General features: G+C 48.9%; 4 protein-coding genes and 1 long non-coding RNA gene across 6 annotated transcripts; 3 read left to right on the top strand and 2 right to left on the bottom strand.

The window, feature by feature from the left end:
- The first annotated feature begins 21742 nt into the window (after window positions 1-21742).
- On the top strand, window positions 21743-23446 carry LOC136481472 (cytochrome P450 94C1-like). Its single transcript, XM_066478813.1, has one exon. It carries the CDS (start codon window positions 21814-21816, stop codon window positions 23338-23340), a length of 1527 nt encoding a protein of 508 aa, XP_066334910.1. The 5' UTR covers window positions 21743-21813; the 3' UTR covers window positions 23341-23446.
- Window positions 23447-41842: 18396 nt separating this feature from the next.
- LOC136481473 (uncharacterized) lies at window positions 41843-43019 on the bottom strand. Its single transcript, XM_066478814.1, has 2 exons — window positions 42743-43019; window positions 41843-42636 (listed from the first exon to the last, which is right to left on the bottom strand). The coding sequence occupies exons 1-2, from the start codon at window positions 43017-43019 to the stop codon at window positions 41843-41845; spliced, it is 1071 nt and encodes a 356-aa protein (XP_066334911.1).
- A 16874-nt stretch (window positions 43020-59893) lies between these two features.
- LOC136483494 (uncharacterized) lies at window positions 59894-87811 on the top strand. Of its 2 annotated transcripts, XR_010765463.1 has the most exons (6): window positions 59894-61767; window positions 74368-74898; window positions 75066-75737; window positions 77322-77975; window positions 85097-87174; window positions 87287-87811. XR_010765463.1 is itself a non-coding variant. In XM_066480575.1 (5 exons), the coding sequence occupies exons 1-5, from the start codon at window positions 60652-60654 to the stop codon at window positions 87092-87094; spliced, it is 4971 nt and encodes a 1656-aa protein (XP_066336672.1). In that variant the 5' UTR covers window positions 59894-60651; the 3' UTR covers window positions 87095-87811. The 2 variants fall into 2 exon arrangements, 1 of the variants encoding a protein (XP_066336672.1); XM_066480575.1 differs by having other exon boundaries at window positions 85097-87811.
- LOC136483495 (uncharacterized) lies at window positions 77997-114738 on the bottom strand. Its single transcript, XR_010765464.1, has 3 exons — window positions 114136-114738; window positions 84326-84486; window positions 77997-78586 (listed from the first exon to the last, which is right to left on the bottom strand). It is a non-coding gene; the product is annotated as an uncharacterized lncRNA (long non-coding RNA).
- On the top strand, window positions 103570-104328 carry LOC136484413 (uncharacterized). The gene is made up of 2 exons (XM_066481623.1): window positions 103570-103873; window positions 104069-104328. The coding sequence occupies exons 1-2, from the start codon at window positions 103570-103572 to the stop codon at window positions 104326-104328; spliced, it is 564 nt and encodes a 187-aa protein (XP_066337720.1).
- Window positions 114739-133722: the final 18984 nt, after the last annotated feature.

Below are 133722 nucleotides of genomic sequence, written 5' to 3' on the forward strand. Positions count from 1 at the left end.
AAGGGAGTAACTCCCATGATTATATGGATTAAATGACAAAAGACTGGCCACGCCCGCCCGCTCGCCGTCCGCCTGCCTGCCTGCCTCGCCACGGGCTCGGCCCGGCCCGTGCCCACACCCACGGCCCGGCCCGGCCGACGGCGACGCGCGCGCATGTGGCACATCTTTATCCTTTTCTCAGCTTATCAATTTAGATGAATAATTTCCAACCATATAAGCTGAGTCAACGTTCAGTTAAAATCGCGTATGGTATTAAACTATACAACGTTTAATGTTACGTACCATAGAGTTTTATTTGATTTATTAAATATTATATGGGCCAAACCCATATTATACCCAACAATCCCCACCAAACTCTAGGGTTTTTAACAAAGTAGTCTCAGAACCACATTTCTTTTATATACTAGTGTTTCGATGAAGACCGTAAAGTTAAACATCCATCTGGAGCAATAGTTTCACTCAGTCACAACTGAACAATGGACTGGCCTTAAATTGCCAGTTTTGTGTGAGGTGAATGTCACTAAAGTCCTTAGCTGATACTTGGCTGTAAAAGGCATCCCCTCTATTTAAAGTATATAAGTCATACTTCAGTGTCTTTCATGAGTATTTAGAGATCACCCAAATCTCATAGACTATGGTCAGTAGTCTGACTCATATAGGTGTGCTCCTCAAAAGATGTTTTGTAGGACAACATCTTTGCTTTAGCAAGCCACTTGGAACACATTAAGGTAAAAACCAACCTGCCTTATAGATAGTAAATATATGCATTAGAAATGAGTCTTACTAAGGATGTTTCCTTATAATTTACTACTAGCTTGTTTCACCATTCTACTTCACGGGATCTCCGATCACATAGAACATGTTACCACTATAGTAAATTTTAAGTGGGTCTCAAACCCATCTCTCTCAATGCATTTTCTATCACATTGCGTGACAGACCCTTAATGAATTGATCTACCAGATTATTAGACGTGTGAACATAGTCCAACGCTATTACTCTGGAGTTTCTCAATTTTCTGATAGATTTCAGCCATCTCTTAACATGTCTTGTGGACTTCATGTTGTCCTTAGAACTGTTAACCTTTGTAATCACAGTCTGGTTACCACAGTTCATAGAAATAGCCGGTATGGGTTTTTAACAACCGATAAATCCATAAGGAGACCACGAAGCCACTCGGCCTTAGAGCCAGCAATGTCTAATACTGTGAGTTCTGGTTCCATTGTAGACTTCGTTAAGATAGTCTGCTTGCAAGACTTCCAGGAAACAACTCCACCTCCAAACGAAAACATATAACCACTTATGGTATAAAGCTCATCAGCATCAGAGATTCAGTTGGCATCACAATAGCCTTCCAACACTTTTGGATGTCCGGTATAACGAATACCATAGCTCATGGTGTCTTTTAGATAGCGCAACACCCTCTCAAGAGCGCGCCAGTGATCATCTCCCGGGTTTGACACAAACTGGCTCAGCTTGCACACAGCAAAAGAGATGTCAGGCCTTGTTGCACTAGCAAGATACATGAGTGAACCAATTATCTGGGAATATCTCAACTGATCCCTTGCTATTCTCCGATTTTTCCTCAATAGCACACTAGGGTCATAAGGTGTAGGAGCAGGTGCACAGTCACTAAACCCAAAGCGACTCGGCACCTTTTCCACATAGTGGGATTGTAACAGAGTTACCCCACCATCACCTTCTCTCAGAAGCTTGATATTAAGGATAATATCAGCCTCTCCCAAATCTTTTATCTCAAAATTATTAGTTAAAAATTTCTTCACCTCCTCGATCACTTTGAGGCTAGATCCAAAGATCAGTATGTCTTCAACATATAAGCACAAAATGACTCCTTCACCCCCACTATACTGATAGTACATACATTTGTCAGCTTCATTCACAACAAAGCCAGCAGATGTCAAAGTTATGTCGAACTTCTCATGCCACTGCTTAGGAGCTTGTTTCAGGCCATATAATAACTTTAATAACTTACACACATTGTCTTCTTGACCATTTGCTACAAACTCATCCGGCTAATCCATATAGATCTCCTCCTTCAACTCTTCGTTTAGGAAAGCTATCTTAAGGTCCATTTGATGAACGATGAGACCATAAGAGGCTGTCAGAGAAAGCAAAACTCGAATTGTGGTCAATCGGGCAACCGGTGAATAAGTATCAAAGAAATCCTCACCTTCCTTTTGAGTATAGCCCTTGGCCACAAGCCTTGCCTTGTACCTCTCGATAGTACCATCAGGCCTAAGCTTTTTCTTGAACACCCATTTGCACCCTATAGGCTTGCACACATAGGGACGATCAACAATTTCCTAAGTTCCATTAGACATAACAGAATCCATCTCACTCCGTACTGCTTCCTTCCATAAGTCAGCATCAGGAGAGGAATATGCCTCTTCAATGATCGTTGGTGTGTTATCCACAAGGTACACAATATAGTCATCACCAAAAGAGTTTGCAGTCCTCTGTCTCTTACTTTTCCTTGTGACTATAGTGTCATCCTCCTCAGGATTTTGCATATAGGGTTCCTCAGTTTACTCTATCGAAATAAAATTTTCATGCTTATGGAGAATTATAAATTCATGACTAGTCGTGCTAGGTGCATTTTTCATGGGAAACAAATTCTAAAAAAAATATAGCGTCTCTAGATTCCATGATTATATCAACAGCCATCTCAGGAACACTAGAGTTTATGATTAAAAATCTATAACCCACGCTGTGAATAGCATAACCAAGAAAGACACAATCAACAGTCTTTGGTCCAAGCTTTCGCTTTTTGTTTATTGGCATATTCACCTTTGCCAAACAACCCCAAGTTCGCAGGTAAGAGAGATTTAATCTCTTCTTCTCCCATTCATTGAATGGTGTAATTTCTTTGTTCTTTGTGGGCACTCTATTCAGGACATGACATGCTGTAAATATAGCCTCACCCCACCATTCCTTAGATAGTCCTGCGATCTCTAATATGGCATTAACCAAATCAGTTAGAGTGCGGTTCTCTCTCTATAATCCCATTGGACTATGGTGAGTATGGTGGCGTCCTCTCATGAATAATTCCATGCACCGTGCAAAACTCAGAAAATTTATTTGAGAAGTATTCTCTCCCGTGATCGGACCGCAAACGCTTGATTTTCTTCTCAAATTGATTTTCTACCTCAGCTTTATAGACTTTAAAATAATACAACGCTTCATCTTTAGTTTTCAATAAATACACGTAGCAAAATCTAGTGCAATCATCTATAAATGTCATGAAGTATCGTCTACCGCCTTTAGTCAATTCGTCATTCATTTCACATAAATCAGAATGAACGAGTTCTAATGGTGCCAAGTTCCTCGCCTCAGCAGCCTTGTGAGGCTTGCGCGGTTGCTTCGATTGCACACACACCTGGCACTTAGAATCTTTGACTAAGTTAAATTTTGGGATTAAATTCAGATTTACAAGCCACGTGAGACAGCAAAAATTAATGTGACAAAGTCGTGAATGCCATATATTCGACTCATCAGAAACATTAACATTGTTCACCACTTTATTACACACATCATCAAGCAAAGATAAGCAGAACAAGCCTCCGCAATCATAACATTTTCCGACAAATGTTTCATGTCTCGACACAACACACTTATTGGACTCAAGCATAATTTTAAAGCCATCGCGACACATCTGAGAAACGCTAACAAGATTCTTCTTGATGGAGGGGACATGCTGCACGTTCTTTAATAGCACCGTCTTTCTCGAAGTAAACTTTAGAACGATCGTACCAGCACCAAGAACACGCGCATGCGAACCGTTTCCCATCAGGAAGGCTCCAATCCTGTTGGCCTGATAGGAAGTAAACAAAGAAGCATCAGCACACACATAGATATTAGCACCACTGTCCATCCACCACTCAGGTGAAAGACAAACTAAAAGAACAAAAGGTAAAGAATTATCATACCCAGATATTCCTCCTCCAGTCTCGCTAATCACCACGTTTGCTGATTTCTTTTCTTGCTCATATTTACGGTCTGGGCACGCACTTGCTTAATGATCATCACTCCCGCAAATAAAGCAACCTCCACCTTTGTTGTTATTTTTCTTCTTAAACTGTACAGTTTGTTTAGGCTTTGCATTGTTGTTCTCTTGCACGTTCTTTTTATTTTTATTAAGAGATGCAAATGAGTTTTTCTTCTGCACCATATTGGCGGCGGAAGACTCAACTCCTTTTCCACGGTTGTCTTTTGCTCTCGCCTTCTCCTCAACATCAAGAGATCTAATAAGCTCAGCCAGGCTAAACTCTTGTCTCTTGTGTTTTAGAGAAGTAGCAAAATCCCTCCAAGAAGGTGGCAACTTAGCGATTATACCGTCGGCCATAAACTTGTCAGACAACAAACATGAAAAATGTTCTAGTTCCTTTGCTAGCGCCTGTATCTCATGAGCCTATTCGACCACAGAACGGTTTTCAACCATTTTGTAGTCATACAGCTGCTCCATAAGGTACAACTCACTGCCAGCATCAGAAACTCTAAACTTTGCCTTAAAAGCATCCCATAACTCTTTGCCTGATGTGCAAGATATATAGTTTTTCTCATACTTAGAATGAAGTGCACTGATCACGGCGCCTCGAAACAGGTTATCGGCAGCCAAGAACTTTTTCTCCTCCTCAGGAGTAAACTGTTCAGGCTTCCCCTGTGCGGCGTGATAGCAGTTCATCGCAGTCAACCACAATACCGTCTTGGCACGCTATATCATGAAATTCTTGTCATCAAAATTATTTGGCTTCAAAGCGGCAGCAAAACCACTGACAGAAAATTACCTAATATTAGGTTTTGGGATTGTTAGAAATTTAGACGTTTTTATTATCAGTTTAATCTAGAAAAATAACATCAGCAGGTTCGTGACGGCATATATGTGCATGTGTATATCTTTAACGAATGCTACAGCATGCAGAGATGACATACAGATAGATATAGTAAAAGCACATATTACAGTAATCAGAAGGATTAGACTGTACCCAGCTGAGGGTCCCATGCCGAGGGTATCAGAGGCTCCATTCGCACTAGTTGACATAGTGCGTTGCTCGAAGTTGCGGACCACAGTCGGTGCAGGACGATGTTCGCAGTGCAGTCCCACGAACGGATCACCAGGAAAAAGACGGGATTCAATTGCGATCACCACTAGGAAGAAGACGTACGTGGACGAGTAGTCGCGGATCGCTCCCCAAAAACCTAATCGCCGCACACTCCGTGCAAGGTTCTCAAGCGGGCGAGGGTTCCGGAGGCATCTGCTCTCCCGCTGCTCCGTGCGCGCAGAGGTACAGGACGGGGAAGCCAGAAGGCTGCTGAAATGTAGTTTCTCTCGGGAGTAGTTGCGAAAGACGATCTGGATTGACGGAGGACTACGGATATATGGCTGCGACGGGAAGAGAGAGAGGCAGCGGAGAATCCCAGGAGACGGAGAAACGGAAGCGGAAAGGACGGTAACCGACGCAATCAGTTTGCCTCCACCATCAAAGAGAGTAACTCCCGTGATTATGTGGATTAAATGGCAAAAGACTGGCCACGCCCGCCCGCGCGCTCGCCGTCCGCCTGCCTGCCTGCCTCGCCACGGCCTCGGCCCGGCCCGCGCCCACGCCCACGGCCCGGCCCGGTCGGCGGTGGCGGCGGCGGCGCGTGTGCATGTGGCACGTCTTTATCATTTTCTCAGCTTCTCAATTTAGATGAATAATTTCCAACCATATAAGCACGTATGCATATCACGAATCAGATCTGCGTACGTGCGTTGAGTGAGTTGGCTATTGCATGGCTTGAATGGATAAGAGAATCTCAGTTCCCAGATCGATGATGCGCCACTTGGTCCGTCCAATGCAGAGAGGAACTGATCTGCGCTCGCACAGCACACAGGTTATAAATCATTAAGAAATCCGATAGCCATGGAAGGAATCAACCCTGTCATGGACCAATGTTTTGGCACCACGAGCCAGCAACCAGCATGCATGCCGACTTGATTACTTCGTTGTCCAACTTGCAACTTTAAACTAGGTGCAAGATGCAACATGAACATGTATTTCAATCCTTAAGATGGTCCAAACCCAATATATTTTTAATCCTCACAATGTAAGGAGTATTATACTGGAGGAAAGTCTTCAAAAATTGATTTTTTACCTTTAATTTCTCTTATGAAATGTTGCCAATTGCCACATTGAATATGAATCTATTAATGCAACTTTTTTTACACCAAATTAATATATGACTAGCTTTTGCCAATTTATGGGTCCAATGTTTCGAAGGCGATCACAGAGATAACGTGCTAGCGACGATTATGCATGTATGCATTGTGGAAAAAATAAACTTTAAAGACATGGCCTTGGAGGCTCCAACCAACCCTCTCTTTGATCTTCGTTTTTAAAACTCTAAAGGCATGGCCTTGGAGGCTTCATTTGACAGAATTATCAGATTTGCTCAGTCCCTGCCTCCCTGTGTGGCATATAGGGCACAAGCACCAAGTATCGGTCATAGTAGAATGTGAAGCATTATTCCTTTTTTAAAAGAAAGTCACTCTCGGGGACATGCTCAAGGCCTTCCTCTTAAACCTTTTAATAGAAGGAACTCTTCAAAATTACGGCTGACCTTTTGATTTATCTTATAATATATAAAAGTAGTGAAAGGACATAGGATGCCGCATAGAGGAGGGGTGAACAGGCATTTCTGAAAATTAACATCTTTAAAAACAGAAACGATTTAGTAATGAGAGTTTCCGAGTGAAAACTCCAAATCAAAGTAATACAACCCCTCACAAGTTAGCCAACGAGTAAATAAACAATATTAAATAATCCTAGAAGCCTAAAACCTGCAACACAAGAGTTAGTACACGGATCAAATAAATTCAGCACTAAGCTCTAATACCAGACGTGTCCGGTATACACGTGTTCTGCAGAACAGCCCCAAACTTGCTCTTTTTGATTTCAATCTTCAAACCAACCTGTTGGCACACACTAAAGATAGTGCTACACACAGGTAACCTACACAAGAGCTAGAGCAACACAAATATCAAATAAAATACGAATTGAGACACGATATTTGTTTTACCAAAATTCGGACTCGTTCGAGTCCTACTCTCTGTTGAGGGGGCTGTGGGCGACTCAGCGAAGGTCAGCCCTAGAGGGTACCACGAAGGTCACTCTAGCCGGAGTCTTTTTCAACTCCTTTTTCTCCTTCCACTAGTTGATTCCGAGGCGGCGGAATCGACCGTTACAGACTTTCCGAGGCACACCACAATCTCTTGGGCACTCTTCGACGACGCCTAGCTGTCTAGGACCGAAGAGTCCAAGAGTAACAAATGCAAATCATGAAATAGACAATATGCACAAGTGCTCAAGTGGTGTCTTGCTCTCAATTTTGAATTTCTCTCAACCCACTAATGTATTTGGCAATTTGGATCACACACTCACTAAGAGAGGGTTTAGAAGAGTTGGCAAAGCTAAAAAATGTGTGGGTTCACCAGCAGAATCAGCATCATCCAAAGGTGGAGACTTGGGGGTATTTATAGCCCCATTGGAAAAACTACCCGTTTTCTAGCCGTTGCCATACCGGACATACCGGACACGTCCGGTATGACTTGCACTGCGCCAACGGTCACTAAGTTAAAGTATACGAGGTGTCAGAACTCCCGACGCTTCCTAGGACTTCCGACTGCCGGAACTCCCGACCAACTCATGTCGAAACTCCCGACCCTCAGCCCATTTGAAAACTAGCCGTTGGGCTCTAGTCGGCGGTATGACCAGGATAGTGAAGCACGAGACACGGAACTCCCGACGATTGCCAGAACTCCCGATCGTCGGAACTCCCGGCTCACATCGGAACTCCCGACGAACCAACCCGAGAACACCAAGAATTTTACCGTGGCTGGGCAAATACCGGACACGTCCGGTATCACGTCCGGTATTGCCAGACTAGCAAAAATAAGTTAGCTCTTTTGTCTCTCAAACACTTAAAACTCACATGGGTTGGCATGAGCACTTATGAATGATTGTCTATCAACATGATGCATCACTCTTAATAGTACGGCATACCTATTAAACTCAAGATCAAAGGAAAAATGAATTTATACCGCTTGAGTTGATCTCTTTTGAATTGATGCCATCTCTTTCAATCTTCATCAAGTGAGGGTGCCAACATGTCAACTTTGATCTTTTTCACTTGAGCATAGCCATCTTGAGCATGTGACTTGATTCCATTCATCAAATATGAATAATCCCAAATGTATCAAGTCACTTCCATCAAACACTCCAATAGTAATTTGATCCTCCACATCAATATAACCATCATAGCTTGATTAGTACCTCAACTAAATGCAAGTACTTCATTCTTCACCCTAGCTAGGTTCTTCGGCCGCCAAGTCATCGCTTGCCCTTCACCCTTGCTTAGTACCTCGAAGCCTTTCCTTGCTATCTTCACCATCTCAAGCCATTAAGTCACATCTTACGTTGAATCATCCATTCATTTGTATTGTTATCTTTTCATTTTAATTTAGCAAGCTTCAAATATGAGACCATTCCATATGCAATCCCTCATGTTTCATTAATTTATTCTTATCGTGCTTGCTTTCATAAAGTACATGGAAATCCCACAATAAATAAGCCTTTGTATGAATTCCATTTGCATTGTTGTCTTGTGCTTGAACTAGATTGTTTATACAACAACACATTATTTTGGCTTCATTAAGCATCTATGAGATAACCAATTTCCTGTTTCACACTTAGAGAAAATGTTAGATCTTTAATCGTGTTGTCATTCAATCAACCAAAACCCACTAAAGGGCTGGATGCACTTTCAATCTCCCCCTTTTTAGTAATTGATGACAACCCGATTAAAGCTTATAAAATGATATAAAAATTTAGGCTTTTCGGTTCAATGATTTATGGAAGTCTCCCCTTAATATGTGCAATATGAGTTGAATTCACAAATGACCTCAAATATCAATTTGCACATACTAAAACACATAGGAGACTCCCCTTAAATTATTGCATCCGTGGGGTGCAAGTGTGTGTGATAAAATAAAATCCATGATGCATATGACATGATATATCACACAAGAATAAATAGAAAGCATCACACCATACATTTTCAATCTAAAACATGCATGATCCTTATGAAAGCAAATTCATCATATATATCACACACATAGCACTCATCACAAAGATTTCTCAAGTCCACAAGCCACTAATATAAATAAAGATCATGTAATATAAATAAAGATAATGTCTTAAGAGATACATAGATAAAGCTCATAAGTTGTCTCATCTCAACAAGATATAATAAAGAAGATATCACTTGAAAAGACTACAGTTACAGTACATATCTTTAGGTACAAAAGATAAACTCATAAAGCACAACCCTAAAGCTTTAATCACTAATTCTCCCCCTTTGTCATCCATCACCATAAAAGGTCTGACAAAAAGAACTAAGCACAAAGAGGGGCTGCTAGCTGTATCTAATCACTGAGATCACTCATCACCATCGCCATCGCCCTCGTCGTCTGAACGTGGAGCACCGAGTGGGCGAGAAGAACTCTGACCTGGGGCACCAAGACCTCCGTAGAACCCCTGACCACCAAAGTCGTAGTCACTGGTTGAGTACCCGGGGCCACTGCCAAATATATCCTGCCAGAAAGTGGAACCAACCTCCTCTCCAACACTTGGACGTGGCTGTTGTTGTGCCTGCTCCTGAAACTGCTGCTGCTGAGCCTGCTGACGCTGAAAGAACTCAACAAACTGTCTGTCGTACCTGGCCTGCTACTGCTCCTTAGTCTCAGGCTCACTGGTTGACTCATCTGATAGTGGAGACCTAGGAGGCTCAAGCTTAAGTCTAGCAGCAATCTGCTTCAGAGTCAAAGTGTCCTTCCTCCTAGCCTCACTCTCCTTCTGCTGCCTAACTTGTATGTCTCTACACATCCCAAAAATAGAACTGAAGAATCTGTGGATGGGCGAGGAAGGACTGCCACGACGTGAAGTAGAACGAGAGTGAGAACCACGTGGCGAGGGGAAGCTCTTCCTGCTACTGCACCACCTGTAGGTGCATCTGCCTCTACTGCTGTTGCTCCCCCTGGACCTACTAGAGGTACTCCAATCTCAGGCAGATCTGTAACTATCTTTAGGGCCTTATGAATCTTGTCATACTCAAATGTATACCCTGTGACCTGCTCAATCATGTACATAATGTACGGAGCAAAACCACAGCCCTTGAGGGGCCTCTCTCCAACACTCCTGATCTCACACCAGATGAAGTTGAATACACTGAAGGGCCGTGCATCTAGTGCCATCCTGTGAAGTAAGTTCCTAGAATAGTCTGCTATGTTGCCATTGTCTCCACCTTTGCAGTCAATGGTCTTTCTGAACATCCTGTCCAGGTAGCTATAGGTAGGGTGAAGACCTAGAACCTTCCCCACTGCTCCTCTCTCACCTCCTAGTGGATACATGTAGGCGAGCTGCTCTGGAGGTAGCACCTGCTTTGAGTGGATCCAGTCTCTCTAGAGATCATCCTCTGAGAAGCCAAGTAGAGCTACAAAGGTGTCATAATCCACACTGTACCACCGGCCCTCAAGCATCCAGTCCATACGCCTCTCATCCTCCTCAACATACAGAGTGTCATAGAATTGAGCTATCACATCTGTGTTCTAGTCATGCTGGAACTCCATGATCTCGTACACCCCTATACGCTCACAAATGGCAACAACATGATCGATGGAGGGCTTCTACAACTTTCTAACATACTGTCAGTCAATCCATTGAGATCTGGCAATTACTGGGTTTCTAGTGAGGATCACACTAGTGTAGAAGTCCATATGAAAGGCTGTCTGAAATCGATGATCAAACTAAATCCTAGGCAAGCTCCTTGGATCAATTCTCCTCTCATCTCTGGCTCTTCTGGTCATGCCTTTTCCTCGATAGTCAACTCTAGAAACATAAGAGGGTACACTAGGTGGATGTGTCTCAAGTAAGCCATAGTGCATACCCTGACCTGGTTGGTGCTGAACTAGAGATACTACCTGCTCCTCCTCAATCTCTTGCTCATCATCTGAGCTGCCACCATCTGAGCCTCTGTCAGTGCTCTTCCTCTTTCTGTCTCTAGGCTCCACTCAGTATTCATCAGTTTCATCATCATCAGAAGAGGGGCTGCTATCACCATCACCTCTCTCTCTATACTGTGGAGCACCCCTAGTAGCTCTAGAGAGTCTCCTGCTGCTGCTCTGCTCCTACTGACTGAATCTGGGATGCAAGTCCTACCTTGCCTTCTTGTATTTCTCTAATGCTGGATCACGCCTATGCTTGGATCTAGGCTCCTGTCTTCCACTCATGGCTGCTGCCCTGTATCCAAATGAATTTGCAAAGAATTTTAGATACATGCCCAAGAGATAACTTATTTCGGTTGAAATATAGAAATAAGAGTAATTATCCTATGCTTTGTAATCACCTCAACCAAACTAGGTCACAAGGTTCACAAAATACAATGGACAATTAAACTTAGTCCTAAGAATCAACCACTGAGAAGATTGAAACAAGGGAGCAAAACCTGCTCTGCTGCCTCATACTAGACACGTCCGGTATGGGGACAACAACCCTAACCAGGGCCCTTGACTCAATCTTCAACCAACCCAATCCAAACTCTGGGCATTGCTTCTAGACAGGTAATGTAGCATCTTTACCAAAGGAATTTGACTTTGAAGTATTAACCACTTAGATTGGATGAGGTATGGGATTAGGGTACCTTGAGAGAGAGGATGAAGATGAGATTCGAAATCCAAGTCCCGGAGCCTTCAATCTTGATGCAAACCTCCTCCGATCCAATCTCCCTCTCTTCCTATTCTTGGTGGAAGCACTCGGTCGCCAAAACAATGGAACAGAGGTGGCGGCGTTGGCTTGGAGGAGAGAAAAGAGAGATAGAGGACCAGGTCCGAATGGGTATGGGCCTTTTATTGACTCGCGCATACTGGACACGTCCGGTATATGCGGGTTGGCTGTTTTTGTTCCAAAAATTCATTCTCTTGATTCCAATCCCCTTCTCTGTTATTACTCAGTCCAAAAAGATATACAATCTTGATCCAAACTGAGTATCATCAATTTTCTTATCCAATGCCATTAATTGATGTTCTCTTTTCCAAATATTTGCCATATTTATGATTTTGAATATTTGAGAGAGACTTAGTGAGACATAGGAGATATGATAAAGAGATACATACGAGTTTATGGACTTGAGAGAGTCATTTCACTTGTGATTAGTCAAGCAAGCAATCAGTGGGAGCAATAATCACAAATGGCATGACTTAGGTCACAAAGACCAAGAACCAAATAGGTTTTCCAAAATTACACCACCTATGCATTCTAGTAAGGGATTTTGAGAAACATCTATCCTATGTCACACAAATGCGCACTCTAGCATATAAAGGGCCTTAGATGCACTTACAATGTATGTATATAAATACATACCTTTGCCTTGAGCCCACAAAAATTCCACTAAGAAGATACATAGCATGATAATCTTTATGTTGACCTTAATTGCCAAATAATCATGTTAGATATGAAATCAATTTTTCATCCAAAGGACTACAAGGAATGCTAGATAAATTTGTTAGTCCACAAATGTGCAAAATAGAAACTGAGCTCCCCCTAAATAAGTGCTTTAAGTAATTTTAATGACTTTTATCTAACACTTTATTCTATTAAGAATTTGGGAGTCAATTTTCTATTTAAACAACAACCAAATAATTTGCCATATTTAAATTTAAGTTCAAGAGATGCTCACAATCTACTTAGATTTGGTAAATCACAAGCCTCTAAGTAAATTAAGAATATATGAAAATATATGGATCAAAGACCTAGTTGCAATCCAATCAGTGTTCTGGTTCCTGTAATACTGGACACGTCCGGTAGGTATACCGGACACGTCCAACAAACGCAGAACATAAACATTTTCTTTCTATCCCTGGCCATACCGGACACGTCCGGCATACGCAGAACAGAAACATTTTCTTTCTGTCCCTGGCCATACCGGACAGGTCTGGTATGCATACCAGACACGTTCGGTAGGTGCAGGACAGAAACAATTAACTCGCTGCTTGTGATTCTTCGTTTTAGCTCTAATATTTCTTTTATACCTGCATCTCAACAAATGAATTGCTCTACTAGAGAGCCATTAAAAACACCATATGGTAAAATAAAATACTTTTCAATTGAATCTAGTTAACCACTTACAAGGTTCGGAGGAAGGCCAACAGACTAGAACGTGCCTCGCCCTGTGGAGCACTAGCCGACGAACGTTCACCTTAAGAATGGATTTGAGTAATATGTTGCACCACGCAATGCTCTTATATATATATATCCCAATTGCTTTTGAGGGATTTTCTATAGCTAGTTATATAGGGGAGAAGGAATAGAAGATGTGCCGGATCGGAGTTGCTTACTGAGAAATGGTTGCTTTGTTGAGCAATCGTAGAAAATATTCTTGACCAATTCCGTTATTATTGTGCATGCGTTTTAGCGTCACCTTTCTTTTCTTTACGTGTTTCCTGTAAATTAAGGAATTAGATGAGGATGATGTCATGATGAGCATATGGAGAGTGGGCCAGGGAGCTAGAAAACGTAGGCCCTGTTTGGTTTCTACATACGCTTTTAAAATTCCTGTCATATTGAATATTTAGACACATGCATGAAGTACTAAATATAGACTAATTATAAAACTAATTACACAACTTGCGACTAATTTGTGAGATGAATCTTTTAAGCCTAATTAGTCCATGATTTGACAAACGTGGTGCTACAGTAAACATATGCTAATGATAGATTAATTAGGTTTAAAAAAAATCGTCTTGCAAATTAGCCTCCATCTATGTAATTGGTTTTATAATGAATCTATATTTAATGCCTTTTATTAGTATCTAAATATTCGATGTGATATGAATTTTAGGAGGAGCGAGTAACCAAACACCCCGATACTGGATTACTACAAGCGCATGGCGTGGTGCCAACAACCAGCCAACCACTACGTACTGCTGCCGGCCGGCAACGGTCGGGCCGGCCAGCCAGACTCATGTCACATGGAGAAGCAGATCGATTTGACGCGAACAGAGCTGCTGCCCCGGCCGGCGACTTGGGCGGCGCGAGACCACCGGCGGCCGGCCTCCTGCACGGTCGCACGCACCGCCTATCCGCGATGATGGCCCCGTTCGTTTCGAGAAATTTTGAACGAATCTGAATGAATCTAAAAAAATTTGTGAGAGAAAAATACTGTTTCGAATAAAAAAAGAAGCGGATCAAACCGAGTTTAAGAGCACGCGAATGATTTGCGAGAGGAAAATGCTATTTTAAATGAAAAAAAGAAACGAATCAAGGTGGGTTTAAAGGCACGCGAACGACGGCGACGATGGATGGATCTGCAGGCGTCTGTCTGTGTCATAGAACGAATCGGATCGGATCGGATCAATCGGGCAACGAGCCGGTGCTGTAGCCGTTGTACTTTCACGGGATGTGGAGGCACGCGCACCTTGGAATCGGATCGGATTGGAGAACTGCTTATTGGCGGACGACAGAGCGACCAAGAATAGTCAATCCGCCACTTGAGCTAAAGAGAAGCGAAAGTGAGAGGGGACCGGGGACTTTTCATCGCTTGTCCGATCGAGTCGAGTGCACGCAAGGCGAGATCGGAGCAGCTACTCCAGCTGCGACGCGATTGCACAGCTAGCATACACACTGTAGTCCACTCACTACTGCACTCCACTGTATCATGCAAATTAAGTAATGTCACATGCATGCATGGTACTTTAATTTTTTATATAAAAAGGTAGATAGACATTGTTTTAGGGAAAAAAAAAGGGTGAGGAAGCAGGCATGCATGCGTGCAGACCACGTACGAATCAGGTATGCGTACGTGCCTGAGTTGGCTATTGCATGGCTTGAAATTCAGTTCCCAGAGGGTGATGCGCCACTTGGTCCAATGCACAGAGGAACTGATCTGCGCTCGCACAGCATGCACAGGCTATAAATCATTAAAGAAATCCAGTAACCATGGAAGGAATCCGACTGTCATGGACCAAATGTTTTAGCTTTGGCACCACGAGCCAGCATGCATGCCGACATGATTAGTACTTCGTTGTCCAACTTGGAACGTTAAATCGGTGGCCCATCGCTGTGCCAGCATGGTGTCGGCCACTGAGGGCTCCCATTTTTGGCTCAACTATTTCCATGAGTGGTTAATGGGACTAGCAGCTGCTGATTGTACTCCTATCAATAATTAATGAAAGCTCTGTGATACTCAAAAAAAAAAACTTGGAACGTTAAATTAAGTGCAAGCTGCAACATTAACATGTAGATTACTTATAGTTTGGAGAACAGATTTATATTTATCTCAACTGCATCCCTGCATGTACCAAGCAATACTCCATTACGCCTACTTGAAATATGATTCTTTGTGATGTTTCTGTTACAGGTTTTCATCCAAGTTCGGTACCTGCTGCTATTCGTATATACTCTCTCTGTCCCTTTTTCCGAGTCGTTCTAGTATTGAACCTGGTGCATTGAAGATGCTTTGGACCTGGACCCTGCGTCTGTCCATGTGCATGGAAGAGACAATGAATGTAGACAGTTTGCAGCCATACCAGAACGACTCTTAACACGGGACAGAGGGAGTATAGGGTTGGTGCAGCAAAAGGCAACTCCTATGAGCACCCTTTCTTTTACTCAAGTAAAATTATCTAGGATCATGTATAGAGTTATAAAATCTACGATTTAGCTACATATGGTTATACATATTTATGATTTTAACTAAAGGGTCTGATTCTACGGCGGTTCTAATTAGTAAAGTCTTTGTTTTTTTTTTTGGATTTTTATGTTTATGATTCTATTATTACGATCTTACCTGAAGACCTCCGATACGAGCACCCGCGTGCCTCAAGTCCAGGACTTGAACTAGAGTGAACATGTTCCACAATAGGAAACCTAACTAGCTTATTATCAATTTGTCTTTTCATTTGCCAATTTTATACATCCATTTTATTTAAAAAGAAAACAGAGAAGCCCACACCTATTCCTAATTTTGACCTCTCAGGTCAGCATCAAGCCCAATGGTTCAGAGCTGTTGTTGCTTGACCATTTCGGTGAAAAATTAAATGCATGGCTGATTTACCATCCTCCGGGTTCAACAACATCGGCGATGTCACCGATGTCAAAGTCACAGGTACTCCAGGTTAGCTCCAACTCCAATATCACATGGGCATTTTTGAATTCCAACTCAAAAAGTCTATATTTTCAAATTCCAATTCGAAATGTTTAAACTCCAAATGATTTCATCTCACATTTTTGAAATCGAGAGACAAAAAAACATAAACATGTAAAATCAATGGTTAGAATACCTGACTTTGTCCCACCGCCCGATTCATGACTCGAGCAGGTCAAATTAACATTTCAAACCTTTTTTTTTAGAGCAAACTACGGAGGGGAGAGAGTCCCCGCCTAGATTAACATTTCAAACCTTAAGATGGTCCAAACTCAATATATTTTTAACCCTCACAATGTAAGGAGTATTATACTAGAGGCAAGTCTTCAAAATTGAATTTTTATGTTTAATTTCTCTTATGAAATATTGTCGATTGCTACATTGAAGATGAATGTATTAATGCAACTTTTTTTTACACCACATCAATATATATGGCTAGCTTTCAGTTAAAAGTTGTAAAGTTTGACCTTTCAAAATGAAAAACGTCTTACAATAAGGGAGAAAAATGTTTCAGTTACACCTCACTTCCTTTTTCTAGATACAAGTTTCTAAAGACATGGCCTTGATGCGTATGGTACTTTATCAATCTTAAAAATATATGGGTTCAATGTTTCAAAGAGGATCACAGAGATAACGTGCTAGCGACGATTATGCATGTACGCATTGTGGGGAAAAAAACTTTAAAGACATGGCCTTGGAGGCTCCAACCAATCCTCTCTATGATCTTCCTTTTTAAAACTTTAAAGGCTTGGCCTTGGAGGCTTCATCTGACAGAATACTCAGATTTGCTCTGTCCCTGTCTCCCTGTGTGGCATATAGGGCACAAACACAAAATATTGGTCAGAGTAGAACGTGAAGCATTATTCCTTTTTTTTAAAAAAAGAAAATCACTCCCGGGGGGCATGCTCAGGCCTTCCTCTCGAACCTTTTAATAGAAGGAAGTCTTCAAAGTTGAGGTTGACCTTTTGATTTATCTTACAATATATATTACCAACTGATATACTTCCTCTGATCCATTTTATCTGGCGCAAGTTAGAATGGCACGGTCTCCTAGGTTACACTTTGATCATTCATTTGCTTTATATTATATTATTTATGCTTATAAAATTATAATCATTAGATAGTATAATTAATTACAATTCTAATCATATAAAGCTTGTATTATAATATTTAAAAATTATTAGCCTAATTATTGGTCAAAGCTTTTAAAGTTTGAATCTTTATATGCGTGTGCGCCAGATAAAATGGACCGGAAGTAGTAATAATATATCAAAGCAGCTTCATCTTAAAATTCTTGTTAAATAAGAATCTATTAATGTCATTTTGGAACACTAAATAACTACTCCCTCCATCCTGAAATATAAAGGAATTTTTAGATAAAGTAAGGAGCCTACCAAAAGACCACATTGCCCCTCACTAATTAGGATGAAGGGAGTAGTTTGGTTGTTATTTTCCTTAATTGTTGGCTGGTTGGTTTGGTTGATGCCAAGTTTAAAAGGAATCTCAATATTTCCTGCCAAAAAGACATATGCGAGAGACAGATCCAGAATACCTTGTACTATTTTGGTACAAACTTTGAACTCTGGATCTCTTATATTTCAGACCAAGGAAATCTCTTATATCTCAGGACCAAGGAAGAATATATACTAACTATTAGTTAAAAGTTGTAATATTTACCATTTTTAAGTGATGAAGTGAAAAGACGCCTTACATAAAGGAAACAAAAACATTTCAGTTACACACGTCACTCGAGACATCACCTTCAAAGACAAAGTCTAGTGTCTATGGTGACTTTATCGATTTTAAAATGTATTGACCTAATATTAGGACAATCTTAAGAATGCAATGCGTGCTTGTGCTAGTAGCAGGGAATATGTACGCATGCACATATTTTGTGGAAAAAGATGTCTAAGGGCATGGCCTTGGAGGCTCCAACCAACCCTCTCTTTACCTTACTGTTTTTAATTAAACAACGCTGCTGTACGTAGCGTGGTTTCATGAGACAACATGCCTCCGTGCCTCAGAAGAATGCAACTAGAAGAATGCAACTATGAGTTACGTATCTCTAATATAATAGATCAATCAAAATTATACTAGATCTACCCATAAAAATATCCCTCGCTGAGAGCCTCCAACCATTGTGCACAAAAAAAATACACATAGAAATTCATCGCTATTAAAATCAAGGGCTAATAAGATGTAAAAACTCATCCAAGGGCCCATCTCTGATGTGTGATGCCAGCCTTCTCCCCCACCCCCCCACCCCCCTGCCCAAGCCCTCACGTCCACGCCCCGCAACCACGGTTCAAACACTCCACGACCCCGGTTCGATTCCCAGCCCCCACATTGTTTTCCCTTTTTCTCGAGAAAACAAAGGGTCAGAACATCGTCCTCCTTCTCCTTCCCCCGAGCGCACGCCACTCCCGTCCTCGGCAGGCCCCGAGGCCCTTCACTCTTCCGCCGCCTCTCCTCCTGTAGGGAAAATCCTCTTCTTCTCCACGACTCCTCTCGCGCCCTCCCTCGCCGTAACAACGCTGCTCCTCCACGCCCCTCACCAACCCCCGCCGGCGCCGCCCCCGGCTACCCTGCGCTGCCAAGCCTCCTGCGCCACCAGAACCCCTCTTCCTCTCTCCGTCTCCCCCGAGGTCGCGACGCAGCGGGAGGACCCGGGCGACGACGCGTGCTGGCGCCTATGCTGCCCCCACCTCCCCTTCCCCTCTCTGCCTCGACGTGATTGCGCAGCGGGAGGGCCCAGCGCGGATCCCCCCCCCCCCCCCTTCCCCAATGTCAATGGTGCCATAGATCATACTCTCCTCTACTGAGCTACTGCTGCTCTCCTGATTAGGTACATGGATTCATTGATACTGCTGCTCTCCTGAATACGAACATGGATTCATTGATTAAAGGGGCATGCAACAGTTCTCCACAGTGAGGTCAGATCTGATTTTATTGTGCCTCATTCTTTTCTTGCGTGGATTAGGTCAGAGCAGTCATAAGATTAGGTAATGGTGCCTGACTTACCTATTTGAGATTTAGTACATCTTCCATAATGGTACATTCATGAAACTCGCGCTCTTCTATTACCAATTCTATTCCTCTTGTATCGATGCAACAACGGAAAATACTCTAGTATTATATGTTCACTGAGGCTTCATTGTGCACGCGTTCGTTTTCAGTTCTGGGAAATCATGGCTACAAGAGTGACGCACTAGCGCAGTTTAGTCTAGCCCTGCGGAAGATCGACAGCCGGTTTATTTGCATGAGATCATTCATCGTGAATGCTGGTGCAAATTTACTTGTGATAGGACTGGTTTGGATACATGGTCGTTTCATCATTAGACATGGCTTTTACTCTCTCCAGCTTAGGATTGCACCACTGTAGCTCCTACTAAGCCCTGCTGATATTTGAGACTACAGATTACTACTTTGCAAATTAATGTGCCAGGTATTAATTATCCAATGAGAAGTGATGGTTTCGTAGCAAATTGATGTAACTTGTTGCATCTCATGATTTTCTGACCACAAGTGACATGCTACTGATTATCATGAACTGTTTCGGGGTTATAGAAGGTGCACAGTTAGTATATGATTTTGAACTTCTATAGAAATTAAGTTGTCGATTTCTTCAGAAGTACAAAAACACATTGCTTTTATTCAGAACTACATACTACTGTTCACAATCTTCCCTTTGTTGCTGCTATATTGGTTGCTTCAATAAATAATTATATTGTTATTTTGGTTAAGAAAACAGGGAACTGGAAATACTTGTATCGCCATTAGGTGGTCTGAATGATCTACTGTGGGATGTCTGATTCTAATATTATATCTACATGTCGTTACATCATTAGGATGACTGATTATTTTTCATATACAAGTTTTGTATCCTTGTCATTGTATTCTAGAAAATGGTTCTGCATTTTTCTGTTTAGAAAAATATGGCATGTGTATAAGATAAAAAGATTGTTGTACAAATACTCCTCATGTATTATTGGTTTAACCGTTGTCAGTTGATATTCTTTCTTGTTTCTCATAATATGGTCACTTTTGTGATAACATAAGAAGATGCACAGAAACATTATTTATGTTTGCTCAACTCCACTTGGGTTAATAACTGAAGTCAAATTGCAGCATACTGCGTCGTCCCAATCGAGTCAGCTGGGCGGCAGATTCCTATGGTCTTTCTGGGGATGATCAAGGAGGACTTTAACAAGAGATATGCAGGGGGCAAAGCAGCAACAGCTACAGCCAACAGTCTCACCCGAGATTTTAGGTAACAGTTCTCATTCTTTGTCTGCAAGAACAAGAATTTTTTTTAGACTTTCAAATGCATTTCCAATACTGTACACTACCCTTTTTTTTAATCCTCACTGTGGGCATGCTTGGGGACTGGCAATACAGGTTGAGGCTTAGAGACCAGATGCAGTACTGTACTGATCACCTAGAGGAGGTGAGTAAGCTGTCCAAAGTGAAGGCTCAGGTCGAACAAGTGAAAAGCATCATGATGGAAAACATCGACAAAGCCCACTCCGCAATTGTCTGGACCATCTCATGCTTGTTAGATGCAGAGAAGATTTTGGTAGAAAGGTGCTTCGCACACACTTGCTGAATATTTGCCACGGCGATCACTGCCAGTCTGCCACCAAGACACTTATTTAGGCGACGATAGGTAGAAAATATACTTATTGTAGTTCTAATCCATTGAGTGTGTCCTGGGAAGTTATTAATGTATTTCAAATGAGATTAGTGCTAATATATCTAACTCCATGTATGTTGTTTTTCAGTGAATCTTAAACATACCACATCTATGCTTTGTTACCACATATATTATCTTTTAAATGTTTGATTTATACCACTGAAGGTCGCCGTAGCGTTAGCACGAAAAAAATATCATCGTTTGATTGTTTTCATGTGCATCTCTGAAATGAAGCCGTAGCGTTAGCACGGGCACTATACTAGTTATATAGAGTTATTCACGTTTGATCAAATTTCTAGTGAATAATATTCATATTTATGGCTTTAAATTAATTTATTATGCAAATATATTTTGTAATTAATTTAATTATATTTATCTAGTATCATAAATAATGATATTTTTTATCTATATTTGATAAAATTTAAAGTACTAAAATATGACACTGTGCTAAAATTATTTTTTTTTCTCATGACTGGGAGTACAGGGGAATGCACCGTAGCCCAACGTGAAGCATTTTTCTTTTATTTTAGGTATAAAAAAAAACAACCTTCCACTCTCGGGTGGCAGGCAATCGGCATGCCCCTCGCCTTTCTCTCTGTCCATGTGGGCCCAACTGCCATCAACTGTTACTCTGTTAGCACAACGAGGAGGACCTGAGCTGTGAGCGCGAAAAAGGCAAAAAGGTCAATACCAACGTTGCTTAATCCAAAAAACGCACGTGCCCCATGTGCGTATTCCCGGTCTGCCCACGTTATATATACAGGCAAGCCGCCTCAGTCTTCTGCCGCACAACACAAACCTCCCACCCGACCCAACCTTCTTCTCCCTGTTCCACACCGGAACAGACACAGAAGCGCCCGCCATCACCATGGAAGCAGCAGCAGACTCGTCGTTGCCATGGGCGGCGCAGTGCTTGGCCGCGGCCCTGTTCGCCGCCGCCCTCTGCGTGGCGGCGCTGGGCGTGGTCCTGACGCTCCTCCGGCGGTGGCCCTGGTGCAGCTGCCACGTGTGCCGGGCGTACCTGACGGGGTCGTGGGCGCGGGACTTCACCAACCACGGCGACTGGTACGCGCACCTGCTCCGGGACTCCCCCACGGGCACCGTCCACGTCCACGTCCTCGGCTGCACCGTCACCGCCAACCCGGCCAACGTCGAGTACATGCTCCGGACCAACTTCGACAACTTCCCCAAGGGCAAAGCCTTCGCCGCGGTGCTCGGGGACCTCCTGGGCCGCGGCATCTTCAACGTCGACGGCCACGCCTGGCGCCACCAGCGCAAGATGGCCAGCCTCGAGCTCGGCAGCGTCGCCGTCCGGTCCTACGCGTTCGGGATCGTTGCGCAGGAGGTGGAGTCCCGCCTCGTCCCGGTCCTCGCGGCCGCCGCCGACGCCGGCTCGGTCGTCGACCTGCAGGACGTGTTCCGCCGCTTCGCGTTCGACACCATCTGCAAGATCTCCTTCGGCCTCGACCCGTGCTGCCTCGAGCTGGAGATGCCCGTGTCCAAGCTCGCCGACGCCTTCGACACCGCCACGCGCCTCTGCGCCATGCGCGGAGCCTCGGCGTCGCCGCTGCTGTGGAGGGCCAAGCGCCTGCTCAACGTCGGCTCCGAGAGGGAGCTCAGGGAGGCCATCGCCCTCGTCGACGACCTCGCGGCCGCCATGATCCGGGAACGCCGTAAGCTGGGCGTCGCGGGCAGCCACGACCTCCTGTCCCGCTTCATGGCCTCGTCCGGCGACGCGCACCACGAGGTCGACGACAAGTACCTCCGTGACATCGTCGTCAGTTTCCTCCTGGCCGGGCGCGACACCGTGTCGTCCGCGCTCACCACGCTCTTCATGCTCCTGTCCAAGAACCCGGCCGTGGCGGCCGCCATGCGCGCGGAGGCCGGCGACGAGTCCACCACGCCGCTCACCTACGAGCACCTGAAGCGCCTGCACTACACCCACGCGGTGCTGTACGAGAACATGAGGCTGTTCCCGCCGGTGCAGTTCGACTCCAAGTTCTGCGCGGGCCCCGACATACTCCCCGACGGCACCTACGTGCCCGGCGGCACGCGCGTGACGTACCACCCCTACGCCATGGGCCGGATGCCGCGCATCTGGGGCGCCAACCACGGGGCTTTCCGCCCCGACCGCTGGCTCACCGGGCCAGGCGGCGCCTTCGTCCCCGAGAGCCTGTACAGGTACCCCGTGTTCCAGGCGGGCCTCCGCGTCTGCCTCGGCAAGGAGCTCGCCGTCACCGAGATGAAGGCGGTCGCGGTGGCCGTGGTCAGGGCGTTCGACGTCGAGGTGGTTGGGGACAGTGGCGCCGCCGCCTGCGCGCCCAAGTTCGTGTCGGGGCTCACCGCGTCCATCAGCGGCGGCCTTCCAGTGAGGATCAGGAGAGTTGTTCGTTAGAGATTCTTGGGCCGTTTTTTTTTAAGAGAGACTAGATATTTTGTTTAGGGAACACTGTATGTGCATAGACTAATTGGAAGAAGAGGGAATCAAATAGCAAGTTGAATCGAAAGCTCCATTCAGGAGTTCCATACATGACCATGGTCTATTTGATGCATGTGCGCTTGGTTCCGTTTCTGATGCTGCAACAGAAAGCAAACTGTGAAATCTACACTGTTATAACCACCGTTTGATGAGTCCACTCTCCACTGTTAGCTATCAGTTGTTTTCATTCATCTTCACAATGTTGCATGTGAACCTTGCAACTTGCATTGCATATACCGTTCTGCGATCCAGTTCCCGTTTTCCTTTCTGAACCTGTCTTTTTTTTCCATATTTCAAAAGAAACCATCATCAGCTTCATGCAGGGGTTTTTAGTCACTTGCCAACTTGCCAAGGAGTTTTCATCAGATTCAGAGTTTCTGGCCGTCCTGAATTCCTGGTGAGAAATCAAAGAAAGAGCCAGAACTGGCCCAACAAGATGAGTTGTGTAACAAAGGAAACCATACACAAACAGTAACGAGATGGTCCCTCTGCAAATTTCATTGCCTGAATCTTCAACGTAGGATCCACTCTACAGATCTATTTGCACACACTGGAGGCAACTGCGAACCTGCAGTGACTGGTGGACTGGTGCTGACTGTCTCTATCTGTATACCGATACAGATTTATCTTCGGAGCGCTGACAAGCATAGACGGTGTTGATGAACTGTGCTGCTCATGCTGGCTGTTCAAGGGAGGATTTGGGGAAAACTATGGCCTCCTGCATTTGTCTCATCATCTCTCTCAGTAGTCGGTGAATGTAATGCTGATGAGCGAGATGATGAATCTTGAGCCAAACAGGAGACGAAGCTCCCCTACTGACTTTATTAAAAGAAACAAAACAGGTCCAACAAGAAGTTAAGAAACAAAGAAGGGAAGAAAAAAAGATAAGCAAGATTACAACATTGTTTGTAGCCATGAACCAATCAAAACAAAATCTTTTCTTTGCCCTAAAGAATGCTGAGATGCTGAATTGCTGATGAACTTTTAGCTGATGTGGAAGTGGACTCACACATCTTTTCTTTGCCATCGTGGGATTGAAGAATAGTCTTCGTACTCGTACGCTAGAATAAGAATTCAGTTGTTGCTCTACTGGATAAGCAAAAGCAAAGGCCTGAAACGTGCTGCAAAAATTGACACCAACTTCCAAGATGAGATAGGCAACATGCTATCCTCTAGAAAGTCTCCCTTTTTCTTGCCCAGTTTTCCTCCAGGTGTCCTTTTTTCTCTGAATTGTTTTTGGAAGAGATCCTTATCCTTTTTTCTTTGAATCTTCGCAACACCTCTTCCAACTCATATTTCAGACAATACGGCTTGAAGCACAGTGGCCGGTGTCCTTTTGTCCATAGTTTAACAGCCAGCTCACTGTCATCTGCGTCATTGACAACCAAACATCTGAATAAATCTGATACCTCATCAATTATTTTATTGCGTACTTGCTTCCAACACAATTAGTCACTGGTGGGATTTGGGAAACTCAAGCGATGCATCATGTCCATGAAAAAAATATTAGCTTACCAGATCATCCTAGTCGAGTGGACATCGTCTTTTTTTTTTTTTTTTTTTTGAGGGCAAGTTGACAGCTTCATCTGCAACGTGCGCAATGAAATCACCATCATATATACCGAAATCCGCAAGGAAACAACCAGTTGTTACAAAAGGTGTCCAATGAAAGCGACACACATGGCCATGGCATGTGTAATTTCTATAGGATTACGTTGGTTAGTTGCTGAACCTTCTTACCATTTGTGTCCAGTCATGTCATTTGAGGAAAAAGATGAGATGGTAGCTCATGCATCCTTCACTGATGAAGTTGGAGGATATGTGGTTTTGGCATGTTGGTTACTTGTCCACAACTCTCAGAGGCAATGTAGCCATCTTGTAAATGTTTGGATGGTTACAAAGTTGAAGCAAGCTGGGTCTTCTCTTCCTAATCCTATCCATCGCCTGCTCCTGTAGTGTCTCTCATTCCCACATGCCTCCTTTTATCCTAATCGAGTAGAATGGGCGTTGTTTTCAGACGTGAGCAGCAAAATGTGCCTTGTCACCATTAGCATTGTTGTAAGTAGAACTACCATTTGCTTATCCATACGTGTGCTGACTGCAAAGCACTCCCGCCTCCTTCCAAATTATAAGACGCTTTAGGTTTTCTGGATACATAGCTTTTGTTATGCACTTACATATACACTATGTTTAGGTACATAGTAAAAATAATATACTTAGAAAAGTCAAAACGTCTTATAATTGGGAACGAAAGGAGTACTATATATTTGCAGCAAGCCAGCAACTTTTTCTATCTCAGTCTCTTTTCCTGTGGCGCTCTTCTCGGTGCACCGATAGACTTCTTTAGATCTTCCTCTGAACCAGACAATTATAATTTACAAGATAGCAGCTGCCTCGTTTAACTGCCGGCGCCTTTAATTCTTCCTGACTTAAGGCCACTATTACACTGGTTGATCTGTTATCAGGCTGTTAATTACTCTTTCCATTCTTAAAATGTAGGTGACAGACAAAAGTTTGAAATTTGATTTAAGATAAAAACTAAAACAACCTGCATTTTGGAATAGAGGGAGTGCAAGATAAGAAGTTTGAATTTACATTTTATCACTACCTATTTAGTCACAGTAGGTATTAGTTACATAATTCCTTTGTTTCATTGCAATAAGAACTCAGTTGTTACTCTACTGGATAAGCAAATTAAAAGAAAAGACCTTAAACGTGCTGCAAAAATTGACACCAAGTTCCCAAGATGACATAGGCAATATGCTATCCTCTAGAAAGTCTCGCCTTTCTCATGCCCAGTTTTTTCTCGAGGTGTCCTTTTTTTTCTCTGAATTGTTTTTGGAACAGATTATTATCCTTTTTCTTTGAATCTTCCCAACACTTCTCCAACTCATATTTTAGACAATACGGCTTGAAAAATTGAAATACAGTGGCCGGCGTCCTTTTGTTCATAGTTTAACAGCCAGCTCACTGTCATCTGCGTCATTGACAACCAAACATCTGAATAAATCTGATTCCTCAATTATTGATTGCATACTTGCTTCCGACACAATTAGTCACTGATGGGATTTGGGAAACTCAACTTATGCACCATGTCCACGAAAAAAAAATAGCTTACCAGATCATCCTAGTCGGTGCCGAGTGGACAACGTCATTTTTTTTCTTTTCTTTTAGGGCAAGTGGACAGCTTCATCTGCAACGTGCGCAATGAAATCACCATCATATTGCCAGAATGGAAGGAAACTGGAGGAAGGAAACAACCAGTTGTTACAAAAGGTGTCCACTGAAAGCGACACAAATGGCCATGGCATGTGAAGTTTCTTACATTGGTTAGTTGCTCAACTTTCTTACCATTTGTGTCCAGTCATTTGAGGGAAAAGACAGATGGTAGCTCTTATATCCTTCAGTGATGAAGTTGGAGGATCTGTGGTTTTGGCATGTTGGTTACTTGTCCACAACTCTCTGGAGCAATGTAGCAATCTTCTACAAGTTTGAATGGTTACAAAGTTGATGCAAGCCCAGTAAGAATTGTTTCGCTCTTCCTATACATCGCCCTTTGCTGCAGCTGCAGTCTTTCTCACTCACACAGTCACACATCACTACTGGAGGCCGCGGCTTTGCCGAGTGTTTTTACACTCGGCAAAGAGCCCTTTGCACTCGCAAAGGCTTTGCCGAGTGTAGCACTCGGCAAAGTCCGCTCGGCAAAAATTTTCTCGGCAAAGGGTCTTTGCCGAGTGCTTTTTATCTGGGCACTCGGCAAAATAAAAAACAATTTTGCCGAGTGCTTGGGGCGGCACTCGGCAAAATATTTTCGGCCGTTGCGGCGCCGGCCGTTAACGGTTATTTTGCCGAGTGCCCGACCCAGCGCTTGGCAATTTTTTTTTAAATTTCTTTGCCGAGTGCCCCAGCCTAGGCACTCGGCAAATTTTTTTTTTAAAAGTACTTTGCCGAGTGCCCCTGTCCAGGCACTCGACAAAGTTTTTTTATTTTTTTAAAAAAAACTACTTTGCCGAGTGCCCCTGTTTAGGCACTCAGCAAAGAATTTCTGAATTTTTTTTAAAAAAAAACTTTGCCGAGTGCCGCGGCGATGCACTCGGGAAATAATTTTTTTTTTTTTGAAAAATCTTTGCCGAGTGCCTTGCCCATGGCACTCGGCAAAGACCCCGAGAATTGCTATTTTTTTTACATTCCATTATAACAGACAATATATATATATATATACATCAATCATCACATCTATATCACCAACATGCATTATATATCACAAGCACACGCATATTTAATAAATCCATCGAAAAATCCATCACAAATGCACCAAAGTTCAACATCACAAAGTTCAACATCCCTATTGCGGCGACGGAGATTGCAGGTGTGGCCCCCCTAGACAGCGGTGAAGGACCGAACCGCGGCGAAGGGTTGACGCGATCAGCCGCCGGTGACACGCTAGCGGGATTGTTTGAACCCGTCGACGGAGGCTGCACAAAAGAGAAGAGATTGCATGTGTTAGACTCAAAATTGAAAATTTCGGTAGCACCTCCCCTGCACGGGGAGGTTTCCAACTTGCAAGAAACAACGGCACGAAGGCCGATAATCACAACGGCACGAAGGCCGACAATCCCAACGGCACGAAGGCCGAAAATCACAACGGCACGAAGGCCGACAATCCCAACAGCACGAACGCATTAAACTTTCATACTCACAGGAGTGAAGTGTCGAACCAGAGCTGGAGCTGGCAACTGCACTTGGACACCCGATGCTTGCCCGATGGTTTGCATGATCTGATACATGTCCGCCATCTGCTTCTTCGTGGCCTCCAGCTCTGCGGTCAGGTGCGCTTGTGTCTCCCTTGTCTCTGCCAGCTCGGCCTACAGTGTTTCAATCACATGTTTCAGTATTGCAAATCTGATCAATGTGTGTAACGTTCAATGTACGACGAGTGAAACCGGAATTACCTAAAGTTCGTTGATCCGCGACAGTGTTGGAGTAGGCCGTGCACGTATGGGAAGGCTTCTGGCCGTGCTCCGTGCCCTCACGTCGGAGAGAGAGGGTGCAGAGCTCGAGGAGTCGGCGCTGTCTGCAATCCACAACCGCCCGTGCTTCCTGCCTTGCCCTAGCCTCACAATCACCTCTGTCTCAAGGGGCTCAGTGCTCATATTGTGATCTGAGCCACAGAGCGCCCTAACCGCCTCCGTGTAGTCTCTGACCTTAGCGTGGACGCTCGGGTCAGAGTAAGCCTGGGCAGTGGCATCCGGGTTGAAGACGACACCGGATTTCACCGGGCCCATGTGGGACACAGCCCATGCCCCAAACTCCAACACCGGCACGTCCGGGTGTGCCACCTCCTGCGAGAAAGACGGCAAGATGATTAGAAATCAGGCAAAATTGAGTGTTAGAATAGATAAATGACATCTCGTACAAGTGCTCGCTTGAATGCGGGGAGGTTGCGGCTGCCTTGGTGGTGAGTTGGAGCGGTCCTCAGTGCCCGCTTCCGCTTGCCTTGCTCGTGCTTTGCGATGTACGCCGGGTCAAGGTACCTGTCCACGATCCTCGACCATGCCGATCTATGCGACATGCACCACGAGGCCGGCACCTACACATCATCAAGTGTTTGACATATAAGAAGATCAATTCTGGACCTACTAAATCTCAAAACGAATCAATATTATTCACCTACCTGAAGGTACTGCTCCTTGGTCAGCGCCACCTTTCTTGCGTCGGTTTTGTTGAGGGGCTCTTTCTTGATGGACCTGTAGTAGTCGAAGTGGGCCTAGAGTCGCGCCTCGTGAATCATGTCGCCGACATACTTCTTACAGGCTTTGTGTGCCGTCTGATTCACCAGGGTCTCTCTACCTTCTTCGGCCTTGAAGTACCTCTGCATACAAACACGATGTATCCGTTCATTATTTCAATAAAAGACTTAAGCAATGGAGGAGATGTATTGAGCTATGTTGTGAGACACTTACCCAAAAGTCTGCCAAAACCCGCTCCTGCTTGTTGTCCTGCTCGTCATCCGAGCCGAGCTTGTACCTATCCCACGACCAGGCCGGCTCCCACCTCCCCTCTTTCAAGTCCACAAGGCCAGGGAAGTGTTTCCTACACAGACATCCCAGGACGGTAGCGGGGGTGCGTGGGGGGTCAAGAGCACCCGACAGAACTAGCCAGCCCCTGCATAAGTGATTAAGAAAAATTATCAGTTTCTCTTTTGATTTTCAACGTAGCATATGAAGTACTAGTGATAACATCTATAGTTACTTACCTTCCTCCCACAGGACGAACCAGTGGGCGTCGGTCAGGAAGTGGAACCGGAGGAAGGCTTGTGGGACCTCACAAGTAGGGAGCCGACTGAGCAGAATTGTCCTCCGTCTGTTGAGTCCCCTCGTCCCCCGACGGAGTGTCTGTGGTCATGCCTGTGGCCGCCACGTGGTCCTCTGGGGTAGGAGATGGGTCCTCCGGCTGGTCGAGAGCCGGGGGAGGAGGCGAGTCCCTCCTAGGGCGACCCCGGCCCCTCCCCCTCCCCCTCCTCGTGCTGGGGCGACCCGGGCCTGCTCTCGCCGCTGGGGGCGAAGACATCCCCTCACCTCCATCAGGAGGGCGTAGCCTCTGGTACACCGAGAGCACCTGCCTCGGTGAACGGTTGCCCACCATCTTTGTTCTGTCACCTGCAATGTACAAAGAATAGGTCTCATCATCACTGTCAAAATTTAATAGGTTTAGGAATAAACATAACAAACTTTAATAAAAAAAACATAGTATTACATGGTTTAGGAATAATCTTCATGATTGGGGTCATAGGTCTCATCATCACTGTCAAAATTGTCCAAATGGGCAACACTATCCGAAGGTTCTGTGTCTTCTTCATTGTCTTTGCCTAAATGGAATCGCTCAAGCATTTGAATGTCCTTCGGATTTAGCACTACATCTCCAGGGTCCTCGTCATCAACCGTTTCATTGTCTACTTCCATGGCGGTCGTCACACCGGGTAAGACTATCTCAAAGCTCCCTTGTAGCCCATCTGCTTGATAGAACTCTCCATCATATGTGTTTGTGTCGAAGGTGTAATCTTCATCATTTGGAACAGGTAGTTTACCGTGCGAAGATACCTGGTGCACAATAGACCAACCCTTAAGATGGTCTTTGTCTTGGCACGCGTATGGCGTATGATACACCTGCACGGCTTGTTGAGCCACAATATAGACATCTTTTCCTTTATAGACGGAATCATGCCTAATCTCGACTAGCCCAAGATGAGGGGTCCGTCTTGTTCGTCTAGGATCAAACCAGTGGCACTTGAATATGACAGGAGTAAGAGGTACCCGGCCCTCATATTCAAGTTCATAGATCTCCTCAATTATTCTATAGTATTCGACGCCATTAGTGCCCGGCGTAAAAACTTGGTTGTTGGTGGTTTTCCGACCGGGCCGAGTCTGCTCGTGTCTTGACGTGTGGAAGTGATATTCGTTCATGTCATAACCGGTATATGACTTCACCCTTAACTTGAAGCCGTTTGCAACCTGTCTCAACTCGTCACTCATGGACGCATTGGTTTGTGCCTGCAAGCTCAAGCATGATACATCGTTATACTATTGGAACGTACGAGCTACTAAGGAATATCGACGAACGTACGACCTTTTGTTTGAACCAAGAAATGAAATCTGGCCTCCCAGCTCCCGCACCCTCTGAAAGAAGGGTATCATGTTCGTGCGGGGTAGGATCCCTTGATTGATGCCACTCTTGACGAACAAACCCCCTATACCAAAGAGAATCAATGGGGTTCGATATAGAATAGTGACGTCGTATTGAAACAAGTTCGTTGAGAACTTACTTAATGAATGGTGCAACCTCGACAAGGTTGGTGAACACATATAGCATGATTCTACGCCACTCTTCTAGATCCAATCTCTTGGGGGTTGATCCACTTGCGCTGCCTAGTTGGCATTTAAAAAGGCTGAGGGTCGATTCAACTTCGCCAGCATTGTAACGAGAGGGTGGATTATGCTTGCTAGGAAGGTTCGGCTTGTAGTAGGATGTCGTGAAGTTTGCAACCTCCTCTCGAATGCTTGCCTCTACAATGGAAGCCTTAATTCTGGCTTTATTTGTACATTTCTTACGAAGAGTCTTTAGACATCGCTCGATTGGATAGCACCAACGGCCTGCACGGCCCCCCCCCAACCGTGCCTCGGTCGGGAGGTGCACAATCAGATGCTGCATTGACAAGAAGAAGCCGGGTGGAAAGATCTTCTCAAGCTCACAGACCAACTCAGGTGCCATAGTTTCCAATTCTGTAATGACGGTCGAAGATAGCTCCTTGGCACAAAGCTGGCGAGAGAAGTAGCTCAACTTTGCCAGCACTAGCCAGACATGCTTAGGGACATAGCCTCGAACCATCGATGGAAGTATCCGCTCAATCCATATGTGGTAGTCATGACTCTTCATCCTGTTGACTCGCAGAGTCTCTAAGTTCACTCTCCTGCTCAGATTCGCTTCATACCCATCAAGGTACATTAAATTCTTGATCCATCGAAGTACTTCCCTCCTTTGATCGATTTTCAAGACATAGGGGGCCCTAGGCCTTCTCCACTTCTTTCCTATTGCAGGAGGCCGCATCTCTAGGTTTGGCCTGTTGCACAACGTCGCCAGGTCCACTCTAGCCTTAGGGTTGTCCTTAGACTTGTCAGTGTCCATGAGCGTTGCCCAAAGTGCCTCGACGATATTCTTTTCAGTGTGCATGACATCAATGTTATGGGGCAGTAGGAGGTCATCGAAATAGGGGAGCCTTGTCAAGCCGGACTTATGAGTCCACATATGTTGCTCACCATATCCCACGAAACCACCATCTTCGTTGGGCACGAGAGCATCTATCTGAGCACGAACCTCCGCCCCAGTCCTCAAGCGCGGTCTAGGGTCCGTCACTTTGACACCTTTCGTAAAGCTCTTGACGTCTTCTCTGAATCGATGGTCAAGAGGGAGGAATTGACGATATTTGTCGAACGATGAATACTTGCCACCCTTCTTCAACCATATGAACCTCATAGCTTCCTTGCATATTAGGCATGGGAACTTCCCCTGAACACACCAGGCGCACATTAACCCGTACGCCAGGAAGTCGTGCATGGAGTAGTGGTACCAGACGTGCATTTTGAAGCTAGTCTTCGTAGCTCGGTCGGATGTCCACACCCCTTTGACCCAAGCATCGATCAACTCATCTATCACAGGCTCCATGAAGACACCCATATTACTCCTCGGGTGTCCAGGGATTATCAACGATAGGAACACGGTATGCCGTTGAAAGGAGATTCAGGGGGGTGACGAACACGGGCCAATATGTGTATGGTGCAGCCATCATGCCATATGGATTGAACCCATCTGTTGCTAGCGCGACACGTACATTACGAGCCTCCTCTGCTTTGAGAGGATGCTGTGAATTGAAGTACTTCCATGCATCAGCATCGGATGGATGTACCATCTTCTTAGGATTGTATCGTGTGCCGTTTTTATGCCATGTCATCTGTTTTGCGGATTCCTCGGTCATGAATAGCCGTTAGAGCCTCGGCAGAAATGGAAGGTGTCGTTGGACTCACATGTGGAGATGTCTGGGTTTTTGGCATTCAACGTCACAACTTGCTCGAAACCTTCACAATTTTTTACCACAGCCTCCACATGCGATAACACGACGCCTCGACAAGTTTCGTGATTTTCGGACTTCGTTTGCATTTTATATAATTTAAAATCACATTTTCGACAAGTACCTCAACATGTTATTTCAATGAGATGCTCGAGATTTCATGTGAGTTCCTGAATACGGCCTAAACATACCCTAAATATCATGAGTATCAATTTTTGGATGACCAAAGTCCATTATTCCATGTACCTGCAATTCAAATTTGAAATATCTCGAAAAATTCGATGAAACGAAATAAACTAATGAAATATATAAAAAAAGTCAAAATTGCCTCAAATTTTAAAATAGAGTTTGAAATACTGTCACAAGGCCCCAGAAAAAAATTTGGGCCCAAAATCAAAAAAAATTTGCCGAGTGCCATCGGGGGCACTCGACAAAGTTGATTTTCAAAAATAAAAAAAATTTGCCGAGTACCTAGCGCTTGCACTCGGCAAAATAAGTTTTAAAAAATTAAAAAAAAAATTGCCAAGTGCCGGTCAGGGGACACTTGGCAAAGTTGATTTTCAAAAAAAAAAAAATTTGCCGAGTGCCTGGCGCTGGCACTCGGCAAAATAAGTTTTAAAAAATTTAAAAAAAAATTTACCGAGTGCCCAAGGCTTACACTCGGCAAAATATGTTTTTAAAAAATTAAAAAAAATTTGCCGAGTGCCTTCGTCTGGTACTTGGCAAAATAAGTTTTTAAAAATAATAAAAAAAAATACCGAGTGCCAGCCGTTAGGCGCTCGGCAAAATCTGACGGCAGGTGGCCGCCGTCACGGGCCGGCCACCTTTTGCCGAATGGGACTTTTGCCGAGTGCTGCGGCACTTGGCAAAGCCATGGCTTTGCCGAGAGCCAGGCTTTACCGAGTGCCTGGCACTCAGCAAAGTCACCTTTGCCGAGTGCTTTATTTGCCGAGTGCGGCACTTGGCAAAATATTGCTTTGCCGAGTGCCCCGATAAAAAGCACTCGGCAAAGTCTCAGACACTTGGCAAAGTACAGTTTTTCAGCAGTGCATGACTCCTTTTATCCTAACCGAATAGAATGGGTGCTGTTATCAGACGTGGCCTGCAAAATGTGCTTTGTTCTTTTCTTAACAAAAAAGAACTAAAAACTGCTTTATCACCTTTAGTGCTGTGTTAGTACTACCATTTATTTGTTTATCCACACGTGTACTGGCTGCTAAAGTAGGATTATATACATACATAAAGGCACCAATAATTCTCTGCTCTCAGGCTCAGCTCACTGCCGTCTAAATGAGCATGCTGCGGCACTATGAATTCCTTCCTTTTTCTCCTGCATATATGCCAAGCACAAGAACAAAAACTAGCCGTCGGAGTGCTCTAGCGGCAAAGCATCCAGGACCACTTTCTTGAATTTTCTTCTTGCTGGCGTGAGATTTGTATATCTGCAGCAAGCCAGCAACTTGGCCATCCTAGCCACAATATTTTCTTTCATGTAGCTTGCTCCACAGATGAATTGCAGAGTCAGTTAACAACATGCTACAGTCAGGAATGTTAGATGACAAGTTGACAACTGGTACAGTAAATGGCAAAGTTAGAGTATTAAGGCCCCGTTTCTATACGCTTTACCGGTGGAGTAGGAGTTTTTTCCGGCTTCACGAACAACTTCATTGGTGGAGCTAAAATTGTTTTAAAACTTTATATAGTAAATCTAGGAGAGGGAGCTAGGAAAAACCGTTATTTTCAACTCCATCCAGCGTCCACCCATGTAGGTTTTAGGGAGCTCCAAACAACAACTCCTAAAACTGCTGGAGAAGCTACGCCAAACAAAACCTAAGAAGAAAAGTTGTGGCCTCTCTTTTTTCTCACTTTTTCTAGCGCTCTTCTCGGTGTGCCGATAGACTTCTTAATTAAACCTTCCTCTAAACCAGACTATTAAAATTACAGGATAGCAGCTGCCTTGGTCCCGTCCGCTTCACTGAAAAAACAAGCTGAAACACTGTTCCGGTTGATTTTTTTTTTTATAGAAAAAAACATTGTTCCGACTAAAAAAATAAGTCGAAAAGTACAGATTATAAGACAAGCGAACATGGCCCTTGTTAACTGCCAGCAAAGACTAAACAAACAATCCAAATTGTGGATGTCATTCTGCCAGGCACGCTGCTACAAGTCATTGGAATTGGAACATGTGTTGCAATCTTTTATATGCGCTAGACTAGGACACGCAATTCCCTTGCGTCATGTTGTTTAGACCAAGTTGGACAGATTTTATATGCCTTTCTTCCTGAATTAAGGCCACTATAACACTGGTCAATCTGTTGTCATTGTGTTAATTAACTCTCTCCGTTCTAAAATGTACTAGGTGACAGACAGAAATTTGAAATTTGATTTAGGATAAAATTAAAACAACCTGCATTTGGGAATAGAGGAACTGCAAGATAATAGGATTGAATTTATATTTTATCACTAATTATATAGCCAGACTAAGTATCAGTTACTTAATTCCTTTGTTTCATTAGAATATAGTGTGTTTTAATCTTTTTCCCAAGTCAAAATTATTTAACTTTGTGAATGAGCTTCTAGCTGCATTCCTCATGTCCTAGGTTCAACTCCTCATAGGAGCAAATTTCGGGCTAGAATTGAATATAGTGGGGAGCTCTGCTCCATAGTCTTTCTTTCAAAAAGAAATTCTTTAAATTTGATAAATTTAAAAATTGTGCATCGAATACTAAATAAATGCAATATCAATGTATACTTCATGATTGATTTAATAAAACTAACATGATATTACAGATTATGAAAAAAATTATATAAATTTAGGAAGCAGAGAAATTTAACTTAGGAGTATTTAGTCAAGCATCTAGCTAGAGCATAAATGGTGACTTAGTCCACTATATATCTTGCGTTGTCTGCCCATCTCGTTTTCTCTTAATTATCGTTTTCAATTAGGACACGAAACTACTCGTCACAACTAATTAGGAATCGCAAACTTACAACACTGTTAAGTTTGCATATAAAAAACATAGCAAAGTGGAAAATAAACTTCAAATAAATAATTTGAAGTAATTTCAGTCTAAGATAAGAGTTTCAAATTACATTGACAAGCTAGCAAGTTTAATTAGAACAGAAATTCTCTTTTGTGGATATTTATTTTGAACAGAGTATAACACCTGCAAGAAAGTAAACATGTTGCGATTACTAGCAGCCTTCTCGGATGTGCTTGAGCACACAGGGTATACATGTTTTGTTCTTTTGTGCCGGTAGAATTTTACAGCCGTCTGATTTGATTTATATATAATCCAGACATCCTAAATTATAGACGGGCCTGCTTGGGCCAAGTCCAACTGGACTTTCCATGCGTTGGGCTACTTGTGTGAAGAAATACATAATATGGGCTACTTATGTTTGTGGGTTGGACCTCATTTTGAGTTAATGACAATTTTCAAAGGTAGTCTTTTTAAGACGCACATGTTCTGAAAATCCTTTCACATAGATGGTTGTTTGTGGTGATTTATTTTTAACACTTTTTTGTAAACTAATTTTAAATCTAACACTGTTTTATTTTTTTTCTAAAACTAACACTTTTGGTCGCGTCTATTTCCCTGGCGCGGCGAAACGCCTGTGCCGCGCCATTCATGGTGGCGCGGCGAGAGGGATGACGTGACGACGACCGGGGCGCTGACCGGTGACGTGGCAGGGTCTGCCGCACCACCGATCTTGGCGCGGCAGTGACGCGCCCTAATCGGTGGCGCGGCAGAGCCGGCTAAATATCGCTCGCGAGCCGCCCTCCCTCCCGCCACTCCCAAGTGTTGTCGGCGCCCGGCCCTCCGTTGTCGTCTCCCTCCCTCCCTTCCCTTCCCTTCCATTCCCCTCCCTCCTTGGCCTCGTTCAAGGGAATGACACACTTTTTTCCGTTTGAACGGTGGATTGAAATATTATGAATGAGAGTTAAGGTTAGAAAAAAAATATGTATTTGGGAACTATGGGCTATGGTTTGGAGGAAGATATTAGTTTGATTTTGTCAATGTTAAGGTTAATTATTTATTTAGAAGTATGTTTACCATGTATATTTTTGTTGCTATAAGTGTTGGTTATATTATTTGAGTTGCGATGCAAATGATTATATTTTACATTAATTTGTGTTGTTTTGATTAATGTTTAATTTGAACTGTTTTATTATATGGAAGACATGTTTCGGGAGCAGTTGTGCGCGAAAAAGGGGTCGTCCTAGAGAATTGTACCCCGGCGAGTCTAGTAAATATGCTTCCGTCCCTCCTGACCTCCCTGTCCCTAACTGTGACTGTAGTCGTCCGACCGACGTGTTTCAATCGAGACATCTGGACACAGCGGCTCGTTGCTTCTACACATGCAGTCGTTTTAATGTAAGTAATTATTTTGATATGTTTTTTCTTCATTTGTATTACTAGGTTACTAATATTTTGTTTGAATTTTGTTGTGTAGGGCCATGAGAGGTGCTTTTTCTTTCAGTTGATCGACGGTGCAGACAAGTTTGACCCTAGGTATCTCCTTTTCGACGATTGGTGGAGAGGGCGACATCCATGAGCGCACTTTGAGCGGTGGGTTCCACCTCCCCCCTAACCCCCCTCCAATGATAGCTAAGGAGAAGCACTTAGCCGTAGTTAGACGACTCGAGGAACCTCCTCTGTGCGATTGCGGAGATCGAGCTGTGATAAACCTTGAGAATACATTGGAGTTTGTGTGTCCAAACAAACATGAAGTAAGTGCAAAGTGTGTGTGTTGAAATATTGAGCTATATGTGTTCATACACTAATGTCACCTTATTTAGGTGTTTTCAATGGCGAAGTATCGTTTCAAGGAGTGGTTGTATGGTTCTAAGAACCAATGGCCGGAAGAACCGTCAAATGTTAAGGAAAAGAAGAAAGAAAGGGTAATTTATAAAGCACCTCCTGTCATGTACGAATGTGATGTTAAATCCAACTATGGCCTAGTCCCTTCAGAGCTTGAAATAGGCCATTATTGCGGCCATATGGTTGACTATGATGAGGTTGGTTATTTTTATGGTAAACATGAAATCGTATTTTGTTTCTGTTGCTAAGACATATATGATATAATTTTTTGTTTGAACAGAGCACTAGAAAATGCAGGTGGGAATGTTATGATGGTCAAGCTAAGTTCTTGGATGAACTGAACGGGAGGCAAGTAATTGCACGAAAGAGGGGATATGGACCTGACTACGTCAACCTATTCGTTAAACATCACAAAGAAAAGATGCGTGAGTTTGCTAGACAGCGCGGTATTCGTAACCCGATCGATGTTGGGCTTGACAAATGGGGATTGGAGAGACGGAGGGTATTAGAGGAGGACATTGCAAGCAAGGAGGCAAGGGAGGAGACAAGAGTACAGATGCAGGTCTTGAACAAGTATGTTGTTGCATTATGTGCCAGTGAGTGCTTGAAAGCCATTTTTTCGTTGTCTGATTTTAAATGTAATATAATCGCGTTGCTAACTGATTGCATTTTATACATGAAAGGAATTGGATGCAGCGAGCACCATGATGGAGATGTGGCTCATGCAAGGTATGAGGAAAAGAAGTTAGATAAGCACAGAACGCGAGCTGGTCGCACCGTTCAATCACCGATTGTGTTGTCTGATGAGGGGACGAGGATGAGGACGACACTGCCAGACTGAGCGAGCTCATCGCTCTAGCAGAGGCGGGCTTACATGCGGAGGAGACTGAGGACGACACTGGTAGACTGAGCGAGCTCATCGCTCTAGCAGAGGCGGGCTTGTAGGTGGAGGAGGCTGAGGACGACACTGGCAGACTGAGCGAGCTTATCGCTCTAGCAGAGGCAGGCTTACAAGCGGAGGAGGATGACGATGCATTCTTCACTCAGGTCGTAGAGGTCGTAGATGAAGTGGAGGCCGCTTACTACAGGTGACACGTAAGTCAGAGCAACGCAGGTGAGCCTAGCCACATGAACGAGGAGGAAGAGAACGCGTTCTTGTCTCACACCGCAGATAAAGAGGAGGTTGCTTACTATAGGCAAAAGGCAGATCAGGGCAATGCAGGTGACCGTAGCCACAGCAATAGGATTGTGGTAGAGGATTGGTACTCGGACGATGAGTTGCTTACTCAGTATGTTTCTGACTAAGGGTTTTTTATTGCGTCGTCTATTAGTTTCATGCTTTATTAATGATCAATGTGACTAGTCTACCCTGAGGATGCCCCATGAATCATAGGGGGTATCATCTGCTGGTAAATCTATGACTAGTCTACCCTGAGGCTGGATAGCACGCAAAACCTCAGTTGGCACTAGTAATGGCATACCATGAATAGGTACGGGCATGGCATCAACCGGTGTGGGCATAGCATGTCTATCTCCCTGGTCACTATCTGAATCGTCCGAATCACTGCTAACTACATCACCGATCCTGTCCTCCTACTCCTTCTCTTCCAGTTCGAACTCGTTCACATTGAAATCATTGCTTATACAGCTTACTTGACTTGAATGAAACTGCTCCTGCGTCAACTGACCATCCAAATCCATGATACCCTGAGCTGCTTCCCCTTCGACTCCCAATTCTTGCTCATTGCCTCCAACACCGTCAATGGACGACCCGTCTAGGACACCCTGCATCCTATACCCATTCTCCACCACCACCTCAGCCATGGACATATTAGAACCTTGGAGCACTCTAGTGTAGCAGGGCCAGTGAGTAGGGTCGCGCAAAGGCATGAGGACATAGTGTGTCCTAGTCTTTCTAGTATCAAACCTCTCCTTTAGTGTGAAATCACCGCCAAACTTTGCATTCAAACGGACACAAAGGTCATTGAAGCTAGGAGGTTCATCAAACCATTCCAATTCTTCTTCCATATCCTCAAACATATCATCTTCTCTCCTAACACTTCCTCTGTAAAAAACTCTAACACAACAATCCATCTACAAAAGCATTTCAAGAAACTTCATCAATTCGTCGAAATTGTCGTACGTAATGTCTATAGTAATATTAATACATATTCTAACTATAACTATACTAACTAATCCAATATTAACATCTATACAAGGCTAACTACAACAACTAATGTATAACTAGACTCACTAACTATACTAACTAAACTAACTAACTTTACTATCTGTACTAACTTACTATATTACCTATACTAACTATACTTTACTAATTATACTATCTTTATTTATTTTACTAACTTACTATACTAACAATGTTGATTCAATCAACAAATACACTAGGGGAGTACCTCGCAGCAGCGGCGCTCGTCCTCGCGGCGGCCGTGCGCTAGACCGGGCCAGGAGGCGCTGGCACTGGCCTCGACGGCGGCGGCGGGTGGACACGGGATAGAGAGAAGGGCGTGCGGCAGTTAGGAGCGGTGTACAGCGTGACAGTGAGGACGACGGCGGAAGTCGCAGGCGCTGTAGTGAGGGCGGCAGCGCGGCAGTGAGGGCGGTGGCGGGCGTCCGTGGCGTGGCGGGTAGCCGCCATGCGTGGCCGGAGGACGCGGCGGGCGGCCGGAGGGGGTGGCGCGGCCGACGCGGCGGGCGCGTGCATGCGTGGGCGTGCGTGGCGCGGCCGACGCGGCGGGCGGCGTGCGGCCACGGCGGGCAGGCGCTGCCGGCGGCAGGCGCGATGGCCACACGTGGCGAGTAGGCGGGCAGGCGTGGTGGGCGCAAAGGCGCGGCGGGAAGGCGGCCAGGCGCGATAGGTAGGTGGGACTGGGCCGCGGGCCTTTAGCCGGCTTTGCCGCACCACAGATCAAGGCGCGTCACTATCGCACCAAGATCGGTGGCGCGGCAGACCCTGCCACGTCATCGGTCAGTGCCCTGGTCGTCGCCACGTCATCCCTCTAGCCGCGCCACCATGTATGGCGCGACACAGGCATTTCGCCGCGCCAGGGAAATAGGCGCGGCCAGAAGTGTTAGGTTTAGGAAAAAAAAATAAAACAGTGTTAGATTTAAAATTAGTTTACAAAAAGTGTTAAAAATAAAAAAAAATCTTTGTGGTCGATAAACAAACCTTCGGACTCTCAAAACACAAGGCATTTTGGGAGACCATAACACTTTTTAACCACCTCTATAAATTAAATAAACACTTATATATTTCAGGTGCCTAAATTTTAGCATGATTTCAGGCAACACTCTTATACTACCAATTAGTACAAGTAAATTGTCACTTTTGTGATTTGTTATTTATCTTTGTTCATAACATATCCATTTTTTTGTCCTTATCTGACTATAGAAATAATTGTAAATTGTTAAATTGTCTTTGTGCTAATTCATATCAAATTTTATTATGTTTGTGATTTGTCTAATGGGTTTTTTGTTTTCAGAATAAAAAATTACAAATTGTGTCTACAAAAATTGTAATGAACCAAAGCTGCAATTTTAGTACAAAAATATATGCAAGTGAAAGGAAACTAAAATTTAGGCATCTAAAATTTAGCAAATCCGTTAAGGAGATTTACAAATACGTATTGTATATGAATATGAAGTAGCACTCTACCAAATATTATGCTACTTGTTGGCTACTCCACTATGTTAATATGCCATTTATAGAACATTTATATCTGAAAAATAAAACATTTAACAAGGGTGCAAGAAAATACTTGTCACAAATATAGTTGGTCTATATAATCAAATATGAATACATCAACCAATAATGGCCACACTTTATTACCGTGTGAATGTCACAGGATTACATTGATTATTGCTTAAACAACTCCGACATCATCATATATATATAGTTTATCCAACTCTCGTGCTTTCGTCGGCGTATGAATAAGTAGAAGCACACTTTGCTTGGTTACTTCTTGCACACCACGCCTTGGCCACTCATGCCACTGGCACAGGTGATGCCAGCGAGCTCTGCCTCTGACACCATAGCAACGGCGCCATCGTCGTCACGGCGACCACCACCAGGCGCAAAACGCGCGACGGCGCAGTCGGCGGCGAAGAGGCTGGACGTGGTGAAGTTGCCCTCCCCTCCCATGGTGGGCATGGAGGCCCTGACATCGAACCCGTTCACGTAGTCGGGGCGGTAGGTCTGGCCGACCACGCCGTGCACGTCGCCGGTGAGCGCGTCGAACTTGAAGGCCAGGTCAAGGTGCGCGAGGCAGTCGTCCGCCGTGACGCCGTACCGGTGCACCCTCGACTCCTCCTCGGTGATGGGCACGGCGTTGGCCCTGATGCTGAACCTGCCGTCGAGCGCGACGAGCACGCCGTTGGCGGCCCTGGTGCGGGTGACGGACAGCGCCGGCACGGCTCCGGAGGTCCACGTGCCGTCGGCCCCCTCCGGGAGGTGCACGGGCTCGCCGTCCAGGGTGAGCTCCATGCGGTCGACGTCGTCCTTCCACGCGGCGGTCTTCCGGGCGCCGACGTAGAGCTGGTGGCCGTCGAAGAGCACGGCGATTGCCTGGATCCACGTGAAGTCCCGCGACATGCCGTCGGCGCCGCGCTTGCCGATGAAGTGCGCGTTGATGTGGAGGTCGCGGTCGGAGAGGAGGCAGAAGTCGGCGTCCCGGCGGCCGTGGAAGTAGAAGGCGTTGCCGTCGCCGCCGATGAAGCGCGGGTCGCCGCACGCCCCCGGCACGCTGCACACTGCATGCGATGCGATACCAATGCGCCAGCCGGCCGGCAAGTTGTTAGTACTTGAGAGACATGACCATCAACCTTGAGGCAACCAAGACGAAGCGACGGCGCTCACCGCAGACGGGTTTGCAGGAGCTGCAGTCGGCGTAGCATGACTGGGAACACTCGGCGGGGCACTCCATCGGCTTGCCGGTGCAGTAAGGGTAGAGCTTACGGTGGTGGCACTTCACCTTCATGGGCTTGGGCTTCTCCTTATCGTGCTCCTTCTCCTTGTACGGCTTGGGCCCCTGCGCCTTGGGTGGCCTGTCGTCGGAAGGCTTTGCGGTGGCCGCGACGGCGAGCAGGAGGATGGCCGCGATGGCCAGCGGAAGCAGTGCTCCCAGCCTGGCCATTTGCTTGGAGACGATTGTGCGCTAGCTGTTGCGGCGGCTTCTCCGGTGACCGGTGATCGAGTGCAGTGATGCTGCACTGAGATGAGATGGTGTGGATCCATGCAAGATTCCGAGGTGATTTATAGGCGGCTGATGATCCATCTTGGTGAGCACTCCATATGTTGGACTAGGAGTACATTTGAAGATGCATGGTATATGCCAAAGGTTGCTTGCAACCGCCAGAAATGTGTGGCTTTTCGTGGCCTACGTTCATGCGTATATCCAACTCATTTAGAGTGTCAGATGATTACATGTACGTCGTTGTGCAGGGCCTTTCCTTTTCCATACCTTCGTTGCAGGTTTTCAGGGCCAGGCTGCTAGGGCCGGCTGCTTAGATGCTAACTTTCGTTAGTGTACGTTATTTGGTGCAAGATAAGTTTGAAAAACACTTGATTTAATTTGAAGACTGCAAAAGCGTGTTTATAAATTGAAGCGTAATAAGCAGGACGGCCGCGTGCATATGCCCATTCCTTCAAGAAGAGATCGATCGATGCTAGACATGTGCTTGACAGTCTGCTCAATGAAGCAAATTAACCCTAATTACGCTGCTTATATGCTAGCTAGACGTGTCGCCTGTTCCTGATTACGTACGTACGCTGACACGTATACTTAGCAGTCTCATTATTGTCCTATATATATTCATCTGGATTGAGGACGAATTAAAGTCCATGCTTTCATTTGAGGAAAAGATGAAGGGAGATGGAGTGGTACGGCATAGTGGAATCTTATCCTCGTCTTGACACATCAAATTGTAGGTTGATTCGAAAATAAGGAATGAAAACGTACATTCACGTTTGATTCTACTACTCCAGGAGTCCAGCCGTCCATAAACATTTTAGGTGCTGTTTGGTTCATTCACCAGTAACACAAATGTAAGCGAATTGATCATAGATCAGTTGGTTGGTTTTCTTGTGGTGGAACCTGCCTACCCGGATTAAGTCCTCGACTTTACACGGGTGCTCACATTTTTCTGGTCAGGATTTAATGGCGCTATGCTTTCAGTGGTATGTGGCGTCCCTATCAATAGCGAGGCGTCTGTGGTGACTTCGTAAATCTCAAGATCTGTCTCGGAGGTGCTCATAGGGGTAGGGTTTGCATACGTGTGTTCATAAGGGTGAGTGTGCGTACGTGGTGTTGTGGGAGTGTACATTATACCGTGTAATTCTAAAAAAAGTAACGCAGATGTAAATGAAATTAATTGAAATTGCATTTGCGCTACCAACAGCTTTTGCTATCCCAGAAAGCTTTTGTTGGATTGCATACATGGGATGCTACATTAGTTCTAAAATGCCAATCCAAATAAACCAAGTTTCAACAGGCTAATTGTTATGTCTTTTCAGGTGAATTTTGGGCCGCTAGATCTACAAAAGATTAGTGTTCAGGTTGGGCTACTCAACTTAGCATCGTGGGCTACCACCACAGTGATTTATTTATTGGGCCTAATCTCCTGCCTAGCGGCTTGAATCTTTTCCGATGCCTTCTCCTTTTGGTCATTCTCCTTTCTTTCTTCGTCTCCTTTTCTCTAGCCTACTAGTTGTTTTTTTCTATTTCGTTTTTTTGTTTCAATTATTGTGGACCAGATGTTTTTTCTAATATTTTAAATTTTTGTTATCTATAACTAAAATATTGTTAATTTAATATTCTCTTCATTTGAATGTTCTTATACTTTTATTTCTTTAGAATAAGATTTTCACGAACAAAACCTCTAGTCATCCCAACCGTCACTGGAGCTATTGCCAGATTCACCTCTTATTTATGCACGAAACCAAAATAATGAACATCAAACTAAAGAGTATTAGAAGATGGCCCACGTATTGTTGCGGTGATTGTGAAGAATCTAGAATAAAATTGATTAGAGATGATATATGTGAATAGCCCTGCAATTAAGAGGTTCGAAGTTAGTGGGATGACAAGGCTATTAGTGGGGGATGATGTGGATGATTTGCATGTTAAGATAGACTTGTAGTGAGGATTAGTTTTATAAGAGATATAGATATTGTTGAAAACCTATATATTGTTACTATACACCAAGTTCATTTCCTTTTTTGATAAACATGTTATAAAAAAAATAGTTGCCTTTAGCATGCTCCCTTTTGGTAGAAATGTAATGGTGCCACACTTTTTTGAGCTTCCAGTGTAGGAATTAAACATAACATGTTTGATTTGGAGCTTTATAGACAATTAGCAGAAAACACCTGCAGAACAATCCAAAGGACTCGTATACTATCTATTGGTTTGCCAAGTCTTTCACAAATGAGTCGTACAAGTGAAGCAAATACAACAATATACATGTGAAGGGGAGAAACAGCGGAAGACATCCAGATGGACCATGTACCTCGTGACTTTTGGTGTCAAAAGATGATACATTTATCTCAACTGAAAACTAATTTGGCACTATATTTAGAGATTATCTCAAACAAACTACAGACCTAAGAGCTTCACATGACAATTAGCACAAACAACCAGATAAGCAAACAAAGGGAAGCTCACAGAGTCATGGTCACACTAAGATATTGGCTTGTGAAATGTAAAAACTAAAACTAAGGACACACACACTAGCATGGAGAACAAACCTAGTTGTCACTCAAAGTTCTTTCACCCAAACAAGAGCAAAGCACAAAGCTAAAACATGAATGGAAAAGCAAGAATTGAAAAGATGGATAAGACACAACCAGATTTTCCCCCTTGGTATCAGATAGTTGCCACTACCCCTAATCCACGTTGGAGCATCGAAGAGTCACCAAGACTTGGTTACATTCCCTTGAGTCACTAAGATTCATGTCTCCACTAGGGAATATCCCTTCTCCACTTCAAATCAGCGGGTTTCAAACTGAGCATGACTCTAGGAGCCTCCCCACAAAGTAGCTCCACCAAAAAGGTCACCTAGTCCTCTATTGAGCGTCTAGGTGCTAGCAAACACCAAGAGTAATAAGTATTCAACCTTCACTTGATATCAATCCAAGCCAAGAGCTCCAATATGCATACTAGGCACACTCTCCACCATGTGACCATGACTCGAATGCCCTCAAACCCTTCCCAAGGCACACTCTCCACCATGTGACCTTGACTCGAATGCCCTCTGAACCCTTCCCAAGGTCTTTCTATATGTGTAGACCAAGGGTTGAAGAGAGCTTCAAATGAGCCAGGGAACACACACATATATAGGGTGGGAAGGGAATGCTGGCCGTTGGGGAAAAAAAAACTGCAGACACCAAAGTCTGATCTTTTTCTTTATGGTCCAATCCCAAGTCTTTATTTGTCTAGTCTGATCTTTTTTTTTCTTTATTTATATAATCAGCAACTCTCCCTTGATTCATTTAGGAAAAGTGCGTAAGAGTGATATCCATACTTTCCGTTATCACCAAAGATGGATTTAATAACAAATAGTATCAAACGAAATGGAAGAGATTAGTAATTACTCTTATCAACAAAGATGGATTCAATTTAATAACAAGTAGTATCAAAGGCCTGATGATGCTGCTGCGCGTGCTTGTCACCGTACCATGCATACTAGTATACTACACATTGGCATTTCGTGCGTCTGCGACGTACATGCGCTGGACTGGACCCTGCAAACTCCGGTCCATAGCAATGCAAGGAGGAGAAGCACGTACTATGCCTACGCTACTGATGAACTGAACAGTTGAAGCAGCTAGCGGTGATGATGCAGAAGGCGACGAAAGGACCGGCGGCTGCGTCGATCGAGCCGGGACTTTTTGGTTTCTTTCGTTCCATAGAAAAAGAAGAGTAAAGTCCACGGGTGAAGCACTACTACAAGAAATTTAACTGAGACAGACAAAAGCGCTTAACCAAGGCGGACAAGCCAATCGCCTCGGTCCAAAGGTTACGGTTAATCATGGCCTTAACCGAGACAGTTAGCCAACCGCCTCGGTTAATCGTTTAATATTTGCCTTAAGCAGCCCGCCTCGGTTAAGGTTTTAACCGAGGCGGTTGTCTAAAGCAGCCCGCCTCGGTTAAAACATTAACGGAGACGGTTGTTATTAATTGTCCGTGATTTCTAGATTTAAAAAAAATGCTTTTTCAAATTTGAATTTGAATTTCGGTAATGGAAACAGATAAAGCAGAAAACAGAGGACAAACCTATATACATTCATTCTCGTTCGATGAACCAACATTATGGTATTAAATTAGAGATGTCTTTGTAGCATCCGGTTCTAAGAATAAAACCAGATATACACCATATGTGAGCCCAGAAAGTCAAATCTCACATATAGCTACAAATAAGGGTAATATCAAAAGACAATGCTTAAATACATAGCGTGTTAGTATAAAGATTATAACCTCCGAGTATAGACAGCGGAAAGACAACTCTGATCTTCAGGCAAAGACTCCAGTTCCACAGAGACAACTGACTGGTTGATCACAAGCCTAATTCCTCCAAACTCTAGCAATTTGGTACCCATCCGAAATTTTTATCCAAATAATTGAAAAATAAAGCAAGCGTAAGTACATGTCGTACTCAACAAATATAATATGGGGTTCATGAGGCTCAAAATGCTAACACTGGTTTAACTGCGATTAGCTTTTAATGAGTCATGATTTTAGCATAGGAGTAGCAACAAGTTTATCACAAGTCCATAAACACATGATCAGGTAAACATGAATAATGAATAGCATAAACAATTAACCATTAGTGAGCATCTTCATCATCCATATCATTAGTGTCCATCATATATTCTATAAGGGTTTCAAGGCCGCTCGTGACCATGAGCACGGCTGATATATCAATTTTACACTCTGCAGAGGTTGTACACTTTCACTGTGAGTCGTGATTTACCCATTCGCCCGAGGTAGCTAATCTCTTAACCCACTTCCAAGGAAGGTCGGCAGGATTCACTATGAAGCCTTTCAAATGTTCGTTTAACAAATTAGGGCCGCTAGGTTTCCGTGGCCTGCGAATGTAGAGCTCCCCTTCCATCAGGCATAATAACATGCAGCCTATACACTGACGGACTAATACCGCACTATATCTAACCCAAAACATACCCTTCTTGTGCCATAAAGGTAACCACTAATAAGATAGAAAAGGTTCTCATACTGAGATAAAGTTAGAGCCATATAGTCATCACAGCGGTACTGTAAGTCCTGGATGATCACATACAGATAAGTCCTTAGGGAGAGGAATCTAGAGCATCATAAAATAACCCAATGCTCTAGCCCCCTTGTTCCATGTTGCTAAAAAATATCTTTTAATGTTTATTGCATATTACATTAGTCAAGTTACAAGATCATGGCTGTAGTTGAGCACTAGCATCATACTACCCAATGCAATAACCCAAATGTATCAAGGTACAAGATAACAAAGCACTAGAAAATCCTTAGTAGCAGTCAAGGTAGACAATTGCAGTATGAATTAAATGATTTAAGATGAATAGAACAACAAGGAAGATCCCATGCTATACTTGCCTTAAACATCGATCCTTCGATAAGCTTTAATCTTCAACGTTATTCTTCTTCTTCTTGATCACCACGTATATCTCATCGACGGGACTTAATCATAAAGCATCACACAAGCATCCATACAATCATACATGAAGCAAACAATAGATCTAAATTAGAACAGTACACCAAACATAAAATTAAGATGAAAAGTTCATGAAACGAATCTACGTCTCGCTACGAATAGACAAACGCGAAAAGCACACTAATCGGAGCTACAGTGAAAAAGATACATCTACCGAAAGATTTGCTCATACTTCATGTGTTTTAATCGCATAAAAACATATATAGGATATTTTATAGAGATTATAATTTAAGTCAAATTTAGATTTAAATTATAAAACTAGAGTGAAACAAATCATATTTTATTTATAAAATCCAGTTGCATAATTGTTATTTAAGATATGATTCAAACCACGAAATTCTAGTATTAGTGACATGATAAACATTGTTACTAACGCGTTGATATCGTCGCTATGAATCAAACGCAACCTGAATGGGTCCAAACGGAGCTAAAACGAAGAAGATATGATTTAAACAAAATTTCCTTTAATGAAATAATAGATTAAATCTAACCTCAAATTTTAAAAGTTGAAAACATATCTAACAGTAGTATAAATATGTAGATTATGAAATTACGAACCTGACGCAAGTTAAACGGATCAAATCAGAGTTAAAATGGAGAAATTATTGCTAAAACAAAATCAGTGACAAATATGTAAATAGCTGGAAGCGTATTTTAGACTTAACCGAAATAAAATACGCTTTCAAAAGAAGAAAACGAAATTGAGGAAAACGTTTTGGATTACGGCGATATCACAGGTGTAGCTGGTTAACCATGGTGGAGGAAAACAATTATATATGTTCATCAGAGGGTTGATTATAAGGGTCGGGTTGCTATATGGGCGTAATAATAACAGGAATACAAGATTGTCAAAAGCATAGGAGAACATAGGATCGGAACGCAAATCATTAGCTGAAATCAGATAAAAAAGAGAAACACCTGCTTGTCGAATCGCCTCTATTTGACATATCAGCTTGATCATGAGACAGACTGCTCTGACTCATGGACGTTTGCTGTCTACTATCTACAAGGCACACCATCTTCTTGCATCCACACGTGATAGATAGATGATGGCCGGCGCAGCTTCGCACTAGAAACGGAGCACGTGTGGTAAATTGGATTGCAGTAGGGAGATGGCAACGACTAGTATAGAGAAGACGGAGAAATCACGGATGTGCTCACCACGTCATAATACGAACAGCGGTGTCGTGGAGATGAAAGTGTCGACGGATTCATCACCTCGATAGTGGTGTAGCGAATGGCGGTGAAGAAGCTGGTGGTGCCAGTGGCGGCGGTGGCGGCGTGTCTTCATGGACAAAGAGCTCCAGCGATGAGTAGAAGAACGATGACGTACAGCTCGACGGGGCGGCAATGGGCAGTGCAACGGCGACGGCGACGGCGAGAGAAATAGGAGAAAAATATAATTTACTACACGAGGGATTTTCCAAACTAGGGACTCCCCTTACAGTAGTTTTGATGTGCTTTCCCCAAAGGGTTGGTTGATATATATAGAAAGAAAAACTCCCCACATCCACGTCAACTAGCGATATGGTACTAATTGACGTTACACCATCCACCTACACTAATGGACATAAATAAACATTAAAGTCCATTAGTAAATAAATGCATGGACCTTTATGATTTATTAGGATTATTACAATGGGCTTTGAGCATTGGGAAAAATAAGAGATTTATTATTTTCAAAATTAATTAATTTCGTGGATAAAATAATTCTAGAAAAGTTCACAATTGATATTTAAGCCACGAAAAATACTCCGAGACCTCTGAAAATTGGGGGAAAATTTCCAGAGACACTTTAGAACATGATGAACTCAAATAAAGTATTTAGAGCTCATAAAAATATTGTTGAGAACTTGGAACATAAAGATTAAGGTGAAGGAGGTAGGAATTAAATTCTAGAAAGAAGCTAGAAAATTCCTAGAGATAGATATTCGTCTCCTAAACGTATAAAAAACATACATTTTGCATATAGAAACACGAGGTGCGACCGGCATAAATGCAACAAACACGTTTCTCCCTTATGATAAATTTTAAATTAATAAAAAAATTTATTTTCCTATGTTTTCATGTGTACAATAATTCACAAATAAATTATTTTAACTCTATTTTCAAAAGTGGCAAATTTTAGGGTGTTACAGTCTTCATCATTGTTTCACAAACACACATCATTCATACACGAGCAATAAATATTTTCGCAGCGGCAATAAACCTTGTCACATGTTCAAGGTAAGAAGGATCCAGCCTCGATATCTTATACATCCATTCCCTGTCCTTGATCGCAAAACCTTGCACACACAAACAACGAAAATGACGCATATAAGTAGAGCAGTATGGGAAAAGGCAGCCGGATAGCTCTAGATCTAATTTTCTCTCCTCCATATGGATCTAGATCTAGATCTAGAGAAAAACATTCAAATCATGGAAAAGAGAGAATATTGAGGGGTTGAGAGCGAGAATCAACCCCTTGCGATGCCCCCCTTCAACAAACCAAGGGCAAAACTTCTCCCCCTAGAAAATGTCCACTTTTTAGGATTTTGAAGTCAAAACCCAAAAAAATGGAGTAGCCGTTGGGAAGAATGGTGGGTGTGGCTGTATTTATAGCCCAGACTTAACCGAGGCAGGTAAGAAATCGCCTCGGTTAATCTCCTGTTAATCGAGGCGGTCGCTTTATAGCAAACTCCTCGGTTAATTGATTAACTGAGACGGTTGCCTTACAACAACCGTCTCGATTAAGTATTAATTGAGGCGGTTGCTGGGTCAGCTACCTAGCCTCGAATAACTGAGGCGAGCAACCAGGCCGCCCGCCTCAAAGCCCTGTTTTGAAACGTCTCGGAAAAATTTCTGTGTAGTAGTGAATAAGGCTGGATAACGAGCCGGCTCGGCTCGTTTCGGCTCGGCTCGTTAAAAGCTCGAGCTGGCTCGTTAAGCTCGCGAGCTAGATATAAAAAATACACAAAATATAATATTTGTATTTATCTAAAGTTTGTGAATAATAATAATACAAAAGAAATGCATCTAACAACCTTAAATTAAATAAAAAAATTAATATGCGCTAATATATATATAAGTATAATAAAATACTATAGTATTCATACATCTAACAACCTTAAATGATACTTTTTTTTCCTGGAAGCTTGGCTCGTTTAGCTCGCGAGCGGCTCGCGAGCTGGCTCGAGTTGGCTCGTTATAGCTAACGAGCTAAAATCTTGGCTCGGCTCGGCTCGTTATCTTAACGAGCCGAGCCGAGCCGAGTCAAGTCAGCCATGAGTCGAGCGAGCTAACGAGCTTCGAGTTTTTCGTCCAGCCTTAGTGAAGGCGCGCGGCGCGCAGCACAGGTGAGCAGCGTGGATGGGTCGGTTCGTCTGTACGGACGCCGCAATTGAGTTGCAGTACAACGGAAATGTTTAGAAGTATTTTTAAGAGAAGTGTCCAGCACTCCAGCTCACATCTTGGACTGATGGGCCTGCAATCTGGGGAGCGGGTGCGACTGACGCCGCAAGCTAGTGTCAAATTCTGGGCCAGGCCACCATGATTCGAAAACGTGACGAAACCGTTCTTTATTTGCCGTCGATAAAATATACTCTGCTCGGGTGGAGCCACAGAGTGGGCCACGGGCCACGGCATACCCGGCGTCCCAACCGTAGCCGTAAGGGATTCAGTTAAACATGGCCAAACGGGAGCCCAGGCACGGCATGGCACTGGCACACCGTGGCAGGCACGGTGGCACTGTATCGTGTAACCGTGCCTAGGTCATGGCATAGACACGGCACTACAGGTCATTGGCCGGGCCGTGCCATGCCGCCGGGCACACGGGCCGCCATGCTCAGTTGCCGTCGTGGACGTGCCCCAGCGCGCGCTGCCGCCGCGAATGCGTCGCCTCTGCCGTGCGCCGCCGCAAGGACATGCTCCAGCTGCACGGACGAGCCTGCGCTGCCTCCGTGAGAACGCGCCATCGGCTGCGAGGACGTGGTCCCGGCCGCGCGGATGTGCTCCTGGCCGCGCGCGAGCACCTGCGCTGCGTCTCGCCGCCGCCGCGAAAACGCACATCTGGGCGTGCGCGCCGCTGCAACCCCAGCAACGTGCCTCCGACTCCTGTTCGCGTGGAGCTGAGAGCCTGAGAGCGAGAAAAATTGACGGCCTGGAGGGATGGAGTGAGGACAACGGGAGAGAGTGAAGTGGGAGCTTGCTTATATATCTAGGTTTTCTGGATCTAATCGTGAGAAATGCTCTAAATGAATCCAAAGACTGAGAATAATCGGACCGCAATCGTGCCAGCCCAATTTCCATGCCGTGCCCGTGACAGCACTACGGGCGAGACCTATGGCCCAGGCACGGCCCTAGACCGTGCCCGTGCCAACACTGGCACTATGGACCTCTGCCCGCGCTGTGCTAGTGTCTCGTTTTTTCGGACCGGACCCGTGCCGGCCCATCGTCCCTGACCCATTTGGCCATATATATAGGATTCACACTATAGATTTTCATTTTCATGTATAAAAAAGAAAAGGATTACATGTTCGGCTTCTGCGCGACGTAACTCTTCGGCATCGATATGCGAGCGGGAGGCGACCAGACAATGAGAGCGATGGTCGAACCGTCGAAGACTCTCTCACGCGCCGCCGCGTTGTCATCGCGGCCATGAAGAGTTGAAGACGGAGCGCCGGCCAGCAGCCACGGAGATGGCCCGTCCGCCCTCTAACAGTTTGTTCGGCTGAGCCACAAGCCAGCTTGTTCGGCTTCTATTTTTCTCCCACAACATTCCAGCATGAACAGTGTTTTCCATCCTGAACAGTGAAAATCCATACCAACCGAACACTGTCTAAGGCTGCGCGCCTCCCACGCGAGCGCCCGACGGGCCATGGCCCGAGGGCCAAGGCTGCTGGCTGCGACCAGCGACTGCGAGTCCGCGAGTCCGGTCCGGGAAGAAGGCCGAGTGGCCGACGTGGTGAGCCGGCGACGCCTGGCACCCGTCCGCGCTGATCGCCGGCTGCTGAAGCTCCGAGGCACGGAGGTTGCGTACAGGTTTAAGATTAATTTTCTTCCTTTTCTAAAAGCCTGTATTTAAATACTTACTTAATTATTTAGGGGTAATTTGTTTGTATTTCATTTTGTGAGTTCGTCCAACAAACCAATAAGTAGAATCAGATCATCAGTCCATCAAGAGACCAATAATTAGGCCAATAATAATTAGGACAAAGTATGTAATATGGTTTACTTCTTAAATTGATATTGCTTTTTGATAACAACGAGTGTTGAAAGGGCATCTTCTGCATTGGTTATAGTAAAAACAAAGTTAATAAATAAGCTAGGTGATAGTGTTTTGTGGACGCTTGTCTAGTCACATTTATTGAGCGCGATATTTTTTACCAAGTGTATGTAGATGATATAATCGAGTAATCGACACATTCATGTCATTTAGAAAAGCGGAGGGTAAACTAGTCAGACAAGTAGTACGGTAAGTCTCTTTTATCGCTATGTTTTGAACTATTTGCATTCCATTTGAACTATTTATATCATAATTTATCATCATTTCAAGTTTAATCTATCATGTTATTTAATGCACGTGGTTTTACCGAATTGCCTAAGAATTTTTTATTGTGCGGCATACCTATGGTAAAATTCTAGGTCCGCCACGCGAGGCACGATCTGTTGGAACGACGCTTTGGTTGAGGGATGAGATGTCTTAGTTTTTAGAGACGGGATGATCTCGTCTGTTGTTTGATCTCACATGTGGGGCCCTTCCTCAGTCTCTTTTTTTATTCTTCCTTTCTCTCTTTCTTCTTTCCTACGCACGCATCGAGCACCCAACATTCATAGCAGGGTAGGGCGGCGACGGAGTTGGCCCTCAAGGTGGCGGGTCCGGGGCTTGCCCACGCCGTGGCAGCGCTCCGCACACAACGGTGGTGGTGTCGAAGTCCCCCCGCACTCGACCACATGGTGGCCGGACGGAGGTCGCCCATGTGGTCGCCCCCGCGCTAGCAGGGTCGGATCTGGCCCACACGCTCACCCCGCTCAACCTCGCCAGGGCCACCTTCTCTCCTCTTCTCCTACCCCACTGTCGGCGTAGCCTCTTCTTCACCCGAACAAGCTCGTGTCCTAGGAGGGACAACCCTGTCCGCCAAAAAATGACGGACTCGCCCGCCCTCGATCTCACGCGAATATTCGACGTGGGACATCCCTGACTCAGAGTGTCCCTCATCCAAACACCATAAAGATGGTCCATCCCATCCTGTCCCTGGGAATCCTTGGAACCAAACACTAGCTGCTCGGGGTGTGAACGTACGCTGTTCCATCGACATCAGTGCCGCAGACTCGCAATTAGACGTCAATATAGGATTACCATATAAGAACATGACTATCATTTGGCCCATACATAAATCTAGCAGCATTAGTCCTAATGGATATCCTGTTGTTTCTTATGGCTTCGAATTCATGACCTAGCTTGTTTCTTCTTTCCTCTTTTTCATCTAATCACTTGCCACATCATCTTTCCTCTTGTGCGGCAGCATCTTTGATGACTTAGGACCTGTTTGATCTTTCAAAAAAAAATCATGTTTGGCTCCATTAGGCTAACAATTAGCTGACTCATTTAACCCTAAAGGACCCAATAAACATATGGGTTAATGGGTGGAGTAATTTTTAATCCAGCCCCCAACTAGTTGTGAGTTCACTGGTTGACAAAACCTAGCTGATTGCCCTTAAAAAGAAAAACAAAACCCAGCTGGTTTGCTGACGACGTCAAGTTTGATGATAGATACTTTTGTTGTGCAGCCGTCACAGGTGCTTTGCGTGTTCAATTTATTCATGCCAGTAGGTGGCTAATGGCATTCTGGTTTATTAACTGATTCACAATTTTGTTGAAGCAGGTAGCTAGGATAGGCAATACGATGGCTACGTCTAACTCCAGGAGTATAATTGAAATTTTGTTTTTTTGAGCATTCCTTGAAGAGCTCTATAAAAATTCCAAGAGTTGACCTTTGGATTTGGAGTGAAAGGGATCGGTTTAGAGTTGATAGAGTAGAGGTGTATTTTGCGGATTGTAGCTCTTACAAACGCCCCCTAGTTCTTGATTGAATAAAATTAATTATCCATGACGATGCCTTGCCTTGAGCATTTGCCATCAAAGCAATTCTAGGTGAGAAAATGACTCATGTATAAAACTTGTTTTAGTGGGGGTTTCACATATGTTTAATTCTCATTTAAAGCTAACACATTAGCAGATTTGTTTGTTAGCATATAGTATTTATTTGGAAAGAGAGAAACAAAGTTTTATTAGGAAGAAACTCATCTATCAGGGGCGGAGGATATGTCAGGCCAACCTAAGCCATGACCACCCTTGGATCTTATTTTTTCTTAATATAAACATACATTAATCCTAGCAAATTTGATTCATGTGGCCTCCCTAATTCAATGATAGATTGATAGCCCCCTTAAGATATGGTTCAAGCTCTGCCACTGTCATCCATCATATATTGACCAACACAATAATCGTCACATGCACAGCTGGCTGATTGCAAAGTTAATTCGAAATTTATAATGGACCTATGAAGGTTGGACTTATGCGTCCAATTTTTTTTAAGCAGAGAGGTACCTGTCGTTCTTATCAACCTACCACGGTAACCCCCATATGGCGAGCGCCATGTTCAAATCCATCAACAAAATATTGATGATGGTGCAGTTTCTGTAGTTGGTGAAGTAAAGATCTATTTACAACAGCATCAAAGCTTTCATAAGGTTTATGCTCTAAGCGTTTGTTTAATTATCGTTAACACTCTGTAGCTACGTGAACATACACGTTCTCATTAGAATATAAATGTCTCCAACTATTCTTTTCCAAGCAATTTTGCGGTGTTCGTGATATTTGATTTGATTCTGGTACCTACATTCGCTAATTAGTTTTGCCTATTAGTTGAGATTCTTTTTCAGTTTAACTTCCTGGTCATCAGGTTACGCTGACATAAAAAACATGGTATTGGATCTTATTTACCCCAATCCACTGTCTATTTTGATACCCACATTCGCTAGTTTATTTTGCCTACTATTCGAGGTTTACTGTTTAGTTAAACTTCCTGCTCATCAAGTTAGCTCTTGAGCTCAAAACCATGGTGTCGGGTAAGATTGCCTGCATTGAACCACTTTGTCTTCGTCCCTCAGTCTAACCCATTTTATGTATTCGTGGGGTAAGATTGGCTGGATTGAATCACTTTGTCTTCATTCCTCAGTCTAACCCATTTTATCTACACATCGTTCATTTGGATTGCTAATTCTGTTGGGAAGAAAATACGGCAAATCATGCATGAACAACAACATTGACAATCTTTGCAAGTACAATTGGGTTAGCATCCCTTGATAGCATAGCATTTTAACCGACTGTTTACGCAGTCTGTATACTTGAGTTGCTTTTTCACTGAATGTGGATGTAGTCTGTAGACTTGAGCTATTTTCTACGACACAATTTCTTGTGTGCCTGTTTACTCAGCTTATTTTCCCATTACTTACTCCATGTAGTGTCTTAGTTGAGTTGTTTATTATTGAAATGGTAATGCCTTTGACTTTGGCACCATAGCGCTTTCAGAAATTCTAAAACCCAAAGGTTAGTTTGAAAAGAAATATTTTATTGGCAATATCTACTGTCTTGGTTATATAAATGCTGCTATTTTTCAGGTTACCTGTTTTTCTTGTTGATCTCTTTTATGAAAAGTTACTTACAGTATTGACATAATGGTAATTCAGATTCTTGTAGCTTTGTCGTCTCTTCTTACACAATCTAGGTACCTGTGTGTAGGCAGTGTATTGGGCTCAGTTCAGTTAATTCTTTGATTTAGTGGTTCAATAATGTATTCATATGTGCGGTTTGTTCACGTTTTTCCGCAGATGTCATTTCCTGGTTACATTTGCCTTCCTGGTTTCTTACATATTCAGTATGTCGCTTCTCAATGGTACCAGCATCAACCAGGTATGAGCTCCTTTTTTGCCCATTTGGATCGTCAGGTTACATGCGTCTATATATTAACTCACTCATCTTATCAACATTCCCTCTGCACATACTAAACTGAATTTATTTAGTCAGCGGTGGTAAGGAGAAACAAATTCTTTGCCAAAAAAACTACATCTGTATATGATAATCGTCCTAAAATACTACGCGCGCAAGGGCACGCGTGATGGACTAGACCTCAGGATACTAAGCCTCATGCCAAGTCTGCTGCACGCAAATCCTCTTCGGGGAATCAGAAAAAGTGAAACAGGTTTTTAAATACATGTTGCCATAGTTTTACAAAGACAGCTTCACCGCTCCTGTCATCAGCTCAACCTATTTGCTTTTTTGTGCAGTTTGGGACATCCCTTGGTGCATCGCCTTTTGCATGGCCGCCGTCGCGCCTACAACCCAGCTCGTCTTCAGCACTATGTACATTGGTGTTTACAAGTCCAGTTCAAACCTCTGGTGCCTAGGTTGCTATACCGGCACACAAGAATGTCTTTTGTAATCTGCCCGCTTTTGCAGTTCATCGTCATCCTTCTTGTATAGTCTAGGATCCGACGATCTAATCTTATGGAACTACACCTCTTACCTGCTGCTACCTACACTATGGCAAACTATAGACAATGGCTCTGGACATATGGCGTGCACGGCTGTAGTGTCTCTAAAACACACATTACCGTCTTAATGGCATCCATCCATGTAATATAAGTAAACTTGCTACCTCTGTGCTACATTTACCGTTAATTATTATGCTTGTACTGCATGCTATATAAGCACCGTTACCTGCACGGTTTGATATCCGTTTAATTGTCGGCGCGCGCGATGGCGCGCGTGATGCACTAGTTAATTATTAAGAGGGAAGCAATAGCTGTCCCACGCGCCATGCCTCATTAAACTAGGGTTCTTTACCTGTATCCATATGTCAAGGCATGTTTGGTTTGAGAAATATGATCATTTATTATTATCTTCTGTTTTTATTTGTTGGAGTGGTTTGGGTGAATAGAATGGGTTAGTCCACCGTCACTTATTCCTCACAAACTAATAATTAGCATGTTGATAACAATAAGAAATATACTCATTGTATCAAATTAATTGGATGAAACTCATGATGCATCCGCTCATCTAAAATATACTCCCTCCCTCCCTATATAAATAGATTTCTAGAGTTGTCCTAAGTCAAATTTTTTAAACTCTGACTAAATTTTAGAAAATTCCATCAAGATTTATGACATCAAATTAATATCATTAGATATACCATATAATATATTTTTATGATGTGTCCATTTTATGTCGCAGATGTTGTTACTCTTTTCTATAAAATTAGTCAAACTTATGATAGTTTGAGTGGCACGGATTATAGGAATTGATTTATTTAGAGACGGAGGGAGTAATAAGCTAGTTCCACAAGCAAAACACCCTGTAAGTCTATTGTCTAGCTGTCGCTCGATTAGTTTAATTTGTTCTGACAGAACCATTTCAGTAATCCACCCGATGTGTCTTGTAACAATAATCACCATGCTCGCTGGTTGGTTTCAGCCCGGCTTATTCAACCAGCCAACAGTGTTTTCCTCTCACAATAAATCAGCACCAGTCAGCCCAAACCAGTCCAGAAACCAACCAGCGAACACGCTGAATGTAGAATTTGACTGACTTGAAGCTAGTCTTGGCTTTATATTCTCATCTCCGCATCTCGAGAGAGATGACAATGTAACTTGCCAAGTCTCGTCTAAAGTAAATAAAAAAAATAAAAAAACCTATTTTAGTTTAATTGTCTAGCTGTAGCTCGATTAGTTTAATTTGTTCTGACAGAACCATTTTAGTAATCCACCCGATGCGTCCTGTAACGCTAATATAGAATTTGACTGACTTGAAACTACTCTTGGCTTTATAATCCCATCTCCGCATCTCGAGAGAGATGCCAATGCAACTTGCCAAGTTTCGAGTATTAGCCGGCATCACTTGGTAGCTTCCAGCACCCAAGCCACAACTCAAGAGGGCAACGGGCATAAATTACCCTCGTGCCCACGGAAAAAACCCGGTAGGGCGAGGATACGGGTTCTATTTTGTGCCCACGGTAAGAGGACGGGTCTGAGTTTGTGCCCGTCGGTAAAAAATTAGCGGGCATTAAAATGTCTTACCCGTACCAGCAAACCCGTGAACCCGCTACATAGTGTCTGACATGTGGACCCTCTCTACAACTATATAAGGGAACCAGCAGGATTTTTAGTAGCCTGTTCGTTTAGCCGTGGCACGTGTAAACGATCGTAAGAACAGTATTTTTCTAAAACGCAAACTAACCAGCTGGTTCGTGAAACCAGCGACGATAGCCAACTTCCCTCCATTCCACATTCCAGCCGCACCCGCACCGCACACCAGGCGCCAGGCGGCCGCCGTCACCCCTCTCCGGCGCTCCCCCAGGGCCCCGACCCCGATTCGCTCGAGCCGAGCCACCGACCCCATCTCTCTCTGCTCACGCACCCTCGCCTGCCGGCGACATCCTCCACCACCTGCGACCGGCCACCGCGCTCCTCGCCTCCAGATCCAGGGAGGAGCCTCCGTGCCCGCCGCCGGCGCTCCTCCACACACGCAGCGCCGATCGGCCGCCGCGCCTTCTAGTCTCCGCCGGCGCCACCGTCAAGCCGGCCGTCGTCCTGGCGAGCTCGCCGCCGTCAAGCCGCCCTCGGCCCTCCAGATCTAGCGCTGTTGTCCTGCCGCCCTTGGTCCTCCAATCGCCACCGCCGTCCCGCCACTGCCGTCGTCCTCGTACACCACCGTCGCCCTCCTTGCGACCTCGCCACCGTCCCGCCACCGCCATCGTCCTCGTCCACCGCCGTCGTCCCTCCAGATCTAGCCAGGCGGGCGCACGGGCATGCCCGCGGATGGCGGGTGCGGGTTCGGTTTGCTGCCCGTGGCGGGTGGCGGGCGCGGGCGCGGACGTGAGATTTTGGTGGCGGGTGCGGGTCTGCGTCGCCTCTGTCCGCGGGCATTTTGCCTGTTGCCATCTTTAGCCACAACAAACAGATCCATCGAGTAGCTTGCTGTAGTGGAGATCAGGCACCAAGAGCGCAACAATGGCGGAGTTCGCGCTTGGGCTGACCAAGATGGCGGTGGAGGGGACGGTGAGCAGGGTCAAGCTGGCAATAGAGGAGGAGGGGAAGTTGAGGGTGAGGGTGGAGAACGACCTGGTGTTCATCACCGGCGAGTTCCAGATGATGCAGTCCTTGCTCAAAATGGCCAACGTGAAGGGTGCCAAGAACGAAGTGGTCCGGACCTGGTTGAGGCAGGTTCGCGACCTGGCCTTCGACGTCGAGGACTGCATCGAGTTCGTCGTCCACCTGGACAAGAAGTCGGCCTGGGGGTGGCTGCGGCGGCTGGGGCGCATGGTGGTGTCCTGCAATGCACCGCCTCTGCCCCTGGACAAGGCGGTCGACGACATAAGGAGGCTCAAGGCCAGAGTCGAAGATGTGAGCCAGAGGAACACACGCTACAACCTCATCGTCAGTGGTGACTCCGGCTCCGGTTCCGGCTCCAACTCCAAGGCAGTGTCGATGCAGGCCACCCCCGGTGCAGCAGCAGCAGCAGCATTCCGCACCCTAAGAGAAGTGTGGGAGGTCACCGGCAAGTGGCGCAGCACGGGCGACCTGCAGAAGTTGGTCATGGGTGAAGGCAGTGACCTCCAAGTGATCTCCATATGGGGAAACACAAGCATGGGGGCTGCTGATTTTGGCGCAGCATCCTTATTCAGCAAGATGTACAACGACCCAGCCATCTCTGGAGAGTTCAGAACCCGCGCTTGGGTGAAGCTGATGCATCCTTTCAACCCCGATGAGTTTCTCAAGTGTTTGCTTAGTCAGCTCCACGCCTGCTCTCACCAAATGGACATAGATATGGGCTTCTGGAGAAGGATGAAAGCAGCCATGGCTGAGGAGGAAGATGGTCTCACCAAGGCCAAACTCATGCAGGAAGTCATGAGCAGGCACAGGTATCTCATTGTCCTGGAGGAAGTATTCTCTGTGATAGAGTGGAATGTCATCAAAATGTACCTGCCAGACAGTGAGAATGGTAGTCGGATCGTTGTGTCCACAAGGCAGTTAGAGGTTGCACTTCTAACCACAGGGAAGCCGTACCAAGTATCAGAGCTTAAACACTTCTCCGATGATCAATCTCTTTATGCCTTTTCCAAGAAGGTAAGCCCATGCTTTCAAGATAAGATACTACTACTTGAGCTATACATATAATTATATATTACATATTCCTATTGTTTGGTAATATACTACTGTTTGGTATTGTTATATGTCGATTTTTTTTTAAGTTTGACCAAAGCTATAAAAATATCATCAACACCCAATAAACACACTGTCCAGATATTTTTCCAGTCTCTTTCAAAAAATTGTATTTGCAGACGAATCTAGTGATATTAATTTAGTGTTGCAAGAAGCCAGAGCAAGGAAAACATCATGAGCAGCAACTCTTTCCTCACCAATCAACACTGGTTTTGGGCATCCTGCCACTTTTTTTCAATGGTTCTGCACAGTGAGACATGCTTAAGCATGGGTTGTTAGTCGCTGAATTCTTATTCTTGGTAGTAGTAGAATTCTTACTTAGTCGCTGAATTCTTACTCTTGGTAGTAGCAGAATTTTTACTCTAATCGAGAGAGGATGACACTAGGAGTTGGGGCAATTTTTTGGTTTATTTCTCATACAACTCATACAAATGCCATGCCAACCTGAGGAGTTGGGGATACATATTTATAGGCTGCTAGCCAGCCAAGCATATGCCAAGATGCTAGTCTAAGATGCTGGTCCTAGATGCTAGTCCTAGATGCTAGTCCTAGATGCGATGATGCTGTCCTCCAGTCAAGGATGCTGTCCTTGATGGGCAGCAAGACCACCATGCTGCTGTCCTTGATGGGCAGCCATGCAGCCCCACAAAAACTAGCCAAGACTTGTCCCATCATTCTCCCCCTAAGTCTTGTGCGTCGTCTTGTGGGAAAGTTGAACCATCCTGATCCTGGAGCAGAGCTCAAGGAACTTGATCCTCCCAAGGGGCTTGGTGAGCAGGTTCGCAAGCTGGTCCTTGGTGTTGATGTAGCTCGCCTTGATGCTCCCGTCCTCCAAACAGCCTCGGATGAAGTGGTACCTCACCCGGATGTGCTTACTCCGTTCATGGAAAACGGGGTTCTTTGCCAGGGCCAGAGCGGACTTGGTGTCCACCCTGAGCTCCACCGCTCTAGTGTCTCTGTCGAGATCACCAAGCAGTCGAGCGAGCCAGAGCGCCTGAGTCGAAGCGGTGGAGGCCGCTATGTACTCGGCTTCGCAGCTGGACAGGGCCACCACCTGCTGCTTGACCGACTGCCAGCTAACAAGGCACTTGCCGAGGAAGAAGAGGATCCCGCTCGTGCTCTTGCTGGTGTCGATGTCGCCGGCGTGGTCGCTGTTAGTCGCTGAATTCTCACTCTTGGTAGTAGGAGAATTCTTACTCTCATCGAGAGAGGATGACACTAGGAGTTGGGGCAATTTTCTTGTCTATTTCTCACACAAGCTCACACAAATGCCATGCCAACCCAAGGGGTTGGGGTTACATATTTATAGACTGCTAGCCAGCCAAGCATATGCCAAGATGCTAGTCTAAGATGCTAGTCTAAGATGCTAATATGCTGTCCTAGCTAAGATGCTGTCCTCTAGTCTAAGATGCTGTCCTCTAAGATGCTGTCCTCTAGTCTAAGATGCTGTCCTAAAAACAGAAAAACAGCCACAAGGACCATGACCATGTGAGCATCATAGCCCCACAAAGACCAGCCACACATGAGACTTATCCATCATTCTTCCCCTAAGTCTTGTGCGTCGTCTTGTGGGAGAGTTGAACCATCCCGGTCCTGGAGCAGAGCTCAAGGAACTTGATCCTCCCAAGGGGCTTGGTGAGCAGGTCCGCAAGCTGGTCCTTGGTGTTGATGTAGCTCGCCTTGATGCTCCCTTCCTCCAAACAGCCTCGGATGAAGTGGTACCTCACCCGGATGTGCTTGCTGCGTTCGTGGAACACGGGGTTCTTTGCCAGGGCCAGAGCGGACTTGCTGTCCACCCTGAGCTCCACCGCTCTAGTGTCTCTGCCGAGGAGATCACCAAGCAGTCGAGCAAGCCAGAGCGCCTGAGTCGAAGCGGTGGAGGCCGCTATGTACTCGGCCTCGCAGCTGGACAGGGCCACCACCTGCTGCTTGACCGACTGCCAGCTAACGAGGCACTTGCCGAGGAAGAAGAGGATCCCGCTCGTGCTCTTGCTGGTGTCGATGTCGCCGGCGTGGTCGCTATCGCTGTACCCGACGAAGTGTGCCGCCCCAGGGCACCTCGGGTAGTAGAGGCCGTGGTCGAGAGTCCCCGCAACGTAGCGGATGATCCTCTTCACAGCCTGCTGGTGCTCCGTCGTCGGTCGCTGCATGAACCGACTAACGTAGCCGACGGAGAATGCCAAGTCCGGCCGTGTGTGGGCGAGGTAGCGAAGGCTCCCCACAAGACGCCGGTACTGCGTAGCGTCCACCTCCTCCGTCGTGCTGTCGCGGCTCAGCTTCAGCCTCTCCTCCATCGGAGTGAGAGCTGGGTTGCAGTCGGTGAGCCCAGCTAGCTCAACGACGCGCTTGGCGTAGGCGGTCTGTCGAAGCGTGATCCCAGAGTCATCCTGGTGTACCTCGATTCCCAGGTAGAAGGAGAGAGGCCCAAGGTCACTCATCTGGAAGGTGGCCTTCATCTCTTCCTTGAATGCCGCCACCTCCGCATCCTTGGTGCCGGTGATCACCAAGTCGTCGACGTAGATACCCACCAGCAGGGCATTACCTCCATTGCCCCGTCGGTAGATGGCCGCCTCGTGCGGGCTTTGCTCGAAGCCCATCCCCTTTAGCGTGGAATCCAGCTTGGCATTCCACGCCCTCGGTGCCTGCCGCAAGCCATAGAGGGCCTTGCGCAGGCGGAGCACCTTGCCCTCCTTGCCGGGGATCGCAAATCCCGGCGGCTGGTGCACGTAGACCTCCTCCTTCAAGTCGCCGTTAAGGAACGCCGACTTGACGTCCATGTGATGAACACGCCAGCCCTCCTGGGCAGCTAGCGCAAGGAGGAGTCGCACGGACTCCATCCGTGCCACGGGAGCAAAGGCGTCGTCGAAGTCGACCCCCTCCTGCTGCACGAAACCTCGTGCCACCAAGCGAGCCTTGTGCTTGACGATGGCACCGGCTTCATCCCTCTTCAGCTTGTACACCCACTTAAGGGTGATCGCGCGATGACCACGAGGAAGGTCAGCAAGCTCCCAGGTGCGGTTCTTCTCAACCGCATCCATCTCCAACTGCATCGCGGCGCGCCATGCCGCGTGTCTCTCGGCCTCTGCGAACGACCGAGGCTCGCCGTCGTCACACGCAAGGTGCAACTGCGCCTCCAGGTCCTCCAGGTCATGAGGCACCAGTCCCGGCACCAACTGGTCGCCGAGAAGGTTCTCCATCGTACGGTACCGCAACGGCTCGCCGTCGTGGTACGCGTCGATGCGCTCCTCGTCGTGAGAGAGCGGAGTAGCGAGCTCAACCGGGCTGTGCTCGACACGAGCTGGTGTTGGAGTAGACGTGCCCGGAGAGGTGCCTGTCGGTGCTGGAGTGCGTGGCGTTGCCGGCTGTGGTGAAGCCGGCGAAGAACTCATCGCAGCCGAGGTCCTGGCTGGAGAGCGTGGAGTTGTTGGAGTAGCAGGCGCCGGGGTCGGTGGAGGCTCGAGGACTGGGGTAGACGCGCTCGCCGAAGAAGAGCTGCCTACTCCCCCAGCTCCCTCGAAGTGGACGTACTCGACAGTGAAGTCGTCGTAAGTCGGAGCCGAGCCATCGTCCACCGCCTTGTCCCACGCCCATCCTCGCCCTTCGTCGAACACAACGTCGCGCGCCGTGCGCACACGCTGTGTCTTCGGGTCGAGGATGCGGTAGGCCTTCGAGCCCTCCGCGTAGCCGATGAACACTCCCAGAGTGCTCCTGTCGTCGAGCTTGCTGATGTGGCCAAGCTCCTTGGCGAACGCGAGGCAGCCGAAGACCCGCAAGTGGGAGACCGCCGGCTTGCGCCCATGCCAAGCCTCGTACGGCGTCCTGCCGTCGAGCGCCTTGGTAGGCGAGCGGTTGAGGATGTAGACGGCCGTCACCACCGCCTCTCCCCAGAAGACAGCCGGCATCCCCCTCTGCTTGAGGAGGGCCCGAGCCATCCCCACAACCGTCTGGTTGCGCCGCTCGACGACGCCGTTCTGCTGCGGGCTGTACGGCGCGGAGTAGTGGCGCTGAATGCCCTCGTCAGCGCAGTACGATGCGAATTCAGCCGCCGTGAATTCGCCGCCGTTGTCGGTGCGCAGCACGCGCAGCTTGCGGCCGCACTCCGCCTCCGCAGAAGCCTGCACGCGTCTGATGGCGTCCGCAGCCTCTCCCTTGCTGCCGAGGACCATCACCCACATGTAGCGGGAGAGGTCGTCGACGAGCAGCAGGAAGTAGCGTCGTCCTCCCGGTGTGGCCGGTGTCACCGGGCCACACAAGTCCCCGTGCACGAGCTCGAGCCTCTCCTTGGCTCGAAAGCTCGCCTGCTGGGGAAAGGGGAGTCGCCTCTGCTTCGTCAACACGCAGACGTCGCAGAGCTGCTCCACATGGTCGAGGCACGGCAGGCCTCGCACCATCTCCGTGGCACTGAGCCGCTCCAGGGCCTCAAAGTGAAGGTGCCCGAAACGCTCGTGCCACTGCCACGCCTCGTCGTCCCGACGAGCAGCGAGACAGAGGGGTTGTGCCACCTGCACGTTAAGGACGTAGAGTCGATTTGCGCTTCTGGATACCTTGGCAAGAAGGCGACGACGACGATCCCAAATCCTCATGACTCCGTCCTCAACCACCACGCGCGAACCGTTCTCATCCAGCTGTCCCAAGCTGATGATGGAGTTCCTCAACGCGGGGATGTAGTAGACTCCGGTGAGCAGCCTGTGCTCACCAGACACGGCGGTGAAGATGATGGAGCCGACGCCCTTGATCTCCACGCCGGAGGCATCCCCAAACTTGACGGAGCCTCGGACGCTAGAGTCAAGCTCGGTGAAGAACTCCCGTCGACCGGTCATGTGATGGGTGGCGCCGGTGTCGAGGCACCACCCGTCAGTCTTGTCGTTGCCGGAGCTGTCGCCGAGGAGGGCGTGTGCTTTTGGCTCGTCAAGGTGGAGGAGAGCCGCTGCGGCCGGTGCCGCTGGAGGTAGCTCGATGCTGGCATGTGCCATGAACAGAGCCGGCTCCTCCTCCTCCGCCTGTGTGACGTGGGCCTGACCGCGTCGTGGCTGTCGACAGTCCTTCGCCCAATGGCCAAGCTGGCCGCAGTTGCGGCAGGCGTCGTCTCGTGCCGGCTTGTGCCTGCCGGCGGCGCCGCCCTGGGCGCCTCCGCGGGCATCACCCTCGGCACGTCCTCGAGCCCCGGCCTGGGCGTCTCTGCGCGCCTTGCGTGGCTTGCCACGCTTGCGGCCGCCTGTCGCGGAAGAAGGCTCCCCCTTCCTCCGGTCACCCTGGCTGGCAAGCCACTGCTCCCGAGTGAGAAGGAGCTTCCCGCCAGTGGTGATGGGCCCTGAGAGGGACTGTGGCTCATCACTATCGACGACCTTGAGGCGACCTATCGCCTCCTCGATCGACATCGTGGAGAGATCCAGCAGCGACTCGATCGAGCGAGCCATCTGCTTGTACTTCTCGGGGACGCAGCGGAAGAGCTTTTCGACAGCTCTCTCCTCGTCGTAGGTGTCGTCGCCGAACTGCACCATCTTCTGCAACAGAGTGTTGAGACGGAGAGCAAAGTCATCAACGTCCTCACCTGGCTTGAAAGCCAGGTTCTCCCACTCCTTGCGAAGTGCCTGCAGTGTGGACTTGCGGGCGCGGTCGCTGCCGATGCGTGCCGCAGCGATGGCGTCCCAAGCCTCCTTGGCAGTCCGCTTGCTGGTAAGCGAGAACTGCATCTCGGGCGGGACTGCAGCGATGAGAGCATCCAGCGCCCGTCGATCTAGGTCGTAGTCGACGTCGCCGTACCGGACTGCCTCCCACATGTGCCGCACCTGGAGCTTTACCCTCATCACCGCAGCCCACTCGACGTAGTTGGTCTTGGTGAGGGTAGGCCACCCACCGCCGGGACCGACGTCCCTGACAACAGCCTGGAGCCCGTGGTAACCACGGTACCGATCCGGGGGGAGAGAGCCATGCTGCCTGTGAAGGCCGCGCTCTCCATCGACCCGTCGGTACCGATCCGGGGAGAGAGAGCCACGCTGCCTATGAAGGCCGCGCTCTCCATCGACCCGTCCGCCACCGTTGCCGTGCGCGCCTCCTCCAGGAGCGCCGCCGCCGTGCGTGCCTCCTCCAGGAGCGCCACCGGCGCGTCCGCGCCTGTCTGGGCTGCCGCCGCGCTCGTGGGCGTGCGCGGCTGCCCCAGGAGCGCCACCGCCGTGCGCGCCTCCTCCAGGAGCGCCGCCAGCGCGTCCGCGCCTGTCTGGGCTGCCGCCACGCTCGTGGACGTGCGCGGCTGTCCACTGCGCCGCCCGCGCTCGCGCTGCCTCCCTCTCTAGCAGCTCGAGGTCCGCGTCGGCGGTGTCGTCAGCGGAAATGGAGCTGCCGATGCTGCCGCGCAGAGCCTCGACCTCCGCCGCCGCCGCACGCGCTGCATTCGCCGCCGCCGCTGCTTCCGCCTCCGCTCTGGCTGCTGCCAGCTCCGCCGCTGCTAGCCTCGACGCCCTTGCCGCCGCCGCAGCGGTCTCTGTCGCCGCTCGCTCGCGTTCCTCTGCCGCGGCAAGTTCGGCCTCCTGCCGACGCCGCGTGCTCGAGGCGATCGAGCGCTGAGACTGCCCTGCGGACATGACGCGCTACCGGGGGGCTGCTGCGTGGGGAGAGGGCTGCTTCAGACGAGCTGGGAGAGGAGTGAACAGGAGCGGCCGGAGGAGCTGCTGCTGCCAACAGCTGGGGCTGTTGTGGGGCTGGGAGAGAAGATGAGCAAGAGATGCTCAGGCTACAGGATAATACGGCTCTGATACCACTTGTTAGTCGCTGAATTCTCACTCTTGGTAGTAGGAGAATTCTTACTCTCATCGAGAGAGGATGACACTAGGAGTTGGGGCAATTTTCTTGTCTATTTCTCACACAAGCTCACACAAATGCCATGCCAACCCAAGGGGTTGGGGTTACATATTTATAGGCTGCTAGCCAGCCAAGCATATGCCAAGATGCTAGTCTAAGATGCTAATATGCTGTCCTAGCTAAGATGCTGTCCTCTAGTCTAAGATGCTGTCCTAAAAACAGAAAAACAGCCACAAGGACCATGACCATGTGAGCATCATAGCCCCACAAAGACCAGCCACACATGAGACTTATCCATCAGTCGCTGTCGCTGTACCTGACGAAGTGTGCCGCCCCAGGGCACCTAGGGTGGTAGAGGCTGTGGTCGAGAGTCCCCGCAACGTAGCGGATGATCCTCTTCACAGCCTGCTGGTGCTCCGTTGTCGGTCGCTACATGAACCGACTAACGTAGCCGACGGAGAATGCCAAGTCCGGCCGTGTGTGGGCGAGGTAGCGAAGGCTCCCCACAAGACGCCGGTACTGTGTAGCGTCCACCTCCTCCGTCGTGCTGTCGTGGCTCAGCTTCAGCCTCTCCATCGGAGTGAGAGCTGGGTTGCAGTCGGTGAGCCCAGCTAGCTCAACGACACGCTTGGCGTAGGCGGTCCGTCGAAGCGTGATCCCGGAGTCATCCTGGTGCACCTCGATTCCCAGGTAGGAGAAAGGCCCCAGGTCACTCATCTGGAAGGTGGCCTTCATCTCTTCCTTGAATGCCGCCACCTCCGCATCCTTGGTGCTGGTGATCACCAAGTCGTCGACGTAGACACCCACCAGCAGAGCATTTCCTCCATTGCCCCGTCGGTAGATGGCCGCCTCGTGCGGGCTTTGCCCCTTTAGCGTGGAATCCAACTTGGCATTCCACGCGCTCGGTGCCTGCCGCAAGCCATAGAGGGCCTTGCGCAGGCGGAACACCTTGCCCTCCTTGCCGGGGATCGCTAATCCCGGCGGCTGGTGCACGCAGACCTCCTCCTTCAAGTCGCCGTTAAGGAACGCCGACTTGACGTCCATGTGATGAACACGCCAGCCCTCCTGGGCAGCTAGCGCAAGGAGTCGCACAGACTCCATCCGTGCCATGGGAGCGAAGGCGTCGTCGAAGTCGACCCCCTCCTGCTGCACGAAACCTCGTGCCACCAAGCGAGCCTTGTGCTTGACGATGGCGCCGGCTTCATCCCTCTTCAGCTTGTACACCCACTTAAGGGTGATCGCGCGGTGACCACGAGGAAGGTTAGCAAGCTCCCAGGTGCGGTTGTTCTCAACCGCATCCATCTCCAACTGCATCGTGGCGCGCCATGCCGCGTGTCTCTCGGCCTCTGCAAACGATCGAGGCTCACCGTTGTCACACGCAAGGTTCAACTGCGCCTCTAGGTCGTGAGGCACCGGTCCCGGCACCGGCTGGTCGCCGAGAAGGTTCTCCAGCGTACGGTACCGCAACGGCTCGCCGTCGTGGTACGCGTCGATGCGCTCCTCGTCGTGAGAGAGCGGAGTAGCGAGCTCAACCGGGCTGTGTTCGACACGAGCTGGTGGTGGGGTAGACGTGCCCGGAGTGGTGCCTGTCGGTGCTGGAGTGCGTGGCGTTGCCGGCTGTGGTGGGGCCGGCGAAGAACTCTTCGCAGCCGAGGTCCTGGCTGTAGAGCGTGGTGCTGTCGGAGTAGCAGGCGCCGGGGTCGGTGGAGGCTCGGGGACTGGGGTAGACGCGCTTGTCGAAGAAGAGTTGCCTACTCCCCCAGCTCCCTCGAAGTGGATGTACTCGACAGTGAAGTCGTCGTACGTCGGAGCTGAGCCGTCGTCCACCGCCTTGTCCCACGCCCATCCTCGCCCTTCGTTGAACACAGCGTCGCGCGCCGTGCGCACACGCTGTGTCTTCGGGTCGAGGATGCGGTAGGCCTTCGAGCCCTCCGCGTAGCCGATGAACACTCCCGGAGTGCTTCTGTCGTCGAGCTTGCTGATGTGGCCAAGCTCCTTGGCAAACGCGAGGCAGTCAAAGACCCGCAAGTGGGAGACTGCCGGCTTGCGCCCATGCCAAGCCTCGTACGGCGTCCTGCCGTCGAGCGTCTTGGTAGGCGAGCGGTTGAGGATGTAGATGGCCGTCACCACCGCCTCTCCCCAGAAGACAGCCGGCATCCCCCTCTGCTTAAGAAGGGCCCGAGCCATCCCCACAACCGTCTGGTTGCGCCGCTCGACGACGCCGTTCTGCTGCGGGCTGTACGACGCGTAGTAGTGGCGCTGAATGCCCTTATCAGCGCAGTACGACGCGAATTCAGCCGCCGTTGTCGGTGCGCAGCACGCGCAGCTTGCGGCCGCGCTCTGCCTCCGCAGCAGCCTGCGCGCGCCTGATGGCGTCCGCAACCTCTCCCTTGCTGCCGAGGACCATCACCCACATGTAGCGGGAGAGGTCGTCGACGAGCAGCAGGAAGTAGCGTCGTCCTCCCGGTGTGGCCGGTGTCACCGGGCCACACAAGTCCCCGTGCACAAGCTCGAGCCTCTCCTTGGCTCGAAAGCTTGCCCGCTGGGGAAAGGGGAGTCGCCTCTGCTTCGTCAACACGTAGACGTCGCAGAGCTGCTCCACATGGTCGAGGCACGGCAGACCTCGCACCATCTCCGTGGCACTGAGCCGCTTCAGGGCCTCGAAGTGGAGGTGCCCGAAACGCTCGTGCCACTGCCACGCCTCGTCGTCCCGACGAGCAGCGAGACAGAGGGGTTGTGCCACCTGCACGTTGAGGACGTAGAGTTGATTTGCGCTTCTGATTACCTTGGCAAGAAGGCGACGACGGCGATCCCAAATCCTCATGACTCCATCCTCAATCACCACGCGTGAACCATTCTCATCCAGCTGTCCCAAGCTGATGATAGAGTTCCTCAACGCGGGGATGTAGTAGACTCCGGTGAGCAGCCTGTGCTCACCAGACACGGCGGTGAAGATGACGGAGCCGACGTCCTTGATCTCCACGCCGGAGGCATCCCCAAACTTGACGGAGCCTCGGACGCTAGAGTCCAGCTCGGTGAAGAACTCCCGTGGACCGATCATGTGATGGGTGGCGCCGGTGTCGAGGCACCACCCGTCAGTCTTGTCGTTGCCGGAGCTGTCGCCGAGGAGGGCGTGTCCTTTTGGCTCGTCAAGGTGGAGGAGAGCCGTTGCGGCCGGTGCCGCTGGAGGTAGCTCGATGCTTGCATGTGCCATGAACAAAGCCGGCTCCTCCTCCGCCTGTGCGACGTGGGCCTGGCCGCGTCGTGGCTGTCGACAGTCCTTGGCCCAATGGCCAAGCTGGCCGCAGTTGCGGCAGGCGTCGTCTCGTGCCGGCTTGTGCCTGCCGGCGACGCCGCCCTAGGCGCCTCCGCAGGCATCACCCTCGGCACGTCCTCGCGCCCCGGCCTGGCCGTCTCTGCGCGCCTTGTGCGGCTTGCCACGCTTGCGGCCGCCTGTCGCGGAGGAAGGCTCCCCCTTCTATCGGTCACCTTGGCTGGCAAGCCACTGCTCCCGAGTGAGAAGGAGCTTCCCGCCAGTGGTGATGGGCCCCGAGAGAGGCTGTGGCTCATCGCTGTCGACGACCTTGAGGCGACCTATCGCCTCCTCGATTGACATCGTGGAGAGATCCAGTAGAGACTTGATCAAGCGAGCCATCTGCTTGTACTTCTCGGGGACGCAGCGGAAGAGCTTTTCGACAGCTCTCTCCTCGCCGTAGGTGTCATCGCCGAACTGCACCATCTTCTGCAACAGAGTGTTGAGACGGAGAGCAAAGTCATCAACGTCCTCACCTGGCTTGAAGGCCAGGTTCTCCCACTCCTTGCGAAGTGCGTGCAGTGTGGACTTGCGGGCGCGGTCGCTGCCGATGCGTGCCGTAGCGATGGCGTCCCAAGCCTCCTTGGCAGTCCGCTTGTTGGTAAGCGAGAACTGCATCTCGGACGGGACTGCAGCGATGAGGGCATCTAGCGCCCGTTGATCCTGGTCGTAGTCGACGTCGCCGTACCGGACTGCCTCCCACATGTGCCGCACCTGGAGCTTTACCCTCATCACCGTAGCCCACTCGACGTAGTTGGTTTTGGTGAGGGTAGGCCACCCACCGCCGGGGCCGACGTCCCTGACAACAGCCTGGAAACCGTGGTAACCATGGTACCGATCCGGGGAGAGAGCCACGCTGCCTGTGAAGGTCGCGCTCTCCATCGACCCGTCCACCACCGTTGCCGTGTGCGCCTCCTCCAGGAGCGCCACCGCCGTGCGCGCCTCCTCCAGGAGCCCCGCCGGCGCGTCCGCGCCTGTCTGGGCTGCCGCCGCGCTCGTGGGCATGCGCGGCTCCTCCAGGAGCGCCACCGCCGTGCGCGCCTCCTCCAGGAACGCCGCCAGCGCGTCCGCGCCTGTCTGGGCTGCCGCCACGCTCGTGGGCGTGCGCGGCTGCCCACTGCGCCGCCCGCGCTCGCGCTGCCTCCCTCTCTAGCAGCTCGAGGTCCGCGTCGGCAGTGTCGTCAGCGGAAATGGAGCTGCCGATGCTGCCGTGCAGAACCTCGACCTCCGCTGCTGCCGCACGTGCTACATCCGCCGCCGCCGCCGCTTCCGCCTCCGTTCTGGCTGCTGCCAGCCTCGACGCCCTTGCCGCCGCCACAGCGGTCTCTGCCGCCGCTCGCTCGCGTTCCTCTGCCGCGGCAAGTTCGGCCTCCTGCCGACGCCGCGTGCTCGAGGCGACCGAGCGCTAAGACTGCCCTGTGGACATGACGCGCTACCTGGGGGGCTGCTGCGTGGGGAGAGGGCTGCTTCAGCGCAGAGGGAGAGGAGTGAGCAGGAGCGGCCGGAGCTGCTGCTGCTCCTAGCTGGGGCTGTTGCGAGGCTGGGAAAGAAGATGAGCAGGAGATGCTCAGGCTACAGGATAATACGGCTCTGATACCAGTTACTCGCTGAATTCTTACTCTTGGTAGTAGCAGAATTCTTACTTAGTCGCAGAATTCTTACTCTTGATAGTAGCAGAATTCTTACTCTCATCGAGTTGGGGCAATTTTCTGGTTTATTTCTCATACAACTCATACAAATGCTATGCCAACCTGAGGGGTTGGGGATACATATTTATAGGCTGCTAGCTAGCCAAGCATATGCCAAGATGCTAGTCTAAGATGCTGTCCTAGATGCTAAGATGCTGTCCTTGATGGGCAGCCATGCAGCCCCACAAAGACCAGCCAAGACTTATCCCATCAAGCTAAATGATGTAAAGCTAATAGGGTCAAGTAATAAATGATCTAAAGCGAGACAGCATTTGGGCCGTCTGCATTATAATCTTCATTAACTAATTCATCCATGTTCTCTTATATGACAAGTTGGTCTTTTTCCCCATATTTTGATAGGCAACCCATATCATTTACTCTTCTCAAGAGGTGTGCCATCATTATATACTCATCTAGGCCATTCAATTACCTTGTGCACTCTAATTTATATAGTTTCAAACAAATATGATACGTATGTTTGATATTTACTTTTGTTATTGCCTTATTGGTAAAGTTCGTCATACATCTATCTCCACCCCACCTATTACTTTTTTGGTTCGATCTGCCACTGTTAATGATAGATATACTCCAACCATTCCAAGTTATAAGCCATTTTGAAAGCCAGAACAGCTTATAATTTGGAATGCAGGGAGTATTAAATCTGAAACTTGCCTGTAATTTAACAATTTTGTCTCTTGCTTGCAGTATGGTCGTCTCAGTGGTAAGGGTGAACTTATTTGGCAAATAAGATGCCGTGGTGTGATTTCCGTGTTTGGGAATGATGCTATCAAAACAACTCTTGTCAATAAAGTGTACACTAGAATAGTGCATAAGTGGAAACAATTCGAAGGATTGGAATTTGAACGGCACAGCTGGGTCGATGTACCCGTTCCGTTCAATTTGGAGGTCTTCTCTCGGCGCTTACTTCTCAGCTTATGTTCAGAAGACCATATCTCTGAAGAAATTGCAGCGATTGGTGTGATGAGAGACCCATGCCTCACTGAGGAGTGCTGCAAGTTTCTTCATGAACTTGACTGCCTCGTTGTTATCAATGGTCTGCAGTCCACGCATGATTGGGACTCGATAAAAGCTGCCTTTTTATCCGAGCCTACCAAAGGCTGCATCCTTGTCATTACGAATGAAGCAAGTGTTGCCACACATTGTGCACAAGAGGAAGGTGCAGTTCTGAATATGGAAGATATGAATGCCGATGGTATGCTTCGTCCATGGCTAAAGGTATGCGTGGTTTAGTCACCTCAAGATCAAACCCAATTCTCTGTCATATGATATCTTGTTCATGTGCACACACGCATATTAATATTAATATTAGCGGAGGAACGGAGGCAGATAATGGGAGGGTCCTTTTTCTTATTGATTTAACTGTTCTCTAACTTTACTTGTAGGGTTCTGAACACTGTGAAAGGGGAGGCGTTGAGCCAGATGACAGGGGTCGCCCTTTCTCTATCAGAAGGGAACAGGCACGTGAATGGTTGAGGCAGCTCGGACGTGTGTATTGCGATGAAATGAGTGAGTTAGAACTATGTTTACGAAATCCTGGTGTTATCTCGTTGTGGGGGGCTGGTGCTGGGAAATCAGCTCTCGTCAGAGAGCAGTACTACGGCATGATGGTTACATCTGAAGCTTCTTGGGAATCAGGATATGAAAAGCAGCCGATTAATTTACCTGATAGAACTGAAAAGTTTAGCTGGGTCCATGTGCCCCATCCTTTCGATTTGACAGAATTCTCTTGCCGCTTATTGTTGGATTTTCATTCGGATGATCATCGATCTAAGAAAACTGCAGCACTTAGTATGATGGAAGAAGGGCAAGACTCAACTGAAGAGTGTTGCAAGTTTCTGTGTGAATACCAATGCTTGGTTGTTATTGATGGTATTCAGTCCACGCATGAGTGGGACACGATAAAAGTTTCCTTCTTATCCAAGCCTATGAAAGGGTCTATTGTTGTTATTACAGATGAAGCAACTGTTGCCACGTATTGTGTAAACCACGAAGAACACAAAGTGATAGAGGTCAACAATAAAGATTTGGACGGGGCCCCTAGTCCCCCTGTTAAGGTGCGTTGTTCTGATCAGCCTATCCTCTTCTGTGTAATCTAGATACTAATTCAATTGAAATATGTCTATTGTCCATGTCGAACATTTTACTTCTATAATCCCTTATTAATTTCAGAACCTAAACTTTCTAACCCAGGCCATTTTAGTCATTAACTCATTATGTTTGTTTAGGACATTAGGAATAGCAGTGTAAATCCCAACATTGGACCAAAATTAAACTTTTAAGATCATGATTTTAAAACCCATTCCCTCCATATAGTTCAACCAATTTTGAATGTCGCATTAAAAGGTTTGTTTTCTAAGTAAAATACGTAAAATTGAGTTCTCACCAAATTTCTCAAATGGGTGTAGTACTGACTGATACACCAAGCTGTTATACCGAACAAAATTCAGTACTATTTAGTACTCGCGTTTCAGTATTATTCAATATTTCGGGATACTAGGTGTAGTACTGACTGATACTGAACGCGGTTCGGTACTACTCAGTATTATATATATATATATATGTGTGCGTGTGTGTGTGTGTCTAGTGCTTTATTTCTGGTAGTCCAGCTTATTATTTATTCAAGTGGTATTGTTCATATTATTAGTTGACTACATGAAGTTTGAGCCCCATATTATTTAGAGATAACGGATGTACCATAGCAAAGCCCATTTATGAAACCTTTTACTTAATCATGCAATCAATATAAAGTAGAGCGTTACCTATACAATGCTCAAATGGGCCACCCTTTTTTAGAGGTTCGATTGTGCATCTTGTATCAGTCCCTCTGTTTGTAGCTAGGACGCGTGGATTCAACAAAATATAACATAACCATACATCATAGAATCATATTACCTAGTATTAGCACAAAAAAGTTGAAATAGCAGAGTGGTCAATAGCCCATCGTTTACAGGCAGCTTGGAACTTGGATGCAGACATAACCCTAGCTCTTCGCTCGTACTTTTGCAGCTTCCCTCCTAAAATAGAAAATAAGGCATCTCAGACGTGGGCATAAATCTAACTCTTCCTTCATACTTCTGTAGCTTGTCTCCTAAAAAAGGAAAATAAATGAAAGGGCTAAATGCATAACATAGTCAACAAGTCCCAACATTAGGTTTAAGTGAAGGGAATGGGAGGTTCATCAAGTGTAGGTCCTAGGGGGTAGATTTGCGAGAAGAGTAGTTTGGGTTATGGTTACTACGGGGTTTTGGGATAGGTTTTTTAAATTAAAAAAAAGACTCTAAATGGGGTTTGAGACAAAATAAAGTTTTTTTAAATCCAAATAAATGTACGGTTTTGGAAAGAAAGTTTTTTAATAGATTTTGAAAAGACGGTTCTAAATCAGGTTTAAGATAAGGTTTTGAAAAGAAGGTTTTAGCATTTGGTTAAAACATGAGTTTTAATAGAAGGTTTGTAAACAATTTTTAAAATCAAGTTTGAAAAAGGATTTTAAAATGTTGACTGCTTCTCGAATACCAGATACTTTATAATATGAAGTAAGTTGAAGTCTTTTTAATTAGAACCTAGTGTTTTAGGGTAATTTCTGTGTGTACAACTTCTATGCATATAACTAGTCTTGCTAATCTAAGGAATTTGTACAGGATTGTCCTTCTCACTTATTTTCCAATAGAAGGGGAGAGGCACGTAACTGGACCAACAAATATAGACTTCTTGGGCATCAGAATGGATCGGCTGATCTATTTTCTGATAGCTTAAGTCGCTCAGGTCCTAGTGTGACCTCGGTGTGGGGCATTGCTGGTATTGGGAAATCAATTGTCGTCAGAAGTGTGTACTGCCACCTAATGCTTGGCGTGGAGCAATGCTTGAAAGATAGAGAGCGCCACGACTACATTTTGGTTTGGAGTCGCCCGGATTTCACCATGTACAGCTGGGCCGATGTGCCCCATCCATTCAATTTGACAGATTTGTCTTGGCGGTTACTTTGGGATTTTTATTCAGATGATCTTGACGCTAAAAGCACAGCAGCAATCGGTATCATGGAAGGCCAAGACCCAATTCAAGAGTGCCGAAGATATCTCCGAGAACACAGATGCCTTGTTGTTATTGACGGCCTACGGTCTAAAGATGACTGGGAGTTGATAAAAGCTGCCTTCTTGCCCGATTCTACCAAAGCCTGTATTGTTGTGATTACAAATGAAGAAAGTGTGGCCAGGCATTGTGTTGATAATAAGGAAATCCAATTGGTCAATGTCAAAGGCCTAAAAGCTGATACGTCCCTTGAGCTCTTTCAAGAGGTATGCATGTGTCCTCTCGACCATTGGCTTGCTCTATTTGCCACTGAATTGGAAGTTTGGAACTGTACAATTGTATCATATTTTAGTAAATTATTTTTCCTTATAGTTATACCCCTTGTTTGTCACTTGTGACAGGGGGATCGATTACCCCATATTCAAATCCTTTCCACTTTTTACCAACAAATACTAGTAAAGAAAACAAAAATTAGAGGCGGGCAGGCTGTCCACCAAAAAATTATATCTTTCCCAATACTTCAACCCCACGACCTATGTAACACCCCAAAACCTCCCTACCTAAGATGCCACCACAAAAGATAGAAACTAGAGCAAGCAACGACAATTTTTGCAGCATCTCCCCTTAAAACAATAGCAACGCGGAAGCAACAACATATAGAGAGATATAAATAAGCACACTATCAAGATATAGCATCCTAATAAGCATATAAGCCTCAATGACAGACTACAAGAATCAACCTAACAAGAACCACAAGTAGAATCTCCACTTCTAATCATGCTATTATTACAACACAAGTTTTCACACTAAAAGATGACATGAACGTGCCGAGTGTGCCGCTACTTTCCCACCCTTCAAGCAAAAGCCACATGAGCATCTGGAAAGATAGAAAGGAGGTGTGATATAAAAATCTCAGCAAGTAAACTGCTTTAACAAGCTATTTAAACTACAAGTTCATTAAGCATCAATTTAGTCTTCACTTATATGTAAACCAACAACAATGAGATACATCCAACAAGTGATACAACCTCATATAAGATAAAGATTAATCACCACCAAACCTTGGAGAATAGCTTAACACAACTCTCCCAAAGCCTTAGTCCAAGGCTATCATGTCATAGGCCGAGATTATAATGCATATGCAATGCAAATGCCATGTCTCCTGCCTTCATACCCAACAAGGTATGAAGCCGCATCGTTATGCCCAATAAACAATGTTGTACCGGTACGGTCGCAGCTAGCAAGCGGCGACATAACTCCATATGCCAATGAATGAATGAATGAGATGCAATGCAAATGCCACAGAAAGAGAGATAAATAATCACATAATACCATGAGCATCTGTCCATGTAGACAACAAGTCATATTCCATTGAATCAACATGAGCATCATCAAACCATAAACATAACACCATGGGCATCTCTCCATGTAGACATCAAGCCATATTCCATTGAATCAACATGAGCATCATCAAACCATAAGTGTAGGAACATAGATATTCAAATAGAGAGCATAGAGCATGTGACAATTCTATAACATGGCTGAGATATAATATTATGTTGGATTGGGTTTTGGATTTTTTTTAAGGTGGAGGTAGAATAAATAATAAGTTAGAGCTTGTAGCAAACCACCACTACGTTTACTTGCCTCCAATGAAGTGTGTGCGATCTGAAGCAGCTTAAGTAGTATAATGTCAGAGGTAGAACTCATTTCAACAAATATACATAGTAGGTAAAGCGCTCCTATACCTCAACCCGACATACAAGCAAAACAACGAACAAAGCACCAAGTCAAATGCAGCAGTGCTGCTTCACCTCTTTGTATCATGCAGTCTATAAAGGTTATGATAGCAGACAAATACACTTTTGGAATCTACGCAACAGGGCCTACAACTTTCATCAAGAGCTTGTATTTTTATCACGCCTTTAAGATGGCATAAACTGCTGTTGAAAACAGACTACAGAAACTATCTAAGAATTGGGACAACAAGCTTTACATTTTCATATCTCCAAATTCTTAAGTCCAAAAATTATGAAATTTAACAAGGGAGCAGATAATTTCATAATCTACAACTTCAGTATGATTCACTTTCTCAGTAAGAGTCATCTAGATGGCCTAAAACATGTCCAAACCTTAAATGAAACTCCTGCCAAGGAAACAATACATTTAGATTTGAAAATCCATACCTAGAGTTCCCTTATCCAAAAATCATCATACTTACCAATTTGGAAAGCTAATGAAAATTACTACAAACTTCTCATATTTGCAAAGTCTAATAAGACATATAAGGGTTTTGAAAACCCCCTAGATCTAGTTCTGCCCAGAACTTTGTCAGAACATGACAGCTGACATTGAAAACACATATCTCTGAAACCACTTGGGATAAAACCATGAAATTTCACAAGCTAATAGATCTGAAGGTCCTCTACAAGTTTCGTATTATTCACTTTTGGAGAACAAGTGATTTAGATCACGGAAACTATAAGAACAGCTACAGTGCCCAAACTATCAGGCAGCAGAATTCTAGATTGAATCCCTAAGGCGATTCCACCCTCAAAACCCCTAAATTCCAAGACCAAAGACCATACAAAACACCACAATCAGAAGACTCCAAGGGGAAAATCATCTCACCTTGGCTATCCCCAACCTAGGGCAGCAAGAAACGGTGGGGAAGAAGTCAATCTACACCCAAGATGCAGCTCTACTCAATCCTCTCCTCCTCTTCAATCCATTTCCCCTCTTTTCCCTTGGTTATTGCTGATTTAGAGGAGGTGCTAGAGAGGGATAGGTGCAGGGAAGAGGAAGGGGACGTGCTATAGGAAGAGGGAGGTCAGATAGGAGAAAAAAAGAAGCGTACCAGGGAGAGGAACGCTGTCTGCAGAGGGTAGAGGGGGACGGCTTGGACCTCTTCCGAGCCATTTCTTGATGTGTTACAACCTACAATTTAACACTGACACCTTTTTTTATCTTCAAAGCTGGCTCTATGGCCTTGTTATTGAAACCAAAGGCTCGACAGAATCGTGAGCTACCAAACTTTTTACAAATTCTAGGAGGGGGTTTGTCCAAATGCAAGATTCACCTGGGTCCCAACTCATCCCCATACTAGCTAGCTCATGCGCTACTGAATTACAGGATCCAGGAATAAGAATAACGTCGTTACAAAAGAAGTGTTGTTGTAGGAGATCCCGAGTATCCCTGATCATCATCCCCGCTAGCCGCTAGGTCCATAGACGATGTGAGGAGAGCTTGTTGTAGAATCGATGAGTCCATCTCAAGTTGAATCCGAGAGATCCCAAGGTCTGTTGCTGCCTGCAAAGCTTTAGCGCACGCAGACGCTTCAGCGGTCACCACATCCAGCACTGCAGTAAGCCGGCCCGCCCCAGTGATGATGGCTTCACCTTGGTGATCCCTGGAAACGAAGCCCCAGCCGCCCTTTAGCGTCCCATGAACAAAAGCGCCGTCAATATTAATCTTCAAGAGGTCCGGTGGTGGAGCACGGCCAACGCTGCTCTCTTCTTCTTGTCAATTTCGGTGCATTCTTCTCCTGCCCTATGAGTTCGCTCATGAACTTCAGGACCTCACCGACGACCTCTCCTCTGGTCAGACCCCTCTCTCCATGATTCACCCGATTAGGAAGCTCCACCACTTCCATAGCAGGATCACAGTTTTCACACGATGCTCCTAGTCTAGATGCAGCACTTGCTCGACCACATCCCACGCTGATGGTTTGATTAGTAGCTTCTGTCCAGTTGGAGATCAAGCCAACAGTGCTTCACAAATTTACATTTCAGGAAACAGTGCCCGCCGTCCTCGTCAAGCCTATTACAGACAGGGCATCGAGTGTCTAGTGTCATCCCTTGCCTCTGAATGTTTAGTTTGAGCGCTAGGCTGTTGCAGGCTAGGCACCACAAGAAGTGCTTCAGCTTTAGTGGAATTTGTAGTCTCCATAGTCCATATCCTGCGCCAAAGCGTGCTTGTCCGTTCAGCAGAAGAATTGCCCGAGCTGCTCTGGCCTTCTTGCCAAACCTATGCACTTTCTTTGTCATCATCTAGCACATGATACGCCGATTTAACCGAGAACAGACCTTTTTGGTCAAAGTGCCAAGCCAGGCGATCTTCATGCCTAGGATTCATTGGTGTTGCCAAAGCATGCAGGACATCCTCTTCCCAGAAAATATCGTGGACGGTTTGTTCATCCCACCGTCCCATTTCTGGGTCCATCAGTTCCTCCACATTAGTTAGCAGAGTCTGCCCACGTGGAGTGATTGGACGCCTGGTAACCCCATGGCCTATCCAAGGATCGTCCAAAATCCTGATGCTACTTCCATCTCCAACTTGCCATACAAGCCCCTTCTGCAAGGCCTGCAAGCCTCTGATTATGCTTCGCCAGGTGTAAGAAATTCCTGGCCCTTCATTAGCTTCAAGTAAAGAACCACCTGCACCATATCTCGCCCTTAAATCTGGGCACACAAGGAGTCCGGATTTTGTATTAAGCACCATCCCCGCCGTGCCAAAAAGGTGCAGATCTCTATACCCAAGCCCTCCTTTCTCCTTCCTCTGACATATCTTCTCCCAAGAGACCCAGTGCATTTTGTTCTCTTTATCTTGCTGCCCCCACCAAAATCTACAAATCATCTGGCTCATGTCATCACATAGCGACTTTGTCAGATCTAAACATGACATAGCATAAGAGGGTATCGCCTGTGCCACAGCTGTGATCAAGGTCTTCCCGGCTTTTGACAGGAGCTTTTCTTTCCACCCCTGAATTTTCTTCCAAACCCTCTCTTTCAGATAGGCAAACATACTAGCCTTTGATCTCTCCATGTATACAGGTAAACCCAAATATTTGTCATTTAACGATTCCTGTGTTAACTCCACCACATCCATAAAATTTCTCCTATCATGTGCTTTTGTATTCTTGCTAAACATAATAGACGATTTATCCTTATTAATTATTTGCCCCGAGCATATCTCATATAAATGTAGCACTTGTCAGAGATGTCTTGCATTCTCTTCAGTTGCTTTCATGAGAAGCAAAGAATCATCATCATCTGCGAACAGGAGATGAGTGATGCTTGGAGCATTTGCAAAGAACTACCGCTTTGGCATAGACCATGTCAACATCGAAGGTTGTTTCAAAATCTTAATTGGGGACTCTAAACAGTTTCAAAAAAATCAAAATATCTTCAACTACAAAGTTGTAGATTACGTCGAGGACTACAATTTTGATATAAAGTTTGTCTTCATCCAAATTCATATAAAAAAGTTATGAATTATTTTTTGATGCAACTATTTATAGAGACGGCCATCTTAAGATATTCGTCTCTAAAAGACAATTTTTACCGACGAAAGCTTGGAATGGCCACCTCTACTAATACCGATTTTTAGAGACGGAAATTTTAAGATGTCCGCCTCTAAAAATTAATTTATAAAGGCGATCATCTTAGGACGCCCACCACTATAAATGATTTTTAGAGGCAGGCATTTTTCTATAGGCCCTTTGACCATTTACGGAGACAGTCGCTAGATGTGCCTATCTTCAGAGATTGTCTCCTAAAATCGTTTTTCTAGTAGTAAAATTACATTCTATGCACACTTCGTGCTGTATATAATAGCATTCTTTCCCCGTTCAAGCTTACCGGTCCTATTGTCGGTGTCTGGTGATGCCCACTTTAAGAGCCTGTTTGGGACAGCTCCACCAGCTCCAGATTCACCAAACAGCTCCACTCCATGAAAAGTTACCCAAACGGTCTAGCTCCACGAAATCTGGATTCACAAAAACGGTGAATCTAAGGGCCAGATTCACCATTTTGGTGGAGCTCCTCAAGGGGTGCTCCACCAAACTCAAATTGGCAGAGTTGGGAAAAATGACCCACCACTACCACTAGTTACACACCCTTATCGTACCGGTTCATTTCTTTTCTTTCTTCCCCAACCTTCTTCATGACTCCGACGATGCGCCATGGCGAGGGCCGCGCTCGCTCGGCCGATCCCAGCCGTCTCCGGCCGACCCAGCCGCCACGCCGCCCCCAGTACGCATCCTCCCAGGCCGCCACGCCCGCCCGCCACCGGTGAGTCCACGCGCCCCCGGCGAGGCCACGCCCATCACCGGCGCCTGCCATGGCCGCTCGTCCAGCTGCGTGGATCCGAAGATGGAAGAATTTTTTTCATTTTACCCCCTAACGCGTGGGGCCCCTATCCCAAGGGCAAATTAGGCCATTTCAAACAAAATGCCCTTGCCTGAATCTGGAGCTAGTTGTGTAGCTAAATGGTTCCACGGTGGATCTCAGATCTACCAGTATAAATGCTCCAATGTGAATCCCAGATCCATGTTCACTTTTTGAAAGGTGGAGCTATTCCAAACAGCCCTTAACCATACTCCCCTCCGCTCAGCTTGGCTCGTTGGACGTGGCATCAGACGACTTCTTTTTTTTCTAAGTTAACACCTTTGAGGTAACAACTTTGAAGTAACAACTTTTCATTTAAGTTCTTTTAGAGCACCAAATACGCAATAAAATGTTGTAAGAGATGGATAAAAATAGCATCTAGTGCGAGAAAAAAAGGATCTCTTATCTAGGCAAGAAGTCATGTGTGAGATGGCAATGAGGCTACTTACCGAGAGGGATCTCTCAGGTTTGAACCCTACAAAACACATACTCGCAAAAACAACGGGGATCTCCATCCGAGAGGCTGAACTGAAGGACATCATAGGTGTTTCGGTCGTCGATTGATACACAGCGGCACAGCCTGCCTTGAAATTTTGGAAACTGCGTGAACCTGTTCCACGACAAGAAATCTGACCGACTGAGCACTCTCAATCGCAACAACAAATATCATGCTGATCAATACATGCAACCAATTCTGTGCTGTACTTAACCAAATCTAGTCTCTGCATTGCAAAATGTTAAATGAAAATTTTTACTTAAAATTGGTCACACTCCATAACCGAACTAGACTTGACAAAATAATCACCATCATATTGTTCAATTCTAGCATTTTCACATCTTGCACGGCATCTTCATTATTCAGAAAATGAGAACTATGACATAGTTTTACCGCATTACACAACTGAAAAGTAGAAAAAAAAATCTCATACTTCAAATATATTTTCCATTGAATTTCAGATATATTTTCCATTGGAATTTCAAATAGATTGTTCAGTTCTCTAGAGTTTAGTCTATAACGAAGTGTCACTAGCTAGGTTTGAATTTCTTTTGAATGAAAAGTTTGGATATTTTTTCCATTGGTAAATCAAACCTTCTGCATGATTTTGTGATGAGATTGAACCAAATTATTCTAGAGGTTAATCCAATGTTCAAGTTATAATGGTTTCAAAAAATAACTTTCTTATGTCTTAGAACTTAATTAGCTGAGCTCTTGACTTCAGATAAATAGGAGCAGCAATGAATTTACGCCCGATGCTATGGAGATTACAAAACTTATCTTGGCCAAGTGCGGTGGAATTCCTGGAGTTATTGTTGGTATTGCTGAAATAATAGGTACATGGGGAAGATCAGATAGGGATACCAAATTTCTTAAGGTTCTAAATGATCATTTTATGGGCAACTTGGAGACCGATACAAAACTTCATTGGGTGTTTGAGAAAATAAAACCTGATAATTTTAGGGGTCTACTTTCATGGATGGAGTCCTACTTTGATGCTTGCTCGGATTCACTGAAGCCATGTATCTTCTATCTATCCATCTTCCCTGGGGGGCACAACATTAGGCGAAGGCGATTGCTGAGAAGATGGATCGCAGAATGCTACTCTAGAGACACATCTCGTGGTACAGCAGAGGAGAATGGGGAGAAGCTGATCTCTGAACTCGTCGACTTGAGCATAATCCAGCACAAAACAAGCAAGGTCCTCTGCCAAGTAAATGGTTTTTTCCATGAATACATCATCTCACGGCCACTGGAAGATAACCTTGTCTTCGCACTGGAGGGGAATTGCAGCCTGAACTCAGAACGTGCAGGGCAACATCTCACCATAAGGAGCAGCTGGGACAGGGACATAACAGTGTTTACTAGCATGGACTTGTCACGTCTACGGTCATTGACAGTGTTTGGAAAGTGGATGCCATTCTTCATCTCAACAGATATGAGACTGCTTCGGGTGCTAGATTTGGAAGATGCATCTGGTATAACAGTTGATGACCTTGAGCAGATTGGGAAGGTTCTCCCTCGCCTTAAGTTCCTTTCTCTACGAGGATGTAAGGAGATTAGGCTGCTGCCAGAATCTTTGTGTGGCCTGAGCCAGCTGCAGACTCTAGATGTCAGATACACCTCCATAGTCATGCTGCCACCGGCTATCGTCAAGCTAAAGAAGTTGCAATATGTCCGTGCTGGAAATACTATATCATTGTCTGATGAATATGATGAGACTGTTGCAAGCTTACCAGCAGCAGGCGTAGACAGGACAGCAACACCACTGGAGGATGGTGATGATGGCACGGCCGCAACCATGCATGCACAAACAGGTGATGTTCAGACATCAACACATTCAACGAGCTGCATGCCACGTAGTTCGGTATCAAGCTGGTTGTCCAAGTTTTGCAGCACACGCCGACTTGATAATGGCGGTGTCAAGGTTCCTGCAGGGATTGGGGAACTGGCGGCCTTACATACTCTTGGTGTTGTAGATGTCAATGTGGCAGGTGGTAAGGCCAGCCTGAAGGAGCTCAAGAAGCTTACACAGTTGAGAAAGCTTGGGGTGTGCAGTGTCAGTCGGGAAAACTGGCATGACTTGTGTTCTGTCATCTCAGGTCATGCCCATCTTGAGTCTTTGTCGGTTCAGGTCAATAATGATAAGGAGGGTGTCTATGCTCGCCTGGATGACATCACACAGGCACCAAAGACCCTGAATAGCCTTAAGCTGTATGGGCACGTACAGATATTGCCAAGCTGGATCATGCACCATGAGAATCTCAAAAAGGGTAACCTTGAGATGACTGTAGTAACGCAAGAGGAAATATACGTCATTGAAAAATTAAGATGTGGAGATGTCTTCCATCGTCTTTGTGTCAAACCAATTGAAGATGGCGAACTACGTGTTGGTAAGCTGGAAGATGGTTCCCAGCGTCCTGGTTGGTCTGGGAAAGAGTTCAGAGTCCCGGTCCTCGAGATTGATTGCAGCTGCAGGTTGCACGTAACTTGTGGGCACTGGGTGCACATGTATGTTGAGCTGCTGATTGTTCGCTGCTCTAGTGGGTCATCTTTGGAGGTTTCTGGGCTACAGGATCTATGGGGTCTCAATGAAGTGTGGCTGAGGGGTTCCTATGGTGACGAACTCAAGGAAGACTTGCAGCGCCAAATTGATGAGATGCCCGAGGGTAAGAAGAAACCTGTACTGAAGCTCGAGGAAGCGCAACCACATTCATCGTGATAAATGGGCCGAAATACTTGCTTCTTCTTGTAATCCGCAAATAAAAAGGCAGAATTTGCAGATACAACATCAACTGAATGGTTAGCTTATATTTATGATATTCTGTCAAACTGTTTGCTCTCGTAGTCTTCTACTCTTTCTTTTTAGGGCAAAGAGAGATTTACTGATTGACTGAATTTGGGGTGTTTACAGTCATGGGCAATTGTTTCAGCAATCCCAGGTGGCCTTTGACACTCCACACACGAAGTCTAACAATCACACCAGTCATGTGCATCCCTGTTACAATCTCTCATCACTCTTTGCTGCTGCTATGCTTCCCTCTGTGCAGTGTAGAGGGGAGCAAAGCAGCAGCTCTAGGCATGCCAATCCTTCCACTTCTGCTGCTGCATGGCTTGCCCAGAAGACTTTGGTGTATTCCTCATTCAATGAAAGGTGGACCTGGAGGGACAAGCTAGCCGAGGAGGAAGACAAGAGAGAAGAGCACAGAATAACAAAGGAGTTTGTTAGGATTTGTTTGGCAGACCGACCTTTCATAGCAGCTTCTAGGCTGAAATTAGGGCAGCTATGTCAAATAGGCTTTTCCAAAGAAGTGACTCTATGTGAAGCGATTCTTGAACTATGATGTTGGGAGCCTAAAAAAATAGCCTCTGAAGCACTCACAACTGTGGTTCAGAAATTAACCAATCAAACGAAGTGCTTATCCAATAAATTAAACAAACAAGTTGTTGGGTTCATAAACCTAAGGTCCCTCATGGATCGGCTTCCCAACAAATGCTTGATCTAACGAACAACGTTGCGAGCAACGCGTAGCTCATGGGTCGACCCAAATACCTAGACAACAGGTCAGAAGGACGATCCAATCTTCGACCGGAAGCTCCGGCCGAAGAGGAACGACGCCCGCTTCCGACTCCGGCCCGCCTCTCCGATCGGAGCACTCACTTCGGTCTCCAGCCCGCCTCTGGACGGCCTCTCCGACCGAAAGGCCTGGCCAAAGAACTACTTCCGGCTCCGACCCGCGTCTCCGACTGGAGATGCACCAAACCCCTGCTCACTGCTCTTCTCTAACTGGCGCATTCAGAGCCATCTGGGACTAACCGACCGGGGATGCTCGCTCGGTAAGGACCAGGGAACAGACGAAGAAAGTGAGCCAAGGCGCACAAGTCAACCGCAATACCAGGGACCGTACCCTGTGCACCTGCCAGGCAGTGCCTTGCGACCCTCCTGGCACGACAGAACTCAAGCAGTTTTGTAGGCGCCGATATTTTTCCCTACAGTGTTGTAGGCGCCATCAACTCCCATACCCGACAAATACGGTAAGGCTCCCCTACATGCCTCTGGGCATCGACAGTGTTGTGGGCGCCGGCATTTACCGTACCAGGCGAACATGGTAAAACCCTTTGCATGCCTCCAAGTATCAACAGTGTGGTAGGCGCCGACGTCTGCCATACCCGAAGAAGACAACACAAACCTCCCACGTGCATCTGACATTCAACAGTATTGTGACCGCCTACCATCATCCTATACCCGCCGGTGTGGGCAACAAGGCTTAGTAGCACACGCACTCTCTCCCTCTCACTTGTAAGGCCATCCCCTTCATCTATAAAAGGGGATGCGCTCTCTTCAACAAAGATAAGTTCATTTAGATTCAATCAGATCGATCAAGTTCAGTTAGCATATAGCGGAGCTCCCGTCACTCTCGGCCCCTCTGACCAGAGTCCGACCGGACCTCTCGTACCCCCAATCTTTCTCCTTCTTGTTTGTAACCCCACAGCAAACTTTGAGCACCTAGGCTCAGGAATAAAGTCACCGACCGGCTCAAACTGGACGTAGGGCACATTGCCTGAACCAGTGTAAATCCTATGTCATTGAGTGTTAGGCCACCTCCGATCACAACGTATGGCAAAACTACAAATATTTACGTGTTGGACACTTTCTGCACCGACAGTTGGTGCCGTCCGTGGGAAAGACGTATGTTCAACACTTTTTGGTCATCGGATGACCCACTTTTCTGCCACCTTCGTCATGGCGGGCTCAAGCGATACGACTCGCTTTGGCTCACTGGAGTTTCCCGCACTCCCACCTGTTGGGATATGGGTTCCGCCCGTCTTCGAGCCGTCCTAGGCTTTCCTCTTTGGAAGCCTGGACTTCGTCGCCGACTGGCTCGGCGTACTACACCTCCGTGAGGAGGCACTTGTTTCGGTGCCCGTCGGAGGGACGCCCTCCATCGGCTCCAGGACGCACGACGACTTCAACGATGAGGCATCTGCGCTTCATTCCGAGCAAACTCTCTGCTCAAACCCCTCTGTGAGTAATGTGCATATTATTATTTACTCTCTATTTACTATCTCTCGCCGATTATCCGGAGGGACCGTATTATCCGCACCACAAACACCGTACGACCGGTTCCCCTACGGCCTCACGTCCCCCGTGGACGCGTACACTCGGGGGCTCCGAGGGATGTTGGCGCCCCCCCTCACATCTGAATTCGTGGGAATGGCGAGCTACGCTCCCACCACCTTCCACGAACTCCTGGATGACGAGGTCGAGAGCGACGGCTCTAGCATCGGCAACGCAACACCTAGCCACCATCCGTGCCGAGAATACGCTATGGCGGACGCTCCGGGACAGCCATCGGTGGTTGCGGAGTCTGCACAAACTCACACCCCTCTGGACCTGCGTGTGGGGGCCCTCGCACTCGCATAAGGGTATGCCAAGGAGCTACAACAACGGCGGCAGAACTAGCCGCCTCCTGCGCCGGCGCGCTCGGTGCAGCACGTTGCGCCCCATGCGCACGACCCGGCGGGCGGCGCTCGGGGTCACGCTCGCCAGGTCTAACGCGACATCATGAACAAGGGGAACGACCCCCCACCGTTCGCTTGAGCTAGCTAGAACATCGCCGCTACGGTAGTACTTCTGCGCGGCGTTCTCAAGCCCGTCGACCCCTAGGAGCGGGCGGCCCACTAGAACCTCCGGGCGCTGGTAGAAGCCGCCATCGTTCAACAGGCGGAAAGCTCCGCGTCGTGACTTCGACACGTGCCCTCTCTCCCCACTAGGGGAGTGGGGACGCACCAGATGGATCGCTCCATCTACTCGCCGCTACAGCCGCCAAGCGCGGCTCGAGAGGCAGCAGCTACGTCGTGGTCCGACCTAGCACCTACTCCGCACCGACCACCGGTATGCGAATGGCCCGGTCCACACCAAGACGCTCACAGCGTCATCAGCAACCGACATCAGGCCCAGCATGATGATGACGTCCACCAGGAGGCGATGAGGGCAGGTGACACGGATCCTAGCTGAACCATCGAGGGGAGGGATGAAACGCGCCCCAGGCATGGTCGTCGGCCAGGTGACCAGAGTCCCAGCCCTGAGGGCCCAGGACCACGGCCCTTTGGCCGGTGTATCTAGAGAGAGCCATTTCCACAGCGCTTTCGACTGCCCACCAACATCGCCAAGTACACTGGAGAGACAAACCCCGGTATTTGGCTCAAAGATTTCCAGCTCGCCTACCGAGCTGGAGGGGTGGATGATGACCTTTTCATCATCTAATATCTCCCATCTACGTGGGGGAACATGTTTGGGTATGGCCCGAATTCCTCCCGCACGACAGCATCCGTGACTGGGCGGACCTCAAGAGGGTATTCATCGGAAATTTTTAGGGGATGTATGTCTGCCCTAGTAACTCCTAGGACCTCAAGAGCTGCCAGCAGGAGCCCAGTGAGTCCCTACGGGATTATATTCATAGGTTCTCCCAGCGATGCAACTCCCTCCCTGATGTCATCGACGCGGACGTCATCAGCGCATTCCTCTTCGGGACGACCTGTGAGTCCCTGATCCACAAGCTTGGCTGCCTAAAGCCTCGTACCACCCGCGACCTGCTGATGTCGCCACTAACCACGCCTCTAGCGAGGAGGCGGTCGGAGCGGTCTTCAACAGAGGCCAGGACAAAAGTAAGGCCAAGCGCGCGGACCAAGACGAGGGCCCCTCCACACAGAGGGTCAAGAAGAATAAAAAGGATCGGCGTCGACTGAACAATACCGCATTGGTCGCCGTAGCTGATCGCACGGGCAAGCAGCCTCAACAGGGCTTGCCTGACCACTTTAATAAGCTCATGGATAGCCCATGCACCAACCACGCCTATCCCGTCAAACACCTTTACAAGGACTGTGAGCTCCTCAAACGTTTCCTCCGACAACCCGGCGGGCCAAAAGAAGGAGATGGTAAAGAGGCAGCAGCCAAGAAAGGAGGCACGGCGGGCAAGGACGGAGACGGCTTCCCCGACCCTGAGGAATGCATCATGATATTCGGTGGATCCGACACCATCTGGACCAAACGCCAGCACAAGGTGCGTTATAGGGAGGCATGCGCCACTGAGACAGCCATCCCCTCCTTCCTCAGCTGGTCAGAATCTTCGATCACCTTCGATCAGAGTGTCCATCCCTCCCATGTCGTGAGACCAGGACGCTGCCCGCTCGTTGTTGACCCTATCGTCCGCAAGAAGCGCCTCACCAAGGTGCTGATGGATGGAGGCAGTGGCCTCAACATCCTCTACGTCGACACCCTCGACGCCATGCACATCCCTCGGTCGGAACTCCTAGCGGGTTCTCCCTTCCACGGGGTGATCCCGGGAGCGCAGTCATACCTACTCGGGTAGATCGACCTGCCCGTCATGTTTGGCAACCGAGCCAACTTCCGTTCGGAGGCCCTCACCTTCGAAGTGGTGGACTTCCCAGGGTCCTACCAGACCATCTTGGGGTGGCCATGCTACGCCAAATTCATGGCAATCCCCAACTACACCTACCTCAAGCTAAAGATGCCGGGACCAAACGGCATCATCACCGTGAGCAGCGCCTTCTCGCATGCCTTCACATGCGATCGTGAGCATTTCGAGCTCACCATCGCAGTCGTCAACTCGTCCGAGCTTCCGTGGCTCGAGGAGTCATCGACCTCAGCAGTCCCAGACTGCAACAAACCAAACTCCTCGACGGCCTTTCGTCCGCTCGAGAAAACCAAGGTGGTGGGAATCGACCCCACCGACCCAACCAAGACGGTGCGAATCGGAACCCAGCTCCCGACCAAATAGGAATGCAAGCTCGTCGACTTCCTGCACGCCAATCACGATGTCTTCGCATGGAAGCCATCTGACATGCCGAACATACCGCGGGACGTCATCGAGCATGCACTATGCCTCATCCCGAGCTCGAAGCCCACTAAGCAACGCCTATGTCGCTTCGATGACGAGAGGCGAAGGGCCATAGGTAAAGAGATCGCCAAACTCCTGGCAGCCGGATTCATCAGAGAGCTATTCCACTTCGACTGGCTTGCCAATCCCATTCTTGTTAAGAAGATCGGGAAATGGAGAATGTGCGTTGATTATACTGGCCTCAACAAAATGTGTCCAAAGGATCACTTTCCTTTGCCACGCATAGACCAGATAGTCGACTCCACCTCGGGTTGCGAGATCCTCTCCTTTCTAGATGTCTACTCGGGCTATCACCAGATCATCATGAAAGAGTCCGATCAGCTCGCAACCTCCTTCATCACCCCATATGGTTCATACTGCTATGTAACCATACCTTTTGGCCTGAAGAACGCAGGCGCCACCTACCAAAGGTGCATGCAGCAATGCTTCACCGACCAAATCGACCCACTCGATCAGCCTGATCAAGCCGAGCGGCCGAAACCAACAATCGCCGTCTATGTTGATGACATAGTGGTCAAAATAGCTCAAGCTTGAAACCTGATCACAAACTTGGCCTCAACGATCACGAACCTCTGAAGGTTCAACATCAGATTGAATCTCAAGAAATGTGTTTTCAGGGTTCCAAAGAGGAAGCTGCTAGGATACATTGTGTCCGAGCGCGGCATCAAGGCCAACCCCGAAAAAATCACGGCTATCTCCAACATGGGCCCTATATGCAATGTCAAGGGCGTGCAAAGGCTCATCGACTGTCTGGCTGCCCTGAACCGATTCATCTCCTGGCTCGGTGAACGTGGGATGCCACTCTACAAGCTCCTCAAAAAGACGGACACCTTTATCTAGACTAAGGAAGCTCAGCAGGCCCTAAAGAGCCTCAAAGCGTCCCTGACATCGGCCCCAAATCTCCTCACTCCCGAACGAGGAGAACCCATCCTCCTGTATGTCGCGGCCAGCAACCATGTTGTGAGCGCCGCCCTGGTCGTCGAGAGGGAGGAACCGGGACACCACCTTAAGGTCCAGCGGCCCATGTACTTCGTTGGGGAGGTACCCATCGACCCCAAGGTCCGGTACCCCTAGGTGCAGAAACTCCTATACGCCGTACTGATGTGACCCAAAAGCTCCTGCACTACTTCACCGACTATGAAGTCGCGGTCGTCACTTCATACCTGCTCGGAGACATCATCCGCAACCGCAATGACATAGGACAAATCTCCAAGTGGGCACTCGAACTCATGGGCCACAACATCATGTATATCCCCCGTATCACCATTAAGTCTCAAGCCCTCGTGGATTTTGTTGCCGAATGGACGGAGGTCCAGCTACTGACCCCAGACGTCACCCACGAGTAATGGACAATGTACTTCGATGGGTCCGTCATGGCTCCCGGCTTGGGGGCTAAAGTGGTTCTGATCTCCCTAAACGGGAGTAGGCTCCGCTACGCCATCCGCCTCCACTTTTCAGCCTCAAACAACGCCGCGGAGTACGAGGCCCTCATCAACGGACTTCGTATCGCCATCGAACTTGGTGCTATGCGACTCTACATTCGTGGTGACTCGAAGCTGGTCGTCGATTAGGTCATGAAGGAGTCCTCCTGCAAAAGCCCCCTCATGGCAGCATACTACCAAGAGGTACGCAAGCTCGAGGACAAATTCTAAGGAATCGAGCTGCATCACGTCCCCCGAAAGGACAACGATGCCGCCGATTTCCTCGCAAAATTGGCCGCCAGGCGAGATCCGTCTCTGAGCGGAATCTTCATCAACGATCTCCATGAGCCATCCGCATGTGTCCTGGAAGGTCCGATCTAGACACACCCCGACACCAAGCTGGCACCTGGGGGCTCCGACCCCGACGCCAAGCTGCCGCTCGGGGGCTCCGACCCTAGTGCCTCTATGATGACGTCACCCGTTAACATCACCGTATTGGCGCTCGATCAAACCGACTGGCGAGCGCCGCTACTCGCCTACCTCCTCGAGGAGGTTCTTCCACCCAAAAGGACTGAAAGCCCGATGGATCGCTCGACGCGCCAAGACCTTCATCGCGCTCGGTGACGAACTCTACTAGCGGAGTCCATCAGGGGTACTCATGAAGTGCATTCCCACCAACCAGGGGAAGCAGCTCCTCCTCGAGGTCCATGTCAGGATCTACGGACATCACGCGGCCCCGAGGTCGCTAGTCGGAAAAGCCTTTCACCAAGGTTTTTACTAGCCCACCGTACTATGAGATGCAGAGGAGGTCGTCTGCAGGTGTGATGGATGCTAATTCTATGCTCGACAAACTTATTTGCCGGCACAGGAGCTTCAAACCATCCTCATCACTTGGCCATTCGCGGTCTGGGGCCTCGATATGGTAGGACCCCTCAAAAAAGGCCCGGGTGGCTTCACTCACCTACTCGTAGCGGTCGACAAGTTCACCAAATGGATAGAGGCTAAGCCCATCACCAACATCCGCTCGAAAGAGGCGGTCAAATTCTTCCTCGACATCATCTATCGGTTCAGCGTTTCTAACTGCATCATCACTGACCACAGGACTAACTTCACCAGGAAGAAGTTCCTAGACTTCAGTGATGGATACGACATCAGGATCGACTAGGCCTCGGTCGGACACCCACATACTAACGGTCAGGTCGAGCATGCCAATGGCATGATCCTCCAATGACTTAAGTCACGCATCTTCGATCGACTCAACAAGTATGTCGAGCGATGGGTTGCAGAGGTCTCAGCGATCCTCTAGATCCTAAGAACGACCCCGAACCGATCCACAGGGTTCACACCCTTTTTTCTAGCCTACGGAGCTGAAGCAGTGCTGCCCTCCGACCTCGACCACGGTGCCCCAAGAGTGAAGGCTTTTGACCACTACCGAGCCATAGAGGCTCAGCAAGACGTAGTCGACCTGCTCGAGGAGGCCCGTGAGACGACCGTCATCCGCTCCGCTCACTACCAACAAACTCTCCGTAGGTACCACAAAAGGAAGATCATGGGGAGGATTCTCAAAGTCGGTGATCTCGTGCTCCAAAGGACCCAATCGATGAATGAAAAATATAAACTCTCTCCACCATGGGAAGGACCCTATATGGTGACTGAAGTAATCCGACCAGGTGCCTGCCGACTGTAGGACGACAACGACAGCGTTCTCACCAACACTTAAAATATTGAACAGCTACGTCGTTTTCCCCCTAAATTTGGTCTTACCGCTTTTTAGTCAACACTTACCTCTCCTTTTTTACTATCACATGGTAAAAACTTTTACCCGAACAAAAGGGCATTTCATTCCTTTGATTACCCTACGTAACTGTGTTCTTACTCCCAACCAAACGCACCCCGCCACGACCTACGGTTACGAGCAGCCGAGCCCCATGGGCCATGCCCAGGTTCTTAAAAGCTACGGAACGAACGGGCAGATGTGAAAAAAGAAAAGATAAAAACAAAGCTATGCTAGGATAAAAAAACAAGGAACGGATAGTGATTCTATCACAAAAACAGAACTAATGTATTCATTGATACAAAAACTGTTCACACGGGGGCTCCCTCAAACTTAACGATTACATTTGTTGACTACTTCTACTCCAAATACTACTACGGCCACTCGACGGCATCGGCTGATGCCAAAGAAGAAGCCACGGCACACACCACCGGCCATAACCACCACCGCAAGGCCCCCACCCAGTTCTGCTCCCTCAACTTCGGCAAGCGCAACGGGTACCTCAAGGGACCCTCCCAGTCCTGCTCCCTTGACTTCGGCGAACGCAACGGGTACCTCAAGGGCATCGCACCCATAGATGCTCAACAGAAGAACATGGAGCTCCTGACCTTCTCATGCAGTCGAGGCAGCTCCTGAGTAGGGACGCTGCCACCAAGGTATGGCCACCATAGCTAAAAGATATCTCATCAAACTTTATGAACTGGCCAACCTGAGCAGCTGTAGGCACGAAACCCTCCACCAGCACGATCCTAGGCAACTTCCCCTCCGACAAGGCTCGCCCGGTGAAGATCCACCGGAAACAATCCGCACACGGCTCCATCCTAAAAAAGGCCTCGTAGAAGAATCCAGCGTGCCACCTCCTTCGGCGGAAGCCACCCATTCTCAGACAAAGACTGCCAGCACCGCCTCGGGCAGCCTATAGCTCGACATTGTGCTCTGGATTCACGAAGGGATCTGTGAGTCCTCCCCTCGTTTACTCTCTCTCACACTTAGGAACCGCCGCGGCATACAACCACTCTCGTTGAGGAGGAAAAAGGAGAAGAGGCAATAGTTGAAGAACAGGTAAAGGACTACGACGAGAAGCCCTCTCCCTCCCCCTATTTAAGGAGGAAATGCGACAGCTGAAGAAGGGCAAAAGATCAGAGCGAGAAACTCTCTCCCTTCCCCCATTCAATGCGGATAGGAAACGATTGGACGTACCCTGACCGATGGGACGCATACTGACCGACGAAACGGCGCCTGGTCAGACGGGACATGGCCTAGGTATGGCCCACCACTCCCGCACGCCAGGCGCAGGAACCAAAGCACCACCACTCGTAGGTGGCCCTCCGCCTTCCCAGGCTATACTTTAAAAAACCCAAACAACGAGATCTCCGCCAGGAGAGACCATCGGACTTCCTAAAGTCAATCGAACGGCTCAGGAAAACGCCGAGAGATAGGTAAGGAGCAAAGGGACACTCCATGTAGGCCATGCCGGCTCCGTCACGAACGATGAGCGCGGATCCCGATTGAATATCTCCGATTGGAGCTCTTCAAACACCGTCACTCGAGTCATCAAGGTAACCTTACCAACCCCCACTATTTCTTTATAAATCATTCATACATTCATACGCGCATTCATTCCATACGCCCGTGCCCCCTGGACGATTCGGGCCCTGAATCGCCTGGGGGCTCAGGAACTAAAGCATCGCACGTGTGGCGAAATATATCACAACGCTCCGTGTTGCGTTATGAAGCGGCAGTTGCCTCATTCAACATGAGCAACGACCGACAGGGGTTTGAAGGCCGGCCCACGAAGGGCTCGAGGCCGCCTCGCGTCAAACAGAGCCAGGGGAGAAAACGTAGATAAGCCATGTGCGGCCCTCGCCCAGTCTGTCCCAAAGCGGACAGGGTCATCTCAACCATCTTGTTCGATCCTAAACCTCTCGTCAAATCCACAGAATCTCCATCAAGGGAAGGCCAGCAGCCCACTCGGGTCGGTCTCCAAAACGACCTAGGCATCAGCCGGGTTATAGGTAAAGGAGCAGTGGAATGTCACAAGAGGCCTATGCCGACCCTGTCATGAACGACGGACCCGGATTCCACTTGATCATACCCATTAGCGAGCTCACCGAGAGCGTCACTCAAGCCCGAGCGATCGAGGTAAGCGACAAAACTCAGTCCCTCCGGTTGTGAGAAACCGAGGACGGGGTAACGCACACAACTCAAACCGACCCCTACCAAGCCCGATGGGGCTCGGGGGCTCAAGACATTCGAAATGCCTAGGGTTTGTGACCCCAAACTCGTCCCATCCCTCGGCTACGCCTCGACTGCACGCCAAACACCTGGGTCTATGACCCCGAACTCGCCCCATCCCTTGGCTACGCCCCGACTGCATGCCAAACACCTGGGTTTGCGACCCCAAACTCGCCCCATCCCTTGGCTACGCCTCGACTGCACACCAAATGCCTAGGTCTACGATCCTGAACTCATCCCATTAGGATCCACGACTCCGACTCGCCCGGTCCCACGGCGCGCACCGACGCTAGGATCCACGAGCTTTGTCTCGTCCGATTCAAAAACTAACTGCCTCGGCTGCACGGGCTGCACCGACACCAGGATCCATGACTCTGACTCGCCCGATCCCACGCCGCGCACCGACGTCAGGATCCGCGAGTTCCATCTTGTCCGATCCCTAAACTACCTGCCTCGCCCGATCCCACGGCGCTCACCGAAGCCAGGATCCGTGAGCTCCGTCTCGCCCGATCCCTAAAAACTAACCGCCTCGGCTACGCAACGACGCCTTGGTCGACAACTCCGTCTCGACTAAAAAACACGCACACACTCCCGCTGACAAAACCCCCCTAGACGATTCTGCCCGAATCGCCCGGAGGCTCGAGGGCTACTCCCGCGGGTGCGCTCGCGCGCACCCGCCGTCAAAACAAAAATCCCCTAAACGATTCTATCCGAATCGCCTGGGGGCTCGGGGCCTCCTATCGGGTTCATAAACCCGGGGTCCGTCATGGACCGGCTTCCCAATAAAGGCTCGGCCTAACGAACAACGTTGCGAGCAACGCGCAACTCATGGGCCGGCCTAAATACCTAGACAACAGGCCAGAAGGATGATCCAATCTTCGACCGGAAGGTCTGGCCGAGGAGGAACGGCGCCCGCTTTCGACTCTGGCCCGGCTCTCCGACCGAAGCGTTCGCTTCGGTCTCCAGCCCGCCTCCGGACGGCCTCTCCGACCGGAAGGCCTGGCCAAAGCACTACTTCCGACTCCGACCCGCGCCTCTGACTGGAGATGCACCAAACCCCTACTGATTGCTCTTCTTCAACTGGCGCATTCAGGGTCAACTGGGACTAACCGACCGGGGACGCCCGCTCGGTAAGGACCAGGGAACGGACAAAGAAAGTGAGGCAGGGCGTACAAGTCAAAACCGTAATACCAGGGACCATACCCTGTGCACCTGCCAGGTAGTGCCCTATGACCCTCCTGGCACGACAGAACTTAAGCAGTGTTGTAGACGCCAACATTTTCTCCTACAATGTTGTGGACGCCATCAGTTTCTATACCCGACAAATATGGTAAGGCTCCCCCTACATGCCTTTGGGCATCGACAGTATTGTGGGCGCCGGTATTTACCGTACTAGACGAACTTGGTAAAACCCCTTGCATGCCTCCAGGTATCAATAGTGTGGTAGGCGCCGACGTCTGCCATACCCGAAGATGACAACACAAACCTTCCACATTTATCTGACATTCAACAGTATTGTGGGTGCCTACCATCATCCTGTACCCGTCAGCGTGGGCAACAAGACTTAGTAGCACACACAATCTCTCCCTCTCACTTGTAAGGTCATCCCCTTCATTTATAAAAGGAGATGTGCTCTCTCAAACAAAGATAAGTTCATTCAGATTCAATCAGATCGATCAAATTCACTTAGCACGTCACTCTCGGACCCTCTGAACAGAGTCCGACCAGACCTCTTGTTCCTCCATCTTTCTCCTTCTCGTTTGTAACCCCACAGCAAACTTCGAGCACCTGGGCTCAGAAATAAAGTCACCGACCGACTCAAACTGAGACATATGGCATGTTGACTGAACCAGTATAAATCATGTATCATTGAGTGTTAGGCCATATCCGATCACAACGTACGACAAAACTATAAATATTTACGTGTTTGTCACTTTCTACACCTGTCGGATACCGTGAGAAGGGGTACCCTAAGCAAGAACCAAAAAACGACTGCTTAGACTTCGTAAAGACCGAAACCAGCTAACAACCGCTGGCCTCGACCAATTCTCCGTATCGCTCGAGGCCCCCTCACCGCTGGCCTCGGGCGATCCCCCACCGAAGGCCTCGGCCGACCCCCTCTCGTCGCAGGCCTCGGCCGGGTCGCCGACCCTCCGCCTCACGCGAGGCAGGCTCGGCAACACTCCGCTGCCTCTTCCTTCACCTGTCCCTCTGACAAAATGTCGCGTCGCATTAACTCAGCCAACTGCTGCCACTGACATCGGCCGCATGCTCGGCACAGTACAGCGAAATGGCCGATGGGACGGGAGGCAGGACTGGGCAGGGGTTACCCGCCACTGTGCCCACCGCTATGCACATGGTTGGCGCCCATGCCTCACTGTGCTATCAACTCCTGCTCTGAGAACAACGCGGCGTGGGGAGCCACGTCCGGGATACTGTGGCCTCGGAATCAGTACCCAGGACCAATAATTCCCTCCAAAGCCTCGGCGGTTTGCTTCAGGGGCTCGGCAGCCTGAGGCTCCATGTCCGCCGAGCCCCCCACGATGGCTTGGCCTCGGCATCTGCAGAGCCTCGGCTCCCTACGACGTCATCGCACGATGACCGGCACGTCACCCGCCATGCCCTGCCTCAAGCTGTACTGGAGCCCCACGACGCACAAGATCAAGTACGATCGGCACATCACTTCTGCACGACAGGGACGGAGCCACTCCATCGACCATACCGCAACCGTGGCTGGCTGCAGGGCTCGGATACGCCGTCCCCATTCAAAGAACGCTATGTAGCAACATATGTACGTTCCTGGCTCTCCCTTGGAGTATAAAAGGGAGGGACCAGGGCCATTTCTAGGAGAGGAGAACACCGAACAGAAAGAGGAACTCACCCATAGAACCACACACTTCCACGCTGCTTGAGAACAACGCCTCAAGCAGTCCGCACCGCCCCTACCGAGACCTAGGGCTTGCTCCCTCTCTCACCTAGCTTATAACCCCCTACTACGAGCACTCCGATGCAAGGAATACAAGATCAATCTCTCAGACTGGACGTAGGGCGTCGATTGCCTGAACCAGTATAAACCTTGTGTCTCTTTGCATCATCATCCGGAATAAGGGGCACGCAGCACAAATTCACTCGTCGGTTGAGGGACCCCCGGTTCCAAAACACCGACAGTTGGCGCGCCAGGTAGGGGCTCGCTGCGTGTTAGCTTCATCGTCCTAGCAAGTTCCGGATGGCAGACCCCGTACGACCGTTGCGTCTCGGCACGGTGGTATGGTTCGGGAGCCTAGAGTTCATGTCTCTAGGATGTGGATACGATATGGTACTCCTCGCACCCCGAGCTCCACTGCCCGACGACGCTACCACAGACCCGCAGCCCAGGCGCAGGCAGCGTTCGGGCCACGGCTCCCGCGGCACTCGCCAGGCGCGACGCGAGCGGGACCGCCCCGACACCACGCAAGCTCGGGGCAACACGCCGCACCCCGCCGGTATCCCTTGCCTAGCTGTTGGTACAAAATCCCTGGTCGGGGACTTATCTAACCTGAGCTTGGGCAAGGAAAAGATTCTGGCGACGCACGGCGATGCCTCGTCATCGAGCTCTGTCCCGCCACCTCCTGAGGGGCCAGCCCCGGCGGAGCGGCGCCCAGCAATGGCACCATCCCCGTACCCCTTCGGGTTGATAAACGCCGCTGCCGCCTTCGCTTCCGCCTACGCTTCCAAGCACGCAGAGCCCTCAAGACTCCACCAACGTTTCGCCCTCGACTTCTCCCCCGCAACCTCGATGCGCGCCCACGCCAACTCCTCGGAAGAAGACGAGGCGTGGGCCGAAGCAGACTTCTCCAGTCTTTGTGACCCCGAAGCCATGCGTCGCTTCATGACTGCAAGCGACTACTGCTTCGGCTACTCCGACTCCGACGACGAAGGGACTTACGATCCGTCTCGTGAGTGCTTCCACGTCGGGCTCGGGATGCCAAGGGCGGGCGAAGAGGACGAGAGGACAGGCAACCATTCCCTACCTCGGGCAAGGACGGGCGATGCCACACCTCCGCGTCTCGAAGCCCCGGCAGCACGGAACAAGAATCCCGTCCGCGGGGAGCATCGACGCCCAGACCTAGAGCAGCTTCGCGAGCTTCAAGCCAAGGTCGAACAAGACCGACTCCTTCTACAACAGCTTCGGGACACTCTCGAGCAGGAGCAGCAAGGGTGCGGTGAGGGCGGAGGAGCCCGACGGAGGGCCCGCGACGTCCACCACCGCATCAACGACAACGAGGGGGGTGAGCCACCCCCGATCTTCAATCGCGCTAGCCAGAATGTCGCAGCGGCTGTGATGCTGGTCCGAGCAATGCTCGAGCCCTCCACCACCGAGGGGCGACGGGTCCACGGAGAGCTCCGAGACCTCCTCGAGACCGCTGCGGTGCAGCAGGCCAAAAGTTCCGCCTCCCGCCGGCGTGGAGGCACTTCGGAGCAACCCACGGCGCAACCTCGCCGGGGCCAGGATGCCTCGGTCCGTCCCGATCCCGCTCGCGCGCCGACGGTCAACAGGGTCCCCTCGGTGCGCGATCGACCTGGAGACCAACGCGAGGCACAAGGCGATCACGAAGTGGTTGGCAGGCGGCGGCGCCACGACGACAGAGCCACCTGGGGCTACCGCCCGCACCGAGGCGGCCGCTACGACAGCGGAGAGGACCGCAGCCCTTCTCCCGAGCCACCTGGCCCTCGGGTCTTTAGTAGAGCCATCCACAACGCTCACTTCCTAGCCCGGTTCCAGCAACCTGCCAACCTCACAAAGTATAGCGGCGAGACGAATCCCGAGCTATGGCTAGCCGATTATCGCCTGGCTTGTCAGCTAGGTGGTGCGGACGACGACCTGCTCATCATCCGCAACCTCCCTTTGTTCTTGTCAGACTCAGCGCGAGCCTGGCTCGAACACCTTCCCCTTGCACAGATCCACGACTGGCACAACTTGGTGAGGGTCTTCGTCGGGAATTTCTAGGGCACCTACGTGTGCCCCGGGAACTCCTGGGACCTCAAAGGTTGCCGCCAGAAGCCGGACGAGTCTCTTCGAGATTTCATCCGGCGCTTCTCCAAGAAATGCACCGAGTTACCCCGCGTCGGTGACTCGGAAATCGTCCAAGCGTTCCTCTCTGGCACCTCCTGCCGAGACCTAGTCCGAGAATTGGGCTGGAACATACCCACCACAGCGGTCGCACTCCTCGACATCGCCACCAACTTCGCCTCAGGCGAAGAGGCGGTTGGGGCCATCTTCCCCAACAACGACGCCAAGGGGAAACATAAGGACGAGGCCCCCGAGGCCTCGCCCACCCGCGTCCCCAAAAGAAAGAAGAAGGGTCGCCCAGGGAAGCAGGAGGTCCTCAAGGTCGGCCATGTCGCCACAGCAGATCGCAGAAATCCCCGAGGCCCCCGGGGCCCCGGGCTATTTGACGACATGCTTCAGAAGCCCTGCCCTTACCATCAAGGTCCGATGAAGCATGCCCTCGAGGAGTGCACCATGCTCCGGCGTTACTATGCCAGGCTTAGGCTCCCCGACAACGATGACGCCAGGAAAAGGGGCGCCGGCGAGAGGAACGGCGATAAATATGATGGGTTCCCCGAGGTACGCAATGCCTTCATGATCTTTGGTGGACCCTCGGCATGCCTCACGGCGCGCCAGCGAAAGAGGGAATGCCGGGAGGTCTTCTCGGTCAAGGTGGCCACCCCCCGGTACCTCGATTGGTCTCGGGAGACAATCACCTTTGATCGGGATGACCACCCCGATTATGTTCCAAACCCCGGGCAGTACCCGCTCATCGTCGACCCGATCGTCGGCAACACCCGGCTTACCAAAGTGCTCATGGACAGAGGCAGCGGCCTCAACATCCTCTACGTCAACACTCTGGAGCTCTTGGAGATCGACCAGTCACGGCTCCGAGGCGGTTCCGCGCCCTTCCACGGCGTCGTGCCAGGAAAGCGCACACGGCCCCTCGGGCGCATCGACTTACCTATCTGCTTTGGCACTCCCTCCAACTACCGCAAGGAGGTCCTCACATTTGAGGTGGTTGGGTTCAAGGGGGCTTACCACGCCATCTTGGGGCGCCCGTGCTACGCCAAGTTCATGGCGGTCCCCAACTACACCTACCTCAAGCTCAAGATGCCAGGCCCCAACGGCGTCATCACCGTCGAGTCCACGTACGAACATGCATACGACTGCGATGTCGAGTGCATCGAGTACGTCGAGGCCATCGCGGAGGCCGAGGGGTTCAAGGGGGCTTACCACGCCATCTTGGGGCGCCCGTGCTACGCCAAGTTCATGGCGGTCCCCAACTACACCTACCTCAAGCTCAAGATGCCAGGCCCCAACGGCGTCATCACCGTCGAGTCCACGTACGAACATGCATACGACTGCGACGTCGAGTGCATCGAGTACGTCGAGGCCATCGCGGAGGCCGAGACCCTCATCTCCAATCTCAACCAGCTTGGTAGCGAGGTTCCCGACGCCAAGCTGCGCGTCGGGACCTTCGAGCCCGCGGAGGCCGTCAAGCTTGTCCCTATCGATCCCACCGTCCCCGACGGCCGAGGACTGAAGATCAGTGCCACCCTCGACAACAAATAGGAAGCCGTGCTCGTCGACTTTCTCCGTGCGAACGTCAATATGTTCGCGTGGAGTCCCTCGGATATGCCGGGCATACCAAGGGAGGTCGCCGAGCACGCCTTAGATATCTGGGCGGGCTCCAGGCCGGCAAAGCAGCGCCTGCGCCGGTTCGACGAGGAGAAGCGCAGGGCCATCGGCGAAGAAGTGCAAAAGCTCATGGCGGCTGGGTTCATTAAGGAAGTATTCCATCCAGAGTGGTTGGCTAACCCTGTATTAGTCAGGAAGAAAAGTGGCAAGTGGAGGATGTGCGTGGACTACACTGGTCTAAATAAAGCGTGCCCGAAGGTCCCATTCCCACTACCACGAATTGACCAAATCGTCGACTCCACTGCAGGATGCGAAACCCTCTCCTTCCTTGATGCGTATTTCGGTTACCACCAAATCAAGATGAAAGAGTCCGACCAGCTCGCGACTTCTTTCATCACTCCATTCGGCATGTACTGCTACTTAACCATGTCGTTCGGCCTTAGAAACGCAGGGGCCACTTACCAGCGGTGCATGATCCAAGTCTTTGGCGAACACATCGGGCGAACCGTCGAGGCCTACGTGGATGACATCGTAGTCAAGTCCAGGAAGGCCGGTGATCTCGTCGGCGACTTGGAGGTTGCCTTCACATGTCTCAGAGAGAAGGGCATCAAGCTCAACCTCGAGAAGTGTGTCTTCGGGGTTCCACGAGGCATGCTCTTAGGATTCATAGTCTCGGAACGTGGTATCGAGGCCAACCCGGAGAAGGTCTCGGTCATGACCAACATGGGCCCGATCCGAGACCTCAAAGGGGTGCAGAGGGTCATGGGATGCCTTGCGGCCCTGAGCCGCTTCATCTCGCGCCTCGGCGAAAAAGGCCTGCCCCTGTACCGCCTCTTGAGAAAGTCCGAGCGCTTTTCTTGGACCACCGAGGCCGAGGAAGCCCTCGCCAGGCTCAAAGCACTGCTCACCAACCCCCCCCTCGTCCTGGTTCCGCCCACCGAGGGCGAGCACCTCTTACTCTACGTCACCGCGACGACCCAAGTGGTCAGTGCGGCCATAGTAGTCGAGAGGCAGGAGAAGGGACATGCTCTACCCGTCCAACGACCTGTCTACTTCATCAGCGAAGTGCTCTCTGAGACTAAGACGTGTTACCCCCACATCCAGAAGCTGGTTTACGCCATAGTCTTGGCTCGACGCAAGCTGCGTCACTACTTCGAGTCCCACCCGGTGACTGTGGTGTCGTCTTTTCCTCTGGGAGAGATAATCCAAAACCGGGAGGCCTCGGGTAGAATAGCCAAGTGGGCTATCGAACTCATGGGGGAAACCTTGTCTTTCGTGCCTCGGAAAGCGATCAAATCACAGGTCCTGGCCGACTTTGTAGTCGAATGGACCGACACACAGCTGCCACCTGCTCAGATCCAATCGGAATGCTGGACCATGTACTTCGACGGGTCTCTGATGAAGTCTGGGGCTGGCGCGGGCCTGCTCCTGGTCTCGCCCCTCGGAGTACACATGCGCTACATGATTCGGCTTCACTTCGCCGCCTCCAACAACGTGGCCGAATACGAGGCCCTCGTCAACGGCCTGCAAATCGCCATCGAACTTGGAGTGCGACGTCTCGACGTACGGGGTGATTCGCAGCTCGTCGTCGATCAGGTGATGAAAGAGTCAAGCTGCCATGACCCCAAAATGAAGGCGTACTGCACGATAGTATGTCGCCTAGAGAACAAGTTCGACGGTCTCGAACTCAACCACGTTGTGCGAAAGTACAACGAGGCCACGGACGAACTGGCAAAGATGGCGTCGGCGAGGGCCCCGGTCCCCCCGAACGTCTTCGCCAGAGACCTCCGCAAACCTTCCATCGACTGCACCTCGGCGGCGGAAGATGGCTCACCGGTCAAGCTCGTCGAAGGGCCCGAGGCCCCCTCTGCCGCCGAGACCTCCGCAGGCGAGCCTAAAGTCCTGGAAATCGAAGCAGAGCCTCCCGAGGCCGACCAGGGTACGGACTGGCGAGTCTCGTTCCTTGATTACCTCATCCGCGGAGAGCTCCCTGCAGACAGGACCAAAACCCGACGGCTTGCACGGCGAGCCAAGACTTACGTCCTCTGCAACGGCGAGTTGTATAGGCGTAGCCCATCTGGTATTCTCATCACCACCGAGGCTGGCCAATCCCTACTTTGGGACTTGCACGCGGGAGTCTGCGGACACCACGCGGCGCCTCGGGCGCTTGTGGGTAACGCCTTCCGCCAAGGTTTCTATTGGCCAACAGCGGTGGCCGACGCCACGAAGCTAGTACGCTCCTGCGAGGGATGCCAGTACTACGCTCGACAGACGCACCTCCCGGCCCAAGCCCTCCAAACCATCCCCATCACATGGGCATTCGCTGTGTGGGGGCTGGACATGGTTGGGCCTCTGCAGAAGGCACCCAGGGGCTATACCCATCTGCTGGTAGCCATCGACAAATTCTCCAAATGGATCGAGGCTCGTCCGATCACTCAGATCAAATCCGAGCAAGCGGTGCTGTTCTTTACGGATATCATCCATAGGTTCGGAATCCCAAATACCATCATCACCGACAATGGGACGCAATCCACAGGTTTGGCGAAGGGCCGGTCGAGTCGTGAGAACGGCCTACGCCTCTGGGCTACGGCAGCTCCCTCACCACCCTTCGCTAAAGGACGGCTTAGGTTCCGAGGAATTTCTTTGCGGGTTCCCAAGATCGAGACAGAGGGCACAGGCTCGGAAGTAGAACAGAAAACGGTTAAAAGGCGCGCGTACGCAAAAACTTTAAAGGCCTCGACGGCCACAAAAATGTCACGGTATGGCAACTAACTCAATCCGGTTACATGGCCCCTTTTGGCCCAGGTCAAAGCTCAAGGATCGGCGGCCGGCGCGGGAGGGACCACCTCTTCTTCAAATAGACCGGCCAGCACTGTGCCAGGTGCCTCGACCGCCTCCAACAGCTTCACGACCTCTGCATCAGCCTCCTCGTCATCTTCTAGCAACACGTAGCCGTCGCTGACAGCCTCGAGGTTGATGGTGTAGTGCGAGGAGACGACGGCCAGGGCGCGCTTGACACCCGTGTGCAACGCGCCCCGGAGCCTCTCGTGGACGCGGCCGCTCAATGCAATCAGGCGGCTCCCAAGGGAGCTGGCTGATTGGACCCCCTCGACGTCTAGGGCCTCGCAGGCGGTACGGACAGCGCTGCGCAGCGCCTCGTGCTCCCGGACCTCAACATCCAGCGCCGCTTGCGCTGCGACGGAGGCCTCAGCCGCCTGGGAGGCCTCTTTCTCCAGATCTACGTCACGACGAGGGGTCAGGAGTCAAACGCGAACCAGAACAAATGGAACAAGGAGCACGGTTCAGCGGAACTCACCCTCGGCCTTGCTCTTCGAGGCTAAGGCCTCGACCCGAGAGGCCTCGGCCGCCTTGGTAGCCTCTGCCAAGGCGACTTTCGTCAGCCGATGCTCGCTCTGCTCCACACCCAGCTGCCCGGCTGTGGCCTTGGCAGAGGCCGTCGCTTCTTGGGCCCGAGACCTGAAGGAGTCTCGCTCCTCCTCTAGTTCCTTGATCTTTGCCACCAAAGGGGCAGATTGCTCGTTAGCCATGGCCAATTCGGCCTAAAGGTCAGCACAACGAAGGCGGAGGTCCTCCACTTCCGCACTCCGCGCCGACAAAAGCCCCTGGGCATCGGCAAGCAGGCCCTTCTGCTGCTGGAGCTAGTCCCAGATATCCCTCTCCCTTCGTAGGAACACCGATTTCCCAAGGGACCGGGTCTCGAGCTCCTAAAGAGGCAAGAAACGCATGTCAAATACTGCGAGGGGGCTCGGAGAGAAAACAACGCGGCACGAGAGAGGAAAGTGCTTACCTGAGTGACACCGGGCAAGTCCTCTTCCATAATAGTCATCGCTGTCTGCAGCGACTGCACTGCCAGTTGGCGGTACTGCTCAAGGGTATCCCATCGCCCCCCCCCCCTCTGCGATATCTTCAAGGGCGAACACGGGCTCCCCCTCAGGGTCAGCCCGGTTCCGCCAAAAAACACGCGGGAAGTTCTACCCACGGGGCTTGGGCCATAGCCGGACAAGGGCCGAACTCCCCTTGGCGGGATCTGGGACTGGCTGCTCCGCGGTACTGGCCGCCTCGACGTCCGCCGCCTCCTTCCCATGGGAGGAATCATCACACGAGATTGTCTGAACCAGGGGCGGCGAAAAAACTTGCTCCATCTCCATCTCCATCTCCATCGCCTCGGCCTCGACGGACCCAGGGGCTCTGGCCTCCGCCATCTCTACCTCAGTGGCCCCGGCATCCACCGCCCTGACTTCGGAGGTCTTAGGGGCTCCGGCCTCACCCTCAATGGCCTCGGCAATGGTGGACGCCCTAGCCTCATTCGCCCCAAGACCCACGACATCGCTGGGCGTGGGCTCCTCCTCCTCCACTCGCTCCACGGCCGCCTCGGCCCCCTTTTCCTGGGCAGCCTCCTCCTCTGAAACGGCCCTGCCCGACGCCGTGCCACGCTGCACGCCAGCCTGCGCCTCTGCTGCCTGATGGGCGGAGGAGCTAATGTTCACCTTGAGCGCCTTATGGGGCGCCAAGGCAGGATCTTCCACCAGATGCTTCTGACTGGAAGCAAAGACACTCCCAAGGTCAGCATGCGACCAAGGGGCAAACAAGAAGTACTACGGACTCCACCAAAAAAGACGCTTACCGCAAACGGGGATGCAGCCGCTTCAGCACCGCCAGCCTCCTCTGCAACGGCGGCGGTGGCGGCAGCAGCACGGCCTCTGTGTCCACCGGTGCCAGCTGGCCTCCCCCGGACCCCAGCACCTCCTCGACCCTTCGCGGAGACAATGGGGTCGCCCCCACCGTCGCTCGCTCCACCTCCACCGTTGAGCCCATCGGGCTGATGGCACGCTCCTCCGACACCCGCGCCTCGGGCGTGTCGGCCTCGGCCCCGGGACGGGCCGCCATCGGCCCTGGGACACCTCCTCCTCCTAGGGGTGTCAGGCTCCTTGCCGACGCCCCGGGCACCATCTCCCTAATGTTGGGAAGGTGTTCTAGGCAGGCCGTCCCCACCTCACGCCCGCTGCCGTCGCCCGAAGAATTCGATACCGACGACGAGGGAGACGGCTCCAACGGGAGACCGTCGAGCTTCTAACGCCCGTGACGAGCGTCCAGCTTTTCGCGCGCGAGGAGCTTCTTCGTGCGCTTCGCCTCCTTGGCATCTTTCTTCTTCTTCTGCTCCTCGGCGCGCGCCCTGTTCACGCCTCGCCGCCGGGCGTCCTCGGGAACGGGCGGCGGGGAGTCTCGCACGTCTCTTATCCCCTGTGGAAACGACGAAGTAAGACAATAGACAAAAAAGGCGAAAAACAAGAAAGCCGCAAAAGCCTCGGCGACATCCAACTTACTAGTGAAATGTGCCCCCGCGACGGGCGCATCGAAAACGGCATCAAATCGCCAATCCTCGGCTTCCCGTCTACCGCCTCTCTCACCCGACGCAGGGTCTCGTCGTCGGTAAGGGCGAAGGCGGACATCTTGATACCGGCGATCGGATCGCTCGGGGTCATCTCGAACAGCCGCCGTCGCCGAGCCATCAGCGGCAGCACCCTCCGACGGTGAAAAGCCGCCACGACCACGGCCGCCGAAAGGCCGCGGTCACGCAACTTCCCCAAGGCCCTCAAGAGTGGTTCCAGCCTAGGCTGATCGACCTTGATGATGCCGTATCCCCATTTCTCTGGCTGACTCTCTACAACCCGCCCAGTATAAGGGGGAAGTCCTCCGCCGTCGTTGCGGAGGTAGAACCAGCTGTCATACCAACGACGATTGGACGATGACAGCTGGGCCGGGACGTAGAGGGACTACCGGTCTTGGAGCACGTGAAGAGTGCAGCCGTCGGCCCTCAGCAGCTTCCGAGCCCCCTTCGTTCCCCCCGGCTTGGTGGTGAACGTCGCTCGGAACAAGTGGAGCCACAGCTCCCAATGGGGAGCGATCCCCAAGTACCCCTCGCAGACGGCGACGAAGATGGCCGCCTGCGCGATGGAGTTGGGGCTGAAGTTGTGAAGCTCCACGCCATAGTAGTGCGGGAGCGCCCGCATGAACTGATCCACCGGCGACCCGAGGCCTCGCTCGTGGAAGACGACGAAGCTCACCACGTAGCCGTCACGCGGCCTCGGCTCCGACTCGTTCCCCGGAGCGATCCACTCCGGCTCGTCGGGGTCGGTGATCGGGCGAAGGAGACCGGCCTCCACGAGCAACTGCAGCTTCTCCTCGGTGACGTCAGACCGCTCCCAGGGATCCGCCGGGAGGATGACGGGACCACCAGCCATTGCACGGTGGAGGACGCTGCTACGGCGGTAATCTCTCTCTCTCTTTCTTTCAGTCTCTCTCTCTCGCCCTTCTCCTCCCTGGCGCTTTATGCTCTCAGCAATGGCATGGAGGCAGCGAAAGCGAATGCGGAAAAGGTAAGGAGGGGGAAGGCGAGGCTCTTTGCGTATTTATGCAGGGACGAGGCGAAACCACCGGGCGACGAAATCGGGGAAGTTTCCCTCAGATCCGGTGCATATAATCCAGATCCGATTTCTCCGCCCACGCGCCCACTCCCTCCTCATTAATTGCGCGTCCCGTCGGCTGACACCATGTCGCATCCAACCACAGCAGCAGCAGGCGCTGTTTCGCCTCCCCAAAAAAGCCGCCTCAAAAGACGCGCCTGCCGTTGTTAGCCGCAGGGAGAAAAATAATCCCCACCCGATTCCTTTCAGGCAAAGGAACTGGGCACCGAGCCCACTACGGTCCAGGGGTTCGAAGGCTGGGCCCTTAGGGGTTTCGACAGCCGCCCCAGGGCAACAGAGTCAGGGGCAACTACGGGCGAGCCTGTACGAGGCCGAGGCCCAAGCAAGCGAAACGCTTGGGACGCCCTATGTCGTGTCCGAGACCGGCAGGGAGGTCTCCGAATGGGATCCCACCGTAGGGAGGCACCGAGCCACCGAGGCCCAGCGAACGGCCTCGGCACCCACTAGAGAAACCCTCCGGTACTCTTGGAGCGCGTCTCCAGACAGCTAGCCGACCCCTAGCGAACGGGGTACGGGCCTCCACTCGGACTTACCCGATAACAGCTCACCGGAAATGCCATCGCTCGCGCCCACCAAGGGTAGCGTGGCACATTCCACCCCTCCTTCCGAGCGAAAAGGAAGCGCGAGGGTCGAACAAAAAGTCAGGAGAACCCCTGACGGCTCTCTTGCTCCGTGCAGAGGCTAAGGGACTCTTCCTGCAAAACATTGCCGAGGCCCAGCGACTTAAGCTCGCACACGAGGGGGCTCGGCAAAACAAACCCTCCTTCCGAGCGAAAAGAAAGCGTGAGGGTCGTTCAAAAAGCCAGAAGAACTCCTGACAGCCCTCTTGCTCTGTGCAGAGGCTAGGGAGCTCCTTCTGCAAAGACGCCGAGACCCCGCGACCTAGGCTCGCACCCGAGGGGGGCTCGGCGGACAGACCCCCACGCGCGGGGGGCGAACCAAAAGCCAGGGGGACCTCTGACCGCTCTCTCGCTCCGTGCGAGAGACTCGGGGGCTCCTCCTGCAACTTTGCCGAGACCCAGCGGCTCAGGCTCGCACACGAGTGGGCTCGGCAAACAACCCCCCGTCCGAGCGAAAAGGACGTGTGGGGGACGGACAAAAAAGTCAGAAGGACCCCTGACCGCCCTCTCGCTCCGTGCGGAGGCTCGGGGGCTCTTCCTGCACCCAAGATAAAGACAAGCGACCCAAGCCCGTTACGGTCCAGGGGTTCGAAGGCTGGGCCCTTAGGGGTTTCGACAGCCGCCCCAGGGCAACAAAGTCAGGGGCGACTACGGGCGAGCCTGTACGAGGCCGAGGCCCAAGCAAGCGAAACGCTTGGGACGCCCTGTGTCATGTCCGAGACCGGCAGGAAGGTCTCCGAATGGGATCCCACCGTAGGGAGGCACCGAGCCACCGAGGCCCAGCGAACGGCCTCGGCACCCACTAGAGAAACCCTCCGGTACTCTTGGAGCGCGTCCCCGGACCGCTAGCCGACCCCCAGTGAACGGGGTGCGGGCCTCCACTCGGACTTACCCGATAACAGCTCACAGGAAATACCATCGCTCGCGCCCAACGAGGGTAGCATGGCATCTTCCACCCCTCCTTCCGAGCGAAAAGGAAGCGCGAGGGTCGTACAAAAAGCCGGGGGAACCCCTGACGGACCTCTCGCTCCAGGCAGAGGCTAAGGGGCTCTTCCCGCAGCATCGTCGAGGCCCAGCGATCCGAACTCGCATCCACGGGCTCGGCAAACACAATGAAAACCCCTCACTCGAAAGAAAAAAAAGCCCCTGAAGAAGTGAAATCCCTCCTCCAGGGCCTCGGGGGCTACACCCGGCGGGTGCGCTCGTGCGCATCCACCGAAACCTTGAGTACGGAACACCATCCTGACAGGAACTATCAAGAGCCAATTCTCGTCAGAACCTCAGGGGGAGTGCCTCCACTCCCCCAAGGCTCAGGGGCTACTGTCGGATACCGTGAGAAGGGGTACCCTAAGCAAGAACCAAAAAAACGACTGCTTAGACTTCGTAAAGACCGAAACCAGCTAACAACCGCTGGCCTCGGCCAATTATCCGTATCGCTCGAGGCCCCCTCACCGCTGGCCTCGGGCGATCCCCCACCGAAGGCCTCGGCCGACCCCCTCTTGTCGTAGGCCTCGGCCGGGTCGCCGACCCTCCGCCTCACGCGAGGCAGGCTCGGCAACACTCCGCTGTCTCTTCCTTCACCTGTCCCTCTGACAAAACGTCGCGTCGCATTAACTCAGCCAACTGCTGCCACTGACATCGGCCGCATGCTCGGCACAGTACAGCGGAATGGCCGACGGGACGGGAGGCAGGACTGGGCAGGGGTTACCCGCCACTATGCCCACCGCTATGCACATGGTTGGCGCCCATGCCTCACTGTGCTGCCAACTCCTGCTCCGAGAACAACGCGGCGTGGGGAGCCACGTCCGGGATACTGTGGCCTCGGAATCAGTACCCAGGACCAATAATTCCCTCCAAAGCCTCGCCGGTTTGCTTCAGAGGCTCGGCAGCTTGAGGCTCCATGTCCGCCGAGCCCCCCACGATGGCTCGGCCTCGGCATCTGCAGAGCCTCGGCTCCCTACAACGTCATCGCACGATGACCGGCACGTCACCCGCCATGCCCTGCCTCAAGCTGTACTGGAGCCTCACGACGCACAAGATCAAGTACGATCGGCACGTCACTTCTGCACGACAGGGACGGAGCCACTCCATCGACCATACCGCAACAGTGGCTGGCTGCAGGGCTCGGATACGCCGTCCCTATTCATAGAACGCTATGTAGCAACATATGTACGTTCCTGGCTCTCCCTTGGAGTATAAAAGGGAGGGACCAGGGCCATTTCTAGGAGAGGAGAACAACGAACAGAAAGAGGAACTCACCCATAGAACCACACACTTCCGCGCTGCTTGAGAACAACGCCTCAAGCAGTCCGCACCGCCCCTGCCGAGACCTGGGGCTAGCTCTCTCTCTCACCTAGCTTGTAACCCCCTACTACGAGCACTCCGGTGCAAGGAATACAAGATCGATCTCTCAGACTGGACATAGGGCGTCGATTGCCTGAACCAGTATAAACCTTGTGTCTCTTTGCATCACCATCCGGAATAAGGGGCACGCAGCACAAATTCACTCGTCGGTTGAGCGACCCCCGGTTCCAAAACACCGACAACACCGACACAAGTGAACAAGAAATTTTTTTTTGGAAAAACACGAAATTGTTTTGCGCGTCGGGGCTTACCTGATCGAGTCGCTGAATCGGAGGCGTAGGCCGTCAATCCTGCTCGTCAGCCGCGTCGGAGACTCGGGCAGACTCAGCAGTCAGCGCTCCCGCCGGCCGACGATCGATGGCCGTCACTGGCGACCGGGCGCCGCATCGCCGGCTGGCCTCGGCGCCTCCCCACATCCACTCTGCGGTCCAGCGGATTTGCTTGGCAGTCGCGAAGGGGGTCGCAACCTGCCTAGGTATATCTGCATGATCGTCGCGATCGATGGAACCGGCATTTTAGCCATAGAAACACGTGAAGTGTGAACCAGAAGGCAAAAATCGTGAAAGATAAATGGGCCTAATAGACTGGATCACGTAAGCCCATGCGGCAGCCCACGTACCCCTTCGTTAAATTCCGGTCAGCAAATCTTACCGTGAATTTGGGAAGAGAATCTCTTGGCGAGTGGCTCTGCAGTAGTGTTATCAAGGGGTCGATGGGCACAAGCTTTTTTTTGCCTTTACTTATCTTCGATATTGTGCTATTGTTTAGAACGTGGCAGTGTGAGCAAAGAAGAAAAAAAGGGTTCCATACTTTTGAATGCTGATAAAATGGTAGTAATAATAGACAAAAGTGTTCAATTCCATGTGTAAAATGTCAATTTGAATCCTAAGCTGAAGTGAGGATGCTGTATATTTCAATACCACTCATCTTGCATTTCCAGTGAATGATATTTGCACTCTGCTGCACAGATGGCAGCATGTCAGCATGTGGCTTTACACTACACACACGCAATGGATTGAACACGTAAGGAGCACAGCATTGCGTCAGTTAAGCGGTCGTTGCCATCTATTTATTTTATTCTCATAAATTTGAATCACAACTTACCTCCTAGGCTCCTACTGCTGTTCTATGTGAGATTGTGGAGGATGCAGATGGCTCCATGGCCGCCCTACCAAAATTACGTGTATTTGCTGCTGAAAGGGACAATTTGAAGATTATACCCGTTGCTGACTTGATTATAAATGAACTTGAGCTCGTGGTGCTTTACAAGCATGTTGCCAATTTGCCCCGAAGACAATAGTCAGCAAGTAGGCATGGCATACATCAAGGTGTCATTACTAATTTCTAATTACCATTACTGGTCAACAATTTTCTCTTTGATTATTAATTTGATGTGCGTATGTTAAGATGTACATCAACAATTAAAAATATCACTCCTTCTATTTCAAATCATAATATGTTTTGGTTTTTCTAAGTTCGTAACTTTTTATATGCACTTAGCAGCGGCGGATCCAGGAAAAATTTTAGGGGGAGCTGAACAACACATACTTCCGACTGCTGCTCGATCTTAAGTCTTAGCCCCACCTACACTATAGAACTTTACCTAAAAATTCATAGGGGCTCTAGAGAGGTTCCACTGCTCCGGTATGGGTACGGGGCTCGAGCCCCCCCCCCCCCCCCCCCCCCCCCCCCCGGCACTTAGATATAGTGTAGTCTAAATACATAGAAAAACAATGTATAGAAAAGTTTAAACAACTTATAATTTGGGGCATCCCGTTGTCAGCATAAGTCATGTATTCCAGCATATCACAGAGTGAGAGGGTTGTATCATGACGTAACTGATAACGAATGAATCCCAATGTTGCAATAAAAAAATGGAAGTGGGCTACTAATGCTGATTGCATGGTCCCTGCAAATTAATCGTGCTGCTGTGCTGAATTGCTTATATATGCACAAAAGGCGACGAGGGACCGACGACGGCTGCGTAGAGCCAGGTCTTGGCTTCTTTCGTTCCATAGAAGAAGAAAAAACTAAGAGGTGCTTCTAGACCGGTGCCGTGAAGAGCCGAAGACTCGAGCTGCAACCCAGGCCTTTAGATTGTTTCAAAGTTCCAAGTTTTTTCACTCTCTCTTCATCACATCAAATCTAGGGACACATGCATGCAGCAGTAAATATAGATAAAAAAAATAATTAATTATACGATTTGATTGTAAATTACGAGATAAATCTTTTGAGCCTAGTTAGTCCATGATCGGACAATAATTATCAAATACAAATGAAAGTACTACAGTGCCAAATTTTTCTAACTCTTGCCATCTAAACAAGACCCCAATTGGGTTGTAGTGCAACGAAAATATTTATTTAAGGGGGTGTCCAGCTCACAGCTTGGACTGATGGACCTGTTATCTGGGGAGCAGGTGAGACTCTGGGCCAGGCCACCATGAATTGAAAACGTGGCCAAACGTGTTCCATCGGAAAACACATTGGTTGCAAACTGTTTTTGATGGGAGTAAACATGAAAAAACTCCACTCAAAAAAGTAAACATGAAAAGGCCCTTAAAAATAGTATTTTGTTATAATAAGCACCTAGGGAACAAAATCGGGCTTGGCTTCCGTTTTCTTTTAGCTTTTAGTCACTTGATTGAGGTCCATAGTTTGTCTCCGGTTGTGCTAAGTGTGTGTTGTTCAAGTTGTTAGTAGAGTTAGTGTTAGAGTGAATGAAGAAGGTAAAGTTTTAGTAGTTGGCCTTTCTGCTTGAGCTACTGGTCTTTGTATTTTATTAGTCTGGGTGGTTTTGGGCGTTTGTCAGTTGTCACTCAAAAAATAGACTTACACTCTTTTTATATTTTCTGTTAATAAAAATTATGACAAAACTTTGCCGTCCTTTAAATAAAAAAGATGGTGTGCATCTATGTAGGTACTTAGTCAAAAGAAGCTAAGGTACATAAATCCGTACAAAAATCACAAATTTGAATGATGCTTTGTCACGACAGAAAGTTAATAAGGTACATAGCTATCAAGCTAGTTTAACCTTAAATTTCTTGCTTTGTCAGCAAGTTAGTAGAGAAGAGTCAATTACATTGTCAGGCAGATTCGTGTGCCCTGCGTCTGGCTGTTCGGCAGGACTGAAAAATAAGCCAAAATACTGTTCTGGCTGATTATTATGAGAAAAAAATAATGTTCTATCTGGACATAAACAATGTTTCTGTGAGTGAGCTGGCCAGCCAGGCTTAGCCCAGCCAGCCGTCAGATTTCCAGGACCTAAGTACGTACCGACTGCACAGACAATAGGCCTGTTTAGCATTTAAATAAGTTGTTGTTTGACTGTCTCCAACAAAGAACTTATATAGACACCCAAACCTAAAATGGGTAGCAAAAGGTCTAAAATCAGCCTTCAACAGAGTATCTATATGGTTGACCTATTTTGGGTTGTCTGAGAGACACAACTCAAATATGGGCATCCTCTCTCTTGAAAATCCATTTACAGAAATAATTCTCTTTTAGGTCTTATTGGCCCCGTTCGCTGGTCTGAAACTTGGCTGAAACTGACTGAAAAAACATTGTTCCGGCTGAATTGTTGTGAGAGAAAAACACTGTTCCGGCTGAAAAAATAAGCCAAACAAGTCATTTTTAAGACAAGCGAACGAGGCCATTGTTGAAAAAGATGCCGAATAGGTATCGAAACTTTTATATGTAGCGCTACCTAAAGTGGATGGTGTGGTTGGAGATAGCCTTAAGTTGAGAGTTTTTGCACCCAAAACGACGGCCTACATTGAATATTGAACAGTACTATAGTAGTGTCCCACGTCCCGTGGATATTGTCGCTCTGAATTGTTAGGAGAGGAGGTTGGTGCGGTGTTTGTGGCTCCTTTAGTTTCAGGATTTGCCAACCTAAAAGCTAAAGCTAGGATGACTTCTATATTCATTACAATTTACAAAGATGTTAACTAAGGAAAATACTAACATAATATTGGAATGAAAAAAGAGAGATAAAAAAATGGGTCCCGTTCGCTGGTCTGAAATTTGGCTGAAAAACACTATTCTGGCTGAATTATTGTGAGAGAAAAACACTGTTCCGGCTGAAAAAACAAGCCGAACAAACCGAATATAAGGTAAGCCGAACAGAGCCACGGTCTCATAGACAAGAAACTATTACACTATTCCTCAGCAAGCTGTTCCTCGCAGCTGCTGTTTTTGGCTCAAGGGAACACCCTCTATATCCAAAGGCAAACCAAGATATGGAAAATATAATAAGTGGATAATGAAGCGAGAAGACTCGTAAATTGTGGTTAAACAAAAATATATTTTTAAGAAAATATACATTAGAATATAATTTCTACACCATTTATTTCAAATTATAAGTCACTTTGACTTTTTGGTTCATTTATTTTGCTATGTATCTAGATATATTATTTATCTAGATGTATACTAAAATGGATGTATCAAAAAGAGTAAAATGCAGGCTGGATTCTCAAACTTTTTTTAGGAAAAAGAACCGCAAGGCCCCCGCGTCGTCGCCGCAGGGTCCTTCTGCGTGCCTCCCCGGCCCGGCTGCCGCCGGAGCCCGACGCCGGAGGTCCAGTCGACGGTAAGGAAGGTGGCGGCTAGGTCCTCTCCCTCCCTCCCATGGAGTTCCTGCAGTGGATTTAGGCGACGTCACGGAGGAGCTGGCGAGCGGAGCTGCCAGCGCCGGTGCGGACGGATCCACCTCCCCACAGCTTGATCTGCCTCCCCATCCGGCGCAGGCGACCTCCGTTGACCCGTCGGTGCCCGGCTCCAAAAGGTCCGGCGCCGGCCTCCTCCCCTCTCGATCCGGCGGCTTGGGGCCAGATCCGGTGGCCTGCTAGCTGGATCCGGTGGTTCTTTGCCGGATCCGGCGGGGAGCCCATGCGTCCACGGCGGCGGCTCCAGCCTGGGTGCTGGGAACAGCGCCGGTGGCTGGGGCTGCAGGTGTTTGGCGCTCCCATTGCGGCATCCTGCGTCTTCCTCGCGCGGTGCTAGTGATGTGGTTTGACCGAGATCCACGGAGGGCTAGGGAGCGGGCGTGACGGCGGCAGTTCGGCGCGGAGGCTGCTGGAGGTTTTTGCGCGGCGTGGTTGTTGCGGGGCCGGCTCGGCAGCGGGTGGGGACGTTGGTGGGCTGGGCGACTGGGGCTTCTTCTGATCCCGGCCCTCTTCTCCTACCATCTGCCTTTCCCCTTCCCTGGGCTGGTTTTCATGGTGGAACTGGCCGGTTCTGCCTGCTGTTGGCCGGCGTTGCCTGTTGCGGTGGGGAGCAGACTCTCCGGCGGGTTCCCCCGACGCTTCTCCTGGTCGGCGTCCCTAGGGGCGGCGTCTAGGCGCCGCACCCTTCCTCTTGGTAGGGTTGGGCCTCTAGCGACGACGGTGTGGAGGTGGTTTGATGTGGGGGCGAAAGCGTGGACGACGACGTCTGCAGACGTCGTTCCCTTCCTGAAGGCGTCCTTTCCTACCTCTTCTCCTACCGTACTGGATGTTGCAGGTGAAAACCTTCCTTGGCGGACTACCATGTCGGCGCTTTTAGCGCCGTTTCCTCCTTGGGGCGTGGCTAGGCATTCCAGTTTCGCGATTGATCCTTGCTGGTTGGTGTCGCTCGGCAGGACGTCGTTTAGTTGGGTTGTTAATTGATAGTTGAGTTGTTTAGTTGGGTCGCTTTGACCAAGTTGGATGAAGTAGTGGTGTGAGTTGTGATAGACTAATAGTTGCCCAGTTGTTGTACCAAAGTTGCTAGGATGAGTGGAGCACTCTCCTGAGTTGTATGGTTTTTGGACCTAATTTCCGCTCAAAAAACTGGGTGGGCATTTGCTTTTTTTTTCTTTCTTCGTCTAATAGAAATCGCGGTAAAGCTTTTGCCGTCCTGTCTAAAAAAAATCTCAAACTTTTAGAGCAGTCCCATCTAGGTCATCAAACTAAAAAAGAGACTATATCTGAGTCCTTCATCTATTGCTGCCATGCTCCCGAGGTCCAAAACCCGCCGCACCAGCGCACGCTAGGATCTGACATGGCCATGCCATAGTGGTAGCTGGACACTGCAGCCTGCCAACTTCTAAAAAAAACCTATCCTTTTTTCTTTCTCACTGCCAAGTGCCTGCACGTGTGGAAGCTGCTCGCCGTGGCCGCGGGCAGTCTCAACGCGCACTGCCGCGGGGCTCGGGTCCAGCATCAGTGGTGTGCCTCCTTCCTCTCCTGCCACCGCAACCCCTCCTTTGGCCGCGCGCGCCTCCCCGTCGCGCACCGTCGCCGCCTCCTCCCACTTCCGCTCCTGGAGCACGCGCCGGAGGTGGCATGCAATGCAATGTGTCGCAGCCCAAGGACTACGGCAGCGGCGGCGGCTAGAACGGCAAGCCGGTGCAACCCATGGCGCTCGGCCTGCGGCGCTTCTTGGCCATACTCCTGCTCTCCTTCCTCTGCGTGGGGAACGACAGCCTCTGCTGCGACCGCACGTCTCTGCTTCGGAACTCCACGACGGAGGAGGAGCGGCTGATATAGGGCAACGTGTACCACGAGTTCAACGACGACATCCTGCCGCTGTTCGTGACAGCGAACCACCTCCAGCGGCGCGTGGTGCTGGTGATCCTCGAGTACCACGACTGGTCGACTTCACCGCCGACCGCCGTTTGCCAGTGTGCACTGCTTCCGCGAGCTGACCGTGGACCCGGTGAGTACCGTTCTGATAGAGATAGCGTTGAACTCGGCTTGGAAAGTAATCCTCCCGAGCTCATCCCTGCATGCAACATATCATGGCGTGCTGTGTGCATGCCAGTAGGGCGAGATTAGCTCGTCCGCTCCTTTCCTTTTTCTGGCTTTCTATTTTTAGCGTCGAGAAAAGCATCGCGGTTACAGCACCAAGATCCAGTTTTTTCCTGAAGGACCGGAAACGGCGACCAAGGGGAGGATGAATGAGAGCTTCAAATTTCTTTCGAAATCTTCGACCACTGTCCTAACATCGATCCCTAAAAAACATACACGAAAGACTTGATGACCACGACCCTAGAGAAGGGTGGATGCTCCATCAGAACACAACGGGTCACCACAGAGCAAACGGAACACAGATCGAAGCCCAAACGAGCAAACTCCTAAAAAGAAAACAGCACTGCTCCTGCAAATATCGAACACGTCCGGAATTATATCGGACACGTCCACGTCCGGAATGATCTCGGACACGTCCAGTATTTTCAGCAGCAAGCTGATCAAAAGAGAAAAATCCAAAACCCCGTCAAATGGTGTCCAAAAATCATGAAATTTTAACCATAGCTCTTTAGACACCAAGGGAAGGTCTCCACCAAATTTCAGCTCAAAACTCCAAAGTGAGAAATATCGGACACGTCCTAGATCATATCGGACACGTCCGGTATGAACGAGCAGTTTCTCGGGAAAAATCAAATCAAGCCATAACTTGATCAAATCAACTCCAAATGACTTGAAACTTTGCACAAGGGTTCACAAGCGAGTAGCAAGGCAACCACTAAAGTATCATGGCCCGAAACAAACTCTAACTCCGTGAATCGAAGGAATTGAAGAATCCCCAAAAAATAGGTCAAGAACTTAAATTGCCCGGATCTACGATCTCGTGGGAAATTAGTGGATTTCCTTCAGTGGAAAGTTTCTACTCATGTCATTGATCAATCCAAGGCAACAAGAACGCACCAAAACCATCCCAAAACGAAGAAACGAGAGGGAAAACAAGAAGGGATAAAAGGAGCTCGTGAAAAACACCAAAATCACATCAAGAACACAACTAAATCATGAATCCCGGAGGGCATACGGTGGTTACGACCACCGATTCTTTCAAAACCAAGTCACAATTTAAGTTGTGGACCTCTCTCATACATGGGAGCAAACTAGAGGAAGAAACCCTAAAGGAGACAATGAAAACTGGAGGAGGTAAGGAAGATGGGGGCTCCCTCATCCTATTTAACAGGGCTATTACACATTTCCAGTTTTGCCCCTGGATACAAATGAGTTGAACCGCTAAGCCCAAGGGCGTTGTTGTCCAACCCGGTGTAATCTTGATCCGACGGCCACCGCGCCTTCTCATCGGTAGCTTCGCCTCGACGCGAACTCCCCGATGCCGCCACGTGTCGTTCGTCCCTCCTCGGAACCTCCGCCCGGGTTTTGAGGCCCAAACCCGTAAACCGTCCATCCGATGGTTTTAAGGTCCAAACCATCAAACCGTCTGTGAGTAGCGTACTCCATACGCATCCCCCGCCATCCGACGCGTGTCACCGCCGTCCTTGACCGGTCGGCCCGCCAAGTCCTCCTGAGCCTCGCTCGACTCACGCGTCCGCCGTCTTGACCCGGTCAACACCGTCACTCCATGTCTTCTTGCACTTGTCGATGTCCCAAGTGTCAGCCACCGCGGCTAGTCACCCGGCCTCTGGGTCCCTTGGTCTAAGCCTCACGTCCGTCCTTCACCGCTCCCGGTCTGTCGGCACGGCACGTCCTCCTTGACCTTCACCTCGCCGTCGACCACCGCATCCGAGCTTCACACCTGCACAACACAAGCCAAAAGACATGTCGCACACATAGCTTTCGCCATGGTAGGGTTAGTCACCACTCAACCTACTTCGTGGATCACATTGACAATCACTCATCATAAAACGAACACACAAGGGTACTTGTCAACCTTGTGTTCGCAATCTCCCCCTTGATGAGTGCATTGTCAACACCAATACACGAACGGCTTGAGCAAAAGAAAAAGAAGAAGAAGAGAAAAGAAAGAACTCACCCAAATGACCAAAAGCCAAAGAAAAGCCAAGAACCGGGTCATTTGAAAATGAGCAAAACTTGGTCCCCAAAGACATGGGCAACGGCTCGACGCAACCAAGTAAAACAAAGCTAGCCCTCAAGAAGAGGCAACAGGCTCAACACCACTAGCAAAGCTCGAAAAACCGAAAAACTGCTAGACCCTCCAGAAGAGGCAAAGGCTCAACACATCTAGCAAAACACCTCAAATGCAACTCCCCCTGAACAAGTGCAATCTCTCTCAAATGAATGCATATCTCTCAACTTTAAGTGAAATTGGAAGTTTCTTCCCCTTGTGTCATTTCCCCTTGTGTCATTGTGAGTGTGGAAAACTTCTCCCCCTTGTTGACACATGCACTTATCAAGCTAGAGCCCAAAGATTGCATCTCCCCCTCAAATCATGCTATGAATGCAAAAATGCACGAATGCAGAAGCTTCAAGATTATAGTAAGTAGATTGAAAAGAGGCTCTAGTTGATGCTGTCATGTATATATAGCAACACATACAAGTGCTAGCAAATGCTCAAAGTGACCAAATGAGACGAAATATGGCATTTAAGCAATTTTGATCAAGTTTGAGCAATTTTAAAAGAGGGTTCACCACCAAAGGAGCACATAGCAAAAGTAGACAGGAGATCGACCTTGTGCTACACATGTATGCAAAGTGAACTACCCCAAACAAAGTTCACACATCATGTCATGAGACAAACTTGTGGTTTGATCAAATTTTAGACACCAATTGAAATTTATCGGAGTTATGCAGCTTATTACCAAAGTTTGTCAGACAAGTGTGTGCGGGAGGTTATCTGTGCCATCAAAACCTGACTTAGCGACCATGTCAAGCCTATGCCAAAGGCAATCAGAAACTTAAGACAATGATCTCGGTATCCATTACAGAGCTCAAGTTCACCAATAAGTGCAATTTGGAGCTGTCTCGATACTCTGACATAGGATAGTACAGACCCATCCCGATCTTTTCAAATCACTGAGTTTGATTTTCAAGTTTTAGCACAAATTCAAGTTTCTCAAGCAAGTGTGTAACTCAAAGTATGAGCCGTAGCAACTAAGCATATACATGAAGCAAGAAAAATATCTCGACACATTTTACACATGCTAGTGCCACAAGTAGTGGTGAACACATTTCATGTTTCAACAAGTTTTAATCAAGTTCACAGTTTGGAAAACAAACTTAGCTCATAACATGTATCAATTGATCAAAAGGAGCCTAAGCCAAAAGCACATCATTGTATATCCATAACATCCCCAACAAGAGCATAGTGTCAATCTAGCTACTATAAGGATGAAGCTCAGGATGCAATATGATACATGATGATATGATATGCAAGAAAGATATAAAAACAAAAACAAAGGCTAAACTACAAAGAAAAGCAAAACTAGAATACAACAACCAAAATTCCCCTCCTCTAAAAAGGGAAACAAACTCCAAGCTCCCCTCGCAAGCGAGCAAACTGGGCTTGGTCAAGTGGTTTGGTGAAGATATCTGTGAGCTGGTTTTGGGTATCAATGTGGTGCAGATCGATATCACCTTTCTCATAGTGGTCACGCAAGAAGTGAAAGCGAACTTCTATGTGCTTTGTCTTTGAGTGAAGGACTGGGTTTTTGGCTACACTTATGGCACTGGTGCTGTCACAAAACAAAGGCACTCGCCTAAACTCTAACCCAAAGTCTCTCAGAGTAGCTATCATCCAAAGCAACTGGGAACAACAAGCAGCAGCAGCAACATACTCTGCTTCTGTGGTGGATTGGGCGACGCTAGACTGCTTGCGAGAAGACTAAGACACAAGAGAAGATCCAAGAAACTAACAAGTCCCCGAAGTGGACTTCCTCTCAACACGACAACCAGCATAATCCGCATCAGAATACCCGCAAAGAGAAAGAGAGGAGGAGGCTGAAAACCAAAGACCAAACTCGGGTGTGAAACGAAGGTACCTGAGGATCCGCTTGATGGCTTGACGATGAGATGTGCACGGCGAAGACTGAAAGCGCGCGCACAAGCAGACTGCGAACTGGATGTCCGGTCTCATCGCCGTTAGGTACAGCAGGGACCCGATCATGCTTCGGTATTCCTTCTGGTCCATGGCTTCTCCCTCCTTGTCCTCATCCAGGGCCGTCGTGGTTGACATGGGCGTCGAAAGAGGCTTGGCCTCACCCATATCAAATTTCTTGAGCACGTCCTTGGTGTACTTGCCTTGGTGCACGAACGTCCCCTCATGAGTTTGCTTGATTTGCAGCCTGAGGAAGAAAGTCAATTCGGCCATCATGCTCATCTCAAATTCCCTGCTCATAGTATCTGAAAACTTGGCAACAAGAGCATGAGAAGAGCCACCAAAGATTATATCATCCACGTATATCTGAACCAAAAGGATGTCTGTGCCTTGCTTGAGGAGGAACAAAGTCTTATCTACGGAACCCATCCTAAAACCCTTATCAAGCAAGAAAGCTTTCAAACGCTCATACTAGGCTCTCGGGGCTTGTTTCAAACCATACAAGGCTTTGTGGAGTTTAAAAACATGGTTGGGGTACTTTGGATTTTCAAAGCCAGGGGGTTGCCTCACATAAACCTCTTCCTCTATGTACCCATTCAAGAAGGCACTTTTTACATCCATCTGATACAGCTTGAACCCTTTCGAAGCTGCAAATGCTAAAAGAATCCTAATGGCTTCTAGACGGGCAACAGGAGCAAAGGTTTCTTCATAGTCTATTCCCTCTTTTTGGCAAAAACCCTGAGCCACTAATCTCGCCTTGTTTCTCACCACCACCCCATCCTCACTCCGCTTGTTCTTGTAAACCCACTTTGTAAACCCACTTTAAACCCACACTTGGTTCCGCTCAAAGTTCTCTAACTCCTCATGCATAGCATTAACCCAATCAGCATTAGATAGTGCGTGCCCAATATCTCGAGGCTCAAAAGAAGCTACGAAAGCAGAATGAGCGAAATGGGAAATATGATAAGACTTGGAACGCGTTACCCTTTCGTCGATGTCGCCGATCATGGTCTGAGGAGGATGGCGTCGCTGGATATGTCGAGGTGCACCCAAAGACGAAGTTGCCTCCCCCTCATCCACAGCTGGGGCCTCCTCAGTCGATTGAGGAAGCGGCTCGCACGTACCCCATGAAGTAGAGGTGGAGGGCTCGGGGCCGTGAGCCGAAGTGGTCGAAGCTGGCTCGATCGGGGTAGCTGGTTGAGATGGCTTGGGATCATCCCAATCGATGTCATCGTCATCCTCAACGAAAATGTTGTCACCCATCTCTTCATCACCTGCACGTTCAAAGACAGAAATAGAAGAGGGCATGGTTTTGTCGAAGGTGACTTCACAAGTCTCCACGACACGGTTAGTCTCAAGATTAAGCACACGGTACACATGTGAATGAGAAGCGTAACCGAGAAATATACCATCTGAAGATCTAGATTCAAACTTGTCAAGATTACCTTGCTTAAGAATGAAGCACCTGCAACCGAAGACTCGAAAATGACTCACCTTGGGTGGACGCCCAAACCGCAACTCGTAGGATGTCTTCTTTAAGAAAGCACGAAGAAAAATGCGGTTTGAAACATGGCAGGCGGTGTTGATGGCTTCGGCCCAGTAATGCCTAGGAGTCCTATGCTCATCGAGCATCGTCCTGGCTATTTCAACCAAAGTCCGATTTTTGCGCTCAACAACACCATTCTGTTGAGGGACATAGGGCGAAGAAAACTGATGTTCAAGACCCAAGGAAGCACAGAAGATGTCAAACTGAGAGTTTTTGAACTCAGTGCCATTGTCACTGCGGATAGCTCGTATGGCATTCTTTGGTAACTCAGTTTGCAACCTCAAGATCAAGTCACGAGCATGAGAAAACGCTTCGTCCTTGCCCTCCATGAAAAACACCCAAGAATAGCGAGAAAAATCATCCACGATCACAAGAACGTACCACTTCCCTCCCTCTGACCGAACCCGAGCCGGACCAACAGTGTCCATATGGAGTAGCTCACCGGGTCTCGTGGTCATGACCTAAGTCACTGGAGGATGGGAAGTAGCCACCATCTTTCCGTGGTGATAGGGATGGCATACCAAATCCTTCTCAAACTTAAGTTTGGGCAATCCTCGGATCATGTCAAGAGAACTCAACCTCACTAGGAGATCGAAGCTCAAGTGACCAAGTCTCCTATGCCACTTCCACAAATCAGAAGAAGATCCGGCAACCAAACAACGAGAAGAACCAAAAGACTGAGAGAAATCAGCTCTGAAAACTCGACCGAAAGGAACGATCTGACAAACTAGATGTCCCTGAGAATTGAGCACACGAGAAAGTCCAGTCTTAAAGCGCACCTCAACCCCATCTTGAAGGAGTTGCGAAACAGAGAGCAAATTGAAATGCAGGCTTGAAACCAAAGCAACGTCCTTCAAGATAAAAGACTTATTGACCCGAATGGTCCCATGAGACAGCACCTTACCTTTGCTATTGTCCCCAAATGTGATGTACTCCTTGTATTGCATGGGGTCGAGGCTGGAGAACCATTTGGAACTTCCGATCATATGGCGCGAACAGCCAGAATCAACAAGCCACGTGTTCTCCAGGCCTCCGCTCTGCATCAATAGAAAGACAGGGGGTGAGCAAATGGCACAACACTGGGGTTAGTGAAATGAGGAGAATACCAGTGTTGAGTCATTTGCCCTAGAAAAGTGTTAGGAAAAACACTATGCATGCCATGTCCCATTGGTGAGAAGCGATCACCACGTGGGGGAAAACGTGGTCCGCTAGGAGTGTGGGACTGAAAGCCACCGTCACGAGGTCTAGAGTCATATAGATCATGACTTGGGCCACGCCGGGCACGACCACCACGTGGTCTCGCCACCTGAGGCCTAGCACCTTGAGGCATTGCACCTCTAGGCCTAACACTGTGCCTCTGAACAGGCGGTACATGTACGCCATGGGGAGGATGGTACATGTTCTGGTTGTTCAACTCGTACTCATGTCGCTCATCTCTCTTCCTCCTAAAGAAAAACTCAGCCAAATGACCATCTCTATGGCAATAGTCACAGTGGTACCTCACCTCTCTCTTGGATGGTGGTTGACTCACTCTCTTGTGGATGTGGTTCACTCTCTGAGGCTTTTTGGCTTTAGGAAGGGGTGCACTAGAGATGTTGGGTAGAGTATCGAGTGAGTTCCAAAAGTGGTTCGATTTGGGAACCCAAACTTGCTTGGATGGTGGAGCTTTTGGTGGTTCTTCAAACACACCATCTTTGATCATAGGCTTGGTAGACTCTGGTGGAGGGATCTTGATCAATTTGGGAGTGTTGGTGGGTTTCTCACTTGGGTTCAAACCACTATGTTCACCAACCTTGCCATAGACATGCTCACCCTTCCCACCTATAGCAAAGCCTACTCCCAATGAGTCAGTTCCTCGCCTGAACTGGCTCACCATCATGCCCAACTGAGGCTCACTGCACGACACCCAGCTCAAGATGGACCGAAGTTGTGTGTTTTCTTCCTCGGTTCCCATCTTGTCATGCCTGCAGGACTCAAGCTCCAACACCAAAGCTTCACATCGAACACATGTAGTGGTGGTGCTATCTGAGTTGGCCTTCTCAAACTCAGTAAGTTTGGCAACCTTCTCTGCCAACTCTGATTGCAAGCCTGAGCAGGACTTGCATGCACCGAGCAACCCAGAACGAGACTTCAGCTCATCACATTCATCAAGCAAAACATCATACTTGGATTGCAAGTCAGAGAGGTTAGACATGTGTATAGCGCACTCATCGCACTCCTTCTCCTCTAACACCACTACACCACTCTTGGCAAGCTCCAACTCCTTCAAAGCAACCTCTAGCTGGTCCTTAAACTCTTTTCTCTCGCGGGCAGCACGCTTAAGCAACTTATCTTGACTCATCAATGTATCATTCATAGTATCAAGCTCAAGCATAAGTGAGTCAAGTGTGGGCGGTACCTCATTTTCATCGTCGTCGACGTCGACGTCCTTTTTGAGCTTTGCTCCACCGTCAACCGCCATAGTGCAAAACCCACCACGGTTTGCACCGGCAACAAAGTAGAGACCGTTGAGCTTGTCCTCGCGCTTCTTCTCGGACTCATCGTCGGTCGAGGGAGAAGAAGAGTGATCATCGTCGGAGTCGTCGTCGAGGTCGCTGAGGGAGGCGAGGAAGGTGCATTCTTGAGCTTTGGCCTTCCTGCGGTACGCCTTCTTGATCGCCTCCTTGTCGAAGCCGCCCTTGGCCTTGTGCTTGCCGGAGGTGTAGTCGCGCTTATCCTTGCGCTTGCCGGAGTCGTACTTGTTGGTGAAGGGCTTCTTCTTGGGGTAGTGCGCGACAAAGTGGTCTGGATCTCCACATCCATAGCATCCCTCCTTCAGGCCACCACTGCGTCGGCGGTTCAAACGGTTGTTGTGAAACCGAGAGAACCGACTGATGACGAGTGCCAACTCATCATCCCCAAGAGACTCCAGCTGCTCCTCTATGACTGACATCAAGCACGACAAAGAGAAAGAAGCTTGTGAAGGGTTAGTCAATGAACTTGAACCACTACCTGAGACCAAAGCCATGGTTGGTGCAGAAGGATTCTTGAGCTTGGCTTGGGTTTGGTAGTCGATCTCTGTGGACTTGAGCTTGCTGAAAAGCTCGTCGACGGTGAGGGTGTCGTAGTTGGCCGACTCGATGATCGCCGACACCTTCACATCCCATACCTTTCGATCAAGGGCATAGAGAAGCTTGAGCGCCCTCTCATGATCACTATAAGGTAGGTTGGCCTTGTTCGCTTTCATTTTGTTGACAATAGTCTGAAAGCGGGAAAACATGGCATCGATGGACTCGCCATCAAACTGAGAGAAGTTCTCGTACTCGCGCTTGTACGTCTCGTAGAGTCTGGTCTTGACCTGCGCGGTCCCCTCGTGATAGCTCTGAAGCCTCACCCAGATCTCTCGAGCTGTAGTACAATCGGAGACACGCTCGAACTCAGAAAGCGAAAGACTTGAGAAAAGCACACTGCGAGCTTTGCTATTTGCGTTGTGCCGATCCTTGTGATCCTGGGTGGTACGGGCCGCAACAGAGAGCACAACGTAAGTAGCATCCTCGCAAATTTCCCAGACGAGCCAATCAATCCCTTGGAGATGCGCAGACATGCGGATCTTTCAATAAGGATAGTTGGACCCATCAAAGTGCGGTGGTTTGCCGGAACCACGCTCCATGTCGCCTTCGTGGATCACAGACCGATTAAGGTGGAATGATCCTTAACCGGCTCTGATACCAATTGAAGGACCGGAAACGGCGACCAGGGGGGGTGAATGGGAGCCTCAAATTTCTTTCGAAATCTTCGACCACTGTCCTAACATCAATCCCCAAAAAGCATACACGAAAGACTTGATGACCACGACCCTAGAGAAGGGTGGATGCTCCCTCAGAACACAGCGGGTCACCACAGAGCAAACGGAACACAGATCGAAGCCCAAACGAGCAAACTCCCAAAAGAAAACAGCACTGCTCCTGCAAATATCGGACACGTCCGGAATTATATCGGACACGTCCGGTATGATCTCGGACACGTCCGGTATTTTCAGCAGCAAGCTGACCAAAAGAGAAAAATCCAAAACCCCGTCAAATGGTGTTCAAAAATCATGAAATTTTAACTATAGCTCTTTAGACACCAAGGGAAGGTCTCCACCAAATTTCAGCTCAAAACTCCAAAGTGAGAAATATCGGACACGTCCTAGATCATATCGGACACGTCCGGTATGAACGAGCAGTTTCTCGGGAAAAATCAAATCAAGCCATAACTTGATCAAATCAACTCCAAATGACTTGAAACTTTGCACAAGGGTTCACAAGCAAGTAGAAAGGCAACCTCTAAAGGATCATGGCCCAAAACAAACTCTAACTCCGTGAATCGAAGGAATTGAAGAATCCCCCAAAAAATAGGTCAAGAACTTAAATTGCCCGGATCTGCGATCTCGTGAGGAATTAGTGGATTTCCTTCGGTGAAAAGTTTCTACTCATGTCATTGATCAATCCAAGGCAACAAGAATGCATCAAAACCATCCCAAAACGAAGAAACGAGAGGGAAAACAAGAAGGGACAAAAGGAGCTCGTGAAGAACACCAAAATCACATCAAGAACACAACTAAATCATGAATCCCGGAGGGCATACGGTGGTTACGGCCATCGATTCCTTCAAAACCAAATCATAATTTGAGTTGTGGACCTCTCTCATACATGGGAGCAAACTAGAGGAAGAAACCCTAAAGGAGACAATGAAAACTGGAGGAGGTAAGGGAGATTGGGGCTCCCTCATCCTATTTAACAGGGCTATTACACATTCCCAGTTTTGCCCCTGGATACAAATGAGTTGAACCGCTAAGCCCAAGGGCGTTGTTGTCCAACCCGGTGTAATCTTGATCCGACGGCCACCGCGCCTTCTCATCGGTAGCTTCGCCTCGACGCGAACTTCCCGATGCCGCCACATGCCGTCCGTCCCTCCTCGGAACCTCCGCCCGGGTTTTGAGGCCCAAACCCGTAAACCGTCCATCCGATGGTTTTGAGGTCCAAACCATCAAACCGTCTGCGAGTAGCGTACTCCATACGCGTCCCCCGCCATCCGACGCGTGTCACCGCCGTCCTCGACCGGCCGGCCCGCCAAGTCCTCCTGAGCCTCGCTCGACTCACGCGTCCGCCGTCTTGACCCGGTCAACACCGTCACTCCATGTCTTCTTGCACTTGTCGATGTCCCAAGTGTCAGCCACCGCGGCTAGTCACCCGGCCTCTGAGTCCCTCGGTCCAAGCCTCACGTCCGTCCTTCACCGCTCCCGGTCTGTCGGCACGGCACGTCCTCCTTGACCTTCACCTCGCCGTCGATCACCGCATCCGAGCTTCACACCTACACAACACAAGCCAAAAGACATGTCGCACACATAGCTTTCGCCATGGTAGGGTTAGTCACCACTCAACCTACTTCGTGGATCACATTGACAATCACTCATCACAAAACGAACACACAAGGGTACTTGTCAACCTTGTGTTCGCATTCCCCTGTGTTCTTGAGCGTTCGTGTGTTCGTGAATTCGCCGGAGCCAGGATCCTAGCCGGAGAGAGTGCATTTGATAAGAGTAAAGTATGTAGTTTTCATGTAACATTTATTTTTTCCCCCCAAAAAATCCTACAAGTGTATTTATGTTGAGACGGAGGATGTATTCTCTCCGTTTCCTTTGACCATCAGTTTAAAAAATATTAGATAAGGTCATAACATGATATTTATATTTTTGGATTCACTATAAGAAATGTTTTCATATCTATAATTCAAATGCTGTGAAACTATAATATTTTATAAAAAAAATAAATTGTTAAAAATAATAGTGTTTGATTTAGAAGAAAACAGTAATATTTGTTTGGCTGGCACGGACAGCGCATCCGCTCCGTGCCTAGCAGAACGCGAGGTGCTGACGGACCCACATGATTCGTGCAATAGCAGCATGCAGACTGACCGATGGAAATGGAATGGAGGACGCTGATTCAGTTCACACTAGTAGCTAGGAGCCAGCGTAGCTGCGCGCATGTCACGAATCCACGACGGCGACGGCGGCCAGATCCTCGTCCCGTCCCGATCCGGCGCGGTGAGCGACCGCTGCCCCGCGTGGGTGGGCATGCATGACCCCGGCACGGCGCACCATGCACGTCTTGTCGGTCGCCGGCCGGGCGCCGGTCAAACACGCTCCGGCGAGGCCTCACCCGGGCCACCAGTAAGGAGCGAGCGAGCCGCACAACGCAGGCCAAGCGCGTGCCAGTGCTCTCTTGTCCCTGACTGACTCGGTCAGTCTTCCCTCGCCGGTGGTGGGGGAATCCAAATTACTCTATCTAAATTTAGCCTATGCCTAGATATAACCTTCTAAACTAACATTTAATTCAATTTACTTCCTCCAACTATTTTAGTTGATCTAATTTACATCTTAAAAAGAATTTTCTTTTTCTCTCTATGCACAGATTGTGTTTTAGTTTCAAATTTATGAGGTTATAGCAGTGATTTTTTTTTTTTGAATAAAAAGGCAATAGCTCCGCCGCTCAATTAAAAAAGAGAGAGAGAAGTTCAACACAACACATGACATATCCATATCCTAGGGACACACTGCACACCCACACAACATCCCATACAATCAATAGTTAGTGGCAAAGCAGCTCTAGGGCGCGTTCGGCTGGCTGACCGGCTAACGCTGGGCTGGCCAGCGCACTCATAGTGACACTGTTCATGTGAATAGTATTTCCAGACAGAATAGTATTTTTTTCTCACAACAATCATTTTGTTTTGTATGATATTGTATCTCTAGTGTCATTTATTATCAGCCCGTTCAGTTGGCTGGTTCGTATCGTTGCTGGTTCGTGAAGAAGTATTGCTGGCCGGTTTATGTGAGAGAAAAATATTGTTTCGGCTGGAAATTTACGATCGTTTACGACAAGCCACAGCCAAACGAACAGGCTAATTTTCCTAAGCTACTAACATAGTGCATAAAAATAATATATTTTTTCTAATAACTCATAATGTTTTCTACCACCTCAAAAAAATTGATGTGAAAACTTAAACTTATACATGCAGAAACAAAGATAACAAATCTTGTAAAAGGGTAAACTAGACCAACTCAGTAGTTGGGAGTAAATCGGACTAAATATTAGTTTATGGGGTTACCTGAACCAATGTCAAACTTAAGGAGAGTAAATTGGACTTTTCCTACAAATGACTAGTACCAGCTTATTTATTTTATATAGATAGAAAATAATAGCAGTACTACTACTATTTTCTATAGAATTAGTCATCAAGAGCTAAAATTTAGTGGCTAAATTTAGATCGTGCGAACATTAGGCCTAATTAGAACAGGCCTTAAGATGAAACACCTTTGCACTCCGTTTACAAATCTGGATGAGTTATTATTATGACCAGTATACTTAAAAAGTTACATACATCGCTCACTTGTGCTATACGATAAGGGATGTTGTTGTATTCACTCATTTGCTCCCTTGTGTTATTTATACATAAAAGTCCAGTGTAGTACGGCTTCAAACAACAAATTTTTTAAATTATACGG

The sequence above is a fragment of the Miscanthus floridulus genome, chromosome 9 (genome assembly GCF_019320115.1).
Source record: "Miscanthus floridulus cultivar M001 chromosome 9, ASM1932011v1, whole genome shotgun sequence".
Classification (NCBI taxonomy): Eukaryota; Viridiplantae; Streptophyta; class Magnoliopsida; order Poales; family Poaceae; genus Miscanthus; species Miscanthus floridulus.

What these genes read in the sequence shown, in the direction of transcription:
- LOC136481472 (XM_066478813.1), top strand. Translation starts at nt 21,814, where the DNA reads ATGGAAGCAGCAGCAGACTCGTCGTTGCCATGGGCGGCGCAGTGCTTG.
- LOC136484413 (XM_066481623.1), top strand. Translation starts at nt 103,570, where the DNA reads ATGGACAGAGGCAGCGGCCTCAACATCCTCTACGTCAACACTCTGGAG. An exon ending in CCTCAAGCTCAAGATGCCAG is followed by an intron (nt 103,874 to 104,068) that starts GCCCCAACGGCG and finishes TCAAGATGCCAG; the next exon opens with GCCCCAACGGCGTCATCACC.
- LOC136483494 (XM_066480575.1), top strand. Translation starts at nt 60,652, where the DNA reads ATGGCGGAGTTCGCGCTTGGGCTGACCAAGATGGCGGTGGAGGGGACG. An exon ending in CCCCTAGTCCCCCTGTTAAG is followed by an intron (nt 75,738 to 77,321) that starts GTGCGTTGTTCT and finishes GAATTTGTACAG; the next exon opens with GATTGTCCTTCTCACTTATT. An exon ending in CCCTTGAGCTCTTTCAAGAG is followed by an intron (nt 77,976 to 85,096) that starts GTATGCATGTGT and finishes TCTTGACTTCAG; the next exon opens with ATAAATAGGAGCAGCAATGA.
- LOC136481473 (XM_066478814.1), bottom strand. Translation starts at nt 43,019, where the DNA reads ATGGCCAGGCTGGGAGCACTGCTTCCGCTGGCCATCGCGGCCATCCTC. An exon ending in CTCCTGCAAACCCGTCTGCG is followed by an intron (nt 42,637 to 42,742) that starts GTGAGCGCCGTC and finishes CATCGCATGCAG; the next exon opens with TGTGCAGCGTGCCGGGGGCG.